Here is a 102,309-nt window from a genome sequence, read left to right on the forward strand (position 1 = left end):
CTGGGTAAACGCTCCACTTTGCCCCACCCACTTGACCATCAGCAGGGAAGTTGTTGGCCGGTGCCATGGCACCCATGGGGGGCATATTGGGGACCCCTGCTCTAGAGGGAGCAGGCTTTATTGAAAATACTTATCATTATAGGTAAAAAAAATTGGGCCAAACACCACTGTTGAGGTTAGCTCTCAGCTCCCCTAAAACAATACTGTGAGTGCAGTGAGCTACAGAGTTGGTGAGCTGAGTGAGAAGGTGGGGTCTAGTTTGTTTGTTTTTTTAAATAAAAAGTGTGTGAGGGGTGAGAGAGCTTGGTCTAGCCGGAAGAAAATATGGATGGGCCACAGGGGGCCACCATAGGTGAGATGGTCACCTCCCAACCACATCAGAAATCTATAAAACCCTAGTGTGGCTGAGGAGCAGGGCCTGAGTAGGACAACTGAGGAGGTGTCCTCAGCTTTCTGAGAACCAGAGGCTTCTTGGGATGCTCCAGCACAAGAGCCAAAGAGGCAGTCAGCAGCTGAGCTAGAAAGACCTATGGGATCCATCGCCTGTCATTTGTATCCATTGACAAAACATCCATCAGTGTTCCTGGACATCTGGTCTCCCTGTGGGAATTTGAACCCTAGGCTCCGACAACTTGTAGTCCAACACTTTAATCTCACTGGTCATACTAGGTAAGTCAAGGAGACTTTTTAAAATTAAGTATAAATATATATATACAGAATATAGAAAAATAACAATACAGAAAAGAAAAATAGATTAACAAGGTCCAATCTTACAATCATAACAATAATTAAATCTGGACAACATCTGATATTCTAACAAACCAAAGCAAAGGGCTGTATTGTCGAAGGCTTTCACAGTCAGAGTTCATTGGTTCTTGTAGGTTATCCAGGCTGTGTGACCGGAAAGAAAGGAAAGAAAATACCAAGACCACGGTCACACAGCCCAGATAACCTACAAGAACCAAAGGGCTGTAGCTCAGTGGTAGAGCATCTGCTTGGCATGCAGAAGGTCCCAGGTTCAATCCCTGGCATCTCCAGTTAGAGGGACTAGGCAAGTAGGTGACGTGAAAGACTTCTGCCTGAGACCCTGGAGAGCCGCTGCCTGTCTGAGTAAAACAATACTGACTTTGATAGACCAAGGGTCTGATTCAGTATAAGGCAGCTTCATGTGTTCAGACAGTAATCTTCTGTACAGTACATGGTAACACAACGATATATGTCAGTGAAAGCACTAATATTTCCCAATAATCCTATACAATACTTATAAAAATCATTTTAAATTGAACATTAGTGTAAAGTCAAATCATTATGAAATCGTTATTAAATCAAAAACAACATATTGGATGGAATAGTTGCTATATACCTCTGAAATCCCCTACCCCCGTTAAGCTACGGAAATGTTGGTCTTGGGTCTTGGCCTCGTGATCTGTCACTTCATGGTTTTCACAAGGGTACAGTTGTTCCTCAGTTTGCTGATACTGCATGTCTCTTACCAAAAAAGAAGAAGTGAACGCTGGACTCCTGTTTTTGAGACAGTAAACACGTTTTCCTCAGGAAGGATGGCTAACAGTGTCTTTTGCTATCAGGATATTAGCTCTTGAGTTCAAAGTGTCAGTAAGTTCTTACTTGCCACAAACAAGGATATTCCTCCGTTGCCTGCCTATCATGAATCTTGGTGAGCCAAATGGTTTTTCAGCGGTTCCGCCCACATCTCTTCCTGCTGCTGTCGTGTTACCAAATACCGTGAGAAGCGAATGATAATGCAAGGAAGGCTGTGCAGTGGGAAATTTTTACTAATGAAAATCGGACCCAAGCAAACTTGTTCGTGAACGTCAAACATGCCCTGAGTTGGAAGGGGAGAGAATTACGTATTTCCAACCTTCTGCCTTCGCTACAGGAAGTCAGCTGAGATGAGAAAGAAAAAGGGGGGAAGTTAGGTCCTGTCCCCTTTTGTTTTTAAAAAAGATACCCACATACACACACCACCACCACTAGCGCATGCCAGGAAATGTCAGTTCTTCACTGTATGTGTCTGCTCTGAAAGTGAGACATTTCATCTCCTGTAGAATGGGGACACTTTCTCCTACCCGCCTGAAATTTGGGAGCGGAGATCTCTTGAATGAGGGGGACCATTCCCGACAATTTTATCCCAATCAGGGATGAAGAAAGTAACACCTAGAAATGCGCATCCTGTTGAATCTTGGATCTATCTTGAATTTTTAAAAATGCTATGTGCTCCCATTTCAAACCTGATTTTTATTTTTGCACATCCCTGAAGTAAAAGGGTTCTGTTTTCTACCAGTGTTACATATGCTGGTGATAGCCGTGGCTGTGGTTCAGTGGTACAGCACCTGCTTTACTTGCAGAAGGTCCTAGGTTCAATCCTTGACATCTGCAGTTGAAAGGACCAGGTATAGTGTGGTATAAGTGATCTCAACCTGAGAGCTGCTGCCAGTCAAGAGTAGACAAAAATGACCTTGATAGACCCAATATCAGTCAGCATTATGTGTTCATGTGAAAAAAATGTAAATTGGAACTAATCTATATTCACAATACAGTGGTTGAAAACCCTGCAGCAACCTTCAGAAGGCCTCATAAACCCTCTTCTCATTTTAATGTAATGTAATAGAATGAGGGGATGTTCATTACATTTGTAGATGATGCTAAATTGGGAGGGGCAGCCAATACAGTATAAGACAGAGTCAAGGTATAGGATGATCTTGACAAGTTGCAAAACTGGGCTGAAACTAACAAAATGAATTTCAACAGAGATAAATGTAAAGCTCTGCATTTAGGTAGGGTTGCCATAAGTTAGCTGTGATTTAACAGCACACACACACACACACACACACACACACACAGAGAGAGAGAGAGAGAGAGAGAGAGAGAGAGAGAGAGAGAGAGAGAGAGAGAGAGAGAGAGAGAGAGAGAGTAGGAATGGCACACTTTTACCGGTCTTGTTCCTGCAACTTCAGCAGCAGTCTGCCACTCAGAAACCAAGCAGGGGTTTCTGGCTGAAGTAGGAGCCACTGCTTCATTTCTACATGTTTGGTTAATGTTATAGGCCCCAGAACAGGGTCAGTTAAAAAAGAAGTTGCCAACCTTGCAGAGAAAGGACATTGACTAACATGGATTTTTACCGCAGTTCAGGGTCTGACTCACTCTCATGTTGGGACTGAGATAGGATTTCCCTCTAGGTCAGGCCAGCTAATAAGAGAACAGCTGATATTCAACCCCATCCCCACCCTGAGTCTTTGTACAAAGCTTTGTGATCAGCAAGGGAAGTTTCCCACCCCCACCCCCCATGCGTGCTGAAGATATTTGCAAGGAAACAGCTGGTTGACTGGATTGCACAAGGGCAGTTCAGAGGCAAACATCCTGGAAGGCCATGTGAGCATTTTGCTGACCAGTCATCATGTGACTGGACTGAGTCAACAGGCTAGCAAGGCTTCCATGTGACTGTGATTGGTCATCACCAGAAAAGTGCTTGCTTAAGTGAAAAAAATACAGCCCGGTATTTGGGAAAAGGAAAAGGAGATTGCAGAGCCGTCAACATTTCATGAGTGGTCATGGGGACACTCTTCCATGCTCATAACCTAAGCCCCAGTTTCCCTCTGTGGAATGTCTGGGATGCTCTGTATGGTATTCATTTTTCCTTTCTGATAGCCAGTCCCGCATTGATTTGCTCCAAAAGTCTCTAATACCTTATCAGGAGTGTCAGCCCCTTAAGAGAGACCCAGAATTACACAGTGGTTATAGTGCAGGCAAGGACTAGGGAGATCTGGGTTCAAATTCTCACTTTTCTGTGACTCTTACCAAGCAACCTTGGGCCAGTCTCTTTTTCAGCTTAACCTGCCTGTTAGGGTTGTTATGACAGAATGAAACGGAATTGCCCTATGCATGTACAGCACTGTACATGCATAGGTGAGGAATGAAGGAATGGACGTCAGCTGCAGCCTATGAAGCAGAGGGTCATACACTACATGGCCATATGGTTCATGCATGCACATATAGGTGCATGAGCACCAGAAACAAGACACATCTGCTCCCTGCTCAGAGGTTGAACTTCTAGGGACTCAAGGAAAGGGGCTGAAAGCCTGCCAATTGCATCTCTATCAAATTATACATTTTAAAAAAATAAATCCAAACTGCTCCAAAGGACAAAAAGGGACAGTCATTGATCAGGAATAGGGAAGAGAAAACGGGGACTGTCCCTGAATAGAGTGAGTTGCAGCATACAGGCAGGGGTGTGTGCGAGCACACATGCACTTTAGGAGACAACTCCATCAGAAGGCAACACATTCCCTAAAGGGAAATTGCTCTACTGCTGCAGGGAGCATTTTCACCGTGCCTTGTGGAAAGAACGGCCTTGCTGGTACACAAGTAGAGAGAGAGAAAGCAGGGCCATGGCTGGAGCATGTTTTGCAAGCAGAAGGTCCCAGTTTAATCCACGGCATCTTCGGCTAAAAGGATCCAGTGGTAGTGATAAGAAAGACCTCCACCTTGGAGAGAGGCTGGCTGCCAGTTAGCGTAGACAATACTGACCGTGATGGTCTGACTCAGTAGAACGTGTTCAGGTACCTGCTGTGCATGAGGTTGACCAGCCTTAAACTTCTTCCTAGCCATTCTCCATGTCTTCAGGTACAGGTGTTCTCACACTATCTGGCATTGCCAACTAGAATCCGCCTTCCCTAGCCCACTCACACAGTGCTTTATTGCATGTTGGTACATTTGAATGCGGCTGTAAGGTGAAGATGGATTTAGAAGCCACTTTGAATGAAGATGGGGTGAAGTTGAATGTTCTCAGTCGGCCATAACAGCAGTCCAGGGGCTTGGAGTCAGTTTCACTGTGATGGCGGAGGGGCAACTGATGGCAGCTCATTGTGGTAAGATCCACAGCAGCTGGCAAAATGGGGACATCCCCTAGCCTTCATCTGTAATGAGATGCAAAGTAGCTTACCTAACTTTCTCTTCCTTTTTGCACTGATGAAGCAACATCCTCCATATTGTATCTGAAAAAGGGAGTTTTGAGTCTCTAATGCTTATACCTCAAAAATCTTGTTGGTCTCTAAGGTGCAACGGGACTCGAATCTAGCACTTCTACTACAGAGCAACATGGCTATCCTCTGAAACATCCTCGACCAACTCATTTTTTAGGGAGAAACTGATTACTTTTATGGAACGTTTAAGTTGGCTATATGGGATTTTAATACCATGGTCAAGAACAGAAGCAGACTTACTGGGATGAATATTACCCTCCGTAACAACGTGGCTTCTGGTTATAACAGTAAACGTAACACAACGTCATGAGAAGGCCTCTCTATACAGCAGACACAATGAGAAGAATCACTTCTAAAGGCTGGTAGAAAACAAAAGCAGATGGTTTAAAGGCCATCCTGTGACCCTGAGTTCTTTTATTTGAGCTATTCAGGACTCCACTGAACTTGTTGCACTGAGCCCGAGTCCATTTGTGCTGTCTCCATGAGCAAGACATACCCAAATACATAATACAACACACAGAAATAAATACATTGAAAGAGAAGCTCCTGCAACACAGATCAGATTAAAAAGTCTTCCTGTGTATCTGAGATGGAGAGGACATTTCTAAAGCTTCCGGTGGGGGAAAACGCCTCATTGGGAAATGTTCATAATCTCCTGGGAAAGAAAAAGTCCTTTATTTGAGATATCGCCAAACTAGTCCAGATTAGGTACCATTATTCTAAGCCATGGGTAGATTTCAAGCTCTCTAAAATGTGCATTCCTTGACAAAGGTGGAATATCAACCAGACTGGCCACTATGTTTGGAAAGAGCAGTTGATTTCAGACGTTGCTTATAAAAGGTCTTTGCTTATAAAAGCAGGATCTTCTTTTTGGTGCTTTAGGATGGATTCAGAAATTATATTTGGCAGCTTATTTTCTCCCCCCAAGCACACCAGTGATGCTAAGCACCCACTGAGTCACGCTGTTACAGGTTCCATGATTTTATTTATTTAGATATTTGTACCCTGCTTTCCTTCCCAGCAGGGGACCCAATGTGGTTTATAACACCAGCCTCCCTTTCTCCAGTTCATTCTCACAAAAACCACCCTGTGAGGTAGGTTAGGCTGAAAGTGGCTGGGTCACCCAGTGAGCTTCCAAGGCACATGATGGGAAAAGCTGCCATTGCACACCCAGTAGGTTGTACCCCACTGAGGTCCTTGTTCTCCCTAAGATTCATCCCCAAATCTCCAGTAGTTTCCCAGCCTGGATCTGGCAACCCTGCTAGCAAGTTACTAGGTCCTAGCAGTGCCATCCTAAGCACAGTCGCTCCCTTCTAAACCCAATGGATTTAGAAGGATGTAACTCTCCTTAGGTGGTAGAAAATGCCATCAAGTTGTGGCCGACTTCATGGCGACCCCTCATGGGCAAGAGACAAGAGACAAACAGATTATGCCATTTCCTGCCCTTGCATAGCGACTCTGGACTTCCTCGGCGGTCTCCCATCCAAGTACTAATCAAGGCTGACCTTGCTTAGCTTCTGAGATCTGATGAGATCAAGCTAGCCTGGCCCATCCAAGGCAAGGCAACTCTGCTTAGGACTGCACTGTAAATGATTCAAGTTTCCCTAAGAGTAACAGTTTCTTGGAATATTCCACTTCCTGTTGCAAAAGATTTCTGCCGACAGAAAATGTTCTGGTGGAAGATGGCTTATGCTGTCCCCTCTCAACGTTCAAGTCAGAAGCTGCGTTTTGGCCTGCTTCCGAAACCCACAGAGATCAGAATGTTCCGTAAGGCAAAAACATTACAATATCTTTCAAGCAAGACTGCTACAGCCACACAACTCTGCCGTTATAAATCGTCCGGTTCCTTGATAACTGGTGTCTCTTGGCCGCTTATCTGCTTATAAATAAAGAGGAAGGTTTCCTTGGGGTCTTTGTTCAGGAGATGCGATTTGATACGGTGAGGGAGGGCATCTTCAGCGAGCTGCAAGCTCTTTTCACCCATCTGGACAAACAAGCCATAGTCCTGAGGCTCCAAGACCTCAAACTTCGCAGCGCATTGTTCAGTCAGCTGCTGAGCCGTTGCATCAGTCCGATAGGCCAGCGTCCGTGTCATGGCGTCTGCTTCCGAAAGGGAGATTGTGATGAAGTCCTGGAAACCGGGCAAATAAAGGGAATCACTGAGGATGCTAGCAGACCACCTTTTGCCAATTACGGACTTCAGGCGATGGTTACGATTGAAATGGTGTCCACAGAATCCTTACCACACACAAACAGACCACAATAAATGACACAGCCAACAGGCCATCAGGCACGGAAGGCCCTTCTGAATTATTCAGCTGTAACAATCTTTTGGAAAAATAAACAGGAATCTAGCGTCACCTTAAAAGTTTAACCAGATTTTATTCCACCATAAGCTTTTGGGATCTAGACTCATGGAAAACTTTACGCTGGAATAGAATCTGGTTAGTCCTTAAAGTGGCCACAAGGCTTCTGTTTATCTTTGCGGCAACAGGTTGACATGGCTACCCCCCTGGAGAGTTTATGGGATTTCAGAAAGGTCATGATCAGGATACCACTCTACAATGACATAATCATAATCAGGACACCATGCTACAGTGTGTGTGTTTTCAGGGGTGGGGGGCTACAAATGAACATATTCCCAGATTGGCCATGGCTGTTTTTACCTATTTTATTTACTTACTTACTTTACTACTTCATCATCTGCCTTTCCAGCAGAAACTGGAAGGAACGGCCCACAAATGAATCCAAGGTATAAAGCTGCCACATGAGTACGCAGAATCGTAGAAACACAGAGTTGGAAGGGGCCATACAGGCCATCTAGTCCAACCCCCTGTTCAATGCAGGATCAGACTAGAGCATCCCTGATGAGTGCTTGTCCAGCCTCTGCTTCAAGACTGCCAGTGAGGGGGAGCTCACCACCTCCCTAGGTAGCTGTTTCCGCTGTCAAACAACTCTTACTGTAAGCATTTTTCCCTAATGTCCAGCCAGTACCTTTCTGCCCACAATTTAAACCCATTATTGCAAGTCCTATCCTCTGCTGTCTCTGCTGCCCTCCTCTAAGTGACAGCCCTTCAAATACTTAAAGAGAGCAACCATGTTCCCCCTCAACCTCCTCTTCTCCAGACAAAACATTCCCAACTCCCTCAGCCTTTCCTCATAAGCTCGGTCTCCAGGCCCCTGATCAGGATAGTACAATATATTTATATAACATTGTACTATCAGTGGGGATGGGCTGTGGCTCAGTGGTACAGCATCTGCTTGGCATGCAGAAGGTCCCAGGTTCAATCCCCAGCATCTCCAGTTAAAGGGACTAAGCAGGTGGGTGATGCATGCTGTTTCCGACATTCAGAGGTCGCCTCACTCTCCCCCTGCGTTTCCCTGTGTTTTCAAATTCGAGATAAAATAGGTCTCTGAAAACGCGGGCAAAACGCACAGGGAGAGCGAGGCAAACTCTGATGGTCAGAAACGGCATGCATAATCAAAACAAAGATCTGATGTTGTCAGAGGGGTGATGGCAAGGGAAACAGCCATGCATAAAAGGCCTTGGTTAGTATTTGGATGGGGGACAGTCAAAGAATTCCAGGATGCAGAGGAAGTCAGTGGCAAACTGCCTCTGTTAGTCTCTTATCTTAAAAACCCCATGGGGTCGCAACAAGCCAGCTGTGACTTGAGGGCACTTTACACAACTGGGAGAGGCTCTCTGTCACTGCTGTTTGTTTCCAGTGTCCAAAGGTCCGCCCTTAACGAAGATCTCCCTGTTGAACTCTCTAAGGCTATTTGCCTTAGTTGAAAACACCCTTAAAAAATGTAAACGAAGCAGATGTTGCTGCCATCATGTGGCTGAATGTAAGGATGGTTTGAATTTGCTCCTTGGCGCCAGGTTCTGTTGTTTGATGCTGCAGTGGGGATTTAGCATCTCTTCCTGTGCTCTTTCCCTAACTAAGAATGCCACTTTGCTTGCTCTAAGCTGCAAAATGCCTGACTCCCCACCCCCCTTATTAAGGATAAAAGCAATTGAGGGGGACCATTTTTGATGGGGAAAATAACACCACCTCGATCCATATCACGCAGCACTCTACCATATCATGCAGCACCCGCCTACAGCAGCTTTGTAGGGCCAAATATCATGTTGGGAGTTTTAGAATAAAGATGCAGTGATAGGAAAAGCTGAATCTGGTGAACTAGGCCTGTCTGGCAACTGCTAAATACATAGAAGGGAGGGAAGGCAGTGTGGTGTATAGCCTGATCTCATCAGATCTTGGAAATTAGGATCTGTCCTGGGAACTCTGAGGTGGAAACAGGTAAGGCTATGAGGTCCTAGTGTAAACATGTAATGTCAGGGGGTGGGAAGGAGAGGTCCTAGAATGAATCTGTTTATTTTGCCTATACTTAAGAGGCCAAGAATCACATTGAACTCACACACAATGGAGCCAGCTTGGTGTAGTGGTTAACAGCAGTGGTTTGGAGCAGTGGACTCTGATCTGGAGAAGCGGCTTTGATTCCCCACTCCTCCACATGAGCGGCGGAGGCTAATCTGGCAAACTGGATTTGTTTCCCCATTCCTACACATGAAGCCAGCTGGCTGACCTTGGCCAAGTCACTCTCTCTCAGCCCCACCTACCTCACAGGGTGTCAGTTGTGGGGAGGGGAAGGGAAGGTGATTGTACGCCACTTTGAGTCTCCCTTAAGTGGTAGAGAAAGTTGGCATATAAAAGCCAACTCTTCTTCTACACCATGAAATAACAGTGTGTCTGAGGCAGGGGGTGGGGTGGGGGCAAAACATTAGTCGGAGACCCTTTGCTATGGGCACTGCAATCCTAGTAAGCAGAGTTAAACTGAAACCAGTGGCCTTACACTGGTGTTATCCCTGCTTAGCACTGCCCTGGATGGTTGCCACCACCTGCTGACCTTGATGATAAGTCCTTCCCTTGCAGAGAGCTTTTTATAAAATTAAATTTTATTTATTTTCAATACAACATATAACAACACATACAATATGCAACACACACTCCTTATACATAGTCAATACTACATGTGTACAACAAGATCTTCATCACATACCTAGTGGAGTAGAGCTAAATCCTTTTAAGCTGTCACTAATCGTTAAGTCTTAGAATACATAAATTGTTTTCTAACCTTCATCTGATCTAGCTATGGTGCAAAGCTTGAATAATATTATATTCTACTTATATAATTTACTAGCCACTCGACTGCTGTATCTAGAAAAAGAAGAATCACACTGCATACATGTTATGACTGAGAGCTTGATCAGAGAGGGTTCCAGCTGGCTCAGCTGCAGAATCCAGCCTATAACCCCCATTTTATAGCATATACTGCTAAGGACAAGAGTGTTCTCACCTGCACAGATGAGCGGGAAGCCCGGGCTTTGTTCAGCGTTCTCCGCCTCTCCCAGCGGTGGATGGAGTCCTGAACCTCGGTGCTCAGCTGCCGGGTGACCGTGATCTTATCGTAACTTTTGATCAGCTCCACTGCTCCGTAAGTAGTGATTAAATAATAAGAACCTGTGGGAAAATTAAGAAGCGTCCATCCACTGCCCTTGGGTTTATATGCGCTTCATGCAACACTTTGATCTGGATGCCAGTTGTAACAAAGGCACACCAGAAGAAAGGCCCAATATACTGCTTGGTTTATTTATGGATCATTTTGACCCAGATTCTGTGACGGATGTGGGGAAGATCCTGGGATCTGTGAAGGTCACTACTTGTACCCTAGATCCTTCCCCATCCCAGCTGCTAAAATCATATAAGGACCACATCAACAAACCCTTAGTATCTATTTAGGGTTGCCAACCTCCAGGTGGTGGCTGGAGATCTCCAGCCAGTTCCCCTGGAGAAAATGGCCACTTTGGCAATTTGACTCTATGGCAATGAAGTCCCTCCCCTCTCCAAACGTCGCCCTCGTCAGACTTCACCCCCAACATCTCCAGGTATTTCCCAAATCAGGGCTCCTTCCCTCTGCCACTCACAGAGGCAGTTATCCATCCGCTACTTTAAAAACCATCCCTACAGAAAAATGATATGGCCAATTATAGCCCAATCTCTAATCTGCCCTTTCTGGGCAAAGTGGTTGAGAGATCAGTAGCAGGCCAACTCAAAGTCTTCTTGGATAGACTCTTTTCAGTCTGATGTCACTTCTTGGTTTACTTCCAGAAGCACTGCATCACTGCAGCCGCTTTAGAACTCAAACCCCCAAATTTTGGGGGGTTGAGTACTAAAGCACCGTGGCGATGCGGCGCATCCAGGGGTAAAACCGGATGTGACATCATTGCGTGCTCTAGAGCAGCTGAGTGGATCGGCAGGCAATTGCCTGCCAAAAGCACCCACCTGGCAACCCTAGTCCACCCCCAAATCTCCGAAAATTTTCTATCCCTCAGTTGGCAGCCCTAGTTCTAAGCCCCAGCAGCTGCCAGCACCACAAACAGAAGAAGAAGAGTTGGTTTTTTATATGCCGACTTACCACTTAAGGGAGACTCAAACCAGCTTACAATCACCTTCCCTTCCCCTCCCCACAACAGACACCCTGTGAGGTAGGTGAGGCTGAGAAAGAATGACTTGCCCAAGGTCACCCAGCTGGCTTCATGTGTAGGAGCAGGGAAACAAATCCAGTTCACCAGATTAGCCTCCACCGCTCATGTGGAGGACTGGGGAATCAAACCCAGTTCTCCAGATCAGAGTCCACCACTCCAATAAAACCATCAAAATGGGATGGGCAGTGAAAACACGGAAAGAAAATTTTAATGAGGAGATTATTTTGGCTTTGGCAGAGAAACACCATCATGATGGTGTTTTAACATACCACACCCTCATTAGCACATTATCTTGATACTTACAGGACAATTATTAGCACATTACCTTTGATACTTTTTGCAGGACAATGATTCAGCTCAACCCAACCCCTTTCTGACTATATATTACTCTTCCTACACACTTGACACTGAGAGACACTGTCCTTCAGTGTTACTTTTCTGAAGATGCCTGCCACAGCTGCTGGCGAAACGTCACGGGAAAAAAAATACCAAGACCACGGTTACACAGCCCGGATAACCTACAAGAACCAACCATCATGATGGCTTAAAAAGTGAAAATCTAAACACTGCAGTTAAGGAGAGTGGCCACTAGATGGCGCCTATACCCTGTATACTCCATTAGTGCTGTGGTCAGGGGAAGAGAGGGTGTTTCTGAGCTGGCTCATTGGTCTGGAATAGCTCTTACAAAGAACAATAACCTTATCAACCTTTTACTTTAAAAAAGAAAGTGTTGACTTGTGGCAAAAAAAAAAATCATTTAAAATACATCTGCAGTGTCACTTCTCCACTCAAGGGCTGAAAAACCTCTCCTTCTTCAGGCTACTTAAGGATCCTGACCCTTTAAAACAATCATGCCTCCCTTGTTCTAAAGTAGCCTAATTAATGGCTTCTTGTTTAATCACGGTGCCAGGTATTCCTGTGAAAAGATCCATCACCATTTACTTTTTTCCTGGGTGGAGGTTTTCTCGACTCTTTTTCTCCTATTCAACAAAACATGAACGGTTTTTTTTATTACCACTACACAATTACAAAATTAGTCATGAAAAAATTAATGAGCAGACTTTGCACCCAAGGAGAAAAGCTGTTTGAAGGTTGAAGGCTCACTGTACTACTTGCAAATACCCTTTGAACAACAAACCTCAAAGCCCTCAACTGCAAAGGGCAAAAGGGAGGCAGAAACAAGCACTTTGAAGACCCACCGAACTCCAAAGACAAAAAATAAAATATATTCTGAATCCTCCCACTGAAGTCAATCATACCTAATTTCCCCTAGACCGGAAGCCCCCAACTTTTTCTTTAATGAGAGTTCCTTATGAGTAATAATGTAGGGACAAAATTGTGCCCGAATGTCCTTACTTAATTTGTACCCTGCCTTTCTCCCCAAAGGGCACCCAAATTGGCGTACGTCATCTACTCTCCTCCATTTTACCCAAATGACAATACTGTGAGGTATGTTAGCATGAGAGAGAGAGTGACTGGCCAAGGTCCCCCAGCAAGCTTCCATGGCAGAGTGGGGGATGAAACCTCCCAGATGCTACTGTGAAACTCTAACCACTGCACATAGGGTTGCCAGGACCCCCCTCTCCATCGGCGGGAGGTTTTAGGGGGCAGGGCTGGAACTATTGTGCATGCACACAGCTGCGTGCAAAGCAATCACGTCACTTCTGGGTTTACCCCTGGAAGAGCCACATGGCCGCAGTCGCTTTAGCAGTCGCGTGCACAATCCCCACTCTGGAGCAGCCCACCTGGCAACCCCAACTACACCACAAAAGCCCAAATGCCCACAGCTCATAGTTGCTTCGGCCACCGGCTAAAAAGCTACACTGGTAGGACAGGACACCTGCCCCTATCACACGCCCACAAGAGCACACTCTCCATGCTTCTCACGCAAAAGGATCCACTCCCCTTTCCACCATTGATGTCAAACGAACTCCTTCGGCTCCTTGTGCTCACCAGTTCTTGTATGCCTTTGTGTGAGAAGTCCCCCCCACCCACACACACACACTTACATGAAATTCTGTACTCCCTGCACATTTTGCTTACTCATTATCAGCAACTCGTAACTGTTAGCTAAATAAATATGTTAAGCTGTCATTTGGACCAAGAGCAACACGTTCTGGAGAATGCTCTGCATTCCAAACCCAGCAGCTGGGGGGTGTTGGGGGGAATCACTTAATTTCCCTACTCCTTACTGATAGGGATCTCTTCCTCTTCAAGCACACATGATATCCCCCCCCCCCCGCTTTAGGCAATCACTAGGTATCTATTGCCTAGGCAGCCACGTTGTCAAAGAGGCCAGTTTGTTTGCACCAACGCCTCAGGGGATTCATGGGACCAATGGCCCAATGTCAAGACAGAAAGGAAGGTGTGCACAAGGAGCAAACAACAGAAGGGGCCGTGGCTCAGTGGTAGAGCATCTGCTTGGCTTGCAGAAGGTCCCAGGTTCAATCCCCGGCATCTCCAGTTAAAGGGACTAGGCGAGTAGATGATGTGAAAGACCTCTGCCTGAGACCCTGGAGAGCCGCAGCAGGTCAGAGTAGACAATATTGACTTTGATGGACTGAGGGTCTGATTTATAAGGCAGCTTCATGTGTTCAAACATTACGCATGAGGAAAAGGCAACTCAGAATCGGCTTCTAGAAAATGAAGTGTAGAAGTGATCCCCAAAGAAACAGAAAGTGAAAATTAAAGGCACAAAAATGTGTGTGGAAATCAGGGGATAAACCAAAGCAGTACGGGACCAGAACTGATGGGGAAAAAACCATGTGGAAAAGCCTTTTGTTGCTGGAGTGGATACTAGTCAAAATGGATACTAGTCATGATGCATACCTATTCTCTCCTGGATCAGAGGAACATGCCTGTTATATTAGGTGCTGTGGAACACAGGCAGGACGGTGCTGCTACAGTTGTCTTGTTTGTGGGCTTCCTAGAAACACCTGGTTGGCCACTGTGTGAAAAGACTGCTGGCCTTGATGGACCTTGGTCTGATCCTGCTTGTCCTTTCTTATGTTCTTATGGAGTGCCAGTTAAAAATGAAGAGGAGGAGAAAGCGAGAACAAGTGGCAAGTGGGAAAGGAGGCTATTGGTGGCCAGTAGCAAGCATAACCAAGCTTTAGCAACTTTGCCAGTCCCTCAGGAGCCACTTGGAGCACACCTTTGATTGGCAAAGGTAACTGGTGTCAGCCCACCAATGGTCTTGTCCTATACTGCTGCTAGTTTTCAGGAGGGACTAATGGGTGAGCACATACTCATTGTTGGTATTGCTGAACTGAGTGACCCTTGTAGCACTGGCTTGGCTTGAGACTCCACTGGGCTTGCTCCAGGGGCCCTTTCACTTCCCATCTGCTCCTGCCACTAACCCATGGCCCCACCCCACTCCTAACCTCCATCAGAGGATAACTTGATCTCACCTTCACCCAGCTGCAGAGCAGGGTCCATGAGTTCCATCATATACTCCACGTTCAGAAGCATCTCTGTCAGGTCACTGCGGGCCAGAACGTACATAAGCACTGGAAGGAAGTCATCTGCCCCATACGGCTTCCCTGAAAACAAGAAGAAAGAGACCCAGTAAGGTACCAGCAGGCTGGCAAGCCAAGGGCTGCTCATTCACACTTCCAAAAATCTACGTACGGTAGGAGAAGGGAAGAGACATGCATCCAAGGCTGGGCTCCACCATGAGTGTACAACTGACATCCAGGCCCTTGTGAGAAGTAGACCTTACCAGAGTCATTGTGGAGCAGCTGGGTTGCTTAGCTGCCAAAACACAGATTTTTTAAAAAATGGACCGATCAAAGGAACGTGAAAATTAACGTGGCAGTAGGTCAAGTTTCAAGATTCTTTCCCTAGCTTCATAATTGTAAAATAATCTTATTGAACCAATTTCTTGTAAATTAAGAATATTTGCAGCTGTGCCTTCTCAGGCAATGGTAATTAAACAAGAGACACTTTAAGTAGATACTATGAGAAAAAATGTTCTGTATTTTGGAGAAAAAGAAGGAGAATTGTAAGATGTTATGTCCATATTGTAGAAATTAAAGAAAAACAGTACCAATCTATGGGGGGGTGGGGTGGAGATTGAATACCTATTCTGGGTGAAATCTCCGTCCATTATTTACAATGCAGTCCTGTTCGTAATTATGTAGCTTGGATTTTTTTAAAAATGAAAACATTTCTTCTTTATATTGCCAAAATTATTTGCCTGAATTCCCCTGCCTGTACTTACCGGTAGCTACGAAATCCTTATTTATTGGATTCTTATTAGTGTAAAAGTTACAACAGGATTTTCTTAATATTGTTTATTGGAATGTTTACTTATTGTGTAATGTCTGCTTTATGGCTTTAAGTGGAACCAATTTGTCTGAAGGGGTTGGATGCACAATGGATTTCTAACAAGCAGCATTATTGCGTGTTGTTCCAAGATATTTTTTTTAGGTCCTTCACAGGCTGTTTCCACACGGAGGTTTTTCTCTGTGTTGTTATCTCAACTGGATTTCTTTTTGGGGGGGAGGGGTCACCACAGGTCACCATGCTCTAAACATGCACCAATGGTCCTTTCCCAGTCCTCTTTACACTCTTTCCCAGACCTCTCATTGGTGTAGCTCTTATTGGTGCTGGGAATGCAAATGCATTTGCAGTGGCAACAGAGCATCCACAAAGAAGTTCCCCCGTTCACTCCCCTTGCCTCAGCCCTCTGCCATCTACCATAATAACAGAAGGCTGTTTGCAGCCTTTAAAAAACTGGTAATAGCTACTGATAACTGCTATAGCACTATAAAAGAAGAAGAAGAAGAAGACGACGACGACGACAACGACTTGGTTTTTATATGCCGACTTTCTCTACCACTTAAGGAAGAATCAAACCGGCTTACAATCACCTCCCCTTCCCCTCCCCACAACAGACACCCTGTGAGGTAGGTGAGGCTGAGAGAGCTGTGACTAGCCCAAGGTCACTCAGCTGGCTTCATGTGCAGGAGTGGGGAAACCAACCCGGTTCACCAGATTAGCGTCTGCCGCTCATGTGAAGGAGTGGGGAATCAAACCCGGTTCTCCAGATCAGAGTCCACCGTTTCTTTGATTGGTCCATCGCTGTAGCATTATACCTTTTACCGGTGTGTTTTTTTTTTAAGTTCCCTAGTGGTGCATTAAGGGCAAATGCTGGAGAAATGATCATCAACAAAGGAAAGTGCACAGTAAATTCCTATGTAGAATCTCCATGGCCAGTGCACTTGCCCCTGCAATCGCAGCAATGATGAACAGAAAAAGGAGAATACTCGCCATGTAGATGCAGCCCTTCCCTGCTTAATAAAGCTCCCAGGGCCACCCTGCCCAACGGAATGGTATCCATGGTTATCATTTCTTAAATATTCACACTGGCAACAATCCAACAGAGACAAGCATAGTTCTTTCCTTTTAAATCAACATCAAGGGCTTAAGCATGCTTAACTGTTCATTGGATCACTCTCATTAACTTGTTCCAAGTTATTCCTATGAATCAGCTTTGTTTGCCAGGCTGAGAATTACTCTCAGTGGGAGCCTTAAATAAACACCCTTCTGCTTCTTATTACAAAATTTAGCTTGAAAATATATCCAGCAAATGGAAAGCTGGCTTTTATTTATTATGTGTGTGTGTGTGTGTGTGTGTGTGTGTGTGTGTGTGTGTGTGTGTGTGTGTGTGTGTGGTAGAGAACAGAAGTGTCCTTATTAACCAAATCTTATGTCATTATCATCACATAGCGAATGTTTTCTGTTTGGGAAAAATATATATCTCTAAATTAGAAATTTTTTCACTATTACTGAGTACAAGATTTCTGCGTAAGCCACATAGAGCAAATCATCAAAAGGCCGTATACTCATTAAAGAAGAAACACATAAATCACCTGAACTGATACTTATGCCATGAAGATTATACCAGTGATCACACAGTATATCTCAAATTCAGGGTCACATCTATGCTTAGCACAGAAAAGATGCTCTTTGATGAATCCTTAGAAAAGCGCAGAAAGACTGCAGAAGTCTTTTTTGCTTCCCCTATTTTATCTGGAGACATTATTCTCAAGAACAAGGGGAAACTGAAAGTTTCCTAATTGCTTCAATGGCCTTAGAGGGTGTAACTCTGCTCAGAACTGCACTGTATATGTCCTATAGTGGATCTGAAGTAAAGGGGCAGGAACTTCCTGAGCTACATGTACTTACCAATTTAATGCCAGTGTGGAACTAGTGTTGCCAGTTCCCTGGCATATTGTTTCCTGCCACCACTCAGAGCAGAAGAAATATTTTAAAAACGGCCACCTCTGGGAAAACCTGGAATTCACATCATGGCCATCTAGCAGTCACCAGAAAGTTTCTGGCTATTTCTAGAGAGGCATGATGTCACTTCTATTTTATCTCCTGGAAGTCACATCATACCACTGCCAGTGTCCCCCCACACCCCGGACTCCTGATCTCCCACTGGTTGCTAGGCCAGGCTGGGCAACCCTATGTAGAACTAATGAGATCCACAATGGAAAATTAATATCAACATTTGCAGTCATCTCCCCCTAGGGTTGCCAGGTGGGTGGTTTCGGTGGGCAATTGCCCGCCAATCCATCGGGCTGCTTGGAAGCAGGGATCGCTCACAACGCGATTAAGTCACTTCTGGGTCTACCCCCGGAAGCACTGCATCGCCACGGCGTTCAAACCCCCCAAATGCCAGCATTTTGGTGGGGTTGAGTGCTAAAACAGCCGCAGCAATGCAGCGCTTCTGGGAATAAACCCGAAAGTGGCGTAATTGCATTGTGTGCGGTCACGTGCGTGATCGCCCCTGCCCCCCCCCCAAAAACCTCCTGCCGATGGAGAGGAGGGACCTGGCAAACCTAATCTCCCCATTAAATTGCATAAAGATCCTCCCGCCAAAAAAAGTCTGATATGAGGGCTGCCTTTGGAGATCTCCCCAAACTTTACTATGGTTTACACACCGTAATAAGGTTGGTGACAGAGACAGGCCAAAGCGAATATATATTTAAAGCTTCATAGATGAAAAGGGCACAGTTCTCTCTTGTTAAACTAGGGAAACTGGAGAGAAATGGCAACTTAAGCTGGTTCCACAAAGGAGAGGGGCAGCAGCAGCGAGGTGAGTGGAGGTGGGCTGGGCCGGGCCCCATTCCAGTATTATTTCTGCTGTCCTGGCCCTCACTCACCCCCACCCCCCAATTCTTCCATTGCATTGACATAGAAACACCACTGTAGAGGAGAATCTGGCTAGGCCTGGCAACCCCCCTTTCCCCTGTAACAGGTGAGCCATGACTCACATTTGAACCACAGCTCAGCTGTTAACTAAAGAAAGCCTGTAAAATGCTGAAGGGGGGCAGGGAAATCAGAGCTCAGTTCTGCTATATTGCAGGCGGAGCTCAGCTCTGGCTTCCTGCCTGGATTAGATGCAGGGGGAGCTGACCACCACCACCACCACCAAGTTTATTTAAGGTCAAAGACCAGCAACAAATTGATATAACTCTAGACATATATAAATAGTTAAATGGTACAGTTATAACACTTAGATAACTTTAATTCAAATTTAGGTTACCTTCGTCTGTCTTATTAAACATGTTTGCGCGCAGAATTTTGCCACCTTAAGGGTGGTCTCGGAGCAGTCAACAAGGAGAAAGTCGGTATAAAAGGAGCTTGTTCTACCTGGGTATTTGGACAATATTGGTCTAATGAGCCTGGATCTAATTTCCTGATAGTAACAGCAATCTAATAAGACGTGTTCAATGGTTTCAATCCCGCCTGACTGGCAAGGACAGGTTCGTTGATTATATGGGATACATGCATCTCTTCCGTCAATAAGGGCGGATGGGAGTACGTTGAACCGGGCTAAGGTAAAGGCTCTTCTCAACTTTGGGGTTTCCAGCGAGAAAAGGTAATTTAGAGGCACAAAGTTTTTATTACAATCTTTTTTGCTGGTAATAGGGGGGCCTGTGCTCTGTCAGTTTGATGCGCAATGTCCCATAGCCTTTGCTTAATTTGTAATTTAGCTCTTTGATAACCTAGTTGTAGTAATGCTTCGCTACTATATCCCAGATGGTACAATTGGGCCTCTATATCTCTTATCCACCTTGAAGGGCGGTTATCTATGAGTATTAGCGAGGTTAACCCAGATGGAGCTAGGTTTAGCTTGAGCCAGAGGTTTATGGCTTGGAACATTCTGTGTGTTCCTACAGGTACCAGGCCTGCTTCTATCCTAAGCTGGGAATTTGAAATGCAGCTAGGTACTCCAAATACGGATCTAAGGAATTTAGACTGTATTACTTCAAATTTATGGAGATCCTTATAAAGACATACCTGTGAGCCGTAGGTTAATTGTGGGATCACTTTCCCTTTAAATACCTTCAATGCACTGGGTATATGTAAAGAAAAATCTCAAAATTGCTGTGGCAGACCTTTGGGCAGCCTCAGTTATGTGCGTTATCTGAATTGACCAAGTGCCAGAAGACTGAAACACTACTCCTAGGTATTTGAATATTTTAACTTGTTCTGTGTTATGGCCATCAATCTGCCATCTGTACTTGGAGGTTTTTTTTAGAAAAAATAACAATTTTTGTTTTTGAGAGATTGATTGTGAGATGTTCCTCCTTGCAGTAAGCTGAGAGTGCTTGTACTGTCCTTTTCAACCCTACTTTAGAGATAGAGAGGATAGCAGTATCATCTGCGTATAGTAATGTAGAGATTTGTCTTTTTGCCATATTAGGAGGGTGAAAATCGGGATCTGTTAATAGTCTGTTAATGGTAATAATCTGTACCAGGGTTAAATAAAACATACTAACACACAAACACATATCAACACTGAAACAGGGAGAATGGCTAAGAGTCTGTGAGGAAATGCCAAACAAAACAAAGAGAGCCAGTGTGCTGTAGTGGTTAAGAGCGCTGGTTTGGAGCAGTGGACTCTGATCTAGAGAACCAGGTTTGATTCCCCACTCCTCCACATGAGAGGCGGAGGCTAATCTGCTGAACCTAGTTGGTTTCCCCACTCCAATACATGAAGATAGCTGGGTGTCCTTGGGCTAGTCACAGTTCTCTCCGAACTCTCTCAGCCCTAACTACCTCACAGGGTGTCTGTTGTGGGGAGGGGAAAGGAAGGAGATTGTGAGCCGGTTTGATTCTTCCTTAAGTGGTAGAGAAAATCAGCATATAAAAACCAACTCCTTCATCATCTTAGCCCGCTGGTGGGAGACAAAGCTAGAGGGAGACAGCTGAATCTCCCTGGAGAAAGAGGTCCCAGAGTTTTGGTGCCACAACCAAGAAGGCTCCTTCTCAGGCTGCCACTCATCTAGCCTCAGATGGTGGGGGCACCCAAAGGAGGGCCTCTGAGGATAACAGGAGTGGTCAGGGTTTAGCCACGTTAACACTGTTCATTTGCCTAAACCAGAACATTAAAGTATTATAGTACCAGAACATTAAATCATGGGTTCATTTCAGGTACGTATTTTAAAAATATGATTCACGGATAGCATTTCATTTTTAAAAAACCTACTGAACGTTTATCATGAACCATTAATATTTTATATGGAATAGTCTTGCATATTATTTAGTGCTTCATTATTCTCTCTATCTTTGGTTATTGCCTGCCTTGATTCCTTATGGGATAAGGAAGGAAGGAAGAAAGGAAGGAAGGAAGGAAGGAAGAAAGATGCCTTCTTCATTATAACATCTGTCTTTATCTCCTGGTTCTCCCGGAACACCTCATTAGCAACTGTAAGCCCTTCAGCGGCTGCTTCAATGACATTGAAAATGGTCTCGCTTGGTTCAAGGTGGAATTGCCTTATTCCAAATCCAGTTTGCCTCCTTTCTGTTTTTCAATGACACAAAACATTTGTTTCATAAATATCGATAAGAGGCTTAAAATAAACCCTCTTCTCCGTTACAAACCCCAGCGCAATTACATTCTAGGTAAACTATCTGCAGCACCGGCCACCGGTTGGACTACAGTGCCTGAATGAAATTGGTATTTAATAATTAAATGCACAGTTTAAAGAAATTGGAGTCCTGCCCAGACGTCCATAAAGAAATGAAGGCTCTGCCCTCACACATGCACAGAGATGCGACTCCCTTGCGTCTGAGGCACAAAGGGGGAAATCGTCACTTGCTGATGAAGCAGCTACCGGCCCCCACACGAGGATCTCAAAATTCATTACAAACCTCTGGCAAAGCATTAGTGCATCACGCTATCAAGGAAGAGTGCTGTTTTCCACTCGTCCATTTTTATCCTCACAACGACCCCACGAGAAGGACCGCCGCAAGAGAGTAACTGTCCAAGATCACCTACTAAGTTGAATGGATGGACAGGAATTTGAATCTCAGTTCTTTCAAGGGCTAGTCTGGAACTCTAACCACTACACTATTCGCTTTAGAGAGATTTGATATTGCGGTGTTCTTAGATTATAGCAGCAGCTGGAAACAGCGTTGGAAGCATTGCTTGCTGGGAGATGTAGTCTTATAGACACAAAACAGAGGGCTTTTATGCAGAGACGTTTCCCTGTGGGGAGGGGCCGTGGCTCAGTGGTAGAGCCTCTGCTTGGCATGCAGAAGGCCCCAGGTTCAATCCCCAGCGGCATCTCCAGTTAAAGGGACTAGGCAAGTAGGTGATGTGAAAGACCTCTGCCTGAGACCCTGGAGAGCCACTGCCCGTCTGAGTAGATAGTACTGACTTTGATGGACCAAGGGTCTGATTCAGTATAAGGCAGCTCCGTGTGTTCATGTGTTCACCCCCCACCGACTGCTTCGGGGCTTCCTTTAGATCACTGGTTCCCAACCGGGGGTCCATGGACCCCCAGGGGTCCGTGAGAACTAAATTAAGGTCCGCGAAACAAAGTTACAAACCCATAATAAATTAATATTTTCAATTAAAAGTTCTCTATTATAAAAATATATATTCAAATATTATTCTAAGTTTAATGTTTAACTAACAGTTATGATTAAAGTTTATTTTCAAATTCTCGGAATTTTTATTTTGAGCCTTGGGGTCCCTGCACCGAACAAAAAAGTCCTAGTGGTCCCTGGTCAAAAAAAGGTTGGGAACCACTGCTTTAGATTATGGATGCCTTTTCCGCCCATCAGAGGTCGCCTCGGTCTCCCTGCACATTTTGCCTGCATTTTCCAGATTCTGGCTAAAACAGCATCTGGAAAATGTGGGCAAAACCTGCAGGGAGAGCGAGGCGACCTCTGACGGGCAGAAAAGGCATCCATAATCAAAAGGAAGCCTTGAGTCGGCGGGGGTGACTGCAGGAAAACATCCCTGCATAAAAGGCCTCTGCTTTGTGTCTATAAGACTACATCTTCTAGCAAGCAATGCTTCCTACTCTGTTTCCAACTGCTACTATAATCTAAGAACAGTCACTGGCTCTCTTCAAGCAGTGGCTGGAGGACCACTTGTCAGGGATGCTTTAGGCTGATCCTGCATTGAGCGTAGGGTTGCCAATCTCCAGGTACTAGCTGGAGATCTCCTGCTATTACAACTCATCTCCAGCTGATAGAGATCAGTTCACCTGGAGAAAACGGCCGCTTTGGCAATTGGACTCTATGGCATTGAAGTCCCTCTCCTCCCCAAACCCTGCCCTCCTCAGGCTCTGCCCCAAAAACCTCTCGCTGGTAGCGAAGAGGGACCTGGCAACCCTAATTGACCAGGAGGGTGGACTAGATGACCCTGGGGGTTCCTGCCAACTCTATGATTCTATTATTCTATGAATCCAAAAGACTTTTTAAAAAAGCAACTACAGGTTTTTGGTCTGCCCGATAGTACCTGGATTTCCCTGAGCCATGGAGTCATAGATGAGTTTGCAAGACTTCAAGAGGATGGAAATCTTTTTCTCTGGTGAGTAAGCCTTATGCATGTTGGTGAATTTTTGCAGGATTTTCTCCAGCAATGTGGCTTCAGGCACGCTAGTGGTGACTCCCAAGTCAGTAGTTGTTGTATTCTGTATGACTTGCTGGTTCTCCTTCAGGAACTTAAAGGATCCATCTTTGTTGTGGATTTCGCGTAAGTAGGTGTAGATGGCGTCTTGTAAAGGCTTCAACATACACTTGTGCAAAGCGGATTCGATTATCGCCTCTGGGAGAGGGGAATAAGATATAAAAGGAATATGTGAGAAACAAGATGCAGGAAATAAGGAGAGCTAGTTCAGATACTGATATTACTTAAAATACCAATTTGTGTATTTTGACCTACCTGTCCCATCATCCTCTTTCAAAAGGTATGCAAATATTCTGGGCCACTTGACTGATTGTGTAGACAAGATTCCAGCTTAGTTCTTTCTCTCCCCTCCTTCCCTGTGCCCCCTGCCTATACATTAAAATTTCTCATGGGACTGATGATTAAATAAATGTTCCTCTACAGACTGCGATTAAATGATTCCTTTTGCAGATAAGGGCGGAGTTCTCATTGGAAAGAGGATTTGTCACAACAATGAAGAGTGACTTTACTTTGATGAAGGCATATTAGAGTGAAATGAACAACAAACACGAAGTATCAGATGAAGGGCACTTTGACTCTTGAAAGCTTCTACCCTGACAATCTAAGGTGCTACTGGATTCGAATCCAGCTGAACAACACTAAAGGTTGGATCCAGCAGAAAAGCTTGTGGAAGACATTGGTGGAGTGCATCTTTCTCTATCTCCCCACCTTGTTTGTCCACACCAGTTAGGGTTGCCAACCTCCAGGTACTAGCTGGAGATTTCCCACTATTACAACTGATCTCCAGCTGACAGAGATCAGTTCACCTGGAGAAAATGGCGGCTTTGGCAATTGAACTCCATGGCATTGAAGGTGCCTCTGCAAACCCCACCCTCCTCAAGCTCCGCTCCCAAAACCTCCCACCAGTGGTGAAGGGACCTGGCAACCCTAATCCCAGTACTGTGGTGCATTCTGTTTACGAGAGTTCCCTGACTTTTGGGACAGGATTTTCAGGCTGCTGGGAGAAGGTAGGGAAACATTCTCTCTAAAAACTCTACGAGCTGCTCCACAGGATCTCCATATTTTTAAGTATTTATCATCTAAGCTAGAAGAAGAAGAAGGTTTTTATATGCCGACTTTCTCTACCACTTAAGGCAGAATCAAACCAGCTTACAATCACCTTCCCTTCCCTTCCCCACAACAGATACCCTGTGAGGTAGTTGGGGCTGAGAGAGGTCACCCAGCTGGCTTTGTATGTCAGAGTGGGGAAACAAATCCAGTTCACCAGATTAGCCTTCGTCACTCATGTGGAGGAGTGGGGGAATCAAACCTGGTTCTCCAGATCAGACTTCACCGCTCCAAACCACCGCTCTTAGCCACTACACCATGCTGGCTAGGATAGGATAGTAGCCTAAATGCATTGTATGTTTTTTAAACATGCCTGCGTTTATTTTTCTTGAACAAACCCATTTCCTTATTTAAGAACATTCTTCTGGTTTGCTTTAGAAACTCCTCGCCTTGACCCTCAACAGCCTCCGTAGACTTGATTCTATGATACTTAAGACAATATTTGTCAGGGGGTCTCACCTAATAACAGGATACAAAGATGAGTTTAGCAGAGGCAGAATGAATTAACAGAAAAAATGGGAACAAAGACAGGAAAGTAGGCCAGCTAGGAGCAGTTTCCTGTAATTTAGGTGGGAGATTTTCACAGCACGAACAAGTAGATGGCAGAGGAGAGAACGGAATTCTGAAATGTTGGGGAACACAAAGCAGCAGAACCTGGGCTGGATGTGAAAGAGAACGCAAGGCTGGAGACAATTCTAAAATGGCATGAGTAGGAGAGAAAAGCAAAACAACTTGAACACACACCAAACTGCATTATGGCAGGTGAGACCATTGGTCTATCCAGGTCTGTACCGCCTACTCTGACTGGCAGAGGGACTAGTCCAGGGTCTCAAGCAGAGGTCTTTCATATTACCTACCACTAGGGTTGCCAGCCTCCAGGTACTAGCTGGAGATCTCCTGCTGTTACAACTGATCTCCAGCCGATAGTGATCAGTTCACCTGCAGAAAATGGCCTCTTTGGCTATTGGACTCTGCCTCCCCTCCCCAAACCCCGCCCTCCTCAGGCTCCACCCCAAAAAACTCCCACCAGTGGTGAAGCGGGACCTGGCAACCCTACCTACCACCTGGCCCTTTTAACTGGAAAGGCCAGGGATAGAACCAGGCACCTTCTGTATGCTGAGTAGATGCTGTACCCTTGAGCCACTGGCACGTTATGGGGAATGTGGCCTTGGATATAAAGACGAGTAGCTCAGTTTGTGGCTTCCTAGAGGCACCTGGTTGGCCACTGTGTGAGCAGACTGCTGGACTTGATGGGCCTTGGCCTGATCCAGCAGGGCCTTTCTTATGTTCTTAGTTTCCACCATATTTGGTTTGAGAAGAACATCTAGGACAGTGGTTCCCAACCTTTTTTTGACCAGGGACCACTAGGACTTTTTTGTTCGGTGCAGGGACCCCAAGGTTCAAAATAAAAATTCTGAGAATTTGAAAATAAACTTTAATCATAACTGTTAGTTAAACATTAAACTTAGAATAATACTTGAATATATATATATATATATATATATATATATATATATATATATATATATATATATATATATATATATATATAAATAAAATAGAGAACTTTTAATTGAAAATATTAATTTATTATGGGTTTATAACTTTGTTTCACGGACCTTAATTTAGTTCTCGCGGACCCCTGGGGGTCCATGGACCCCCGGTTGGGAACCAGTGATCTAGGAGGAAACGCTGACAACATGACTGTGTAGAAAGACAACCCGTTCGGGTGGAGATGAGGTGAAGCAACCCTTCTCAACTTTCATTTCCCCCTGAGGCTATTAGCTGTTCTGCTTCCTACAGCTCTACTGAATGCAACCTTCTGCACTGCTGGCACTATTCACATACATTCAGCAGCATGAAGCTCCTTATTCTGCAGCGGAAGCCCTCTCTGTTTATTACCTACTGAGGCTATTGCTTAATGCTTACTTAACATCCAGGAGGAGAAAACACCCGGAAAACCTTCCTTCGGATTTGCAAAAAGGACAGTGGATTGCATCATGTTCATCCTGTTGACAACTCTACAGGGGCAGCAACCCAACACACAAGCTTAATTCTGTGTTGCAATGTGACCAGGCTATCTCCTGATATCATGTGGCCACGGAATGGTAGTATCTGAAATGTGCTTGTATCAAGGGATTTTTCCTGCAAGGGCAGTGATGGCTTGAAATCCCCTGAAGACATCTTCTCTTCCCTCAGAACTCTTGCCCAAACCCATCTTTCCTTGCTGACTCTTCAGCAGTTATGACCTCTATCTGAAAAAGTGAGCTGTGGCTCGCGAAAGCTCATACCCGGCCAGAAATTTTGTTAGTCTTTAAGGTGCTGCTGGACTCTTGCTCTTTTCTACTTCAGCAGTTATGTTCTGCATAAGGGCAATAAACTACCAAATGCATCTAGGTGTAGGTATAGCATAGAAGGTAGTGTCTGTCTGCACAGTTAGGGCACATAACAATATATGAAGCTTCCTTATATCAAGTCAGATCATTGGTCTGTCAAGGTCTGCATTGTCTACCATGGCTGGCCGTGGTTCCTCAGGTGGTGGTCTTTCACATCACCTGAGCATTTGGGCTGGAGATACTGGGGACTGATCTGGGGAACTCCTGCAAACGAAGCTGATGCTCTACCACTGACCCATGGTCTCATTCCACTCTGTGAGTCTATCATTCAGTTATTATTTAGACTCTATTCAATCATCAGTACGGTCATCAGAAGCTAGAATTTGCTGGAATTTATGAAGGTAAAAAAGTTCCAGATCCAATCAGGGTCACCTATTTTTTTTAACTGGCCTTTCTCTTCTGCCTTTAACAGCAATATGTAGAAATTTCAACAATATGTAGAACTTCTGGCATGGCGAGCATCCCCATCACTCGAGACTGATGCCAGGAAAAGCTTCGACTGCCAGAATTCTGCATGCCACGTTGTATGGGGCAAGGCTATTAATTAAAAGAAGTTAGCAATACACAGGTGCAGCCCTACCTTTGCACCTGAGGCACCAGGTTTGGCTTCAGCTTCTGGGATTTCAGGACGCAGGGCAGGGAACAGGGTTGCCAACCTTCCAGGGGATAGCTGGAGATAGCTCCCACTATTACAGCTGGTCTCCAGGCGGCAGAGGTCAGTCCACCTGGAGAAAATGGCTGCTTTGGAAGGTGGACGCTATGGCACTATACCCCACAAAGTCCCTCCCTCTCCAAACCCTGCCTCCCTCCGGCTCCACCCCCAAAATCTCTGGGAATTTCCCACCTCAGAGCTGGCAACTCTAGCTGGGAAAAATCTCTGCTTCAGAGATCCTCCACCAATTAGAGGCCATGAGGCTGACTCAGTGAAAAGCAACTTTGCGCATCCCTCTGGGCAACATGAGACCGCTTCAGATGATACCTAGTGGGGAGGAGGATACAGACAATAAGCCTTTAGGCTCTGTACAAGGAATGATAAAAAACAGCAACATTCTCCATCACGGGGGCACAGCCCGAATACACTCAGCTGATGCTCATGTTCCACTGAGGTTCCAGAGGTGGGGCCAGGAACTTCATTCCTTTCCCCACCCCCTTACATGTGTTCTTTTCTCCCAGAAGAGGGCTTTTGAGTATATGAGCAGCAAGGATTTTAATTGCAATGGGGAAGGGGAAAGAATGACCCAGATCTTCAGAAAGGGAGGTTTCCTTCAGCGTGGTGTAGTGGTTAAGAGCAGTGGGCTGTAATCTGGAGAACTGGGTTGGTTCCTGCACTCCTCCACATGAAGCCTGCTGAGTGACCATGGGCTAGTCACAGTTCTCTCTGAACGCTCTCAGCCCCACCTACCTCACAAGGTGTCTGCTGTGGTGAGAGGAAGGGAAGATGATTGTAAGCCGGTTTGAGAATCCTTAAAGGTAGAGAAAATCAGTGTATAAAAACCAACTCCTCATACTGCCTCAGTTTGCTTCTGGGCCACACAGGAAAGGGAGAGTGTGTGTAACCCTTCGACCTCTACTCAGTTTGCTGTTCAAAACTGTGCTATCTGCTTTATTGTGAGCTTTTAAAAGGGGAAGTGTATACTTTTTTAAATGATACACCTTTCCCATTAAAATGCTAATAACCAAGCTGGAACCCAGTTTCAACTAGAGAAACCAACTGGAGATTGAACAGTTAAATCCTGTCTCCTTTCCCTACATGGCCCTGAGGCCAATTGAAGGCCCAGGCCTGAAGTATGCTTTTTATGGACAAGATGAGACACATGATCGTTATCTGTTTCAGCCCCAGGGTCACAGAGCGGGCCTGCAGCAGATGTTCAGTACGGGGACTTATTGATTCATCGCTCCATCTCTTAACCACCAGGCTTCATCGTAACTTAGTTTTATGCTTCTCCTAATTATTTTATTAACTTGCTCCTCTCTTTTGTTTCCACCTGGTCTTGCAACTCAGAGAACCCACAGGCTCCAAGGATGAGCAGAACGGAACCACTTACCTAGCTGGCCATCAAGGTAAACCGTCTGGTCCATCAGAGATTTCAGCTCTGTGCTTTGTATTAAGTAGCTCTTCAGTTGTGTCATCATTAAGCGGATCTCTTGCAGCATCTCCGTGCTCGAGCTCTGCCTTGCCATCATCTCCAAACTGTACACTTTGTAATCCTGCACCAAATTGCCGAAGTATGAGTCCTTGTCCTGGGCCAACTCCACAATCTTCTTCTGCAGCTTTCGGTCAGCAGACAGGAAAGCAGTGAAGACGTTACTCAAGCTGACCATGGACAGGCGGTGCCTGGCCCGGCCTAGGAGCAAGGAAGGGGTCTTCTTAACTGAAGGCCTGGTGACCTGCTCTGTCTCATCTTCTGTGCTGCTAGTGGAATAGGAGTCTTGCTCAGAGGCAGAAGTCGGAGCCGATGCGTTGCTTACTGGGCAGTCCAGAGAGTCACGCGAGCCTTCGCGATCTGATAAACTGAAAAGCCTACAGTCAGGTCTTGATTTCCTTTTTGCATCCAAGTAGGTTTTCTTGACTGGCCTCGTGTCTTTTTGTTGCACAGGTCCTTCTGACTCGTCCAAGCTTGCTTGTTTGGAAAGGCAAGAGTTGGCCGACGATGTCTGCCTAGAGAGCCTCTTCGTTCTTGGGGGAGGGATGGGCGGCCCCACTGGCTTCTCTGAAGGGGTCCTCTGCAGCTCAACCGACTGTGTCTTGGTGCCCATATCAGGTGTGGCTTCTTGACACTGGGAGGGGTCCTCCTCTGTGGCCTCCTGTGGGACCTCAGTATCCTGAATGTTATTAACATGTTCTTTGGTCCCATTGCTCTGTTTTCCTGCTGGTACCTTTTCCGGCACCGTACATTTCCCAGATTTATCAGCACAACTTTTCCCCAGTGGTCTTTCAGACACACACCTCCTTGGTGGAATGAATGGAGGGGGGGCACTTTTCTTTGTGGATGAATGGCCCCTAGGAGAAAAGGACCCTTCCCCATCATTTTCTTTTTCTTTACTGACCTCTGTTTTCATGTCCTTTTCGTCCTGAAGATGAAAGTGGTCCCCTTCAGAACTGGTTGCAGGAGACTTCACAGGTTGCTTCAGAGCATGTGGACGTGGTGGTGGTGGCGGCGGAGGCAGTGGTGGCGGTGGAGGTGGCGGCGGAGGGCGATGGCTGGGAGTTCTTTTGATGGGTGTTGTCACAATGTCAGGAGCCGAAGGAAGAGTCTCCCTGCAGCTCTCTTGAGGAGGCACATCCAGGGGAAATGGATTGCTTCTCTCTTCTATAAAAATAGGATTCACAAACCACAGCCTGTCACTTCCGACTGACAGCTCAATTTCACATGAACAATTGTTCCTGCTGCTTGCAAAACACTGGTTGGGTTTTTTAATTTTTGTTGCCTGGGCGGTGGCAAAAGCAGAACCTTTCACAGGGTGAGAAAGCCTTCTTCTTCCTTGCTTCTGATTTAAAGTGGAATCCCAGAAACCTGTCAAAATCAATAAAATGACTGAGTCCCAAAAGGAAGAAGACAGCAGGGCTTTAACCCCAGTTATTTTGGCGGCTCACAAATGACAAAACCATCAATAGCCTCTATCATTTTACTCAGACGGAACACTAAGGGGAGGGGAATGGATGTAAGATTTTAAGTCTGTTTGCCAAAAAATACTCACATTTACATTTTAAAGTCTTAAAGAAGAAGAAGGGTTGGTTTTTATATGCTAACTTTCTCTACCTTTCAAGGAGAATCAAACCAGCTTACAATTTCCTTCCTTTCCTCTCCCCACAAAAAACACCTTGTGAGGTAGATGGGGCTGAGAGAGTTTGGAGAGAACATTGACTGGCCCAAGGTCACCCAGCTGGCTTCACGTGTAGGAGTGGGGAAACCAATCTGGTTCATCAGATTAGCTCATGTGGAGGAGTGGGGGGTCAAACGTGGTTCTCCAGAGTAGAGTCCACTGCTCCTAACCAATACCCCACACTGGCTCTCTGGGGAGGGATGTATTGCAAGCTTCCACTGTACGTAGGAAAAACTGCTTTTGCAGGTATCTCTTGGCTAGCATTTGTAATATCATCAATTTTCCCTCTCACAATCCTCAGAGTAAGAGTCCATCTTTGGAAAAAAAGTTCAGAAGGGTTTTATTTTGCTTTTGTGGAGGTTTATTGTTTTGTTTTTTGTAAAGTGAAGGAGAAACAAATATAACACCTTAAATATTTATTTTTAAAAGGCAGACTATCTGCTTGAAGCAGGTGCAAAACAGGACTGAATCAGTACAGGAAACCTAAACACTGGTTCAGTAGGCGTGTAAGATTCCTGGTGTGAATTGGACAGCATCAACTTAGATGTTTCCAGAAATACCTTGTGGTTCTCCACTAGCCTAAGAGTCTTAACCTAATTATCAGCCATAGCCCTATCATGGCTATTTTTAACTGACACCCGAAGGGAGGTTAGAAGGGCACCATTTTGTCATCTTTCAGGAAGCAGTGCTGTTTAGGAGGGTCTTTGATGGAGGCTGAAGTTTTGGCCTTATGGTTCTTCCATGTGTGTGTGTGTGAGAGAGAGGGGTTGAGATCAATGGGCTCTCAAATCATTGCCTTACTGGAAAATCCTAAATAGGTTTACAGCCTTCTAAGCAGCTCTGTTTAAGTTTGCAACGTTACCATTTTATATTGGATTGTTCTTGGGTTATGTCTATTTTGGAATTTGTTGTTTTTTATGTCACTTTGAAAATCCCTGATTGGAAGAAATGGCAGACCATAAAAGTTAATCAGCTAATAAGTAAATCATTGCATATATATTGTTAAGGATCCATGTGCTCACATGCTGTGTACATGAAGACCTTGAATGCTTGCCTTACCAAAAAAATTAAGTATGAAATGTTGGAGCAAAATTCCAAACCCGGAGAGTCGGGTCTATGTACTTGTGTGTGTAAAGTGCCGTCAAGTCGCAGCTGACTTATGGCAACCCCTTTTGGGGTTTTCATGGCAAGAGACTAACAGAGGTGATTTGCCAGTGCCTTCCTCTGCATAGCAACCCTGGTGTTCCTTGGTGGTCTCCCATCCAAATACTAACCAGGGCTGACCCTGCTTAGCTTCTGAGATCTGACGAGATCAGGTTAGCCTGGGCCATCTATGTACTTATTTGTATATTATTTTCTAAAATGTATATAACATCCTTTCCGATTAGACAAGGCAACAAAAACTAAATCCTGTTTAAATTTATAAATGTAGCAATAATCACATGAAGAGGCAGCTATACGTAGTGAAACCAGAAAAGAGGAATTTGTTTGCATCCTCCAGTCATGCAGTATGTTGACAATTCAGCCTCCCACAACTGCTCAGATATCCAGGAAAGCTCATCTCCCTATATGCAAATAGGCTACACATGACCAACTCTCTCGGCTGTTACAGCCTTAGTTACCAGTTAATATATTATTACATTTTAATCCGAACCTTCCTCTAAGGAATACAGGGTGGTATAGAGAGTTCTCTCTTCCTCTGAGAGAGTGATTGGCCTAAAGCCACCCAATGAAGTTCATTGGTTGAACAGTAATTCCAGAGGGGAGGCTGCACTACTAGGGTTGCCAGGGGTTTGGGGAGGGGCTTCAATGCTATAGAGTTCAATTGCCAAAGTGGCCATTTTCTCCAGGTGAACTGATCTCTATTGGCTGGAGATCAGTTGTAATAGCAGGAGATTATCAACTAGTACCTGGAGGTTGGAAGAGTCCTGTGGTGCAGAGTGGTAAGCTGCAGTACTGCAGTCTAAGCTCTGCTCACGACCTGAGTTCGATCTCGATGGGAGTCAGTTTCAGGTAGCCGGCTCAAGGTTGACTCAGCCTTCCATCCTTCTGAGGTCGGTAAAATGAGGACCCAGCTTGCTGGGGGTAAAGGGAAGATGACTGGGGAAGGCACTGGCAAACCACCCCATAAACAAAGTCTGCCTAGCAAATGTCAGGATGTGACGTCACTCCATGGGTCAGGAATGACTCGGTGCTTGCACAGGGGACCTTTACCTGGAGGTTGGCAACCTTATGTGCTACACTGCCATTATACTCTTCTCTGTCCATCAGAAGAGTGTAACTCTGCTTAGGATTGCACTGTTAGTCTGTTGCTGCAGAATAAAATAAAATAAGATAGAAGTCCAGCGGCACCTTCTAGCTTAAGCTGGAACAAACTGCTATTCACTAAGGTGCCACTGGACTTTTGTTTTATTGGTTGAACAGGAATATAAACATGGATCTCAGAATTCTAGTGCAACATGCTACTATTTTTTAATTCAATGGCTCTTTAATTTTGTATTGTGTAGCGATCAGTTATTTCCACCTGAAGAAGCCAATTGTTTTTATCTATTAAACACCTTGACTATTTCTATATTAAAGTCAAAGAAACTTACAGAATATTGAGAAACAATGCAATAATAGATATATACAACAATTAGAAATATATTATGATCAAAGCAGTGTTTTAAAACCACAGAGAGCTCCAGATTCAGCATCAAAAGCCCAATGTGCAAATGAAGTGTCCAAAAGACCTTCACAGGGAGGGAATATCAAAGTTTGGGGGCAAGCACTGACAAGCCTCCGTTGCTAGTGGACATCAGTCTGCCATCCATCTGTGAAGATTTCATGAGCAGTGCCCCACTGACAGATTTTAAGAGATGGGGTGGCCTCAGTTACTCCTATCCCAGTCTTTTTAGGGTTTTAAAAATCAAACCTAAGAAAGGAGCTATACAGGAAAACAGCTGGGACAGTACAGAGAAACAAACATTTACATTCAGGTGATACTTCAACAGAATTCTGTTTAGGTCGGAGAAACCTCCACCGTAAATTTAGTGTGGATAGAAATATAGACGGTAGATGTCATAACAAAAGACTAATGTAAAGGAAATGTCCTTGGAGAGTCATAGCAGAAAATAAATTATTTAATTTTACTTCTGTTGAAGTACTTGCATCCTACATTGCAGACATGTATTGGAGACATTTTCTAGTCCCTTTCATAAACAGATGTTTAAAAACTTGACTGAAGCAATCCTGGGCCAAAGTCAAAGGAAGTTGTTACATACTTAAAGAACTTCATATCTATAAGAAATAGGTTGCATCATATCATTCCCACGCTGAAACCTTTCCACATCAATTTTAACATAGTTCTGTCATGGGGCAAAACTGTGGGATTTCAGACCCTGCCACAACTAGAACAGTGCATTGTGCATATGTGAAATTGGCTGGGATCGCCTGTAAAGAGAACTAAAATCTAGCTTAGGAACTAGCTAAGGATATATGTTGAAAACATTCCTGAAAGGTATCCACAGCTACATATCAGTGAATTTAGAGTGTACTTCCAGAAGTACCCTCCACCACAAGTTGTAGCTTGGCATGGTTCATGTGTTCCTGGATATTTTTTTTATATATAGGTAAAGGAATATGCTTGATCTTACAAAGGATTTGTACTGTGACCTGTTAAGCAACATAACAAAATAGGGCAGTGATTTGACCACCTTTCCCATTACATTTAAAATTGCATTCAATGCGCTCTCTGGAGCAAAGAGCACATTTTCTGAAGAACAAAATGTCGTGCTCTGACTGCTTATTAAAAAAACTATTCAAGTATCACCTGGAAGAAAAACATGGGAAATGAGCACAACAAAAAGTCTTTTGAGTTCACATGGGAGAGTGATCCCTCATGCATTCATCAATGGCTTCCAACCGTGATGACAAAAGATAACCTTCACATCCAGAGGCAGCAAACCTCTAACTACCAGTGCTAGGAGGCAACCTCAGGGGAAGGTCTTGGCCTCTATGCTGTAACTTATTGGCTACTGATTGACCACTGTGTGAAACAGGATTCTGGACTAGATGGACCTCTGGCCTAATACAGCAGGGCACCTCTTAAGTTCTCCGTTTTGGAGCAGCCAGCAAGAACACCTTTTTATGTGTCCTCAGCTTATAGTTACGGTGCAAAAAAGCAAGGACATACCATTGCCTGCTCCTATACCCTCCTCATCTTCCTGGCTCACAGAAACTGAAATCTGTCATGATGTCCAAATCCGGCACACTGCTGCAAACCATAGTCTGCCTCTGTAAAATGATCCCCCTCTTCCCACTCTTTTTGCCCAACAGGCAGAGGAGTAAACTGTGAGCGTGGGAAAGGGCTTCTTCTCCCTTACCCTGAACTTCTCACTCTCCTTTTTCAGTAGCCATCATCACTCAAGCGATGCCCTTCATTTTTCTACCTAAGGTTTGAGGCACAGATGATTCTATACACCCTCCTTCTTGGCCAGCTGACTGTAGCCCAGTCAAGAGTTTCTGGTCAATGCATGGAATGAGCAGTCATGAACCCTGTATGTGATTTTTGACCACAGTCTAAGTTCTTTAAAAGGGAAAAGATCTTTATTAAAATACAGTTCCTGAGAAGATGCAACCATATACTCTTGACCTCTTGATATCATGATTGAAACCATTCTCCAATAACTTTGCTCCCTTAGGCAGCTCCCTCACACATGCTATAGTTCATATTTGATTCACCACAGTAACAGCAACTGCTGGGGACATTCTTATACATTCTCACAAGTCTAACAGAAGAAAAATGCCACTGAGTGATGTAACATCTTAATTGCAGATTCTTGAAGGATAAGGCTTATTACTGAGAAAGATAAACGGATGGAAAAAAAGAATTGCCACATATTGGCATTTACTTCATGCCTTAGGGCAGGGGTGGGGAACCTTTTTCCTGCCAAGGGCCATTTGCTCATTTATAACATCATTCGGGGGCCATACCAAGAGTAGATCTCCCGGCGCGGGGAGGGGGAGAGGCTAGGGTTGCCAGGTCTCCAGCCACCACCTGGAGGTTGGCAACCACAGGGGAGGCCACGCAGAGAAGGCCTGGAGGGCACCCCTGCTCCCCTCATCCTCCCTCCTCCCAGGCGGGAGGGCAGCCAGCGGTGGGCCCCAAGCAAACGAGGCGCCAGGGGCAGCCGATCCTCAGGGAAGGAAGGGAGGAAGGAAGGAAAACAGAGAAATGGAGGGGGAGAAAAGGACAAAAGGAGACAAAGAAAGAGACGAGGGAGAGAGGGGGAGAAAGGAGAAAGAGTGACGGAAAAAGAGGAAGAGAGAAAAGCCTTCCCCCCACACCCGCAGGTCCCACGCAACCGGGCCCCAGGCTCCCCGCCTCCCCCAACACACACACACACACGGCAGCACACGAAGCCCTGAGTGACCGGGCCCCAGCCTCCACGCCCGCCCATCCCCCACCCCGAGCCCACAAAAGGCCCTCCAAGCCCGATTGGCTCCAGCGCATGTTCCGCCTCCAGGAGCCACCGGCCTCTCCCCCCACCCCCGCCGCTTGGCAGGTGGCAAGAGGGGCTTACAGTGTGCCGCAGCGTTCCTGCATGCCACGACTGTAGGGGGCAGCCTTGGGGGAAGCGTCCCTCCCCCTTCCCCTCGCCGACCAACAGTCGACGAGAGGAGGTCCAAAGGGCGCTGCGGCCCCAGGAACATCCTCGCGGAGGGCCACGCTGTGCTGCGCCTCTGCAGTTGGGCCCTGGAGCTCCTGAGGGCCACTGAAAATGTCCTCGGGGGCCATATGCGGCCCCCGGGCTGGACGTTCCCCATCTCTGCCTTAGGGCACTCTGCCATTTTCTAAGATAGGTCTTGCCAGAACCCCACACACTAGTGCATAACAAATGTATAAAGGTTAGAAAGTGAGTACTTGTTCTCAGAGGTAAGGAATAGATTGAAGGAGTTAACTCCTTTCTGAGCTCTTGTTTACGGTGTCTAGGATCTTTTATGCTTGGGGAGTTTTACCTGGGTTTGAGGCTCTCTTGACCCACACTTTTCTGTTCTGAATCCTAAAAATGCTATGCATGTTGTTTGCCCTGGAGAAAGTCCTGGGGTTTCCAGAGTACTGCAGAATCAAGAGCAATCCGGAAGCATCTGAGTCCCTGCCCTGAAAATGCTTCTTTGTAATTGGCTGTAGTGCTTACTGTGAGAAAAACATCACACACACACACCAGCTCCCCTCTCCCGCACTTTGGCTTATGCATGGAAATGGGGACAATCTGTTCCGGGCTGATCTCAGGGGAGATCGAAGAATCGTGTTACAACAGGACTGAGAAGACCCGGGCATAGTGCGGGCTGGGTGCAAGGTCATCTCTAAGGGTCAGAAAACTCATGCATAATCCCAACGAAAAACTGAGTCAGACTGGTGGAGAACGTAAGTCAAAGTGCCCATGCATAAAAGACCTAGCAGTAATTAAGCTTGTTATCTGAAAGAACTGAACTATCAGAATACCTATCAGAATACTACACTCAGATATTGTTCTATATTATATTATATCTCTGTTTTTAATCAAGTCACAGTATCAAGTCCCAATATTTGAAAGGGTCAATACAAAACAGAATAACCACAAATACAAACAGAGAGATAGAAACAGGATTTTAGGGCCCTGCATATATTCTTGGTTTAGTTTAGTTTCAAATCGGGGAATTCCTCTTCCTAAAGTCTGCACGATTTTGGAGGAAGTGGAAATTGACAATAAGTAGGCATTGTAGGTTATGAAATGTTTCCTTTCGGAAAAGGAAAATTGGATGCACCGCCTGCCATCCCTGCATACCTTCTCTGAATTGATTACATTCTTCAAGAAACTAGAAACAATCCAGAAGATTTCAGTATTTAACCTGATCTTTTTTAAAAGGAAGGCAGTCTACACAAATGAGAAAGAATTTCCAAGTGCTCGAAGACCTTTGTGGATGTTATTTCAGTAATCCTGACAACAATAATGTATAGTAAAATAGTTTTATTGATCCCAAAATTATAGAGGAAGGGCTACAGACTGTGACCACCCAATCATACCAGAAATGAACTCTGAACCCGAGACTTAGGGTTGCCAATCTCCAGGTGGTGGCTGGAGATCTCCTGCTATTACAACTAAACTTTAGGCGACAAGAGATCAGTTCCTCTGAAGAAAATGGCCGCTTTGGCAACTGGACTCTATAGCATTGAAGTCCCTCCCCTCTCCAAACCCAGCCCTCCTCAGGCTCCATCCCAAAAATCTCTGACTGGGGTTTCAAAATTGTTAGAGTACTTCAGTACACAGAAAGCTGAAATTCTATTATTTCTATTATTTCTATCCTATTTTAAAAGAGGCATTCAGGACCTGTTACACTGCCCCCCCCCATTTTATCCTCAACTGCTTAGGATTGCTCTCGAACTCTGCTTCATATCCTCTCGCAGTCTGGTTCATACTTGTGGAGAGCACTGTAGCAGAATACAAGGAAAGGCATAAACGTCACGCTGGTCTGTGGAAGTTTTGCCTTTACATAATCTGAAGCAGTCTTGGACTTGGACGAGGCAGATTGCCAGTGGCAGCCAGGAACACATTTATGCTTACAGGAAGCAATATGAGTAAATTAGAAACCTGCTGCAGAGGTAATAAGTTGCTCTGCAAGACAAGCTCCCTAACCTAACTTACCAGTCCCCAGACTGGAGATGGCTTCCAGATCTGTCAGACTTCTTGCTTCCAATATTGCTTGAGGCAGTCTTAGCGTGAAGGGAAGCAAATCTCTGAGAGGAAAAAAATACAGCAGTATGTGATTTGGCAGAAAATAATTGTACTGTTTGTTTTCCATACTTTTCTTTCTTTCCTATACAGAGCACTTCATATTAAGGGCCAAACTACATATTACACTGGAGATACAGATAGCACCACAAACATTAAAAAGCAGTGGCAACAGATTCAAACAATCAGCACAGCCACAGCTCAATTTCCAAAGGCCTTTAAAAATAATCCAGTCTTATTTCTTTCCCCCCTGAAGTTCGCCAAAGCTGACTCTTCCTGCAGTTCTCTATGCAATCCATTCCAAAAGGCTGGGGCTGCTACTGAAAAAGCCCCAAAGTCAGCTGAAACTGTCTTACGCTCCCTGAGTGACTAAAGCAGCCTGTTTTTTTACCTTAAAAGGCCATTTTGTGGGGTCCAATTCAGACTGGGGCTGTGACGTTGGGAAATTGAGAGGATTAACTCATTCCCTCTACGTTGTTTTGCCTGATCAACACTTCCTTTCCAAGTAGATTTCCAACTGTCTGAAGAAAAACATGTCCGGTCCATTTAGTAGAGGTTTAATGGGATATTAAAGAGAGCCCTGTGGCACAGAGTGATAAGCAGCAGAACTGCAGTCAAAAACTCTGCTCATGAGCTGAGTTCAATCCTGATAGAAGTCGGGTTCAAGTAGCTGGCTCAAGGTTGACTCAGCCTTCCATCCTTCCGAGGACAGTAAAATGAGTTCCCAGCTTGCTGTGGGTAAAGACTGGGGAAAGCAATGGCAAACCACCCTGTAAATATAGTCTGCCTAGTAAATGTAGGGATGTAACGTCACCCCATGGGTCAGGAATGACCCGGTGCTTGCACAGGGGACTACCTTTGCCTTTAATGGGATATTATATACCATTTTATATTGCTTTCCTTCATGCCATGAAAAGCTTCAGCTGCCCATTTCCACACATGAAACCTCTATTAAAGGGACAAGGCATTTATTTCTCTCTCCAGATAGTTGGCCGGCCTCTCTCCAAGCTTCAGAACTGCCTCCCTAGAATTTCCCAACAGGGAAAGAAAAAGATAAGAACATTGTGGTATGTTAAAGACAGATTTACTGAAGCTTTCATGGACCAGAGCCCACTGTATCAAACAGATGAAACGCTGCACTCAGCCAGTAGAAACAGATGCACAGCAGAGGGGGGAAATTGTGAAGAGTGTGACATTCCCTGAAATAATAAGTATACAGGATAAGCAGCGTGACGACTCAAAACACTTGTGATGTTGATAATTACACAGACTACCTAGTCTGTCTTAACAATTTAACATCTGTAGAGCCAGTGTGGTGTAGTGGTCAAGAGCAATGGACTCTAATCTGGTGAACTGGATTTGTTCCCCCACTCCTCCACATGAAGCCTGCTGGGTGACCTTGGGCCAGTCACACTTCTCTCTGAACTCTCTCAGCCCCACCTACCTTACAAGGTGTCTGTTGTGGGGAGGATTGCCAGCTCCAGGTTGGAAAATACCTGGAGATTTCTGGGGATGAAGCCTGAGGAGGGTGGGGTTTGGGGAGGGGAGGGACTTCAATGCCATAGAGTCCAATTGCCAAAGCAGCCATTTTCTCCAGGTGAACTGATCTCTATCGGCTGGAGATCAGTTGTAATAGCAGGAGATCTCCAGCTAGTACCTGGAGGTAGTTATGAAATATCACCAGTACTGCTAAGTTAGTTGCTAAGAAGAACCAGTACTAAGCCAAAATATACTCAATAGAATTCAATGAACAACAATTTGTCTATTTCAACAATTATACGACAATACAAACATTGTAACAGTAATATGAATGTGCAAACAAAAGTTTTTTCAACAACATAAGCAAAAAACACACAAAACAACAACACAAAACAATAGCAGTCCACAAGGGAGGACGGAGAAGTCCACTGGCAAGGGGCTTGTGAGCCTCAAACAATGAACAGTCTCAATTGGACCACAAATTGCAAATCCACGTATCAAACGTTTGAAATATGCAAGAATGCGGCACAAAGTACCTGGAGGTAGGCAACCCTAGTTGTGGTGAGGGGAAGGGAAGGTGATTGTAAGTCGGTTTGAGATTCCTTAAGGTAGAGAAAGTTGGGGTATAAAAACCAACTCTTCTTCTTCTTCTTCTTCTTCTTCTTCTTCTAAGCATAATGTCTAATATGTTTAAGCCCAAATTAATAAAATTAACCCCTTCCAAGTTCTAAATCAACATTTTCTCCTTGGAGGATCCCGTTGAAGTTACTTTATGGCGACTTTCAGGTCAACAACAATGTGTTCTGAAAGACTGGAATGGTTTGTCCCTGGTTCCTGAATGTTGCCATCATGGCACTGTTGACAGATAACTGGAAAGACAAGGTGCCCCAGTAGTCGCAATGATTTCAGTGAAATATGCTTTGAAGGAAGTGTGTGCCCTGATGTTAAACATAGTTAAGGTCATCTTTATTTGAGATGTAGTAAATGGAATATTGGAACAGGGGGTGACCTGAATATGAATTCCTGTTCAGTCATGGAGCAAGCTGGGTGGCCATATGCTCATCACATATTCTAAGCTGCACCTACCTCACAAGAAGAGGATGCTGAAAGCCAACTGAGTTTAACATATTGTGCATTTGAAGAAGCATGCTTCAGCTTAGTAAAGTTGATCAACATTGTTTAAGGTGACATAAGGCACTGGCCCCTTTCGGATTACTGTTCTAAACTCGGATGTTATCTGTTGTTGGCCCTATTCCTAGTAAAGTGATACAGGGACAGGCATTTTATACAGCTCATTTCAATCCATCTATGAGCAGTCTCTAAAGTGCCTTGAAGCGCTCTGTCCATTTCAAACCGTGCCAAGCTCCCCCCGCCCATTTTTTGCAGCACGTTCTTTTAATTGCTGTATCACCAGCATTCAGATGCATTGGATTGCTATGGTGGTCTAGCGCTATGGTGCTATAGCATTAATCTTAGAAAAAAATTTAAAAGCCCCCAAAAAAAGAATGCACCGCAAAAAAAGGCGTGAAAAAGCGCTATCCTTTCAGAAGCGCTCCAGACATGTTAAACAACAGACTGCAGTGATTCAGAAGCACCAGGAAGAATTGAAAAGGGAAGAAAGCGGTTTTCATAAAAAATGGCTGTGTCCCCAGGATGCCAACAGGTAGGGTTGCCAACCTCCAGGTAATAGCTGGAAATCTCCTGCTATTACAACTGATCTCCAGCCGATAGATATCTGTTCACCTGGAGAAAATGGCTGGTTTGGCAATTGGACTCTATCGCATTGAAGTCCCTCCCCTTCCCAAACCCCACCCTCCTCAGGCTCCACCCCAAAAACCTCCCACTGGTAGCGAAGAGGGACCTGGGAACCCTACCAAGAGGACATCAGCGGCTTTGTCTGAAAAGGTTAAAAAAAATCCGTTAGCAGCCGGGAGCTAAAATGGTTGTGTTGAAATTACACAAAAAATCTGTTAGGAACCAGCTGCTCAAATGGATTATAAGTGCAATTTGAAAGGGGCCACTGTGTTGTTTTAGCTACCTCACAAGGATCAAATGAAACACACACACACACACTGCACCATCCTGAGCTCTTTAGAGTAAGGCCAGGATGCAAATAAAACCAGTAACTGTGAGCCTCGTCAATTCCAGTTCTTAATCTGAGCTAGATCTCCTGAGTCTCAGCAAACATTTTCAATATTAGGGCCGATCTCTGGAACAGTGATTCTTCCACAACAGTGGCAGATGGAAGGGGAGAAATGGGATCATGGGAGGCCTGGTACATGCATTTATGTGTCCTCAGGAGGTGGGGACCACGTGCTAGGCTAGACTATTTGCAAGAAAGATGTAACACCAAAGTGTTCTGAGGGCCAATAGTGTAGGCTGGCTGTTTCTCTTCATCCCCAGCAAAAAAAGCTTTTAGCAGGCCAGCGTGGAACCAGCATGTTTCAGTTAGCATTCCAGGTTTCAGGGGATTTGGCTGCAGCTTCTCTGCGCCGTAGGAAGTAATTCTTTCACATGATTGGCATGAGGGTTGAAGCAAACTGCCTGCCTCGGCAGTTCTCAGAATGGCTAACAGAATGCTTTGCTTCACATAAGCCAAAAATGTTCACATCCTTTTCTTAAGCCAATGTTCTCCTTCAAAGGCAGTTTTAGTTACCTCAAGTTCCCCAGGGCCAGTCAGAATGTTTGATTTCAGTAGACACATAATCACTCGTAGGACTTCTTTTAAAATCTATAAATAAACTCTTTTTGCTGAGTGTATTGGAATTAAGCGTGCCAGATAGCCACAAGCGCCATTTTTCCCCTGTTAAAAACAGACCCTCAACCCTTTTACATGCCAGCAGGACAAACACACATAGATCCTTCTGTCATTTGACCTTGAAATAAAAGGTATCTCTTTACATTCTGGAGTAATGGACAATCTTTAAAATCTGACTGCCCTGCTGGGAAATCTGTAATGAGAATTCTGAAGCAAAAGGACCAAGGAATGCCTCTGGCTGCTGCGGCTGTCGCCTCTGAAGATCATTTGGAAAGTGCCATCAGTAAAACATGAGGCAGGCAGATTGCTGACTGGTGTATCTTAGAGAACATATTTGGTCACTCTTAACACAGTTGTAGTGCTACCAGTAAGTTTCTGGGTGAACTTCAAGGTGTTGGCTATTACCTTTATAGACCAGGGTATCCAAAGGACTGCCAGCATCCAGGTATTCCTGTCCATCAAGCATGGTCTACATCACAGCCCTTGTTTTGTTTGCTGCCGCTATCAGAGGCAAGGCAGGCCATTACTAGAGTCAGGGCCTTTTCAGTAGTGGCACTCCAGTCATGGAATGCCCTCCCGCAGCCAGCTGCTCACCTGATGCTGGACCTGATGAGCTTCCAGCACCAAATGAAGCCATATCTGTTCACCCAAGCTTTTTTTTGATTGTTAAACAACTCATTCTTGCTTTGTTGTTTTTTGGGGGGTTACCACTCTGCTGCTTAATTTGCTCAACATATTTATTGTTCTACTATTTTGCCAGTCCCAACAAGAAGACTTTATAAGACATTACTATCACAAGGGAATTAAGACACCCAATTCAGATTCTGTCCAGCTTTGGCAGCTGCAAAAATGAAAGCAGTGGCTTGTGTTGCTGCTGCGACCTCAAACATTCTGGCAAAGGAGAGAGAGAAAGTTGTCCTCACTGTCAGGGAAATGGTCTATTCAAGATTATTTGCCCCCTGTGCATAACCAAATGTCTGCAACTGGGCCTTCATAAGAATTCTTGCTACAATGGAAGCAAGCAGAAAGGAAAATTAGGTGCTACCCATTCAATCTGTAGGTGAGGGTCCACCCAATTGCATTTTTATCCTGTTCTTCCTCCAAATAACTTAGAGCATCATAAAAAGGGTTCTTCTCACTTCCATTTTTAAATCTGTGAGGAGGATAGGCTGAGACAGTGATCAGCTCAAGGTAGGGCTGGCAACCAGGAGCATTAGTGGGGAAGGAGTATTAGGGGATGGAGACTGGGAAAAACCAGGAGAGGAGGGACCTGGCAACCCTATTTTTTAATGTGGCGGGTTGGGGGGGATTTCTCTCACAATAAGCACTACAAGTAAGCAAATTACAAAGCAGCATTTCAAGGGGCGGGACTTGATTTGAGCTTGGAGACTGCTGATGAATAGATTCCCAACAGGAAAGTGTGGGTCCAGCAAGCAACGAACCTCAGGTAAAACTTCCATGCATAAATGACCTAGCTCTCCTGTCATGGAGGACCAGTGTTTTTGAATCCTCCCTTGTTTAAAACTCCCTGCATAGAAACAAATCCCAGCACAACCAGCAAAGAGACAGGTAGGATCTTTCTTCCCATTTTTTGACATTGATAGAGTTTTTTAATGTGATGGAGACTCTGAAGCTGAAGTCTACGTTTTCAAGTGCATTTTATCACCTTGGGCACCTCATTCTCCCGCATGTCTGACAAGGCTGCAGTGGACAACAGGCTACTGTAAGGCGAAGAAGAAGAAGAAGAACAACAACAACAACAACTGTGACTAGCCCAAGGTCACCCAGCTGGCTTCATGTGCAGGAGTGGGAAAACAAATCCAGTTCACCAGATTAGCCTCTGCTGTTCATGTGGAGGAGTGGGGAATCAAACCCAGTTCTCCAGATCAGACTCCACTGCTCCAAACCACCGCTCTTAACCACTACACCACGCTGGCAGGTAGCATGGGGCCTTTAGCACTCTGTAGTGATGGCGATAAGAAGTCTCTGGGTCCTCTGATATGAGAAGAGGGGAGTGAAGAACTGTGTCATTATTTTCATCTGAGAAATGTTGGAAGGTGTGATCCTAGTGAGTCCTGTGAAGTCTGCTAGTGTACCATGGGAAATAAATAGGTTAAGAGCTCTTGATGGCCAAGAATATGCACCTGCACGGTCGACTGCCAGGTGCATGCTCCATCCCTGCCTCTTTCTACTCAACCTCTGCTGGAGAACAGGTAATTCTGCTGTACGAGAGATGATTCAATCAGTCCCAATGCAGAGATTCAGCAAATTTCCCCAGCCGGAGAAGCTGCTGCCCATTAGGTCTCTGTGTCCAGTCAGGGCAGTGGCTCAGTGGTAGAGCATCTGCTTGGCATGCAGAAGGTCCCAGGTTCCTGGCATCTCCAGTTAAAGGGACTAGGCAAATAGGTGATGTGAAAGGCCTCTGCCTGGAGAGCCACTGCTGGTCTGAGTAGACAATACTGACTTCGATGGACCAAGGGTCTGATTCAGTATAAGGCAGCTTCATGTGTTCATCTGACTCTCACAGAAGTTGAGATGGATGGAGTCCTTCAAGGGCAGATTACTTAAACTCATAAACGGAGGTATGCCTCTGACTTTAAATCCAAAAGAGTTATCAAAAATATACCAGGCAGTACTAAAATGAGCATTCGGAATTCATTGGAAATGTAATGTGGCAGATTAGGTTACTAAACCAGAACAGAGCTGGACAGAGAAGCACTAATGCAAGTAACTGCAATTATGTAAGTGTGCAGAACTGATCTCCTCTACAAGCTGTTTCTGCTTAAGTTTATTGTGAGGAATGCCTTTGGGCAAAGATACCTAGAATGACTCACTGGTGAGAATGGGCTATAAAGAAACCCTGCGATCTACTTTAGTGAACCCCATCACCGACATAGAATAATATCATTCTCAGTGAATTATGGATTAAGGAGCATTAATGTCACTTTATAACTGAACATGTTAATGGAGTCAGTTTATCATTCTCTCATCTAAGAGTCATATAGCCTTGACCAATGGCTTCTCCCATTCTACAACTGTATTTAAATCAGCACCATTACTAAAAACATGCATTCAGCTTACCTACTGACACAGAAGAACGCGACCAGTTTGAAGATGTCTCCAAACACGAGAAGAGATCCTTCCAGATAGATTACTGGTGAGAAACAAGGAAAGTATTTCAGGAACTGCTGTCATGAAAGGGGGGGGGGAATTATGGAGGAGGTTTGGCTCTTGGTCATTTTTGGTATGCTCACTTTGGGGGGAAATTGCAAAAAATAATTAGTTCTTTTCTTGCTCCTGTCAAAAATAAAAGAAATAAGTGACAATACGTACTTCTTGATTTCCCCCCTGTAATTCCAATATGCCAGGAAATTAAAATTAAAAACAAGAGGACATTTGCTGATAAAAATGATCATTTTGCTGTTTTCTACGGTTCAAGGAAGAATCCTTAGTAATCAAGGAAAGTCTACTGTGCGTTGCACAAAACCCACCGGATAATAGCAGATTATTTTAGAAAATGCACAATGCTGTAAACCTGGAAGGAACAGTGGCCATTTATGCATGGTTATTTTCTCACAGTCACCCCACCGACTACTTTGGGGCTTTGCTTTGCGTATGCTTGCATTTTCCGACCATCAGAGGTTGCGTCGCTCTCCCCACATGTTTCCCCGTGTTTTTTGGATGCTGGCTAAACACAAATCCAGAAAACGGGAGCGAAATGTGCAGGGAGAGCAACGCAACTTCTGACTGTTGGCAAACCCAGCAAAGCCCCAAAGTAGTCGGCGGAGTGACTGTGAGGAAACAGTCATGCATGAATGGCCAAAGCTACACACACCCCTGAATGAATTCAACTTCCTTGTCTTGGTCTCTGGAGGCAGCCTCAGTTCATTGCCGCTGGCTTCATGTGCAGGAGTAGGGAAACAAATCCAGTTCACCAGATTAGTCTCAGCCGCTCATGTGTGAATTAGTATAAATGTATACAAAAGTTGACTGTTACACTTTATATGCAGACTACCAATCTGTGCAGTGTTTTGTCCTGATCCATAAAACCCCGTGCATAGTTCAAGCCTCTTCCTTTTCAAGTTCAATGGGTGCCACTGAGACCTCTAGTGGTCAGACTATCCTGAATGGTCACATACCTTTGTTTCTCTTTGATATAATTTGTAAATATGCTATTTGTTTTACTCCATCCACACTCTCCATGCCATTCATTAAGAAGTCAACAGGTTCTTTGCAATATGTTTGCAGCCTCAGCCATATTTATCTAGAATCACAATTTACATTTTCTAGTTCCTTATTTATACAGTTCCATTTGTAGCCCTTTGTCTTCAGTTCCCTCTCCACTCACTTCTATACTCCTTCGGTCCCTCTCTTCTCCTGCACATTCCCCAACATACATGGAATCTGGACCCAGATCTTGCCACATATTACAAAGCTCTTGTGTTTGTTGGTGGATGAAAAGAGGACTTTGCATCAGACATTTCGTGCTTCCCAGACTTACAGTGCAATCCTGGGAAGGGGGTAAAGGTCCTAGACAGCGGTGTGACTCCTACGCTGGCATTATAGTTCCTAAAAAAAGGATAACACCTCCACTCTGATACTGGCCACAGTGCAAATATCCCCTTAGGGAGCGGCTCAGCTATGCTGCTGTTACGTCGTGGCCAGCCAAGGAGCAAATTCCCCAGCTCCAGGATTTCTCTGCCTTGCACATGCCCCTTTCTCCTTGCATCTACCTGGGTAGAACTGGCCTCAGCCTCCCCCAGCCCATGTTGTTTTTTGCTTCCTCAAACCACCACATGGAGCCACTATTGATTTCACTGAGAAATAGAGTTGCCAACCTCCAGGTGGTAGCGAAAGATCTCCTGCTATTACAACTGATCTCCAGGTGAGAGAAATCAGTTCACCTGAAAAAAATGGCCGCCTTGGAAGGTGGACTCTATGCTGGCATTATACCCCATTGAAGTCCCTCCCCCTCCCCAAACCCCGCCCTCCTCAGCCTCCACCCTCAAAATCTCCAGGTATTTCCCAGCCCAGAGCTGGAAGCACTATTGGGAAACCTGTGCACAGCCATGTACGTACAGTGGTTTCACAAACAAAGCCAACAGTACATTAATACAAATACATGAAACTGCTCTTTCTGTAGGTGAGCAGAGTCAGGATAAAACTTGGCTCTACAGTTCGTGGCGAGCTCAGACTCCCCTGTTATGGGGAACAACTGCTGCATGCCTGCCTGAAGCAAAGCAAGAGCATAACAAACTGGAATAGGGTGGCTCCAGCCAACTACACCCATTATATAGTGGCATTTGAGAGAGAAAAAGACTGATTCAGAGAGAAGTAAACAGTTAAAAATTCAAACCAACCATCAGGAAAAACAATATTCTGCATTTTCTCTCTGGAACTCAGGAGAAGAAACCAAACTAAACACACCATATTATTCACAACTGATGATGCCAATTTATCTTTCCCATTTGGTAGTGGATATTTTTGTACTTGAGTTTTAAAAGAAAAATGAATCTAATTAAGTCTCTGTTAAGAAGTATTAATAAGCTAAACTACCTGGACTTCTCCCTTCCACAATCAGAACAATTTCCACTTATGTCCATTCATTTAAGTCCTCACTAGGGTTTGATGCATTATTTCAATTCCCCTCCTCTCCTTTATGTTAATTTATTCGCATTTTAAATGTCACCTTTTCATGAGCACAGTGGGAGCTTCAAAACAAAAAAGCCCCCCGGAGTGATTTAAAAGCAGCTACACTGATATCCCTGCTAAGAACATTTTTCACACATTCAGCTAGAAGTACATTTTACATTTCTAAGGCCAGTAATGTTCCAGTAATTTCCAGTAATTAATATTAAATTAATTAATATAAATTAATATTAATAGGGAGACATTTCAGCCCTTTTCAGACAAGCAGAAGTCGAACATAGAAGCCCAGAGGCACTGGATCATGGGGACAAGCTCTGCCCCAATATATGTGTGTTCATTTGAATTTGTGGCTTGGATTTCCACAAATAGAAGGGGTAGGGTTCCCAACCTCCAGGTACTAGCTGGGGATCTCCTGCTATTACAACGGATCTCCAGCCAATAGTGATCAGTTCCCCTGAAGAAAATGGCCGCTTTGGCAATTGGACTTTATGGCATTGTATTCCCTCCCCTCCCCAAACCCCACCCTCCTCAGGCTCTGCCCCAAAAACTTCTCGCCTCTGGCGAAGAGGGACCTGGCAATCTTAAGGAGGGGCACATTTTTGTCCATTCCTTTCTTTTGCTGCAGACCACCAACTCTCTGTCATGCTGTCCTGGGAGGGGGGCCCTGCCCCCCAAGAGGACCATTTGCAGGGCCATCTTTGGCTGAAGCAGGAGGTAGGGGGAGGCAAGAAAATCCTGCTCCACTCATGGAAAGCCCTTTCAATCAATTATTGATTAATTAGAGGAGGGGCTGTGATTTTAAAAAGGCTTGCCCTTTCCCTGATATTAGCTTAACCATTAGTAGAAAATGACTGGCATGTGGGATGTGTAAGATTTTAATTAATTTAATTCTAGCATATTAGAAAAATGTTATTTTTCTATTATATTTGTAAGCTGTGGTTATTTATATAAGTCAGTAGAAAATAGTCCTGTCTAACTTAAACTGAACAAAGCAGGTGATCTTTCGTATCTGGTACAGGATATCACCAAATAACAGATGAGATCATATACATGTGACCACAAAATGAGATCAGAGTTAGGGTGGATTTGAGAGGAGGAGATATTCAAATCCTCTTAGAACAAAGAACTCTGGAAAAGTATAAATATGAGAACTAGGCGGAGTCTGTTAGGAGACTTTCACTTTTGAACCCGAAAAGGGCTGAAATGTCTTCCTCTTTTGCCTGGCAAAATAAAAAAAGCTTTTTTCTCCCTTTGCTTCTTAAACCTGGCGTCGTCTCTACTTTGTGATAATAAATCTGGTCACAGAGGAGAGTGTATATTTACATCCAACAGATTTCTGGCACCCCAATGGGACATCTGGTTGTCAACTGCTCACAGATGACGGGTGTCGAAGTTTTGTAGGACAGGTGCACCCGGCGATTTCGCTGGTCCTCAAGCTTGGCAGACACAGCATCTGGGGGTGAGTGCAATTGCAGAGTCCCACTTTTAAACCGACCCAGGAGAAGCAACGGGCTGGAGGTAAGGAACCGCGGAAAGGAATTACGGGACCTTAATGGTGGGGCAGATCTTAGAGGTAAGCCCTTCTAAGAGGAGAAGGCAGAAGCAACGCCACCATGGATAAGGGGCTCAGTGGGACGCCACTGAGTTGGAATGGTAACGGGGGCTGTAACAGAGGGTTCAGCCAATGGTATTTTATTGTCAGTGTGAAAAGCAAGAGCAGGGATTGTGAAATCCTGTGCTGATCCGGAATTTTTCCAGTTGCCTCCAGGGCATTGGAAGAGGTAAATGCCTAGAAAAGGGAACGTAGCTTTGTCTTTTGTCTTGTCCAGCGTGATTTGTCCTCTCTTATATGTCCTCTCTTTCTGTGAAGTATTTTATAAAGGGTTATGTAATTATTTGACAAATGTTAACGTGTTTATTTTTTTATGGGGCCAGCCTGGGATACTGGACGGCGTCAGCCAAAAGGAATTTCCCTCCTCCCTTCAAACTGTGTTGCCGAAAGGAAATCAAATTGTTTAAGTAGTCTGGTTTTGTTGTGTGTGTTGTTGTTGTTTTCTGTTGAAAATCTGTTCTTTGCTGGGAGAAAAGTAATCTGGTTGTCTTCTTTCTGAGGAAGAGACTGGAAGAGAAAAAATCCCCCATGCCCCTCCTTTCTCCGCTTCAAAGTGTTTCTGTTCTTTCTCTCTCAGACTGGTCGTAAATCAAGGCAGAAATACTGTTTTGTTAACAGAAGATCCTTTCTTTCTCTGAAGTTTAAAATGTGAAACAAAATTTAAAAAAATAATAAAGGAATTTTAAGTTAACTCTGACTGAACCAGCCCTCTTGCTGAACGCAGGAGGAGGGGCCAAGTCAGAGTGTTTGGAATTTGGAAAGCAGAGTCTTGTGAACTGTATCAAACTTTATAAGAAAAAAAAAATAATAGACTGGAAATGCTTACAAGGTGGAAAGGCAATGTGTATTAATATGAGGGAATAAGTAAGTTATGAGAAAGTTAGAGCATGTTTTAAGTGTGTTGTGAAGGGGCAAGTGTTGTGGCTTAAGAGGGCTGAAGAAAGGTGTTATGTATGGTTGGGAAAAACTTTAAGAGAGGAAAGCAGAAGGGTTTATAAAGAGAGAGGATAGTTATGGTTATTCAATGAGATGGATATTGGTGATGCTAGGTGCCTGTTTTCTCCAGGGACGGAGAAATCATGTTAATATATTAAGTGTTTTAAAACACAGTCAAATTAAAGCCAGGGTATTATTGAAAGCTTTCACGGTCAAAGTTCATTGGTTCTCATAAGTTATCAGGGCTGTGTAACCGTGGTCTTAAAATTTTCTTTCCTGACGTTTCGCCAGCGGCTGTGGCCGGCATCTTCAAAGGAGTAACACTGAAGGACAGTGTCTTTTTATTTTATGTTTTTCTGTTTTTATGTTGTTATAACATAAAAGTGGCATCATTAATTTTTTTTTAAAAAAAAGTATATATATTATTTGTAAACGAATGCTGTAAGTGCAAGATGACAATGCAGGCCAGTTGAACATTTCACCCATACAGGTAACCTTTGACTGGCAGCGTAAATGCCAGTTAAAATTACCAGTAGTACAGCAGTTGCTGACAAATGGGAGACAACCACCCTATTCTGGCATTGCCAAAGCCAGGTAGAAAAGGAAAGAGAAGAGGATGGAAATTAGTTGAAGATTTAAAGGAAATTAATGAAATTGTTCAACATGGGCATCCAATGGTGTCAGATCCTCACACTTTCCTGTACACCCCATCAGGACACCATGTATGGTTTAGTGTGACAAATTTGAAAAATGCCTTTTTAGCATTCCACTGGATGCCAACTCTAAGGACCTGTTTCTCCTGGGGTGAAAGAATCCAAATAATCTCTGCAAAAACAGGGAAGCTGGTGTTAGAGGGAGCGATCTCATTGCTAAATTTCTTAAGACAGAAAAAATATAGGGTCTCAAAAGAAAAACTCCAAGTAGCCCAAAGGGAAGTAATTTATTTGGGACACAAAATAACACAGGGAAGACTATTTATCGCATGCCACTCCCTCAAACTAAGAAACAGCTAAGGTCCTTCTTGGAAATATTGAAATTTTGTCATGAGTGGATAAAAGAGTATAGTAAACTAACCAAAAACTTTATAAAAATATGCCATGATGAGGAACCAGAAGTATTGTAGTGGAATCCTAAAAATGCACATAAGTAAAAAGAGCTGAAGCAAGCTTTGATGACAGCACCAGCTCTGGGTATCCCTGACCTGCAAAAAGAGGGTTGCATGGCGGGGGTCCTTACACAAACTTGTGGACTAACTGAAAAACCTGTAGCTTATTTATCAAAACAGCTGGATCCAGTGGCACAAGAGTGGCCTCCATGCTTGAGGGCAGTAGCTGCAACTGCCCTGGCTGTGAAGGAAGCAAAAAAATTAACTATTGAACATCCAATCAGAGTGTTTTGCCCTCATGCAGTGACTATTTTGTTACAACGGAAAGGAGCCAAGTGGCTTACAAAAATCCTGCTAGTCTGCTGCCTATAACAACTGACTGTCTACAGACTGTAAATATGTGCACCATGGCACGGGTAAATGAGCCTATCCACAACGCAGATCTCGAAATTTGGATTGATGGATCTTCTCGAGTGGTAAGTGGAAAAAGGCAAAGTGGATACAGCCTGGTGACTGAGTGCAAAGTGCTTGAAACAAAGCCATTACCAGCGTCATTTTCAGCACAAGCAGCCAAATTATATGCATTAAACCAGGCCTTATTTAAAGCAGCAGGTTTTGGACAATATTTAGTTACAGGTGACAATAACATCAAACTGGACATACCAAGGAGGCCAAAGGAAATTGCAGAGCTAATGAAATGGCAAAAGTGACTACAGCAAAATCAACATCCTGTGATATGATGTCGCAGTGAAGGTAAATAAAAAGAAAGGCTGGGTCCATTAATCCAAATGCAAAAAAGTGCTACCACCGTGTGAGGCCGAGATCAAAAGGGCAGTAGATGACGTCGTGGCAGCCAAAGCCACTGCAACTAGAAAAAAAGTCCATGCGCAAGAAGCTCAAAGTGGTTGGTCAAACCTGCAGGCGAACTTAATTTTTATTCAAAAATCAACAAAACTTATAATTGAAAACTTGAAAACCAAAGCACAATTGCTAGCTAAAGAACAAAAGTAAATGTTTAAAACTCTTTTAAAAAGCCATTTTAATGTATTATTTGGTCCTTTGGGTTAAAAAAAAGTGGCTAGGGAAACATTGTGTCTACATTATTGTTTTAAAATTGCAAGTTAATATAATAAAATAATCAAGATTCAAAATAATTTTGATTTTGATCATGAGGGGGGACTGTGGGATGTGTAAGATTTTAATTAATTTAATTCTAGCATATTAGAAAAATGTTATTTTTCTATTATATTTGTAAGCTGTGGTTATTTATATAAGTCAGTAGAAAATAGTCCTGTCTAACTTAAACTGAACAAAGCAGGTGATCTTTCGTATCTGGTACAGGATATCACCAAATAACAGATGAGATCATATACATGTGACCACAAAATGAGATCAGAGTTAGGGTGGATTTGAGAGGAGGAGATATTCAAATCCTCTTAGAACAAAGAACTCTGGAAAAGTATAAATATGAGAACTAGGCGGAGTCTGTTAGGAGACTTTCACTTTTGAACCCAAAAAGGGCTGAAATGTCTTCCTCTTTTGCCTGGCAAAATAAAAAAAGCTTTTTTCTCCCTTTGCTTCTTAAACCTGGCGTCGTCTCTACTTTGTGATAATAAATCTGGTCACAGAGGAGAGTGTATATTTACATCCAACAGGCATAAGTAGTTTTCCATTTCCTGTTCACTTTACTAATCCCAATGAAATTATGGGGCTCAATCTTCCATTTTGTGATGCCCCATTGTGGGGCAACTACGGTATTTGTTTATTTATTATTAAAACATTTAAAACATCTTTCCTCTTGGTTCAAGGCCACTTTCAATTATAGTTAAAACACCCAAAGCTAAAACCAAAGATAAAATAGCAAGCCCCAAATCCCTCCCCCTTCCCTCCTATAAATGCTCTTTGAAAGGAGGAATTGTCTGACTTTCAAATCTTGAACCCTCATCACCAGGATTCCCAGAAATGTATAGGGCTTAAGAACACCACATACCTTTCGATAAAAGACATTAATTCTGCAACACTCCCACACAGAGGTGTTAGAAAAGAGGGGTTGCTCATAGAAAAATGGAACAGAAAAAGGGAAATTGTGCCTACTTGCTAAAGGCAGATCTTTTCAGGAAGTACAACCTAAAGTTAAGGATTTCTCTTTAAAGTGGAAATTCTTCTCTCATAGAGTCAAAAATTAGACTGAAGAATTAATTTCAAAAAAGTATGTTCTGCCTGCATTATCCAAAGTTCAGGGTGGCATATAATAGGAATATTAAAAATAGAAATAAACAATTCAGTAAACAAAGGGATATCAAGTCCAAATTCCCCCCAAAGTGTCCTGTGTTAATCAGAAAAGGACATGTAGATCATGAAGGACTTAACAGTTAAGAACCAGCTCTCTTTAGACCAATATCATTGTTAAATACTGATTATAAATTATTTGTAACAGTTTTAGCTACAAGATTAAAAAAAGTACTAAATCAAGTAATACATGAGGATCAAGCTGGTTTTTTACCAGGAAGGTTGATGAGTCAGAATGTGAGGGTAGTAATTGATCTTTTAGAATATGCAGAGCAAGATACAACACCAATAGCTTTGATATTTTTGGATGCTGAAAAAGCTTTTGATAATGTTAATTGGCAGTTTATGTTTAAGATATTAGACTCTATGGATTTTGGTGAGAATTTTAAAACAGCTATAAAAGGTATATATACACAACAATCTGCTAACTTGATTATAAATGGGTCATTATCACCCAAAATTGAAATTCAAAGGGGAACGAGACAGGGGTGTCCCCTTTCCCCTTTATTGTTTATTTTAGTATTAGAATTATTATTGCATAATCTTAGAAATAGTGATGTAGTTGGTGTACGAATAGGTAGAAATCATTATAAGTTTAAAGCATATGCGGATGATGTAGTATGTTTTTTGACTGATCCGATTGAACAAATTGACAGATGGAATAAAATTTTGGAGGTTTATGGAAAGCTTTCAGGGTTTAAAGTTAATAAAACTAAAACTAAGATTATAACTAAGAATATGACTCTTTCACAACAACAAACATTAATGAAAAAGACGGGGTTTAATATCGAAAATAAAGTTAAATATTTAGGTATATGGTTATCAAACAATAACCTTAACTTATTTCAAGATAATTATGTGAATCAATGGCAACAGATAAAAAAGGATTTGATAAGTTGGGAAAAATTGCCATTATCGCTATGGGGAAGAATTTCAGTAGTTAAAATGATGTTATTACCTAAAATGCTCTTTTTGTTTCAAAACCTCCCAATAGTTAAGGGTGTACAGATATTTGATGTTTGGAAAAAAGATATTATGAGATTTCTCTGGAGTAAAGAAAGACACAGGATTGCATATAATAATTTAATTGAGCAAAGAGATACGGGAGGACTTGGATTACCAGATTTGAAATTGTATTATCAAGCAGCATGCTTTACCTGGATTAAAAATTGGATTCTTTTAGAGAATCCGAAATTATTAGAATTAGAAGGCTTTAAATTGAGATTCGGGTGGCATGCTTACTTGTGGTATGATAAAGAGAAAGTAAATAAAGAATTTAATTCTCAAATCATCAGGAAAAATTTATTGCAAATTTGGAATAAATATAAAGAAATTTTTGAAAGTAAAACACCCGGTTGGATTAACCCTATAGAAGCATTTATGAGAAGAGGTGTACATTTAAATTTGGATTGTGATAACTATAGAGAAATAACAGAATATAAAGATGGTATATGGATACTGAAATCAAGAGAAGAAATTCTGATTAAAGATTGGTTTATGTACTATAAACTAAGAGATGTTTTTAACAAAGATAATAAGTTGGGTTTTAATCAAACCAAATCAAAATTTGAGGTCATATTATCTAAGGGAAATAAAGGATTGATAGGTAGGGTTTATAAATTACTTATAGAGACAAATTTGGAACAAGAAAGGATTAAATTAGTGATGTTGAAATGGATGAGAGACTTAGGCTACAATATAGATTTGGAAATTTGGGAAAAGTTATGGAAAAAAGAATTTAAGTTTACAATTTCAAATGAAATAAGAGAGAATTTGTATAAAATGTTCTATAGATGGCATATAACTCCAGTATTATTAAGCAAAATGAAGAAAGATGAGGAAGCTATATGTTGGAAATGCGGTACAGAATTAGGCACATTTATGCATGTTTGGTGGTTTTGCAAAAAAATAAGGAGGTTTTGGAGATTAGTTTTGAAGGAAACAAATGAATTGATTAAATCAAAAGTTAAGAAAGACCCCGCCTTTTGTTTATTGGGAATACCAAAAAAAGATCTGGATAAAGGTGATAGAGTCATATGCCAATATAGTTTTGCTGCAGCAAGAATTATAATTGCTAAAAAATGGAAGCAATTAAATAAACCTTCAATCAAAGAGTGGCGAGAAAAATTATGGATGTATATGCGGATGGCCAAAATTACAGCATTTTTACATGATAAAGATATGGAGGAATTTAAATGTACGTGGGTAAAGGCCACCGCATATTGGGATAAAGTGGCAAAAACGGATTTTAAAAGTATAGTTAACGAATTATAGTATAATATGATTTTTAATATGATATAATAATAGATTTTTTCTTCTGATATGTCATAACACTCCATCGGAAGTTCAATGGTGGAGGGCACTGGTGGGGGGATGGGTTTTGGATTTAGGGCACATGGCTTATAAAGTGAATTGAATATTGTAATAGTAGATAAATTGTGTCCTGAACATGTAATTTTTATTTTTGTTTTAATGTATATGTAATTTTTCTTTCTTTTTTTTTCTTTTTGTGTTTATTATGAAAATAAAAAAAATTTATTAAAAAAAAAAAAAAGAACCAGCTCTCTGAATTTAGCCCAGATGCAAATGTGGTAGGCAGTGAAGTTTTTTCAGATTAAGCTAAATACCTTAACTTAAATGAATACTAGGTTCATTTCCACACATGCCCACAAGAAAAAGAGTTATTTGTATAGAAGTTACAGTTGCCCACCAGCGGCTTCCCCCCACACTGATGGTGAGCAAATGATACCCCTAGGTCCAGTTCAGAATGAGATATGATGATAACGTGTAGGTGAAAAGGGAAAGTAAGCCAACAATGTCAGCATTCTTCTCTAAAAACCAGGTTGGGTCAAAAGTACCCCTAACTTTTACCTGCTTTGCAACAATAAACCAAACCCCATCTAAACCCATCAAATAAGTTCTTCCGAGTGGCACAGGCTTCTCCACCAGCACCGCCTCCATTTTGTCTGGATTCAGTTTCTGCTTATTCTCCTTCTATCACTTGAAGATGAAAATAGACTGTATCAAAAACTGACAGACGTTATGTTCAAATTGCCAGGTAGGCTTGCTACTACCTTCGACATTTCCAAGACAGTGTGGAAAATCCCCTACCTAGAATCAGAAACTAATTCTTATCAGTATGTGGAAATACCCAGATGTTTCTATTTTACACAGAACAGGAACTATCCTAGGATACAAAATCCTCCCTCAACAGCAAACGTATTTGTTAGAATACTAATGGGGAAATAGACCTGTGCCCATAAAGCAGAATATTTCCTTGATGACTAGCTTCACTTTTTTAACTGTCCAACGTCCAGCTTTTCATCTTAATTCACAGTGGTTTAAATGTCTACTGCTGCCATGTCTAATAGAAAGGGGCTGGACCTAATCATAAAAGCAGCAAAACTGGGCATACAAGGTATGGGACTGTATGTGCTCAGAGGGACTAACTAGGAATGCAGGAAAATATGACTTTGTAAGTGAACCAAAAGTTATACGAATATACTCCAGGAGGCACAGAATGCAGAGAACATTTGAGAGTCAGTAAAAGGGGAAAGGTGGGCAGGGAAAAATCAGTCTGGCAGGGGATCTTCCCCTCCCAAACATCCACAGTTCCTCACATCACCAGCTTGTCCCATAGGGTTGCCAGGTCCCTCTTTGCTACCAGCCGGAGGTTTTTGAGGCGGAGCCTGAGGAGGGTGGGGTTTGTGGAGGAGAAGGACTTCTATGCCATAGAGTCCAATTGCCAAAGCAATTTAATATCTAAAGGCTGGAGATCCGTTGTAATAGCAGGAGATCTCCAGGTAGTACCTGGAGGCTGGCAACCCTACTGGCAACCCTAGTTTGCCTGGAGAAAATGGCAGCTTTGGAAGGTAGACTCTATGGCATTGTGCACCACTGCAGTCCCTCCTGTCCCCAAACCCTGCCCTCCTCAGGTTCCACCTCCAAAATCTCCAGGTAGTTCCCAACCTGGAGTTGGCAACCCGAGTCAGGAGAAGAGTCAACCAGACAGCTGCTGCAGTCTAAGTTTCAAGGGCCTGGCTGCCCCCTGGGTCTCCTTGCTGGCCAACTCCAGGGGCTGAGTCCAGGAAGACCCACCCATCAAGCCTCCACTCATCAGCAAAGAAGTGTCCCTTTAAGCTGTTTCCATGAAGTCTGAAAATGCGAGCTGTGGGTGAAGAGGGAGGGTAAATGGAAGAACACATTTCCTTTTGCCGTTTCTCCCCACTCCTCATGAATATTTTCCACAGCAATATGCTTCTATGTCATCAGCAGTCTATGCAGAAAGACAGCCCAGGGCAAAACAATGTTGGGAAACTTCATCGTCCTGCACCCCACCCTACAAATGTTCTCAGAGGATAACGTATTTAAGTACATGGAACAGCAACAAAATAAATGGGCTATATCGTTTAGTAAGAAGCATTTAATAACCATAAATTCATTAATTGCCACGAACGCCAATTCACTCGATAAGCAACAGGCTTCCTATTTGACTTTGTGAGCCACTGCCCTGAAGGTCGAAGGTCAACATTATTACCTTGTAGTGTTGCCAACAAACCGGAAAGGAAAATGCCCATTTAATTTAGGCTTAATGTGTAGGAATGTGCAGAGGTAAACATGTCAATCTGAAAAATAACACCCCATTAAGCCTCTGTTAAAGGGGCAGGACATTTTTTCCTTCAGATTGTTGGCAACTCTATAACCTTGTTTGTCCGCTACCTTTAGGCAATATGAACCGAGAGGTCATGGACCCTCTGCCTTCTGGGGCTCTAGGGCAGTTTGCCCCTTCCCTCCCTCCCTGCACCCTTGTCTTATATACACGTATTTCCCACCACTTCTCCTCTTACAATAATTGTGGAACTCAGGGAAAAGTGACTCTGACGAGTCATTTAATGAGCTTTATGGGGAGCAGGGATTTGAACACAGGTACTCCCGGTCAAAGATAAACATGCTATCCATTTCCACTCATGCGGTTTACATCCTTGCTTGCCGCTGCACAAAGCACAGCCATGAATGCTTTCTCTTGAAATATTATTCAGTGTCACATGCAAATGTATATCCCTGGTTATATGATGTCACTTGCTTCTTCTTGTTTCTGTTAGTGAATAGTTCTAACCTTCCTGTTTACTTTTGTCAGCGAAAACTACGGTCAACCAAAATGTACTCAGGAAGCAAATCTTTAGCGCAACGAAATCCGTTTGTCCACCACATTTAATCCACATATACAATACTCTGAAAACAAGAATCTTAGCTAAGCAAACCTATGCTTTTAAAAGAAATTACTTCAACTACCAAAAAAACCCAAAAAACCCAATAAGGCTGGTCTGGCAGACAGACATGAGCAGGGTTTTTTTAGCTCCTGAAGAAAAGAGGCTTTAAAAAATAATAAACCTGTACAGGTGGCTTACTAGCCAATTCAACAAGGTGGGCAACTTACCCTAAATGACAACGGGAACCAAAACACGACCCTGAGCTTGCTCTAGTGTGCTGCGGTCAACGTTACTAAATATGGAGAGCCGAGAAAGCTATCTCTCTAGTGCATTACTTGGAACTAAAAATAAAATGAGTCACCATGATTGGAATGCGACGTCTCCAAGGCTCCCAAACTCATTCTGCATGTCCGTGGTGCCATTTCTTATGCACTGAATGGGATCGAATGTTGAAACCTATTACTGTCCTTGTGTCATTTTTACATGGTGCTTAGCTCCTTCCTGTCACTAGCAGAAGGTGACATTTCTGTGTGTTCGTCTACATTTTGAATCCATTAAACTGTAAAGATGGAATTGATGTAAAGGTCATCCAGGATAACCTAGTGCCCTGAGATAGCTTCCCCTTATGTAAGCTAGCAATAATAGCTTTGAGCCATGCCTCATTTCCCATCCTGAGCTGCTTCCACTCCAGGGTGTTTTTCTGTGGAGGTCAGGTTGCTGATGTGATCCTGTGTTAAATCACCTTGGCAATGATGATGCTAGACAGCAGAGGGTAATCCATTTTCTCTCCATTGGCAGAAATGGTTTCCCTTTCACACCTGATGTGCCTTGAAGCCCCCCCCCCCGGCTGTGTTCTCACATGACCATCGGGATTCTCCCACACCCTGCTTTAATTTTTATTAATTTTCAGGAGCATGGGTAACCTGCATAGGAAATAATGCAACACCTTTAAAAACTTTATTTTAAATCTACATCTTTGCAGAGGCATCTCCCCCTCCCTCATCTAAAGGCGATTTTCTTCTTTTTCTAAACTGCATGAGCATTTAACGTTGCACGGGAATAACACAATGGCTTTCAAAAACTTTTAAAACCTTACATGTATTTGCAGAGACACCTCCGATGATCCCCTCCCTTTCCTTAAAAGGCTGGCTAAGCTGTGGGTGACTTTTAAAAAAAAATCCTCCACGAGCACAAGTAATGCCGGATAGGAATAACATGACACTTTTTCACAAGTTCTAAAGAAACCTGACCCAGGTAGCCCAGGCTAGCCTGATCTCATCAGATCTCAGAAGCTAAGCAGGGTCGACGCTGGCAAGTATTTGAATGGGAGACCTCCAAGGAATACCAGGGTCATGACACAGATGCAGGCAATGGCAAACCACCTCCGAACATCTCTTGCCTTGAAAACCCCACCAGGGGTCGCCATAAATCTTTCCACTATCATAAACTGCTGGCCTCCCCATTCTTCCCCCAACCTGGCCTGGGGGCCCATTGCAGACTGGACCAGCCTAGTGGCTACGATTTAGAAGGGAATGCCATCTTGATTTATTATAATATGAAGTATGGAATTTTAAAGTATGTTTTAATGTATGTTTTGATTGATGTTTTATTATTATGTTGTGACCCAGCTTGCTGGGAATGAGGGCGGGATATAAATGCAATAAATGCAAGCAAGCAAGCAAGAAAGAAAGAACGAAAGAAAAAGAAAGGTCAGATGTGACTTGATGGCAAAAAGAAAGAAAAGAAACCTCTGCATATTTACAGAGCCCCCAATGACCCTCCTCTCCTTCTTCACACTGTTTCCCTTCAAACACAAGAAACTGCTCCTGTGATAGCATCCTGGCCAGGAAACACCATTTTTTACAGGTTTAAAATAAAGCAGGGTTTTTTTTTGTGGAAGGAACTGTTAATGGTCTATACATAAAAAGAGGATGACATTGTTTGGAAACATGAAAAAAATACATCATTTGGGTGGCTGAAGCAAGGGGAAATCTTTGGTGTGAAAGCAGCCCTGGTTAGAGACAAGCTATAAATAGCTTAACGTGTCCAGCCGCTAACTCTGACCCTCTGCCACTTGTGCTTCTGCCCTGGTTATTAGTCACTACCAGAATCCCACTTCTTGCAAGTCCCCCAAATCTGACCCAAGGTATACAAACCATAGGTCTTGATGGATATGAAATTCTTCTTGACTACTCTTTCTGTTGTCTTCTGGAGTTTTCCTGTCAAGCAATTTCTGCCACATCTCATCACCTGGCTTTGATGCTACAGCCAAAAGCATTATAATTATTAATTCAGCACTATCCGTCCAAATGCCATGGGTTGGCTCCACTCAATCAAGGATCACATGTGTGTGTGTTAAGTGCCGTCAAGTCGCTTCCGACTCATGGCGACCCTATGAATGAAAGTCCTCCAAAATGTCCTATCTTTGACAGCCTTGCTCAGATCTTGCAAATTGAAGGCTGTGGCTTCCTTTATTGAGTCAATCCATCTCTTGTTGGGTCTTCCTCTTTTCCTGCTGCCCTCAACTTTTCCTAGCATGACTGTCTTTTCCAGTGACTCTTGTCGTCTCATGACGTGACCAAAATACGATAGCCTCAGTTTAATCATTTTAGCTTCTAGGGTCAGTTCAGGCTTGATTTGATCTATAACCCACTGATTTGTTTTTTTGGCAGTCCATGGAATCCGTAACACTCTCCTCCAACACCACATTTCAAAGGAATCTATTTTCTTCCTATCAGCTTTCTTCACTGTCCAGCTTTCACACCCATACATAGTAATAGGGAATATGATGGCATGAATTAATCTAGTCTTGGTGGCCAGAGTCACATCCTTACACTTCAAAATCTTTTCTAGCTCCTTCATGGCTGCCCTTCTCAATCTCAGTCTCAATCTCCTTCTAATTTCTTGGCTGCAGTCTCCCTTTTGGTTGATGGTGGAGCCAAGGAATAGAAAGTCTTGAATAATTTCAATTTCCTCATACTCAACCTTAAAGTTGTGTAATTCTCCTGTAGTCATTACTTTTGTTTTCTTGATGTTCAGCTGTAGTCCTGCTTTGGCACTTTCTCTTTTAACTTTCAGCAGTAGTTGTTTCAAATCTTCACTATTTTCTGCCAATAATGTAGTGTCATCAGCATATCTCAAATTATTAATGTTCCTCCCTCCAATTTTCACTCCACCTTCATCTAAATCTAATCCAGCTTTCCTAATTATATGTTCTGCATGTAGATTGAAGAGATAGGGAGATAAAATACATCCTTGTCTGACACCTTTGCCAATTGGAAACCACTCCGTTTCTCCATATTCTGTTCTAACTGTGGCCTCTTGTCCAGGATCACATGACTCCAGAGGAAAAAATATTTAAAATTCCAGAAATTTTGAAGCCATGGAAAATGGGGAGGGGGTGAAATAAATGCAATACTTTCTTTCATCTCAAGTCTAAACTTATTTTACTGCTTTAACAACATAAAATGCATAATTTGTAGCTAAGCATATAAAATTATATGATCTTGCATATTTACAAACTTTAAAAAGCTACCTCGAGCAGGACTCTAAAGAGACTGAATAGAAATATCCTTAATTAATTGAAAGTATAAATGCTGTCATTTTCTACAAGAAAAGAAATTGTGAGTATACCTAGTACTAAAGAATCAGAGAGAGCTGAAAACTGCTGCACTCTATTCTACCTTAGTACATACATCTTACTTTTTGCTACCTGAGAGGTAGGAAAAGATGAAAGCTAGAAATAGGGAAAAAAGCAAATTATGTAAAAAAGAAAATAAAGTATTATTGGATCAGAAATAGTCTCAAATATGGGCATATCTGAATATGAAGTTAAATTTCAGGACACTGAAAATAGTGAATATAATTCAATATATTACCAACATATATAGCATAGTATATTAATTGTGGACAAAATTAGTCACATTTAAACCATGAGCACATCTTTAAAAGTATGTTGTGAATGTCGCAGCAGTTCCCAAACTTTTTGAGACATGGAGCACTTTTCAGGAGAGAAATTCATCATGGAGCACTAATTTTCACCTAGTACCTGTATGACAGTAGTATTTTCCTCCCCAATCTCTTCATGGAGCACTAGGAGATGTTTTGCTGAGCACCAAGTGCTCCGTGGAGCACAGTTTGGGAACCACTGGTCTACAGTATGCACAGGATTTACTGGGGAAGGGGATTCAGTCATCCCCCAAGTAGCCTTTTGCCAATCTAAGGGCCCTTCCTCCAATTTACGTGGCTCTTCTGTTGCAGGAAAAGCACCACTTAAGCGATAGGAAGGCTCCTTAGATTAGAGGAAGGCTTTGAACATGAGCCAAAATGAAAGGTGGCATTTAAACAGTTGAGCAAATAAATAAGCTTTGCTTGGGGGAGCGGTAGGTTAGGGACAGGGTACACCCCATCATTACTGAATGCTGTCTTATGTACAAATCTTAATACCAAGTGACTAACAAGAGAGTTAAGCAGAGTTACACCTTCAATGGATTTAGAAGACAATGCCAAATTAGAGGGCCAGTGGTGTCAAGAGAGTATCCAACCTGAAGGCATTTCCCAGCCTGAACTAGCTCTTCGCCTCTTGCAGGTGAAGAGCGCACACTCCCCCTCATTAGTCTCTTTCAAGGACATGTGCCCAGGCAGGCTTAACTGGACCATGCGCTGCAGCTGAGCATCTCAGTTGGGAGAAGGGCGGTTCACTCATTCCCTGGAAGGTTCCATGAAGACAGCCCTGTGATTGGTTGTGGGGAGTCAGGAGGTTAGGGCCAGCTTTCTCCATAAGTGTAGCTAATAAGAAAAATAGTCCCTCATTCTTTTCCCCCTTCCCCGCTTCCAGAAAGACACTTGTATTAAGCCCTGGAGACTTTACACCTCCAGAACCAATTACTCTGTGTTAGGACTTTAGTAAGCAGTCAGCAAGTTAGCTTTGTTATTTTTATATGCATCCTGTCATCACTAAATTGTGTGCCTTGTTTTAATATCCTTTTCTAATTTTCTCTAATAATGCTCTTTTACTGTGTGTGTTTACTGATGCCAAACCCAGGTGAGTTTGGTTAGGATACCTCACCATGGCTGCCCTGCCCTGATAAATAGGGTTACCAGGTCCCGGTTTGCCATCAGCAGGAGGCTTTTGGGGTGGAGCCTGAAGGGGGCATGGTTTGGGACTTCAATGCCTAGAGTCCAATTGCCAAAGCAGCCATTTTCTCCAAGTGAACTGATCTCTATAGGCTGGCAGTCAGTTGTAATAGCAGGAGATCTCCAGCTAGTACCTGGAGGTTGGCAACCCTAGTGATAAATGGTCCTGCTTGGTTCTCGGTGGTTCCCTATGAATGGCTGAGGTAGTTCCATCTCAGAAGCTAAGCAGGCCTGCTGGAGTCGTTGTGGTTTCCTGCCCCGCTGCTCCACACAGTTCTTTGCCTGCCCACTTTCCCTGCCTGCATGAGCAGTGGAGCATCAGAGCAAAAGACACAAGTGGGAGATGTTAAAGGGGCAGGCAACTATCTCTCCATATGAAGATCTAGCAGTTTTTGTCCAGCTTCTGGATGGGAACTTATCTAAGGAACCCCTTGAACATTGTACTAAACTCTTCAGAAGGAGGATAGAATACAAATGAAATGTAGTCCCAGGCGGGAGGGGGCAATTCTATTACAAGCGCCCCATTGCAATTAGTTTGTGCAACATTTCATTAAACCGTTATTCATGGAATGAAAGACTTTAAAGCCTGTGGTTATCTGTGAGCTGAACGATGTAGTCGAGAGTAATGCAGAATAATCCAGTTTTCGAGCCGGTAATGAAGAAAGCTGGAGATAAATTGTCTGTTCCCTCGAAAGAATAAAGCTGCCTATTGTCAACCTCTGCCTAGTTATCCCCTTCAATTTCCTCATTAGTTCCCATCTGAATAATACATAGATGCTACTACAGATAGTTTCATAACTCCTCAATTGTTCAAACTAATTTAACTGTCTCTGAATCATGATATGCCAGGGAGCCCATGAATATGCCTAAGCACTTACACACTTCTAAGCTCCAGCAGCTTGCAATGCCAGATATTCAAAGAAATTTATGCACGATTTTTTTTAACCTTTCCAAAAGCAGCAGTGAGTCAAACACTACTGCTCTGCTCGCAGGGACAGTTATCAGAAAATGAGATCGAGCACTTCAGGGTGCATCAGACCAAAATGTAACCCTCATTTTATTTTATCTGGGGTGGGGGCCTGCAAGGTACTGATTGTTAACTGCTGTGGACAAGTATGCGTGTGTTTGTATGACCTCTCTTTGGAACTGCCCATTACCCCTGCTAATGGAGTTGCTGCAGAGAATATAGGAGAAATTTTATCTGCCAGAGGTCTTTTATGCGGCAGGCTGCCTAGAGTATTGTGCAGTTAATGCTGGCTGTGCTCATGCTATCCGTTAGCATTCGAGTTCCCTTCATCTTCTTACCAGCAGGAATTGTGAATATTGGCCTGAAGCAATGTCTTATAGAACAAAATAGCTACATGGAAAGATGCCAGTCATGGAATTAAGGAGGCGCATGTTCCACTTCAAAAATGCATATGGGGAAAAGGCTTCTACCAAAATAATCAAGTCAGTCGAGGGATTGTAGTGTACAAGGTCCCTGGTTCACGTCCTACCTCTTCTGTATAATTTTTAAAACATCTTTGGACCTGAGCCTGATCCAGCCAGGAAGTTTTTACATGGGATTCCACCAAGAAGCTCATACACAACCCTTCTCCTTTATTGTTGGGAGGTAGGGTTTTTGTTTTGTTTTTTGCCATCAAGTTGCAGCCAATTTATGGCGACCCATAGGGTTTTCAAGGCAAGAGACATTATTGGTGCTGGAAAGTAGAAGATACTGATGCAGATATTTCTTTGGCTTGTAAAACAGTCTGGGTGACTTATACATTTAACAATTGGGGATCAACTTACATGATTTTTCTTCTTTAATCTTGTACTCCACCACTTCAGATCCCTCTGCCTGGGCTGGGAAATGAACCGAGAGAAAGAGGTTTTTCAGGTTTTCATCTTTCCTAACAATGAATATCTAAACAGAGAAAAGAGGATGTGTGAAATAATATAGTAATTATTTAAAAGGGCCATTTATAATGTGTTGAACAATAATTGTAAGAACCGAGTCAAATTTCACAATGCAATTACACTTTTATCCAAAATACTGTTGCAACAAGTCAATGTTGGCAGCTTATAAATGCCAACAATTTCTTTTTGGCAGAACAAAATTGATATATTTTTCCACACACACAGAGTCCCCCCTAGAACTGTTCTTTGTCCCTCAGTTTTAAACATACAAATTACCTTAGGTTGCTTGCATGTTTCCCCCAATAGGGCTAATAGGGGGGACATTTGAGGTCTGGAAAATAGCACGAGGAAGGGAAGTTAAAAACTTTCTCTACACCATGGGTTAGATCAGAATCCCCCTGTTATTTAACAATAAAATGAATATCAAATAGCAAAGTATTAATTTCTTGATAACAGGAAGAGCATGTCTGGTAGCTGAGAATGAGGTGTCTGAGAGAGGAACCCGAGGAAAATTTACTCATTTCTGGTTAGTCTGGGTTAAACTGGTCCAGGCTAGATCACAACAATAAGGACATAATTATTTAAGAGGAGCTCTGCTAGACAGAACTGAAGTTCCAGGTGCCAAAGTGGCCATTTTCTCCAGGGGAACTGATTTTTATCGGCTGGAGATCAGTTGTAATAGCAGGAGATCTCCAGCTAGTACCTGGAGGTTGGTTGGCAACACTAGATAGGCCTCATCCATTCTGTCTCATGTTATGTGGTGTGCTGCCTGAGTATAGCCCTCTCTTATGTCTAATAGGCACTGACAGATCGATCTATTCTTCATGAATTTATCTATCTCCTCCATTAAAGACATCTAAGGGCCAAAATAGATGCAACTCTGGAAATCCATGTTAGGATCCCCAGATGTGAAAATGATAAAGTTGCCGGGTCCTTCTTCACCATCGGCAGGAGGTTTTTAGGGCGAAGCCTGAGGAGGGCAGGGTTTGGGGAGGGGAGGGACTTCAATTGCCAAAGTGGCCATTTTCCCCAGGTGATTGGCTGGAGATCAGTTGTAATAGCCAATCTCCAGCTAGTACCTGGAGGTTGGCAACCCTAGAAAATGAGCTGCCAAAAGTAGCCATGTTTTCATCAAATCTAGATCAGGGCTGCAGCATGGGGGGGGGGTTAACTCTCCCACATACCATTTCCCTGTTGGGAAATGCTTCCCATGGCTGCTCTAAGAACTGGGAAGGGAAAAACCAGGTACAGTATATATACCTGGTTTTTTCCTGTCTGCAGCTTGGGGAAGGATTTCCAAAGGTGGAAATGACATCTGGGGGAGGAGTCCCCATGGCTGCTCAGTTTCACATCTGGGGATCTGAAAACAGATTCCCAGCAACATGTCTATTTTGGCCATAAGCTAGAGGATATCACCGTGGCAATGAATTCTGTAAATTAACTCTCCATTGTGTGAAACAATACTTCCTTTCCTCTGTTCTGAACCTGCCAGTGATTATTTTAACTGGATGACCCTGCGTTCTAGTATTGTGAGCGACGGAGAAAAATCTCTCTTTGCTTTCTCCATTCTATTCATAGCTTTATGGGTTTCCCACACTCAGCTAGTCCTTTTCTAACCAAAAGCCTTCCCCTGCACACGCAGACACACTTTAATCATTCCACACAGGAAATCTGCTCCATCGCCTTGATAGTAGAAATTCTAGATGGCTATCACATAAATTCTACCCAAGATAATATGTCCACTGCTCTATCAACGTCAGTATTGGATACTCTTAACTGGCAGCAGCTACTACCAGATCCTTTAAAAAAAAAAAAACAGGAGATTTTTACAACAGTGTTGCATCCTGATATGGCAGAACAATTTCTGGGGAACATGGGGGGAAAAAGTCAAAGTTGCATTTGTCCTGACATTCATCTGTCTGTTTGTGATGCCATCCTCACACTGACACATGAAAGTGCCTTATATTCAATCATGCCATTGGCCCAGCAGTGGCTCTCCAGAGTCTTGAGTAGATGTTTTCCACATCACCTACTACTTGATCCTTTTAATTGAAGATGCCAGGGACCAAATCTTTGTCTTTATATTATCTTCCCCTCCTTCTGTAGCCATGCTAACACTCACTGTCCGACAAACGGTCCTACTAAAGCTTGAGGACGTGACAGTAATGGAAAGGGGAGGGACAAATATAAAAGTCACTTTTTACTCACTTTAAGAGTTTGAGTAAATCTCAAGCCTTTTTTTGGGAGGGGGAAACATTCTAGCCCAGTGGTTCACAAAGTGGGCAGTACCACCCCCTGGGGACCAGTGGGATTACCTAGGGAGGCACTAAGAGGCAAGGGGACAGCAGGGGTCTGCTAGAGGTGGGCTCCTTCAACTGTGTTCACTAATTTACAATAGATCAAGCTATGGCACCATGTTGGCAAATTGGGTGGTACCACTGGATCAAGTTCATCAGTTTTGTTGAATAAATGTCAACTAAAAAGTTTTAATTTGATTTTGAATAGCTGTGCAATTAATTGTTATTGTTTTGAAATTTTATTGTTATTATCTTCTTTAGTGAGTCGTGCAAACCCCTATTTTGAATAATGCTTTTTATAGGATAGGGTAGGGAGCTCTGGGGTTGAGTTTGGGGAACCAAGGGGGCAGTGGCCTGAAAAGTTTGGGAACCACTGTTCTAGCCTAACAAATTGTTTTCTCCTAAAGAGCAGGAAACAGCATTGTTTGAGAGCTGTAGACATACCCCTGCTGGTTCCTTGCAGAGCAGTTCATCAGCCCTTTCCCGAGTGATGCTCAGATGAAGCCAAGCCGGGCATGTTTTGATGAGCTTCTCGAGGAGGCTGATGCCAGGAAGGGAACAGCAATTGCCCTGAGCAGTAGGCTGGCCCAATGGGGTCTTAGTCTCTTCTTCTTTGCCAGTGTCTGTGATAGGCCTGCCAAAAAACACAAGTAGCCTTTAGGAAACAGCCGTGGCTGTAGATATTGAGCAGAGAAATGTTGATTGAGGTATGAATGATATAGTTATTTAGCTGGTACTCAGTTCAGATGTGGCCCCTTCGCATCCTTCAATAGCTGAACTGGATTTGTCAAGGAACAAACGGAAACAGGCTGCTTCCCTGTTCTGTGCCTGTTCTTAGCCAAGAGGCCTCAGTCTACAAGGAATGGTTGCAGGGCATCTGTAACTCTCTTCCTACCTTGGAAACAAAGGAAGAACAGAGTACAGAAAAGGCCAAACTGAGAAGAATAACAAAGTGCTCCTTCAAGGTCACGTCCACAAAATATGTGGTTTCAGCTGCCAGGTCAACTTGAAATCTAAGCAAGACCGTGTGTATAAGTAAGAGAAGAGGAGGAAGAGGAAGTGATGAGAAGGTGTTCTCCATTACTTCATATGTTTTGTACTGAAAGATGGTTTGGGGACACGGTGTTAGAGCCACAAGGAGGATATGAAATTTATTTTTAATTTCACTATTCCATTGTTTCTCATTAATTTACGACTACAACCTTTTTGTTTTGTTTTTCATAAAATTTAGATGAACATTTCTGTATCCCACTGAACCTTCCCTGCAGAATTTCAGGCTCATAGAGGAAACAGTAGCAGTTTCATTAGCACTTAAAGGCAAGAAACATTTATGGCTGTCTCATCTTTGTTTCCCAAGTTTCTAAATGAGATGCTTTTTCTCAGAATTGTACCTTTCTCTGAAGGGGTCATCCCTGGTACATTTCAAGGATACAGAATGAAGGGTTCCAATTTTTATAGGCAATTAAAATTCTAACTTGTAGAGCAGGCAGAGGCAGATGTTTGGTGCCCCCAGTATTAGGCTACTTGAAGAAAGGTATTTGGGACCCCAGGGAAGGAAGGCAGTCAGAATGGCAGGTGGGACAAAGGGGAACATTAGGCAGGCACACAGCAGGACAGAACAGGCATACAAGCTTGTATCTGTTATCCCAAGAAAGGCAGGCTGCAGAGTTGGCAACAGAGGCTTGCATGTGGTACCCCTAAGCAGGCAGGCAGCACAGAGAGCAGAGCTGGCACAAGAAAGGTGGGCAGGGCGGACTTTTGAAATATATAAAGCTGTCACTGAATGGGTTAAGGAACGAGGACCAAACAAACTTCTGAGGGAGAACTAGGGTTGCCAACCTCCAGGTACTAGCTGGAGATCTCCTGCTATTACAACTGATCTCCTGCCGATAAAGATCAGTCCACCTGGAGAAAATGGCCACTTTGGCAATTGGACTCTATGGCACTGAAGCCCCTCCCCAAACCCTGCCCTTCTCAGGCACCGCCCCAAAACCTTCCCGCCGGTGGTGAAGAGGGACCTGGCAACCCTAGGGACAACAGCGTGGCCAGCTGCATTCTGAAAGGAGATATTGACAACTTATGTTATCACAGCTTACTAAAAAGGTCAAAAGAAAGGAAATAGTTTCAAGGTCAGTTGAAGGGCATTAAAGAATGATCCCTCTGAAAGAGAACTTCCAGAAAGAGACACCCACACCCCTCCCACGTTTATCAGCATCACTCTGGCTTGCTTCGGGATGGGATTTCATTTTGTCCATTGTCTGAAATCTATATATCAAACTGTTATTCCCTCAAAGAAAAGGTATTCTGAATGAATCCATACTGGTATCTAACCGTATTTTCAGAATACATCACGGAGGGCAGGTTACGGCAAGCTGGAACTTAATCAAACAAATGTGTTGTTGAGTCCCTATAGAGGCTCCACGCAAAGATCATTAACACTTTAAAAATAAACACTCAAATTGTTTTCTGTCTAAAGTTAGACTTGTTTGTAGATGCAAGGAGCAGGTGGAAAGCCATTTGGAATGACTGACATTTAAAAACCCATCCCTGCCTGCTAAAGCAAGAGAAACAGCTTACCAGATGGATGGCTGACTGTACACCGTGTGCACAAATACACACACGACAGCCCCAGGCAGTATATCAAGAGGGGGAAATTTAGATCAGAGAAATAAAGAGAGCAGATGATCAGCCCTTTCCATGGCTATTATTCCCCTCCTCAGCTGCTGGCCCATTCATGAGGTTCAAAACCCAAGCAAACACACATTTTGAAATGGGGTGGGGGAGTCAAAGCAGGTTGGGATGCAATCTGGAGCAGAGAAATGGTGGCTGGCAGGGAGAGTAGCCCAGGGTTGCCAACCTCCAGGTACTAACTGGAGATCTCCCGCTATTACAACTGATTTCCAGCCAATAGAGATCAGTTCACCTGGAGAAAATGGCCGCTTTGGAACTGGACTCTATGGTATTGAAGTCCCTCCCCTTCCCAAGCTCCTCAGGCTCCACCCCCCAAAATCTCCAGGTATTTCCCAGCAGTTGCAAGATACGGGGGTGATCTGGATTGTGGCCAGACACATTCAATCATCTGCCAGTTCAACTATTGTCTTGCTCATAGGGAGTCATCATGGAAGATGAATGTTTGATACAGACAAATGGTGCATCTGAACAGCTCAAATCTGTCCAATTGTAGAAAAAAAAGATGACTGCACACATATGATTATATACTGCTTTGTTGCAGCTGCTGCCTTTCCCATGCCCCCTCCCTGGCATTTGCCATCTCCACCTCCAACTTAAGGGCACATTGTTAAAAGCAAAAACAAAGTTTGCCATTTTTGTGTTGAAACTTACTACTTGGGTGTCTCGAAACCCCTAACACAGTAAACCCTCTCCCAACCTACAATCCTAATCCAAACTGCCCACCCCCCTGCACCACTGCTATTTATAAAGGACAAAGTGAAAGCTCTGCACATAGAAGCCCTCACATATTGTTTAATTTGTTACTCAGAGACTTGATATAGAATCAATACAATATAGATGAGGCTTCCTTTTCAAGCTCACATTCCAATACAAATGCAGAAGGATGGTTATTAGAAGTAACAAAAAGGCAGAGGAATTTCTGCATAGCTTTGATGCCAGGGACAGAAACGGGAACTGGAACTAGAGTACCGGAACTGCAGATGCAAGCCCAGGTAGAAGACGAAAGAATGGACAGATGTTTTGCAGGAGAATTCATGTAATTAATGTTGCAACGGTAAGTATAAATAGCAACTGATGTAGGTGTAATGGGCCATTAGAAGAAAGACTGAATGAGAACTTAATTAATTGGGTGCTTATTCTTAGGCAAATTTGAAAGGTAAGGGGGAAGTGTATTTATGGGACACTGGGTGTAATTAAGTGCTTATCTACAACCATCAATGGATTATTGTTGAAAGGAGGAAAATCCAAAAGAAGATGCAGACAATTTAATAATACAAGAAACATATATTAAGTCTTGGATGCTTCCTACACTAGCTGCTCAGAACGAGCTAAGTAAAAAGGGCCCAACAGATAATATTTAAGGCTCCTTCGAATAACAAGCCAGCCAAGCAACACTCCAAAGCCTTGAGAAAAAGGAAATGTGAAATCCCCAATCATGCCTTGTGTCTTTCTCATCTTTGGCAGTCGCTTTGAGGCAATTTTCAAGCAGTTTGCAGTAACCCCGTGAGCAAACTGAGGCAGACAACCTTTAAAAGCAGCCAGTTTGCTTCAGTCTCTTAATTAGGAGAGTGCTTGGTGGACTTAGGTAAGTGTTTACTATCAGCCCATTCCTGAGAATGGGGCTGAAAGTGTATAGGAGGTGGCGTAACCTGGCCGCCAGCGTAAATGCATGTAATCACGTGAGGCCAGTCCCACCAGCAGCCAAACGCCGCGGGACTGCGCTTCTCTCCTCTGCCAGCGCGGCCTCTCCGTGGCACTGGCAACGGCGCGGAGAGGCCACGCCGGTGCAGGGGGGTGTTCCGGGGGCGTTCTGGGAGGAGGAGCCGCCGCTTGGGTGGCTTCCTCACCACTTTCGGCCACTCGCGCCGGCGGCCGGAACCGCGTTGCTGCGCCTGCTATTTAACAAGCTGTTTTCAATGGGGCGAAAAGCCCCAGTTAAACAAAAAAAAGCTGCAAAATGGCTTTTTTTAGTTTAACGGCGTCGGGGAAACGGCTTTGGAAGAGGCGCTTCTGCTCCTCTTCCCCGCCGTCCCCGTATGCCTTAGTTCAGGAATGGGCTGTATGTTCTGCTAGAATCTTGTAGACAATGGATAGTATACACTGCCTGCCCAGGGCCCCCCAAAACCTAGAACAGGCACTGTGCATAACTGCTCTCAACATTCCTCGACTCCTACAGTGCAATCCAGTGCAAAATACAATTTTGTTAGGCTAAACCTAAAATAATTTTGTATAGGACTGCGCTGGTAGAGGGCAATGAGCATGCTTAGTTCTCATGGGGGAGGGGCTTTTCTCCTCCTTTATTTAATATATACAAAGCAATATTTTTCTGCAGGGGTGAGGAGTTCCCTGAGTATGCAGATGTAGGGTTGCCAGCCTCCAGGTGGTGGATGGAGATTTCCCACTATTACAACTGATCTCCAGGTGACAAGAGATCAATTCACCCGGAGAAAATGGCCACTCTGGAAGCTAGAGTCTATGGCAAGTATACCCCATTAAAGTCTCTCACCTCCCAAACCCCACCCTCCTCAGGCTCCACCCCAAAAATCTCCAGGTAATTCCCAACCTGACGCTGGTAACCCTAGTGTGATCGCCCTCCCTTTCTGGCCTTGTTGAGGTGCTCTGTTTTAACAAGCTACATGATATATAAAGTTCTTTCGTTGCTGTGTTTCCCACCATAAGGATGTAGCAATGTCAAATGTTTCACACGTGTATTTCTGTCTGTTAATGGCAATTCATTACAAAGTACACTGCTATTTGCAATATAAGATTTGTTTTCAAGTTTGTCATTTGGGACAGAGTTATCAATTCACCAGAAAATAACACCTTGACCTGCTCTTACGCCTTTAACAGCAGCTCAATTGGTAGAAACTGGCAGTGAAGCATGATCCCCTACTAATGTCTGCACAACAAGTGACCTTTTCAGGCACAGGAGAAAGCACCACAGTTTGGACCTGTGATGTAGGGTTGCCAACCTCCAGGTACTAGCTGGAAATCTCCTGCTGTTACAACTGATCTCCAGCCACTAGAGATCAGTTCACCTGGAGAAAATGGCAGCTTTTGCAATTGGACTCTATGGCATTGAAGTCCCTCCCCATCCTCCTCAGGCTCTACCCCAAAAACCTTTCGCTGGTGGCAAAGAGGGACCTGGCAACCCTACTGCGATGTGAAGCGTTCCCTGCCAGTGCTTCTTACAATATCAGCTTGTGCTTCCTCTATACCACTTTTCCTGTCAGAGTTGAGGAGAGGCTATGGCTCAGTGGAAAAGCCTCTGCTTTGTGTGCAGAAGGTCCCAGGTTCAATGCCCAGATTTCCCAGTAAAAAGAACCAGGTAGTTGGCGATGTGAAAGACCTCTGCTTGAGACCCTGGAGAGCCGCTTCTAGTCTGAGTAGACAATACTGACAATGATGGACTGATGGTCTGATTCAGTATAAGGCAGCTTCATGTGTTTCACATAGCGAAAATTTCGCATGGTGGGGATTTTGCATAGCGGGGATATTTTGCTCAAAAACAATGGCAACGGTCATTGCTCCAAGACAACACTGAAAGAAAAGCACCTTAAGAAAAGCAAACATCACATAAGTATCGACTCTAAAGATGGCTTCTCCTTTTTATTTTCATAAAGAACCTTTCTTTTAAACTAAAAGGAAGTTGGTTTCCAATGGAATAGGTCTCATGAAATCCAACCTTTATTTTCTATGAATGGGATTATTTTCCTTCTGAGAGGCAAGTGGTCGGAGTACTTAGCTTTGCTAACGGCTATTTCCTCCACAGATACAAACAGGTTTCTTTTAAAAGGAACATAATTTTTGTTCCATATTTTAAAGATCAGCATGGAGCTAGCAGCTTGCAAGTTTCCACTGAATTTTTCCTTTCTTTTAAATAAAAGGAGGCTCAAATACACAATGGCCCAAACCAATACATGGGCTTCACTGGCAAAATGTTTATAACTACTCTGAAGGCTATTTATACATCCACAATGTAAAATGTACTTACATCTCTTTAGAGTTTATCACAAGTCATGCTCAGATGTTTTTCATCTGAGAGGCATCCTTTGTGCAAGTGATTCATGCAGTATAGGAAGTGGGAAAAAACCATTTAAAAATAGTTTACATGTATTCCATCCATCACAGATTCTGAATTTGAATTGCAAACAGAGGAAATGCAAAAAAAAAAAAAGATGCTTTCAGTGGCACTGGTGAGAATAGCCCCAGTTCTTCCCACATCTCATTAATATTAGTATTCCATAGTTACAAGTCCTTCAGTATTCTACCACCCATGTGGGTCTTTTGTCCCACAATCAGGCAATATTTTTCAAAAATGTGCTATTGTGTTTGAAAAGCTGGTGAAAAGAAACAGTTTTTTAAAACATATAGGTATGCATGTTTATTTTCAGTGCACAGCAAATGCGTGCACAACGTATGCGTGCACATTAACTGTGTTCCATAGCTGTAAATGCAACCAATAGGGTTGACGAGGTGGTTCTCATGGTACTTAATTTAATTTAAAATTACTCTTGATTTTCTGCTATGCATTCACTGGATCGGTTTTGGTGCTAATTTGACTCCGTGTTCCCCAGCTGTAAAATGGAACTTTTAAATATGCTATATGCTCTGAACAACTGGTTTTGGTCTGTTACATGGAACAAACAGGTTTTTTCAACCATCCACAGACTTTGCAGTGCAAGACTTTCCCCTCCTGCTGCAACACACTGAGCCTCCCCCAATTTTGTTTCCAGGGGACAAAAACAGCATAGGGGGCAAAGTGGAGAGGGGTCCCCAGCAGGAGAGGAGAAACAGCAGAATCACTGTCCCCTCTTCCACAAATGAAAAGCCGTTCCTTCCAAGGAACAGCATAGTTGAATACATGTCAATAAGAACATAAGAAAGGCCATGCTTTATTAGACCAAGGTCCATCAAGTCCAGCAGTCTGTTCACACAGTGGCCAACCAGGTGCCTCTAGAAGACCACAAACAAGACGACTGCAGCAGCATTATCCTGCCTGTGTTCCACAGCACCTAATACAATAGACATGCTCCTCTGATCCTGGAGAGAATAGATATGTATCATGACTAGTATCCATTTTTACTAGTAGTCATGAATAGCCCTCTCCTCCAGGAACATGTCCACTCCCCTCTTAAAGCCTTCCAAGTTGGCAGCCATCACCACATCCTGGGGGAAGGAGTAGGGTTGCCAACCTCCAGGTACTGCATAGCATAGCAAAAAAGAACTAGCACGACTCAATCAAGAAATTGAACATTTCATTAAAGTGCTATAATAGAAACCACCACAAATGTGCAATACATACAATATAAACACTATAAACACTATAAACAAAGAAATATTAAGAACAAATGGAACTTTGGACTTTGGACTTTTTTCCATTTGTTCTTAATATTTCTTTGTTTATAGTGTTTATAGTGTTTATATTGTATGTATTGCACATTTGTGGTGGTTTCTATTATAGCACTTTAATGAAATGTTCAATTTCTTGATTGAGTCGTGCTAGTTCTTTTTTGCTATACTTGTTGTTACTAGTATTGTGAGTAATTTTTGCATAACCTCCAGGTACTAGCTGGAGATCTCCTGCTATTACAGCTGATCTCCAGCCAATAGAGATCAGTTCACCTGGAGAAAATGACCACTTTGGCAATTGGACTAAATGGCATTGAACTCCCTCCCCTCCCCAAACCCCACCCTCCTCAGGCTCTGCCCCAAAACCCTCTGGCGGTGCCAGAGAGGGACCTGGCAACCCTAGCAGGGAGTTCCACAATTTAACTATTTGTTGTGTGAAGAAATACTTTCTTTTATCTGTTTTGAATCTCTTCAAAATGTCTTCTATTTTTTTCCTAAACATTACTTTGGGTGAATCAAGGGGCTTTGCTATTGGGGCCCCTTTCCTACCCCCCCTCAATTGTGCCTCCCCCAATAGAACATGACCCACTACTCATTGGGGCAGGAGTCCCCTTTAGATTTGTTAGAAGCATAATCCTTTGGAAACGTGCAACAAGAGAAGAACTATGAGCACACAGATGCTGGAAACCGAGAGAACGTTTTAGATGTGGCTGCCGGGTGTCCCCAACGGCTATTTCTTCCCTCAGCATGTCCAAGACCTGAATCATACTGGTAAATGGAGCCAGTGGAAGCAACATCCAGCCGCATATCAGCAGGCCAGGCAGGCCACCCAGAGGCCAAGCTGTGAAGAAAAGCTTAATCAGCTGTTTAATTTGACTCCGAGGCCAACGCTGCAGGTAGCTGCACAGAGAAAAGAAAAGGGATAGCTTTTGAGCTCTGCCAGGTCTCTGTATTCGCAGGGAGAAGCAGCTTGCTCCATATGTATCTAATGGTTTATATCTACACTCTGCCTTGAATTAGCACCCCAGGCTGACAGCTCTAAGCAGCGAGCAGACAGGGATTATTGAAGCTGGGGAAGGACCTCTGTTTTTGTTTGGTTGCCAACTCTTGGCTGGGAAATACCTGGAGCTTTTGGGGGTGGAGCCTGGGGAGCGCGAGGTTTGGGGAGAGGAGGGATCTCAACAGGGTACAATGCCATAGAGTCTACCCTCCAAAGCAGCCATTTGCCATTTGCTCCAGGGAAACTGATCTCTGTAGTCTGGAGATCAATTTTAAAAGTAGAAGATCTCCAGGAGCCACCTGCAGGTAGGCAACCCTATGTTACGATGAATAATGCAATCCTAAAGCCAAGGCTGTTCCTACTGGGCAGGCAGCCTGCTGTAAGTAGGGCTGCCAACCTCCAGGTACTAGCTGGAGATCTCCTGCTATTACAACTGATCTCCAGCCGATGGAGATCAGCTCACCTGGAGAAAATGCCTGCTTTGGAAATTGGACTCTATGGCACTGAAGTCCCTCCCCTCCCCAAACCTCGCCCTCCTCAGGCTCCACCACAAAAGCCTCTCGCTGATGGCAAAGAGGGACCTGGCAACACTTGGCTATCTATCTATCTATCTATCTATCTATCTATCTATCTATCTATCTATCTATCTATCTATCTATCTATCTATCTATCTATCTATCTATCTAGTAAACTGACAGGTCAATCCTATGCAGAGTTTCCGCTCCATCCAAGTGGAGTTACACCCTTCTAAACCCACTGACTTCAATGGACTCAGAAGGGTGTAACTGGGCCTAGGATGGCGCTATAAACCTTTTTTGCTCTCTGCCAAACAGCCTGCCTTTTGAAGAATAGGGGGGGGAGAGAGAGATGGCTTAATTAATCACATAGTAATTATGCCAAAGCACTGTGCTTTATTTGACAAGAGTCGGCCGGCTAGCTCAGCTGGAAACAAGAAAAAATAGCAGGGATAATTTGCCTTTGGGGTCTCGTGGTAGCGAGGCAATTAGTTGCATCAGTGCCGTAACATATTTCTCAAGGAACAGGCAGCTAAATTACATGCTGATTTACAACGCTGCTCGGTCCGAGAGGTGCTGTGTGCCGCGAAGCAGCAAAGGAAAAAAAAACCTCCCCTCCTTCCTGCTGGGCTCACCAGAACAACAGAGGCCGGCAGAAGGCGTTCAACAGTCATACTCGACTGTGGCGATGAGATGTGAGCCAATCACTGGGTCCGCCTGGTTCAAGAAACAAATGACTTGAACACCTGCTGAACAGGTTTGCATTGTTCTGCCCCCCCCCCATTCTGCTGATCCAAATAGATTAGTATCTATTAGCACTGCTAAGGACTACTTAGACAAACACCAAATGGTAGGATATTTTAGAAATGCAGCATTTATTTAGGGTTGAGCTGTGTGATTTGTGACTGGTTTTAACTGCATCTGCCTTAACAGAGCAGTGGCACAGCAAGCCGGGAGTGTGGATAGGGTTGCCAATCTCCAGGTGGTGGCTGGAGATCTCCTGGGTTTACAGCTGATCTCCAGGCGACCGAGATCAGTTGACCTGGAGAAAATGGCCACTTTGGAAGGTGGATTCCATGGCCTTATACCCCATTGAAGTCCTCCACTCCTTAAACCCCACCCTCTGTAGGCTCCACTCCCAAAATCTCCAGATATTCTCAACCCAGAGCTGGCAACTCGGGAAGGGGGGGAGGAATCAGTTGGGCTGTGTGAGAACTAGGGTTGCCAACCTCCAGGTGATACCTGGAGAGCTCCCACTATTTCCGTTGTTCTCCCAACATCAAAGATCACCTCCCCTGGAGAAAATGGCTGCTTTGGACGGTGGACTCTATGGCATTATACCCCACTGAGGTCTCTCCTCTCCCCAAACCACACCTTCCCCAGGTTCCACCCCCAGAATTTCCAGGTGTTTCCCAATCCAGAGATGGCAACCCCAGTGAGAATGCACTTGCCTGAAAAGCTGATTGCCATGGCCCGTCCTGTTTGGAAGGAACAGGGTGAAACACCCTGAAGAACACTCACCAATGGGTCGACAAACAGATGAACAGTTCATGAACAGGTAAACAGTTCATGGTTGTGGCTGGTTCCCAAATGAACATTAATGTCTTTGTTCTGAGTAGCCAAAAGATCCTGAGACCAGTTGGATATTAGGGATTTTTTTTACAGTAAGAGAGTTGTTTCACAGTGGAAACAGCTACCTAGGGAGGTGGCAAACTCCCCCTCACTGGCAGTCTTTAAGCAGGGGCTGGACAAGCACTTGTCAGGGATACACTAGGCTGATCCTGCATTATGCAGGGGGTTGGACTAGATGGCCTGTATGGCCCCTTCCAACTCTATGCTTCTATGAAAGTATATGGGAAAGTTCCTTGAAGTATGGAAGGAGAGACAAGTGCCATAAAGGGATTTTTTTTTCAAATCCACTGCTTTATTTTTGTATGATTGCTACTATCATAGAACCAAATTCCTGCATTTGATCTGAGAAGGAAATGAGAAGCTCATAATGAGGTTGACATCCCGGAGAAAATAATGCTTAAGAGGCAAGGTTTAGCAGTGTCTGTCTAAGGCCAAGCCATGCTTGGTGGACCTGCCACAACGGCCAACCTGCACGATTCGGAGATGGCAAAAGGCATCACCGGCCATTACCAGTCCCCTTTGTAAGGGCAAGAATGACAGCTTATCCTTCAGACTCAAAACGCTGAGTCCCCGGCAGACAACATCTAGGACACGGGAGCTGGTGCCAAGAGCACACGTGTCAGCGTGGAATCTCAGATGGCCCTAATACCCTCTCATAAAGACTGATCTAAGCAAGCGATAACAACCCTTTATGGGACCCACATTAGAGCTCTTTTGGAATTAGGTGGAGAATACTAGTAAGTACAGAAAGTACTGTTGTGAGCATTCGGCAACTAAATGTGCACGAAGGGAAAGTGGCGAAGTAAGAAGTAAGTAAATAAATGATGTGGTCAGTTAAAGAGGCAAGTACCAATTGGAGACAGAATGCCTGCTGGGGCTTTTGAGTCTCAATGAGTTCAATTTTAAGCCCATTCTTAATTCTCCCATTGAAATCAAAAGTGCTTAACGTTAGCTGGATTGTGCTCCAGATCTGAAGTGTTCCCCCTCCCCTGCTTCCATAACTCTCTGCCTTTCTGACACCATCTCCCAATCATCACAAGATCCCTGCAACAAATACAGGGTTCCACAGTACTCCAACAACATTACTCAGGGGCTTTATGGCTTCGGAAAGCTGCCTATTATCTTTGTGGCAACGACTTGATCAAGCACAACAGTAACATGTCATAAATATTTTTGCTCAGTCAGTTCAGACAGCATGAGAGCACGAAAGCTGGTGGTTGAGAAAAGGTTGTGCAATTCCCCCCCCCCCGGACATTTGGTAATGTGTCCCAAAAGGGGTCGCCATAAGTCGGCTGTGACTTGAAGGCACGTTACACACACACACACCCATCGGAGAAGTGCTTAAGAGCAAAGCAAAGCTGATCTACAGGGTTCTATGAACTGCACTCTCCGCACACACCGTTTCTAGGTATTAACTTTAAAAGAAGCCAAACTCTAACCACTTTCCTCATCTGTTAAGTAAATGCAGTGCAGAGTGGGCCATTTCTGTTTTCCTTGAGTGTGAGGGACGCATTTTTTAGAAATGACTAGTATCGCGTCATCCTTAAAGAACGTGTCCCCTGCAATCAAGGAAAACAGAAACTGTTCACCGCCTAAACAGATGGGAAATGGTTTGGATTTATTGCCAGCCAGTAGTGTGTAAGGCTGGGCCAGCTCCCAGACTTGGAGTTAGCCAGATGGGTGTGGCATCATGCTGAAGGCAGAATGACTGCATCCAAAACTCCTGGAGATTTGGAAACCAACATTTTGCTGAGACCGCACCCCAGACTCAGTCAAGCACCTGACGTTCCTAAAAGAAAGCATACAGTGATGAAGATAGTGAGGGAAGGGAATTCCTCAGCCCATGATTCTCTAGAGTTGAGATGACTAGAGACTCCTTCTAGGAAATTATGCATACAAAATATTTGTTATGGCTATAGGCTTAGGACAAATGCAAGGATGAGCCAAGTTGGATTCAGCTGCCAAGAAAGGCTGTGGATCAGAAAAGGATGGCTTATCTAGACAGAGTTGCAGTCTCCTTCCTGGAGCTGTCGAATTGCAAGCCTCCAGGTCTGCATTGCCATGCCACCAGCCTTCCCTGGAGTTCAAAAAGCCTCACCATGGAGAGCCAGCGTGGTATAGTGGCTAACAGCAGTGGTTTGGAGTGGTGGACTCTAATCTGGTGAACCGGGTTGGTTTCCCCACTCCTCCTCATGAAGCCTGCTGGGTGACCTTGGGCTAGTCACAGTTCTCTTAGAGCTCTCTCAGCCTCACCTACCTCACAGGGTGTCTGTTGTGGGGAGGGGAAGGGAAGGTGATTGTAAGTCGGTTTCTCTACCCTTACTTGGTAAAGAAAGTCGGCATATAAAAACCAACTCTTCTTCTTCTTCTACCTCCCGCCCCTCCCCAGCAGCCCTGTTTCATCCCAGAAAAGGTGGTGCTGGGAATTTGGGAACTCTTACCGACAAATGCCTTCTTGCTAAGTATGTGAACCATTTTTTTAATGTTTAATGTTTTATTCATTTTTATTGTTGCTACCTAGCATTGATCCCAGTTTACTGGAAGAAAGTCAGGTTTATAAATACTTTAAATATTTATTTGCTATATATTATGGTCTGCTTTTCTCACTGAGACTCCAAGTGGATTACCCAGTGTAAATTTATGCAATCAATGACGAGACATCTAATAAGCAATGTACTAGGACTAGGATTATAGAAATTTGAACAAGCATAGAATATCATGCATGATACAGACTGTTGATACAATGCAGGAAAAATTTGTTACATCAGTAGAAAATAGTGCAGTACCAGCAGGAAAATATTTGCAGCAAACAGAGAATACATCGTATGCACAGTGGTATGCCGTGACCTGGACAACCCAGGCTAGTCAGATCTCAGATTCTAATTAGGGTCGGCTCTGAATAGTACTTGGATGGGAGACCACCAAGGAAGTCTAGGGTAGCTATGCAGAGGCAGGTACTGGCAAACCACCTCTGCTCATCTCTTGCCTTGAAAACCCTATGGGGTTGCCATGAATTGGCTACGACTTGACAGCAGTCTCCATCCTCGCCACCATACACAGTGGTGTAGCCCACAGCCCTTCTCCCTTTATAGTGCCTTCCTGAACCATTCCATTATAGCACAGCTTTATTGCCTTGAGAGAAACGCCCTCCTGAACAATTCTGTTTTATATAGTTTGTGGAATGACCGAAGGAAGCATGACTAAATAAAATGCCATTGACCACAGAGAAAGAAGGGAGAAATGGGGGCAACACTGGTCCCTCCTTCTTTTGCCAAGGCGGAAATTGGCAGAGAAAGCTGAATGCTGGTGGGAGAGGGAGGGTACTTTGGACCCATACTCTTTTGGACTCTAAAAGTCAAAGCCCGGCCAGGTTTTAACCTGGCTTCACTCCAAGAGGCTTGTAGCTTTGAAATTAAAATTTAGCAACCCCAGGGACAGAGAGCCAGCATGGTGTAGTGGTTAAGAGCGGCGGACTCTAATCAGGAGAACTGAATTTGATTCCCCACATGAAGCCTGCTGGGTGACCTTGGGCCAGTCACAGTTCTCTCAGCCCACTTGGAGGCAGGGAATGGCAAACCACCTCTGAACGTCTCTTGCCTTGAAAACCCTAAGGGGGTCGCTATAAGTCGTCTGTGACTTGACAGCACTTTCCACCACCACCAACCCCAGTGATATGACAAGAGGCATTGTTGCCCATGTTAGGCACACTCATCCCACAACTGTCTCTCTCTCTGTTTGTTAGTTTTGCAGGGTTTTTGTAATGCTTCCAAAAGAGAGAGAGAGAGAGAGAGAGAGAGAGAAAAGCAAACCTGGCAAACCTGTTAAACCAGAGGGGGAAACGGCTTGTGCTATCTTAAAAATTCCAGCCACCCATTCGAAGACTGAGCACGACGTCTGCTTTAGAAGCAATGATGAATTCTTGTTTATCAGGCTTGATAGCGCAAAGAGTTTTACCCTTTTTATAGAAGATGGACAAAGGAAATGTGCTTGCAGCTGTGGTAATCATTACCGCACTGGAGGGAGGGGGAAGAGTTTGCAGCTCCATCCAGAACTGATGCCGTGCCGTCGGCTTGACCACAGCGGCTTCCCTTGCTGTCGCGTCAAACACACAAGCCGCACTTGATTTCAGAGTGGAAAAAAGCATGTTTTACTTTGAAAAGCCATCCTGCATCATGGCCTGGGTGCTGGTCCAGGCCGATCAGAGTTCAGCGGGATTATATCTCTTGTGTTCACACTTGCGCAAAATTCCAGTTCATAATGTTGAACAGGCGACTAAATCACAAGTTTACAGAAAGCTAAATCTTGGTCTCTTGGCTTCAGCAGGGACATACTTCAGGGATGACAACCCCCTTTATTTAAACCAACTGGAAAGACTCAGCAGGTTTGTATTCTACTGTAAGTTTTTTTTTTTTTTTTTTGGCCTACAAAGTGTGCTCTAGTGCCTGAATGCTTATGCTAGAATAGAAATTCAATAAGTCGTGGAGAGTTATTTCCCAAGTTTTGCTGTTCTACATGGAGTATTCTGTGCATGTGAAGTGGCAAAAACAGGGAAATGACTCCCCCCGCCCCTCCACATACACTATTTTGGCATAGGAAAGTGGTGGGAGGAGGGAGGAGCCCTTCCTCTCCCTGAGGCAGCGTTCCAAGCCCATTTGGGCTCTCCTTTATTTTTAACAGCCACCCCTACAGCTGTTGGGTGTCCTCAGACCCAACTCTGTAAAATCAGCATGTCTACTTTGGACCTTCTTCTACGGTTAATACTTGCATAAATGTGTTCTGTTGGGAAACTAAGATGCCACTATGGGGTTTTGTTGTTAATTCTTATTTTGTGGTTAGCAATCTCTATTCATTTTTCCTTTTTAAGCAGAATAACTAGTGTATAGTATAGTGTATAATATATTCAGGGTGCATGGGTCTGCATGCTGAATTTACTACTGAACTGTGTCCAAATGCAAGCCACGGAGCCAATTTTTGTTTTACCATTGACAAAACTAAAAAAATAATTAAGCACTAGCCTTTAAATGACAAAAATGCAAAGACTTTAGTATAACAGTTCACTCATTTTATTTCTTCTGATGGGATTATGGTTGCCAACTCCAGAATGGGAAATCCCTGGAGATTTGGGTGTGGAGCCCAAGGAGGGTGGGCTTGGGGAGGGAAGGGACCCCAGCAGAGTGTAATGCCATATAGTCCTCCCCCCAAACCAGCCATTTTCTCCAGGGAAACTGATCTCTGTAATCTGGATATCAGTTGTAATTCCAGTAGATCTCCAAGCCCCACCTGGAGTTCAGCAACCCTAAATGGGACCTAGAAATGGATTATAGGTGAGCCATGTTTCTTATGATGTGACCCTGTTTAATTAAGCAAGTGGATTAACTGAGCAGGGAATGAAATCAAGAGCCTAAGTGATTAATCTGGGTTTTTTTTCCGTTTTTTTTGAAGAACAATTCCCTCCCCCTTCAAGTCAAACTTCTGCTTTGCGTATGGAAGGTCCCAGGTTCAACCCTTGGCATTTCCTGTTAAAAGTATCAGGTAGTAGGTGTGCAAAATCTCTGCCTGACGACATGGAGAGCTACTGCCCATCAGAACAGACAACATTGACTGGCAATAGTCTGACTCAGCATAAGGCAGCTTCGTATGTGTTCCTACAAGAACCCAGGCACACAACTGCTGCCCTAGGCTATGATTGTCTCAGATTTCCCTTAGTAGAGCTCACTACTCAGGCTTTCATCTCCTGTGAAGAGAACAGGCAACAGAAGCCTTAAATGGTTTCTCTTGAAGTCAGACAGCCGGTCAAGAGTTCCAGGCGTGCCCATATACGGACAGGGCTTAGAGGACCTGTATATTAGCTCGGAAAGGAAGATCCTTACAGCACACACCATAAGAAGTCTGTGCATTGAACAAGTCCACAGTCCTAGGGGGTTACCGTACTTTGTATTCCCAGCAATGTATTAAGAGTTTGAAAATGTTGTAAAAAACATTGTTTTAAAAGGGTTTTTGGATACCACGGCTTATAAATGGTTGGAAGACTAAAGGGGCCAAACAAAATGTGAACAGTATTTTTTGTAACGTTTTCAAACTCTTAATACATCGGTGGGAATACAAGTGCGGTAACCCCCTTAGAGTTACAGTTCAGCCCTTGCATTTCCCAAGGTAGTTCAGAAGGTTTTTCACGCCACCAAAGCACCTTCCTGCCTTTGATGAACTGAACAATTCAGCAGTAAAAATTGACAAGCCCTTCCCAGTTTCCCCCAGTTCTCCAGTTCCAGATGCAGTGGGCATCTGCTTGTCTTCCGCAGACATGGGATTCATCTCAAATGACAGTTTGTGACACAGGACTCCTTTTTTAATACAAGTTGAGTACCCCTTAACCGGACACCCCAAAACTGGAATGACCTGACTTAAAACTGGACTTATAAGACAAAAACCGTTGTTAATGAGGCAGATGACTCTGGAGAAAACATTTTAAAAAGCCATCCCTAGAAGATCCATTTGCTGGTCCCTCAACTGCTTCTGATGTTTCTTCTGACCTTAAAAAATAAAATACAGTGTACACAGCATCGTAGGTGGAGACTGAAAACCTGCCATTGTTCATGTGTTTGTTGTTGCTCTTGTTGAACGGCTGATACAGGTATTCTGGTGAGATAGTTACACCTTTGCTTTCTAATGGTGCAATGTACACAAAATTATTAAAATACTGTTTAAAATTACATTCAGGCAAAGTGTTGGAAGGGTAATATAGAAACAGGCTCATTCCACCATATGTGGTGGACCTGTGACAAAGCAAAAAACTTTTGGGACATGATCTACAATGAAATAAGATTGATCATACAGAACAATATACCTAAAGCACCTGAGATGATGCTACTTAGTATGATACCAGATTCTATTTTAACTCAGAGATCATTCTTAATCTATGCCACCACTGCTGCAAGACTGGTTTATGCAGCTAAATGCAGCTGGTTTATGCAGCTAAATGGACATTCCAGACAAAAAAGACTGGATACAAAAAATGTTGGAACTGGTGGAAATGGCAAAACTCCAAAAAATATGGAACTCTTCTGGTAGCAAGAATTCCAGATAAAGGATACTCAACCTGTATTTCTGGATAAGAACATAAGAAAAGCCATGCTGGATCAAGTCCAGCAGTCTGTTCACACAGTGAACCAGGTGCCTCTAGGAAGCCACAAACAAGACAACTGCAGCAACATCCTGCCTGTGTTCCACAGCACCTAATATAGTAGGCATGCTCCTCTGATGCTGGAGAGAATAGGTATGCATCATGACTAGTATCCATTTTGACTAGGAGCCATGGATAGCCCTCTCCTCCATGAACATGTCCACTCCCTTCTTAAAGCCTTCCAAGTTGGCAGTCATCACCACATCCTGGGGCAGGGAGTTCCACAATTTAACTATGCGTCATCCATGGCCTTCAGCCTGCTTTTCTCTCTGCAGTGCAAGGAAAGATAAAGCTTCTGTACATTTCAAATTGGGGAAAAGAGAGAACTTTGGCAGACTAAACTTGTCCTGCAGCAATAAGAAAAGCTGTTTCTGCCAAAGTGCCCTTTTTTCTAGGCAACTATGAATGGTAAAGGAACTGTGTGTCTTCCTCTGCAGTTCCTTTGTCTTTCTCTTAAAAGAAAATACTTAAACAAAAACAAGCAGCTATGACCCAACCCACTAAGTTGGATTCTGTGTGTACTTTTCTTTTTGTCAGTAGACCAAACCCCACTTTTTCCATTCTGCTTGGCTAATTCACACATGCATATTCATCACTTGAACAATGCAGCACAGATGAATATGAGGAATGGCTTTAATCGGAGGAAAAAATCTGCACCAAATGAGATGACAGGGTGTTCTGTGATGTCCCATTCACACATACAAGTCATCACTCGATGAATGTGTCCATGTGAAAGAGCTCCAAGGGCAATTAATGTCAAGGTAACTGAAAAAGCATGAACATCCTCTTGTCAAAGAACATATCATCTTTCCCCTCTTGTATCTACCATGGTGAGAACTATAAAACAGCTGCTTCTGTTCAGATACTACTATGTTGGGGGCACATGTATGTACTTCAGGACAGGTAATTTAATAAAAAATGGTCCTTGTCGCTCTGGACCTTTCCTTGTTGCTAGCTAGGGTTGCCAACTGCCAGATACTAGCTGGAGATCTCCTGCTATTACAACTAATCTCCAGCCTTTAGATATCAGTTCACCTGGAGAAAATGGCTGCTTTGACAATTGGACTCTATGGCACTGAAGTCCCTCCCCTCCCCAAATCCCGCCCTCCTCAGGCTCCATCCCCAAAACCTCCTGCCTGTGGCGAAGAGGGACCTGGCAACCCTGTTGCTAACAAACATGACATCCTAGCTGTCCTTCCCAATTAATGTCAGGATACAGAGGGGAGGGGAACTGTTGTTAATTCCTGAAAGCAAAGATGTTGGGACTGATATTGGCATAGAAGTCATACCCCAGTCCTACTGGTGTGCTTGTGGACTGACAGAGTAACTTAGTGGCCAGGGAAGTCACTCTGCACATTCTGGTCTTTATTGTTATTTCAGGTGGTTCTGGAATTGACAATCCTCATAGACAGGTGTGAAAAAGTCCCACTGTACATTTCTGAGACTGGTGTGGGCTACATTAGACAAGCATAAATGGCATAATTTCTGAAACCATCACTGTTTCTGTCAAAATGAATATTCCTCCAAGTTAGGGATGCCAGCCTCCAGGTAGGACCTGGGGATCTGTTGGAATTACAGCTCATCTCTAGACTACAGACATCAGTTCCCCTGGAGAGAATGGATGCTTTGGAGGGTGAACTCTATGGCATTGTACCCCACTGAGGTCCCTGTCCTCCCCAGGCTCCATCCCCAACTCTCCAGGAGTTTCCCAGCCTGGGTCTGGTAACCCTACCCCCATACCCCACTGATGACCGGGTTGACCTGGCAACCCTACTCCAATCAGTCATGATAAAACCAGTACATATCCTAAAATTTATAACATGGGGCTAACCTGAATTAAGGAAATATTACAAAGGTAAGATTGAGAACATGACCTGTCTCTCTAGCAAACAGGTGTTTTGGATATATGTCGCTGAATGAAAATTACTCATTCCACCACCCCCCAATTTCCTTTTGTTTAATATGGACAGTGGTGGTCTATTGCACTACAATGCAGCTCTTTTAATGGTGGACAGGAATTAGTTTTTCAGACAATCAGGGATGGTGTACACACTTTCCCCATTTGTCAAACTTGCCAGTTTTAAAAAACACAATAGAAAGCCTCAAAGCCCAAGAATGACAATGACTGAATTTGCACACCACTGACTACAGTGCCTTTGTCACACCCCTTTCCACTCTCTGAAAAAGTCAATGTCTGTCTCCAATGCAAAATGACTGACTGTGACAGTCCCGTATGAAAATGTTCTTTGCTATCTTTCTCATTTGTACATAAACCAATGAGGGGTAGCTGCACCTCACGCCAATGTGCTGAACATCATGCACCAAGATCTTTTTATCCTGAGCACAGCTATGCTGCTTAGTGCTCATTGAAACCCAAAGGGGTTTCAACCTTGTGAAGAATTAAGAACCTAAGAAGAACCCTGCTTGACCAGACCAGTGGTCCATCTATTCCAGCATCCCATCTCACACAGTGGCCAACCAATTCCTCTGGAGATGCAACAACAGGGCGTAGAGACCAAGGAAGGCCTTCTCCTGATATTGCTCCCTGGCACTAGGATTCAGAGGTTACCTGACTCTGAACGTGGAAGTTCACTTTAGTCACCATGGCTAGTAGGTACTGATAGTCCTATCCTCCGTGAATCTGTCTAACCCCCCCTTTGAAGCCATCTATGTCTGTTGTTGCCCTGACCTGGATGGCCCAGGCTAGCCTGATCTTGTCAGATCTCAGAAGCTAAGCAGGGTCAGCAGCCCTGGTTAGTATTTGGATGGGAGACCACCAAGGAATACCAGGGTTGCTGTGCAGAGGAAGGCACTGGCAAAACCACCTCTGTTAGTCTCTTGCCATGAAAACCCCCTAAAAAGGGGTCGCCATAAGTCGACTGCGACTTTACAGCACTTTACACACACACTCATGTCTGTTGTCATCACTATATCCTCTGGCAGCAAATTCCACATTTTAATTACTTGGTTACAACCTATGTCTCTATGGTTATAAACTGTTACCTGTGCAATCCTTCACATGTTTACTCAGAAGTTAAGTCTCTCTTTATTCCCAAATAACTATATACAGGACTGTGGCCTAAACAGTCTATACATTATCCCTTTGCTTTTAAAACCAGGTGTCATTTTATCTGTGTTGATAAATACTGCAATGGCTTATTATAAGATTTTTTCATACCTATTTCATTTACTTAAAATACTCATATCCCACTCTTTGAAAACATTCTCAAAGCAGGTTAAATACAGTACAATCCTAAAAAGTTACAGCTTTATAAACTGACTGAAGTCAATGGGCTTAGAAAGGTGTAACTCTGCTAGGGTTGCCAGCTGCAGTTTGGGAAATTCCTGGAAATTTATGGGGTGGGTCCTGAGGAGGGCAGAATTTGGGGACTGGAGGGAACTTAGTGAGATAAAGCCATAGAGTCCACCTTCTGAAGCTGCAGTTTTCCCCAGGGGACTGAGTCTGGAGATGAGTTGTAGTTTCTGGAGATCTCCAAGGTTGGCAACCCTAAACTTATACAGCATACTAAAACATAAGAAACTAGCAGCATAAACACACATCAAAGCAAACACCATTAAAAGGAGCATCAAGCAGATGAAACGTAAAGATCTAAAATCCTATGAAAATAGCAGTGTCAGCTAAAACCATCAATAACCAGCAAGAATAAAAGGGGGAATTTACTGCAATGGGACTAGGGTTCCCAGGTCCCTCTTCACCACCAGCGGGAGGTTTTTGGGGCGGAGCCTGAGGAGGGGAGGGACTTCAACACCATAGAGTCCAATTGCCAAAGTAGCCATTTTCTCCAGGTGAACTGATCGTTATCAGGTGGAGATCAGTTATAGTAGCGGGAGATCTCCAGCTAGTACCTGGAGGTTGGCAACCCCAAGTGGGACAGTTACATAAAAATGTTTACTTTTCTGCTTTTAACACTGTTTATACTTCTCAATGTCTGAATCAAGTGGGGGTTCCCTCCCCCAGTTGCTACTGTTGTGATGACAGATTGTAATATTTAACAAGTCTGTGAACTGTCTTAAGCATTTTTTTCTGCAATGGTAACCAACTAACCAACCAGTAACTGAAGAAATACACATGTGACTTCTATTTTTGAAATTTAATCTTGAATTTACCAGAAAGCAAACCTTTGAAACCAGTTGTCGATTTCCCCCCCTTTCTGCTGAAATTTCTTGCCCCTTCACCCTTTCCTGAAAGCAATGCCATCCAGTTTAGGGTTGCCAACCTCCAGGTACTAGATGGAGATTTCTAGCCGATAAGAGATCCGTTCACCTGGAGAAAACGGCCGCATTGGCAACTGGACTCTATGGCACTGAAGTCCCTCCCCTCCCCAAACCCCGCCCTCCTCAGGTTTTGCCCCCAAATCCTCCCGCCGGTGGCAAAGAGGAACCTGGCAATCCTAATCCAGTTCTACGTGTGTGTTGCAAAATGAGTCTGGGTAAGGCACCACAACAAATCCCTCTAGAATGTATTTATTTCCATTCCTTTTCAGTCATCTCAACGCAGGTTTTTCTCCTGTATGCTGCACTGTGATATCCGGATGCCTTCAGCCTAAGACACGGGGTTCCCCGGAGTGTGGAAGACAGATAAGAAATCTTTGCAGTGCCTGGCATGCTATCCCATCCCCACTTTGTTAGTAAAGGTTTTCCATGGTGATGTCATCTTCCTCTGATTGTTTTCTATAGGAAACAGGAACACCTTTTAGTTTGGGGAAGGGGGAATCTGATAAGCCTAAACTCGGACTGACATAACAGTATGAACCCCCCCCCCAAAGCCCCAAGAGTGGTTTTTCACCATTTTTCCTCCCACCAGCTTCTTCCAGCAAGCAGCCCAACATTCTTTGTCTGTCCACACCCACCAGTGAAACATCTTCAAACTGTCCATCAACCCCATTGAAACCATATAGTTATGAGTCAAGATCCCTTTAAAAAAATCACAAGATCTGCTGTAAACATATTGCAACTTTTATAAGTTATTCTAATACTTAAAGAAAAGTATGAATGCACTTGGTGGGTTTTTGATTTCCTGACTCATTCGGACACCAGTTTAGCAAACCACATTGTGGTTACTTAGCTACTTGCATATTTAATTCCTTAATAGTTTCTGGTTTTCATATGGATCTCACATTGTTACGTTTACAAACACATCCTTATGCTGTGGGGAATCCTATCACCTGCATCAATTTTGAGTGACAGGGACAGGTCTATCTCCCCATTAGTTTAGTCATCACCTTCCTCCAAGCATCCACCATCCTTCCTTTTCTAAAATAAAAATAAAAAATCTCCATCCAACTCCCTGGAAGCACCTTGGGAACAAGCAGCATTACATTTTGCTAGTCATACCTACTATTACCATAGCTGCTGCTTGAAGTTATGTGGGCAGAGCATTTATATGTCACCTTACAGATAAAAACAAAAGACAGCAACCGCTATCCTTCAAACAAAATTTAGCCAGACAAAGAATCCATAAGTCTTTACCCAGCACCTAGTGAGGGGGTCATTGGCAATTTCAGAAGCATTCCACAGAGCAGGGGCCACTGCCAAGAAGGCCCTTGTAGGAGAGTCATTACTAAACATTATCTTGCAGCAGAGCCTCCCTGGCTAACCTCCAAACAAGGGCAGATATGTATGAGCGCAGGTGGTCTTTCAGGTATATTGTCAGGGATAGTCTGGAAGTTAAAAGGGCCCAGGAGTAAGCCAAGCTGCAAGCCAGCATTACAGGGGCCACTAAAACCTTGCATCCATTCACCCACAGCCTCCTCTTGCACCACTGCCAACAGGAACCTTCCCTGCAAGTTAAATACACCATGTACACAACCCATTCATTTATTTATAGGTATATTTTTGTCCTTCCTTTCCTACAGGGAGATCAGGGCTGCCTACATCATGCTCCCTTCATTCATTTTTATCTTCACAACTTTGTAAGGGAGGTTAGGCTGATAGAAAGTGACTGGCCTGTTTCCCCCTAAGTGAGCTTCATGGATGACTGGGGATTTGAATCTAGGTCTCCCAGATCCTTGCCCAACAACCTAAGCACTGGTCCACCCTGGCCATCAGTAGCATTTGATCATCACAAACACTTTGTATTGTATTAGGCCCAGGAATAGATGGGTAGTGGTACAAGAGAGGTGTAATATGCTCACCAGAGAGCCAGTGCGGTGTAGCGATTATAGTGTCGGACTAGGATCTGGGAAACCCAGGTTCGAATCCCCTCTCTGCCATGGAAACGCGCTAGGTGACCTTGGGCCATTCACACACTCTCAGCCTCAGCCCTTACAAGTATTTGGATGAGAGACCTCTGAGGAGTACCAGGGCGTGACGTGGAGGCAGGCAATGGTAAACCACCTCCGAACATCTCTTGCCTTGAAAGCCCTATGGGGTTGCCATAAGTCACCTGTGTCAGGCCCCAGGGTTAACCTTCTGTCCACCACATTCTGAACCAGATGAACTTTCCAAGCAGGCTTGTAAGGCACCTCCATGAAGACTGCATTTTAAAGTAACCCAAACTAGAAGTTACCTAGACACGTACGACATGTCAGATCCACCTTCTCCAGAAACAGACACAATGAGTACACCAACATGAGTCGGCAACAGGCATTACTGCAGCGCAGTCCCAAGCCGAAGTATGCCCTCGTCTGCCCATTGACTTCACTGGACATAGAGGGGTGCAACTCAGCTTAGGATTGCATTGCAAGAACCTCCGTCCCCTGAGCAAGGCCGGTCCGAGTTTTGGGGGGTGGGCAAAGAATCCAAAGGCCCACTAAGATCCCCTCGCCTCGCACCTCCCTTTCCATTCACTTACCTCCATGCCCCCACACGCCTGTGTCTCCATCCCCTGTTCACAAGTCCTTCCACTACTCGCTCTCAGACCTGCCCATACTGCCTGCATGCCTCTTTCCTGAGGGCACTGAGGGGCTGTGACTCAGTGGTAGAGCCTCTGCTTGGCATGCAGAAGGTCCCAGGTTCAATCCCTGGCATGTCCAGTTAAAGGGACTAGGCAGGTGGGTGATGTGAAAGACTTCTGCCTGAGACGCTGGACAGAGAGCCTCTGCCGGTCTGAGTAGACAATACTGACTTTGGTGGACCAAGGGTCTGATTCAGTATAAGGCAGCTTCATGTGTTCATGTGTGACTGGGAGGGATTCTACTGGGAGGAGTGCTTGCTGTGACACCCCATCCACATGCCCTTCCCCAGCATGCAGCTGCGAGAGCACGTAGCAGAGTGCTTGCAGGTGAGCGGGGAATAGGACAGGCACTGGGGTGTGTGTGTGTGTGGGGGGGCATTGGTGGCAGTGAACCTCGCCAGAAGCCCTGGGCTCCGGCAGCTGCTCCATCTCAGGTTATGTCGTTGCAAGCCCTGCACCCGAGCAACTGCAGACAGCAAGGAGTCCAGGAAAACACCTGAACTGTGAGCATGCTCTTTCAGTCGGAGTACAACTCTATCTGGAACAGGCTGGACATCTATGCCTGGCTGAGCTTTCCCCACCAATTCACACCACTTCTGTTCTGTTTAGAATAAGTTTCACTTTGTTCATCCTCATCCAAGCCCCTCACAGTATCCAGGCACCAGTTAAGCATAGTGAGGGCATAGCGTTGGTTTTTACTGTAGATATGTACAGGCCTTGATTCAGTCTTTTTTCAAAACCATGAAGACTGGAATTGTTCATAAAAGGTGAATTATTCATAATGTCGAGACTCTTTGGCCAGTGCCTTTTAATAGACCGTTGTAAACAGTAACTTCCTGTTCTGCCACTTAGCAGTGAAGAGCTACGTGGGAAGGATTTGAGGTGGGGTAATAGCCAGGATAGGTCTAATGGGCGCACTGCCCTACCCGGAATATCAGTTCCCCCCAGCTAGAGATGCTGCTGTTTTAAATAGGCTTTTAAATGTGTGATGTTTCCATTTAAAATAATGAAAGATTCTTTTTTCATGATAGGTAGCCATGTTAGTCTGTCACTAGCAGTAGAAAAGAGCAAGCATTCAGTAGCTCCTTAAAGACCAGGGTTGCCAACCACCAGGTACTAGCTGGGGATCTCCTGCTATTACAACTGATCTCCAGCTGGTAGAGATCAATTCACCTGGGAAATATGGCAGCTTTGGCAATTGGACTCTATGGCATAAAAGTCCCTCCCCTCCCCAAACCCCGTCCTCCTCAGGCTCCGCCCCAAAAACCTCCCACCAGTAGTGAAGGGGGACCTGGCATTCCTATTAAAGGCTAACAAAATTTCTGGCTGAGTATGAGCTTTCGTGAGCCGCAACTCACTTCTTCAGATGTGAAGAAGTCAGCTGTAGCTCACAAAAGCTCATACCCTGCCAGGAATTTGGTTAGCCTTTATGGTGCTACTAGACTCTGCTCTTTTTTACTGCTAGATTCTTTTTTGACCAGGGAAATTTGTAGATTAAAAACGAAAAGTCAGAGGGAGTTAGTGATCCTCCCCTGCTCCCAAGTATTACTCCTTCAAACGCCACCAATCTGGCCTACCCAAGATTCTTCCTAGTGGATTTTTCAAGGAAACTGTAATTTATATACCTATTTAGGAAATTTCTATGCTACCTCTCTAGAGTCCTGCTCAAGGCAGCTTACAATTAAAACAATAAATTATCAATATAAGAACAAGAAGACATTAAACCAAGCCCAGGGACATTAATAACAGAATACAACTGTCCATAAAACATGCTTCGGACCAGAAGCAGACCAGTTAACAACTGGAAAGATAAAAACCCCAATTAAAAGCTTGATTAAAATATATGCTTTGGGCTGGTGTATAAAATATAGAAAGGAGGTGCCTGGTGAGCGCATTCCAAAGGCAAGGTCCCACCACAGAAAATCCTGTCTCCAGCCGCCACCTACCACCCACAGATAACAAAGCCTGAGAGGTATATCTTCACTGGTGGGCTGGACAATATGGAAAGCCGGTTAAGGCCTTAAAGGTAAGAAACAGCGCTTCGAATCGTGCCTGGAAACTTTGGGAACAAAAACAACTATCCTTGTTCAAGGTAGATGAGAGCAATCCCTAGACACTGCACTACACATAGAAAGGTGGCCTTGGTAAAAAGGTTCTACAAGGTTGTTGGGAGAAATTGGCTGATTTTCCATTCATTTCTTTGAAGACCGACATAGAAACATAGCAGCCCCTTCCCCTCCCCCCCATGGCAAAGAAGCCCTGCTCAACATAGAAACATAGCCCTGGTTATAGATGAAAAGCCTGTCCTTTATGAGCACAAAGATTAACTGTGCAAATAGTGTTAAGTCTGAGGAAGAGCAAAATTAAAACAAAATGTAATATAGACATGGACCAGTAACAGCCAGTGTGGGAATGAAGGAATTGAAGGGCAATAAGATTCTTCTCCCATGGCCTAAATCTGGTGCTGTAACTTGCATTAAGGCCATATGTTCCACCATGTCAAACACGAGCCTTCATTTCCCCTTTCCTGGTGGGCATCCAGCAGACTGTTTGCTTCCTGTCCCATCAAAGTGGCATATGCAACTATCTTCATTTGTGTAAAAATGCATATACATCCCCCACCCCCAAATCACAAACATTTCATATACTGCTCTGGGGACTGAGTGCATGTGGATTGGTGATGACACTGGTAATAGCCAATAGTGACTACTTTGCTTCCCCACCCTTTCAACCATAATTGCTCCAGAACTTGCAGAGCCTGTTTTCCTTGAACCCACCCCATAAAAAAGGACATTTGCTTAGAGACTGTAAAAAATGTTACACATGCTTTCCTGCCCCAACATCTCGAGATTCTGCATCAGTGATCTGCAGCCAAGTACTTTGTTAGAATTGAGCCTTACTTCTTAGTATCTGCTACCGATTCAGAGGGATTGGATCGTTTGGTTATGGCCTAATGAAAATATAGTAAGTCACACACACGCACAAAAATAGACAAAATCCTTTTGTCTTAGTCAAACAACCTTTACTCACTAAATCAGGGATAGGGTTCACGGGAGGTAAAACAAATAAATTCTTTCTACATCTCTAGTTACCTATACTGCCAGATGCTTCTGGCAGGCACTAAGCTTAAACATGAGGCATTTCTAGATATAAGAATCGCCCCTCCATCCTTCCAGGTTGATGGTCAAAAGTTAACTAGGACTATACTTTCTCTACTAAACAAAAGATATATGGAAAGCACAGTAAAATGCAGGTTTGCTTGTGTACGTTACAAGCAGCATGCATGTCTCCAACGGATGCTATTCACTGACCAAATGCTAGATTAACATATTACAGGTTACATCATACCTTTGAACTGGTTAACCTCAATATTAACCCTTGCCTGTCTGAAATGAAACAAAGCTCGCTACCTAATGCTCAACATACTTTCTTAACTGGCCCTGCTCTCCGGCCTTTACCGGCAGGGAGATGCAGACATTGTAACAGGTGAAGCCGCAAAACTAAAACGGTAAGAGAAAGCCTCGCCTGCTTAATTTATAGACATCGAGCGGCTATCAAAAACAGAGGCATTAGAAGGGTGGGAGAGGGAACCCTACCCTTCCAGCCACATCCATATAAGCAGGCAAAACCAAACCCACCCCCTCACCCCGTAGGATGCTTGGAAAAACTCTGCTGAGTTTCCAGATACACACGCTCACAACTCGGAAACAAAACTCTTTCTGCCCAGTCTCCCTTTCCTGCCCTGCTTTCCGCCGGTTCCAAACACTTTTAAAAGAGGCATTTTATTAGCACTTGGCTGAAGGGAAGGCAGTGCATGATAAGAGCGGTGGTTGCTCTGCAGATCCCTCCGCATAAGCCTGCCAACAGATAGGAGAGAGAGCTTTCCCCCCAGTGAGCAGAGAGAGGCGAGAGTGGTGGTGGTGGGAACACCTTTCACTTCAGGGGAGCGGGGGAGAGAGAGCTGCCACCAGTACAGGACTCACCCTTCTCCCTGCTGCTTGCTCTCTGATGCTTTCATCATCCCAGCGAGATTGCGGAGGCGCTTCTCCCTTTCAGACTCTTTTTAGATCTCCCTGGTGAAGAAACGCATACCTTGGCCTTTCCTGGCAAAAGCTTCCGCACCCTTTTGTTATTTTCTGTATCAAACCTACACATGCCACCCGGCTGAAACCCGAGCGCTTCCCCCACCTCCCTTTCCCCTGCCTTGCAAAAGACTGCTCTGAGAGCAAACTTCCAAGTATATGTGCTTTTAGCCTCTCGCTTTTTCTACTTCCTGTATTTATGCGAACAGGGGCTTTCAGGAAGAGGCAGTCCTTGGTGGTCAAGGGTGTTGTGGCTGTTTTTTTTTTTTAAATCAACCCATTTTTAGTCATGAACCTTCCCTCAGATTGTTAGAAAGGAGGGCCGGGGACTGCGAGTTGCTGCATTTGTACCCGGCTTGCCCTTGAAGCTGAGAAGAAAGCCAGGGAAGGAGGGATTTATTTGGTCAGCCCTACAGGTACATCTGGAGCGGAGGCAGCTGGAGCACAGGGAACCTGGGAATGGGATTTCTACAGTCACGCACTGTCAGTCCGCACATTCCAGAGGCATGTGTATTTGTGTTTGGGCGAGTAACGGGAACCAGATGGAGGCTGGAAACCTTCACACAGCTTACACAGGGCGTGTGAGGCTGAAGCGTGTAATGCCGGAGGAACAGATTCTGTACGATATCGCCTTTTTCCTGGGCTCGATACTATATGAATTGTTGTCCCACACATATATTTCAAAAATGTGCTAGTACACAGTGTTCCTGGATGTGTATGGAGGGCTGCCATCCTCCAGGTACTACCTGGCGATCTCCTGCTATTACACCTGATCTCCAGTTCACCTGGAGAAAATGGCCTCTTTGGCAACAGGACTCTATGGCATTGAAGTCCCTCCCCTCCCCAAACCTCGCCCTCCTCAGGCTCTGCCCCCAAAACCTCCCACAGATGGCAAAGAGGGGCCTGGCAACCCTATGTGTACACTCTGCGCGTGTGTTAAGTGCCGTCCCGTCGCTTCTGACTTGTGGTGTTCCTATGAATTAATGACCTGCGTGATTTTGAATGAAAACATTGGCCAGTCTGCAACACTGTTGAGGAGAACTCACTCAAAAAAGCTTGTACCTCACTTCTCCCCCCCCCCCCGCAATTTAGGAATATAACAGCTACTGTCTTTAGTTTTAAAACCCACAGTTTTGTGGAGAATGCAAATTGATCCCCCCCATGACACCTCTTTCCATCCTCCCTTTAACTCAAAGAACTATGTATATTTAGTACACACATTCAAAGGTCACATCAAGAGAACCATGTCCTGCTCTGAATAAGTCAGAGCCAAAGACCCACCGTGGGGCTGCCCAAGATATCAGGTATGCCTTGTGGGTTTTTGTTTTACTTTTTCTCAAACATCAGCCCCCTCCCCCAGGCCAATGCCACATCACAAACTACATTAGGAGGTCTCCTCCATGTCAAAAGGGTGGCATAGGATTATGGAGGGCCAGCCGCCCCTTTAATCTGCGCACCCTCCCTACCTGCCTGAACGGATGTACTGCCAGAGTAACACTGTGAGCAACTCCCATGAGGCGCACACAGAACATGGGGAGCACTGACATGTTTTGTGTCTCACAGGGAACTGTGCAGCAGTGAACACAGCAGAGGATGAGGACCACAGCAACTGCTTCCAAGGAAGCCTCTCTGGGAGAAAGCAGGGCATGCCGACAGCAATCAAGTCACACCAGCCAAGAAGACATAAGAACATAAGAAAGGCCATGCTGGATCAGACCAAGGCCCATCAAGTCCAGCAGTCTGTTCACACAGTGGCCAACCAGGTGCCTCTGGGAAGCCCACAAACAAGACAACTGCAGCAGCATCGTCCTGCCTGTGTTCCACAGCACTTAACATAATAGGCATGCTCCTCTGATCCTGGAGAGAATAGGTTTGCATCATGACTAGTAAGACAAAGATGCCTCTTCCTGTATTGTCTTTTACATGATATGCAATCACTGACCATTATCACGATTCCAAGTTAAGTGCCTGGCGACAGTCTGGAACCTCCGATTCAAAGCTTCCCATTGTCCCCAAAGCTCCTGCCCAATACATGACTCACCTTAATATCTCCATCTTTTGTAATCCCAAATTTTAATTCAATCAAAAACTGCCCTTCCTGGTGCCGTTTAGTCACTTCTATAGTTTTCTCTTGATTACTCTCAAGTATTCCTTTATCCTCTGTTGTAATCTTTTGTTTCCTGAAAATAACCCCTTATATGCCATGGGCCAAAACCAGTACAGTTAACCTGGCTTTAGAACCAGTAAGGAGAGTTTGATCTTGGATACCAGCTGGACTGCAACAGACTCCCAACATGTACTGGATTCCTCCTTCTTCCATCTCATTTCTCTGCAGAATAGGACAGGTAAGAGCGTGAGAGATTCAAAACAGATAAAAGGAAGTATTTCTTCACACAGTGCATAGTTAAATTGTGGAACTCCCTGCTCCAAGATGTGGTGATGGCTGCCAACTTGGAAGGCTTTAAGAGGAAAGTGGACATGTTAATGTAGGATAGGGCTATCCATGGCTACTAGTAAAAATGAATACTAGTAATGAGGCATACCTATTCTCTCCAGGATCAGATGAGCATGCCTATTACATTAGGTGCTATGAAACACAAGCAGGCTAATGCTGTCGCAGTCATCTTGTTTGTGGCCTTCCTAGAGGCACCTACTTGTCCACTGTGTGAACAGACTGCTGGACTTGATGGGCCTTGGTCTGATCCAGCATGGCTTTTCTTATGTTCTTATGTTTGCTCTCCCTCTTGACCTATTTTCCAAACCACTATTCCCAATTTTCCACACATGTACATACACCTTTAGCTCAAAGTTTAACTCCTGCTCCAAACTGGAGGAGCTCTGCTGAATGTTTGTTAGTTGTTACTATATGAATTGGGATAAGGAATATGTCTGTGCTTTGGTTTAGTACTGCTAGTATTTGCTCAGGAAAAGTCCCCCCCTTCACTATTGTACCAAATCACAACTCTGTATTCCTTTTAAATCAGATCTCTTCTACTAAAGACTTGCTACTCAAAGCCACCCCTTTGGGTAAAAGATCCCAGTTTGCTGTGCTCTACCCAAACACGCAAGCTAATTCCCTATGTTAATCTGAATGTATGTTCACGAGTTTGTGGGGGTGCAGTAACACATGCATACACACATGGGATAAAGTGAATTGCATGATGTATGTGTGCCCATAGATATTTGCACATGGAGATACAAGGACAAATGATTATTTGTGCAACCATATCTGCATTTTGCACATTTCCCAGTCAAAACGAACCATCTGCGACAAAATCCCCTGTACATTTTAGCAAATTCTTCAGACTGTTGGGTTGCATCCAACTACCTTTGGTAGAGAATGGAGGGAGGTGTCCACTTTGACCACCCAGAAGGCTATGCTGGGGATCATGGGATCTGCATGGAAAAAAGTCATGTGGGACTGAGATTGTAGTAAGAAAAGGAATTGGGCTGGATTGCATGAAAAAGCTGGCTGCATCCAACCCATTATGTGAATGTGCTCAATCATGGGTGTTTATGCACACTAAAATCACAGTAACTGCCAGCTATACATTTTAAAAATGCTGGGAATCATACCAAACTCTTCACTGGCACAGGGTGATGGTAGGCATATTTCCAGCAATGGAAATATTCCACATGATCTTTTTCCAAAACAAAATTGCAGCAGCGTTGATTAACTTTAATAGTTGCCAGTAGGAAATGACCTGAAGCACTTTTTACTGAGCTAATATGCTGATTGCATAACAATAAGGCTCCCCCCCCCCTCGGTGTGAGTTGCTGTATCATCTACACACTACACAAGGACATTGAACAAGCTGTTGTGGGCTCCTGTGCTGCTAATCCGCAGATTACAAACCCTTTATAGCACAATCTCTTATTACATAACTGGCCATCAAAGCCTGCTGAGTCAAACCATTGGCTGGTATCGCATGTTGGAATGGAGCTGCTTCCTAACACTGAGCCTATTTATGAACTGTGTATATATAAACGCTAAT

The 102,309-nt window shown here is 44.0% G+C and overlaps 1 protein-coding gene across 1 annotated transcript; it reads right to left on the reverse strand.

The window, feature by feature from the left end:
• Window positions 1–6,828: 6,828 nt before the first annotated feature.
• RIN3 (Ras and Rab interactor 3) lies at window positions 6,829–98,253 on the reverse strand. The gene is made up of 10 exons (XM_056851834.1): window positions 98,216–98,253; window positions 69,391–69,580; window positions 66,542–66,656; window positions 45,895–45,967; window positions 38,490–38,581; window positions 29,043–30,512; window positions 23,324–23,632; window positions 14,961–15,092; window positions 10,362–10,525; window positions 6,829–7,131 (listed from the first exon to the last, which is right to left on the reverse strand). Exons 1-10 carry the CDS (start codon window positions 98,251–98,253, stop codon window positions 6,829–6,831), a joined length of 2,886 nt encoding a protein of 961 aa, XP_056707812.1.
• Window positions 98,254–102,309: the final 4,056 nt, after the last annotated feature.

The sequence above is a fragment of the Euleptes europaea genome, chromosome 6 (genome assembly GCF_029931775.1).
Source record: "Euleptes europaea isolate rEulEur1 chromosome 6, rEulEur1.hap1, whole genome shotgun sequence".
Taxonomy (NCBI): Eukaryota; Metazoa; Chordata; class Lepidosauria; order Squamata; family Sphaerodactylidae; genus Euleptes; species Euleptes europaea.

Coding starts and splice junctions, on each gene's coding strand:
- RIN3 (XM_056851834.1), bottom strand. CDS start 98,253: ATGATGAAAGCATCAGAGAGCAAGCAGCAGGGAGAAGG. Junction 69,581..98,215: donor AGCAAGCAGCAGGGAGAAGG/GTGAGTCCTGTA, acceptor GTTTTTTGGCAG/GCCTATCACAGACACTGGCA. Junction 30,513..38,489: donor CATCTCCAGTCTGGGGACTG/GTAAGTTAGGTT, acceptor TGATTTTGACAG/GTTTCTGGGATTCCACTTTA.